The 130,943-nt window shown below is 40.0% G+C and overlaps 10 protein-coding genes across 17 annotated transcripts in view; 3 read left to right on the top strand and 7 right to left on the bottom strand.

Moving 5' to 3' along the window:
- Window positions 1-4,131, top strand: part of sox10 (SRY-box transcription factor 10) — a 7,643-nt gene extending 3,512 nt beyond the window's left edge. Inside the window, exons 3-4 of one of the 2 annotated variants that reach the window (XM_041974879.1) lie at window positions 769-929; window positions 1,189-4,131. In XM_041974879.1, coding sequence (XP_041830813.1) covers window positions 769-929; window positions 1,189-1,979 — 952 coding nt within the window. In that variant the 3' untranslated portion in view covers window positions 1,980-4,131. Of the gene's footprint in view, window positions 1-768; window positions 1,038-1,188 lie in introns of both variants that reach the window. The other variant, XM_041974873.1, reaches the window with a different exon arrangement.
- A 5,481-nt stretch (window positions 4,132-9,612) lies between these two features.
- polr2f (RNA polymerase II, I and III subunit F) lies at window positions 9,613-11,156 on the bottom strand. The gene is made up of 5 exons (XM_041995255.1): window positions 10,996-11,156; window positions 10,757-10,826; window positions 10,526-10,656; window positions 10,135-10,206; window positions 9,613-10,007 (listed from the first exon to the last, which is right to left on the bottom strand). The coding sequence occupies exons 1-5, from the start codon at window positions 11,013-11,015 to the stop codon at window positions 9,917-9,919; spliced, it is 384 nt and encodes a 127-aa protein (XP_041851189.1). The 5' UTR covers window positions 11,016-11,156; the 3' UTR covers window positions 9,613-9,916.
- An 8,178-nt stretch (window positions 11,157-19,334) lies between these two features.
- On the bottom strand, window positions 19,335-27,349 carry LOC121651161 (MICAL-like protein 1). Of its 3 annotated transcripts, XM_042003131.1 has the most exons (16): window positions 26,733-27,349; window positions 26,223-26,271; window positions 25,972-26,113; window positions 25,002-25,093; window positions 24,773-24,915; window positions 23,929-24,497; window positions 23,778-23,814; window positions 22,345-22,599; window positions 21,981-22,290; window positions 21,718-21,840; window positions 21,368-21,494; window positions 21,162-21,252; window positions 20,969-21,042; window positions 20,774-20,888; window positions 20,649-20,695; window positions 19,335-20,530 (listed from the first exon to the last, which is right to left on the bottom strand). In XM_042003131.1, the coding sequence occupies exons 1-16, from the start codon at window positions 26,873-26,875 to the stop codon at window positions 20,409-20,411; spliced, it is 2,439 nt and encodes an 812-aa protein (XP_041859065.1). In that variant the 5' UTR covers window positions 26,876-27,349; the 3' UTR covers window positions 19,335-20,408. The 3 variants fall into 3 exon arrangements, with proteins under 3 accessions (XP_041859065.1, XP_041859045.1, XP_041859054.1); XM_042003111.1 differs by having other exon boundaries at window positions 21,981-22,599; XM_042003120.1 differs by having other exon boundaries at window positions 21,981-22,599; window positions 25,002-25,090.
- Window positions 27,350-28,035: 686 nt separating this feature from the next.
- On the top strand, window positions 28,036-35,615 carry LOC121651174 (ADP-ribosylation factor-binding protein GGA1-like). 2 transcript variants are annotated; one of them, XM_042003151.1, is made up of 17 exons: window positions 28,036-28,137; window positions 28,862-28,946; window positions 29,212-29,287; window positions 29,392-29,490; window positions 29,582-29,705; window positions 29,870-29,970; window positions 30,122-30,202; window positions 30,983-31,120; window positions 31,239-31,320; window positions 32,443-32,556; window positions 32,658-32,807; window positions 32,932-33,005; window positions 33,123-33,310; window positions 33,512-33,750; window positions 33,859-34,028; window positions 34,111-34,221; window positions 34,356-35,615. In XM_042003151.1, exons 1-17 carry the CDS (start codon window positions 28,095-28,097, stop codon window positions 34,464-34,466), a joined length of 1,986 nt encoding a protein of 661 aa, XP_041859085.1. In that variant the 5' UTR covers window positions 28,036-28,094; the 3' UTR covers window positions 34,467-35,615. The 2 variants fall into 2 exon arrangements, with proteins under 2 accessions (XP_041859085.1, XP_041859078.1); XM_042003144.1 differs by having other exon boundaries at window positions 32,655-32,807.
- A 578-nt stretch (window positions 35,616-36,193) lies between these two features.
- LOC121651186 (probable ATP-dependent RNA helicase DDX17) lies at window positions 36,194-45,385 on the bottom strand. The gene is made up of 13 exons (XM_042003165.1): window positions 44,940-45,385; window positions 44,648-44,807; window positions 44,442-44,538; window positions 44,195-44,328; window positions 44,043-44,108; window positions 43,783-43,924; window positions 43,494-43,654; window positions 43,231-43,403; window positions 42,221-42,331; window positions 42,051-42,112; window positions 40,297-40,356; window positions 36,753-36,980; window positions 36,194-36,650 (listed from the first exon to the last, which is right to left on the bottom strand). The coding sequence occupies exons 1-13, from the start codon at window positions 44,987-44,989 to the stop codon at window positions 36,238-36,240; spliced, it is 1,857 nt and encodes a 618-aa protein (XP_041859099.1). The 5' UTR covers window positions 44,990-45,385; the 3' UTR covers window positions 36,194-36,237.
- A 179-nt stretch (window positions 45,386-45,564) lies between these two features.
- On the bottom strand, window positions 45,565-65,968 carry LOC121630820 (transmembrane protein 184B-like). 2 transcript variants are annotated; one of them, XM_041971329.1, is made up of 12 exons: window positions 65,549-65,968; window positions 63,475-63,705; window positions 61,361-61,526; window positions 57,400-57,630; window positions 55,286-55,451; window positions 51,097-51,187; window positions 50,899-50,974; window positions 50,640-50,731; window positions 50,265-50,434; window positions 49,152-49,346; window positions 48,866-48,892; window positions 45,565-47,838 (listed from the first exon to the last, which is right to left on the bottom strand). In XM_041971329.1, exons 3-12 carry the CDS (start codon window positions 61,445-61,447, stop codon window positions 47,609-47,611), a joined length of 1,365 nt encoding a protein of 454 aa, XP_041827263.1. In that variant the 5' UTR covers window positions 61,448-61,526; window positions 63,475-63,705; window positions 65,549-65,968; the 3' UTR covers window positions 45,565-47,608. The 2 variants fall into 2 exon arrangements, with proteins under 2 accessions (XP_041827263.1, XP_041827268.1); XM_041971334.1 differs by lacking the exon at window positions 48,866-48,892.
- A 186-nt stretch (window positions 65,969-66,154) lies between these two features.
- Window positions 66,155-76,539, bottom strand: LOC121630046 (casein kinase I). 2 transcript variants are annotated; one of them, XM_041970094.1, is made up of 11 exons: window positions 76,311-76,539; window positions 73,632-73,722; window positions 73,284-73,394; window positions 72,809-72,957; window positions 71,936-72,164; window positions 70,067-70,237; window positions 69,737-69,885; window positions 69,397-69,592; window positions 69,135-69,241; window positions 68,073-68,140; window positions 66,155-67,970 (listed from the first exon to the last, which is right to left on the bottom strand). In XM_041970094.1, the coding sequence occupies exons 2-10, from the start codon at window positions 73,705-73,707 to the stop codon at window positions 68,108-68,110; spliced, it is 1,221 nt and encodes a 406-aa protein (XP_041826028.1). In that variant the 5' UTR covers window positions 73,708-73,722; window positions 76,311-76,539; the 3' UTR covers window positions 66,155-67,970; window positions 68,073-68,107. The 2 variants fall into 2 exon arrangements, with proteins under 2 accessions (XP_041826028.1, XP_041826020.1); XM_041970086.1 differs by having other exon boundaries at window positions 69,135-69,274; window positions 76,311-76,537.
- A 597-nt stretch (window positions 76,540-77,136) lies between these two features.
- On the bottom strand, window positions 77,137-94,239 carry LOC121650497 (trinucleotide repeat-containing gene 6B protein-like). The gene is made up of 21 exons (XM_042002047.1): window positions 93,937-94,239; window positions 92,197-92,284; window positions 91,814-91,835; window positions 91,110-91,526; window positions 88,067-90,862; window positions 87,744-87,890; window positions 87,388-87,578; window positions 87,185-87,247; window positions 86,626-86,784; window positions 86,292-86,429; window positions 85,681-85,881; window positions 85,320-85,424; window positions 84,868-85,078; window positions 84,613-84,765; window positions 84,270-84,437; window positions 83,994-84,140; window positions 80,825-80,917; window positions 80,425-80,640; window positions 80,140-80,210; window positions 79,281-79,420; window positions 77,137-79,185 (listed from the first exon to the last, which is right to left on the bottom strand). Exons 2-21 carry the CDS (start codon window positions 92,251-92,253, stop codon window positions 78,612-78,614), a joined length of 6,069 nt encoding a protein of 2,022 aa, XP_041857981.1. The 5' UTR covers window positions 92,254-92,284; window positions 93,937-94,239; the 3' UTR covers window positions 77,137-78,611.
- A 336-nt stretch (window positions 94,240-94,575) lies between these two features.
- zmp:0000000896 (caspase recruitment domain-containing protein 11) lies at window positions 94,576-107,631 on the bottom strand. Its single transcript, XM_042002059.1, has 24 exons — window positions 107,274-107,631; window positions 105,147-105,386; window positions 104,169-104,306; window positions 102,355-102,541; window positions 101,975-102,113; window positions 101,316-101,522; window positions 101,107-101,226; window positions 100,848-100,973; window positions 100,236-100,412; window positions 100,044-100,148; window positions 99,623-99,659; window positions 99,450-99,487; window positions 99,279-99,367; window positions 99,144-99,190; window positions 98,934-99,054; window positions 98,313-98,487; window positions 98,043-98,166; window positions 97,564-97,804; window positions 96,874-96,943; window positions 96,169-96,271; window positions 95,933-96,091; window positions 95,689-95,801; window positions 95,487-95,599; window positions 94,576-95,365 (listed from the first exon to the last, which is right to left on the bottom strand). Exons 1-24 carry the CDS (start codon window positions 107,278-107,280, stop codon window positions 95,158-95,160), a joined length of 3,084 nt encoding a protein of 1,027 aa, XP_041857993.1. The 5' UTR covers window positions 107,281-107,631; the 3' UTR covers window positions 94,576-95,157.
- A 10,065-nt stretch (window positions 107,632-117,696) lies between these two features.
- Window positions 117,697-128,550, top strand: cdc42ep1b (CDC42 effector protein (Rho GTPase binding) 1b). 2 transcript variants are annotated; one of them, XM_041996433.1, is made up of 4 exons: window positions 117,697-117,852; window positions 123,209-123,696; window positions 124,745-125,295; window positions 127,430-128,550. In XM_041996433.1, exons 3-4 carry the CDS (start codon window positions 124,842-124,844, stop codon window positions 128,056-128,058), a joined length of 1,083 nt encoding a protein of 360 aa, XP_041852367.1. In that variant the 5' UTR covers window positions 117,697-117,852; window positions 123,209-123,696; window positions 124,745-124,841; the 3' UTR covers window positions 128,059-128,550. The 2 variants fall into 2 exon arrangements, with proteins under 2 accessions (XP_041852367.1, XP_041852376.1); XM_041996442.1 differs by lacking the exon at window positions 117,697-117,852 and having other exon boundaries at window positions 123,687-123,772.
- The last annotated feature ends 2,393 nt before the right edge of the window (window positions 128,551-130,943 follow it).

Raw genomic sequence — 130,943 nt, 5'->3', positions numbered from 1 at the left:
AGCTCTACAATGCTCATAAACATCTATATAGCTGAATTGAAAATGGGGTTGGTTCTTCACATTTTTCACAATTCCTACAGAATTTCACATTAAAACCTCCATCCAGTGTCTATTTTACACAATCAGCCTTGCTTCACTGCTTTTCATAAGAATCAGTCAAGAGGAAGAGTAAAGAAGTCCAGAAAAGTTAAATGAATTAACCTTGTTTGGATGGAATATTAATTAGATAAAGACTTGACCTTGGGCTCAGTCAGGATTGGTTAATTGGCCTTGAAACACGATAAAGGGGAAGGCTGAGGAAGGTCAGGGGTTTCTCATGCCATCCCTGCCAGCAGACGTAATCGTAGCAGCTCAGTCCCATGTTTGCAGACAGGATGCAAACTCGGTCTTTGTAATTTCATTATGGCCCAGTGGTAAAAAAAAAAAAAAAAGTCCCTGGCAGACTTGACTTTTATGCAGCTGTGCAGATGTAGCTCATGAAACTACTTGGGATGAAGGATTAGAATTATACATTTTCTACAATGTTAAAGAACGTATGGAAAATTATTACATATGTTAATCAATGTGAGAAAACTGATAACAATTCTCCAACAGAATAGTTCCCTAACTTAAATTTTACTCACTTTTGTACCATTTTCTAGAATATACCTTCAAAAAAAAAAAAAAAAAAAAAAAAACAAACTTCAACAGATTGACTGCTTAGATGTTGCCTTTCCAATTCTTACCTAAAACAAACCAATCTACTCAAAATTTTTATTTTTATTTAAGGCTTCTAAATGAGAGCGACAAGCGACCCTTCATTGAAGAAGCAGAAAGACTCAGGAAGCAGCACAAGAAAGATTACCCAGACTACAAATACCAGCCACGGCGCCGCAAGAACGGAAAGCATGGCTCTGGATCAGGAAGTGAGGCCGACAGCCATTTGGAGGGTGAGGTCAGCCACAGCCATTCCCACTACAAGGGCCTTCTCCTGGAAGTGGCCCACAGTGGGGGAGCCGAGTCCCCTCTGGCAGATGGGCACCACCCGCATGCTGCAGGTGGGCTGCAGGCTCCCTCCCACAGATACCATTTCTGTCACACTGTTAGTTCTGTGTAGATTCTACTGGTCAGGAAAGCACAAAGTTCAGTAATTGGTTTTGAATTTGCAAGACAAAAACAAGGGGTAACTACATTCTTGTGTCTCTACAGGTCAATGCCACAGTCCTCCTACACCTCCCACTACTCCTAAAACCGAACCTCAGTCTGGGAAGACAGGGGATGGTAAGAGGGAGGGTGCTGGGAATGGAGGCTCCCGCAACACAATGGGGACAGAGGGAGCTTCAGCTGCTCCAGGATCGGGGAAACCACATATCGACTTTGGGAATGTGGACATTGGTGAAATAAGCCATGAGGTGATGGCCAACATGGAGCCTTTTGACGTCAACGAGTTTGACCAGTATCTTCCCCCCAATGGGCACCCAGGGGCTGGGCAAAGTGGTGGAGCCGGAGGAGCTGCTGCAGCCTCTGCAGCCTCTCCTTATGCCTATGGCATCTCTTCAGCTCTGGCAGCGGCCAGTGGACACTCAGCAGCCTGGCTCTCCAAGCAGCAGCAGCCACAGCAACATCACAGCTCCCCTCTGGGATCAGACGCCTCCAAGGCGCAGATCAAGAGTGAGGTTGGAGGTGCTGGGGGTCATTTTGCAGAAGCAGCCTCACCAGGTACTCATGTCACCTACACCCCGCTCACCCTTCCTCACTACAGCTCCGCCTTCCCATCTTTGGCCTCAAGGGCTCAATTTGCAGAATATGCCGACCACCAGGCTTCGGGGTCATACTATGCCCACTCCAGCCAAGCCTCGGGTTTGTACTCTGCCTTCTCCTACATGGGTCCTTCCCAAAGGCCCCTCTACACTGCCATCACTGATCCAGCCAGTGTATCGCAGTCCCACAGCCCCACACACTGGGAGCAGCCTGTCTACACAACACTGTCACGGCCATGACAGATGATACCAGAGGGTAATGGTGCAGGTTCAGCCCCAACACCAGACCAAAGTAGCAGAGGCAGCAGCGGCAACAACAGTGCTGTTGGTGGTATCAGTGATGAAAGTGGTCTGGTCTGGGGGGAGTGGGCAGGCACCGGGGGAGTTGGCTGGGAAGGCAGAAGGGGTGAGACCTTCTTCTGATCTTGCTCAGATTAAAATATGCTGTCACAGCCAAGGATGATCTGAGAGCATGGTGCTTTTGAAACGTCAGTCATTATTTGGTGCCACTCCATGTGAGAGTCAAAGGAAGTAGTACTTTGGTGATGTGGAGATAAACACCACTGTTGCACCACCCTTGGTACTCCAAACAAGACAACTGATGTTGCTTATGGGTGACAAGGGATCATTTTCCTATCAGACTGTATTGCAAGAAGTACACTGTAGTCTACAAACTTCTTCCACAGGCCAACAAAGGGGTCAGCAACAGCAGGGAATCGATGAGAATTAGTACACCTCCAACCATTATTGTGACAAGTGTGATGAGAAGGAGCCAAATTTCTTCTGTATATAATTTATATGCCATAAGAATGCAGAACCAATCTATTTCTTGGCCTCTCACTTCTAATTCAAGATTGACTCATTTTCATGCAGATGTTTTGTCTTTCTTTAAAAAGCTTACAAAAGGAATCCTAATAGCAGGATGTTAAATCAGTACCAGAGTTGTCCTTGTTTATCTTAAATTATTTGGCTGTATACTCTTAAAATGTCTTTGTAAAACACATTCGACGAGAGTAAAATCCATGCTGAGGTTTTGCATTCACATGTATAATTAGTCAAAAGCAGCACTCGCATGGACTCGCTATGATCAGGATAGACTATGCATTGTACTTGAAGTTTTAAATACTTTATATTAATGTGTGCAGATATGAAATATTTGTAAGGAAAAAAAATTGACCAAAGTTTTGAGACCAAAACTTTTTGTTTACTTTTCTAAGATAAGAAACCGATTTAGTCGACGTTTCTCCCAACTCAAAACTACCTGACATTTAGCTAGTTAGACGTTTCTAAGCTGTCATCAGTTTTCCAACGTGAGCTCACGTTCATTTTCTTTAAAATGTGTTCGTGTCAAAAACTACTTTTGCCTTTTTTCGCACCAGCACTGACGAGTGTGACAGTTTCAATTGTTTTATTTGATGTATTTATGACTAACAGTCATGGTAAAAGATTATTCTATTTATACTCGGATAATCTATTTACATTATTTTCATTGACAATGGTCGCAATGTGATATTAGAGAATACATCTGAGAAACTACCTTCTTCTAACAGCTTCCGAAGATATCACTGCCCACCTTTTTTGCCATTGTAATCTACACTGAAAGCCTTCACTACTGCCTTTTGCTTTTTGCTTGTACGTAAATTAAAATGTGTGTTTAAAACAGTGTTCAGCTTGAACGGTCAAATCTTTTGATTGTAATTACTAAGAAATAACTTTTGGAACAGACACAATGTAGAAAATGCCAACACTGAGAAAGAGCTGCCACCAACAACCTGATATTAAATATAAAATGTGCCTTGTCTTCGATAATACATGTTACTAACGAGTGGTGCAGAGGAGTAACAACCTCTATTTCATTTAATGTCTTGTTTTTGCATAATAAGTTGTCTTTATTTGTGATCTTTTGTCTTCATTAGTAACTTTTCTTCACTATTCTGAAATATCTATATATTTCAAATGTCTTACCGTCCATCTGGAAGGGTAAAAAAAAAAGAAAAAAAAATGTTATTTGCTTTGTTTTATTTTAAATATATCACTACTGGACAGATGTGAACAATATGTATGCACCACTGCTTATTTTACTGTTCAGTCAAAGCTTAAAGTCTGTTCATTTTCAAGCATTTACCCCCCAGGATATGAAGCAGAGGGGAGTGCTGTAAATTTTACATTTTGTATTTATGTTTGGTTTATATTTGTGAGCACTGTTGTTTATGTCTGTTTTGAAGAAATCTCTGACTTTCTCTGCCAATTTAGTATTTTATCTATTTTTTCCAGCAGCAGATCACAGCTACCAAACAACTTAATAACTGCAGGAGTAAAAGCCTCAACATGTGATGATGACTAATGATCGCTTACTCAAATTTGAAATAAAGCTCTTCTATATCTGCTTCAATAGACTCATTCATTCTTAAAGTGAAGTCAATAAAATCATAATTATTATGTGGTAGTAAATGCTGACCATCAGACACTAATAGAATATTAACTAAAGTGGTTTTAGTTCAGCTTAGCTTTATTTATATAGCACTTTCGAATCACAATTGCAACAAAAAGTATTTTACAGAGCAAATCAAAGCTTAAAAACCTGCATGGAAGAAAAATATTGATGCAAAAAAACAACATTTGTTTCATTCTAAAGTGTTTGCTTTGTTGATGATCTGATCATCAATAGGAATTAAATTAGGACCCATGATAATGAATAATAAAGCTTCTTAAACTGTGCAATGAAGGCATAATATAGAAGCAGTGTGTTGAAAACTAACTTCGCCCCATGATTCAATTACTTGCTGAACCAGCTTTAGCAGCAATAACCTCCATCCATCCATTTTCTATTCTGCTTATTCCAATTTAGGGTTACGGAAGCCTATCCCAGTAATTAGAGAGGCAGGGTACACCCTACTCAGGTCGCCAGTCTATTGCAGGGCCAACACAGAGAGACAAACAACCACTCACACTCCAATTGAGGAGAATTTAGAGTGACCAGTTAACCTAACATGCTTATCTTTGGACTGTGGGAGGAAGGCCAAGTACCCAGGAGAGAACATGCAAACGCTGGCCACATGCTCAAACCCCTCCAGCTGAGGCTCAAACCAGTGACCGTCCCTTTGTGAGGCCACAGTGCTACCCACCACACCACCATGCAGCCTCAGCAATAACCTGAAGTGATAATGTTCTACATGATATTTTCGGTTTCTCACATGATTGTGGAGGTATTTTGGATCATTCTTCTTTATAGTGTTGCTTCAGATCATTGAGGTTTGCAGGCATTTGTTTTTTCACAGTTCTTTTACGACCCCCTCTCCCACATTATTATAGTGAGATCTCAGTTTTCACAGGGTCATCATAACTCCTAAATTCTAAAGGTGTTGCATCTTCTGCCATGGTCTTTTAAGAGAAGAGGCTTTCTCCTGCAACAACACATAATTGTTCAGTCTTTTTCTAATTGTACTGACAAATTTAAAATTCAACATGCCAACTAAGGCCTGTAGAGCCTGAGATGTAGATTTTTTTTTTGTTTGTTTGTTTGTTTTTGCAGATTCTCTAAAATTATGTTGAATACTTGCCACTTGCCACTGTAGGTAATTATTTTCACTAGACATTGATGGACTCCAAATTGTTTGCGAATGACCTTACAACTCTTCTCAGATTGATGAACAGCATCAGCTACTTCAGATCATGGCGGATGTCTGTCATCATTGGCATTGTGTTACTACACATTTGACACTTCAGACCAGCAAATTACCCAAACATCTGATTTTAGAGTTGCTCACTCCTGATGATAATCAACTAATCAAGTGTATTTGATTAGTAGCACCTGGCTGCTACTTACTCTCTTAATTCCTATGTATGAAGTTAACATGTGGTAAAGGTGTACTTTGTTTTTCACATACTGCTGCTGCATTTTGGATTAGTATTTGTTAAAGAAGTGGTGTAATAACATCAAAGGTCAATGACGTTCTAATATGTCATTAAAAAACATGCTTCTTTTGGTATATAATTCCTTTACTAAAATAACTTATGTTTTTTTTTGGTTTGTTTGTTTTTGTTTTTTTTTTTTTGTAGCTATTTACATGTACTTGCTGTGAATCTACATACATGGCAGCTCCCATATTTGTGCCACCATTTTTACTACAGTGTCTCTGAATGGACAAACATTTATGTGTGTGAAGCGAGAACCCACTGGGGTTTACAAGTGCAGCACCAGCTGTGTATGATAGGTGCTAGAGCACCGTTTGGGATGAGTAATGCCTTAAAAGGCACATAGAAGAAGACAGTAAAAAAGGTACACAATTCTGAAGTAGTTACCTTTAGTGTAGTCACTGCTGCACCTAAGGCCACTTGATCCACTCACAGATGAAAAGGTGGTTTTTCCGAAAGAATTTTGGCCACTGATGGCCACCATCTGTCCACTGTGCTTGGCAGTTAGTCATTCCCATGCCCCCCTCCCCATGTCTAAATCTTACACACTGAACCTGCGTAATATGTAACATGCTGTAGGTTATATTTGCCAAATTTTTTAGAACTGCTGAAGGGTGTATGTTCTTTTCTCACATTCCTGGATAAAATCATTTTGTATATAAGAATAAAAAATTGAACATAACAGCCATGAAAGCGGATATCTAATTTAAAGTAAAAGGTTTGACTGAACAAATAATGAAAAAAATATCAAAGCAGGTGTTTTTCTCTTACACCCAGACTGACAACAGGTTCTACAGGACAAGAGCTTGATAACTCTGTGAAGCAAGAGCAGAGCTGCCCTCGGTTAAGAGTTCTTGTGGCGTGACATGAAGCTAGGCCACTGAGGGCTTTATGCATGAAAAGGACTTTGAAACTTAATTCTACATTTTGCAGGGAGTCAGTGTAAAAAGTACAACGTTGTGTGTTATCCACTCATTTAATTTTATGTCTCCAAGACAATCTAGTAACTTTACTAACTGGTTTGTTTCTGCAGTCTTCATATAGTTGGGAGTAATCAAGCAACGAAAATGCTTGTCATGTTCACTGATAATATTGCCTAAAGGGAAATGTGTATAAAGATAACGGGAGACCAGAACTGGTCCCAGCAGAACAACAATTCCAGTTTGTGTAGAGACACATTAATTATATGCAAACTGGAATCCACTACATAAATGTGACTAAAACAAGTCCAAAGCATCACTTCTAGTCCTTCTCTTTTGCAAGAGAGGAGATCACATCAGTAGTCTGATTATTCTTATTGGAAAGCCGAACTTATGTGAGGGATGGGCAGTGAGTAAGACAGTGGTGGTGCACTGTTACAACAGTAGCTGTAACAAAGTGCATAGTATGCGTGCCTGGATGCATATTTCAGGTTTCCTGTGTTGTGAATGTATGTGTGTATTTCAGCTTGTATGGCGGGTTAAGCCTGACTCCTAATTCCCTCTCTTTAATCGGCTGTACGATACTTTGGAAAGACAAAGAGGGCCATTGATGGGGATGTGGGGGAGGAGGGAAAGAGGGCAGTGAGCCTTTACTCGTAAGTGCCCGGCCTGTAGCTTCCCTGGGATACAAAGAGACCCTTACTCTCAGCACATCGACCCCACAACCCTCACTAAACACCCTCCTCTACTTGCCCCATACATAAACCCCTGCCCCCCCAAAAAAACAAACAAACAAACAAAAAAATCATAAACTGGCTCGTCAGATTGGAGCTGTAATGGGATTAAGAAGTTGTAAGAATTTCGAAAGATGTCAACAAAATTGTTTGAGTTTTGTAAATTATACGTCAAAGCAGGTGTCAGACCAGACAATATCTAAGAAATACTGTTTGTAGGCTTATCTTTGTTTTCTCACGTGTATACTGATCAAATTCTATGTAAGTCGAGCATCTTGTTCACCTTAATGTTAAAAGTAGCCGATGGAAGTGGAGCATTAACTTAAATTTTCACAGATTCAAATACATGCTAAATCGATTAGAAATAACCAAACATCGTTTGGTTAGGTCATTTGAGATCTCAGTATTGGTGAGAGGCATGTAAACAGGTTAAGAAGTAAACAGAAGGATAAGGATCAGGTGAAAGGAAACGAACATGACAAGAAGTGGAAAGTTCAAAGCAAAACCTCAGAGGATATTAGTTAACCCCTTAGATTTGGTTTGAGGCAACGGAATGGCCTTACACTGTTCAGTGCGGGTGAGTGTCACATGGGCTGCCCTTTCCATCCCATGAGAAGAGTGCAGCATCACCCTGAGGCTCAGTCTCCTCCAATCAAAAGAGCCTAGGATTAAAAAAGTTTTTTCCAGAAATGAGTGACCTGACTCTGACTTAATTTAAATATAGCGTCAGTACCAGGTGGCTCCCGCTTGATTACACACAGCTGACTCTTGGTTTTACTGTCTTCGGTTTTATTCTCAGATGCATTTTCATCTGGGGCTCAGTGTTTATATCTTGCAGTTTATAAAAAGGGACAAAAATTACATAAATCTATTCACCAGCATATCATCATAAAGCTTTTCCTGCCACAAAATGAGTAATCCTCTCTTTCTCACAAACTTGCAACCCCCTCCTGTTCCCAGCATGCATTGGCCATCTCCCTGCCTGCGCAACCCATTTCCCCTAAACAATACCAGGACTGTTCAGCTGCCTTGTATGCATGTCGTATGGAGAAGAGATTTACAATGTCATGGCAACTATACTTCTCCATCAGCTGCAGCATGCAGGCGTAAACATACTGCCCCTCCTAAACATGAAAAGAAAGCTATAAATATGTGCTCATCAAAACCAAGTGGTCAAACAGGAAAAAACACAACTATGGGAGTTAAATTTAGTTTAGGATGAAACTCTCAAGTATTGGGACTTTCCCACTCTTTCAACATTAATTTGAAGGATATTGGAAATGCGTGCATTCGCTCTGACACAAAATTTGTGGACACTGCTGACGAGAATGAACATAACAGGGTTGCTAGTGTCGCTACCATTGTTACAGTGGCCTACATCTGAACTGTATCATTGGAGGAAAAGGCTTGTTTACGACATTAGAAGAAGGCAAATAATCATCACCCAGAAGAAAACCAGCTTTCAAAATGCATATAAACATGCAAATCTAGCTCCTAGCTGAAATCAATATATATATGTATATATATATATATATATATAAGCTTTCAAAGATGCACAAATACACCCAGATGATACAGATGGGGGGGGTGAAATACTAAAATGTACACACATGCTACAGTTTCATGTACAGAACACAGAATAAGAAATTGGTAAAAGCAAAAAAAAAACAAAAAAAAGGAAAAAAAAAGCTACAAGCAAGCTAACAATTTGTATTCATTTTCAACATTTAAACAGTAATACATACATGTATATAATTACACATTTAAACCACTCAGTCCCACATTTTTCTGTTCCTTTAGTCAGAAATTTACAAATTTACTTATATTAAACCCAGACTTTCCAGTGTCATCTGAGAAAAACCAACATTCAAGTAATGTAAAATGTCTTCTGAGTGTTTTTGCAACCCTTTATTCTCAAACCATAGCTTGACAAAACTGTGCATTTAAATTGTGAAATTGTTTCAAGTGGAAACAGAAAAAATCATAGCTAACAATTCCTACACCAAAGCTGGATTAGCAATACAGAGCAGTAGATGGGTAGTTATTCTGAAGGAAACACTTACTGAACATTAGTAAAGGCAAATCTGTATGAATGATGCACTCTAAGCTTTCTAGTCAGTTAACAAGAGGCTTTTGAACTGTGTTGCAGTTTTTACTCTATTATTTTTCAGCTTGTTAACAGACAAATTATACTATCATATAACTGTGGCACAGATACTTTGAGTGTAATTTCATGCTCATTGCAAACCTGTTTGACAGTTTATAGGTAGACTAATAAAAATTTGAGACATTAAAAACACCAACTTGTACAAAAGAGTTTATTAATAAGAATAAAAGTTATTTTACACTAATCACTAATTTTCACAAACAAAAATGGGAATACTTACAACATAGGTGTATGTTATTTAAATAAAAAGAATCTGTCTAAGCTACATTTCCCTCTAGCTGCTCGTATGGATAGTGTAGTTTTAAAATGAGTAAAATTTATGGTACTCAGTATCATCTGAAATCTGACAAGCTCACAAGTGATAAATGTAATACAGTGCTACTTAAATGTTTCATGAGTAAACCCACAGACGGTTATGTCAGTAGAGACTGGAGGGGTTGATTAATCAGTGATAATGAGCTCATCACAGCCCCAATCCTCATAACTTCCATCAGGAAGGTACCTCCGGATGATGATAGGAATCTTTCTGCTCCTATTGGCAAACATAAATACATTGACAGTAAAACACAATTGTGTTGATTTGTTCCTCAAATAATGATCAAACAACAAAGACCACATAAATCTATAAAGCAGCAATAACAACTAACATAATGACTTACTTAAGTTCTTTCATTGCTATCTGCAGTGGATCTGTTTCTCCCTCCAACTCCACCATCACGGGAGCACACATACTGTTGGAAAAATAAACAAATATAAATAAAAGCTATAAAGATGTTTCACAGTGAGTTCAGCCAATATGTACTATGAATCCATACATGTTTATATTAGGTAAAACTAATTGTTTCTTAAACTCTACTATGATAAGCTTGGATTTAAGATGAACGAGTCAAATGGCATCTAAAAAAATTACCAAAAAAGGATGATTAAATGTACTTTAAGAGATGGTGTTTTCAGTAACTCACTGAACATAAAGTTAAAGACATATGTATAAAAGAGGGCTAAATGAGCCAGAAGTTACACTATCATGTTCATCCACGTGTAAACACTCACGCTATCTGGAGAGCTCGCGTCCCCAACACTCTGGCTCTCTCATATTTGGTCATGTACGGTGTCGTGATCCTCTTCTGGTTTGCTTGCTGACCCTCTCCTGCAGGTAAGATCTGCACATTCTCCTGATCATCCTAAACCAGGGCAAAACACGAAGGGTTTTTACCAAAGGATGAGATTAGCTTAAAAAGTAGCTAAATGTAATCTCTATGTCATCTGCAAAGCAAAACGTACATCTTCCACGTTTTCAAGATCATCTAATCCTTCATCCTCCTCGGCGTCATCAAAATCTCCATCGTCGAAACTGCACATTTAAAACAAACTTGTCATCAAAGATCAGAGATGCTGTTTAATATACTGAACAGACATGCCTGCTAACTGGCTAAACGCTAGTTAGCGCCAACAGTAGCTCATGTTGGCTTTTTGAGAGCAAGCAGCCTAATAAAGCCTTTCAGCACTGTATCAATACTTACTTGTCTTCGTTGTCAGACATGTCTTTATTTCAAGATTGTGTATTTCCTGAGTAAATCCTTATAACTGAATAGTTTTCAGCTGCACTATCTGTTGTCAACATGTACCTACACGAGCTCTTCGTACTCTACATTTCCGGTACTTTGGTACGTTGGAAAATTTTCCGGGTATTGAATTGGAGTCCTCAGCTATCGTTCCGTCTCCGCTTTCTTCCTACTTCTTCTTCATTTAAGGATTTTAAGATAGCCTGAATCCGAAGCGTTCCTTTACTGCCACCTTCTGGCGTTAGTTAACTTCTACTCAGTCTGTCGTGCTAGCATCTCGCACAAAAACGGTGTTTTTTCCCTCGCGCTCCAGCCACCCACACAGGTATCTTCCATAATCTCTCTAGGTTCCCCACCTCTGTGACAGCAGGTAATTAACTATACGGCTCTTTAACATCGGTTCGTTTTTTTAATCTGTTTGTATCTCCTTCACCTTTTGTTTCACACACGCGTTCGGGTTGAGTAGTTCTGGTTCAGTTTTCTGGTGTGGTCCTCAGGTTCCGGGTCGTTCCTGTTTGACAGACTAACAGTAGCTGATAATTACAAAAGAAGTACAAGTACGTCTTTCAGGTGTTTAATTTAATAAACCATCCTTTTTAGAAAACATGAGAAGTAATCTGACAAAATAAGTCAAGTTTAAATCTTTCCTCTAACGACATACTTTATTTCATTTATTTTTATTTAGGTTATTTATTTTCCATTCCATTTTTCAGTAATATTACATAAAAACATTTGATCTAATTTCCTTTCATTTATAAAACTGTATAAATGAGCTTAATTTTATATATACATTTTTTCAAATATATTTTTAGATTTATTTCTATTTATTTACATATTTATTTATTTTACCCATTTACACATCTACGCTTCACTTTTAGGGGATATTCTTGGAAAACATTGTGATTCTAGAGTTTTCTTAGGATCTTGCCTCAAGGAGCAGCTCTGTGCTGAGAATCTTTAGGAATACGGCCCCATGTGTAAATAATTACTCATGTAGAATTTTTTATTAATTTTTTTTATGTCAGTTGGTTTCTAATAAATTGATTTGCGGAATATGGGAAGTTTCTATAATTTTTACTGCTGTCAACTCTGTGACCTTACAACCAATTAATTTTGTCCATACACTCCCTCTACTAGTTGCTTTCATGATGGAAGTTGTGAAAACAGCACAGATTTCTGAAGACGTGCAAAAATAAGCCTAAAAAAGGCTAAACATGTGAGGCAGTCATGATGGACATGTTTACACATAATCTATTCTCTGCCTAATTCCTTGATCATGAACATTATGCTTCCAAAATGTTTTTAAGTCTACCTCCTGTAAGTGTTTGTCAGTGGGAAAGTAAAAAAAAATCACTATGGTCATTACTTTGCAGCACATGTTCACTGTAGATTGACGTCTAAACAAAGTGCCTTAACTGCACAGTGTTGCCTTGAGGCAACGAGCAAAAAAAGAATTTTAAAATACAAGTAATAAAAAAATAAGTTTTAAAATGGTCAAAAACAATTCTTTACATGTTCATGCACATGAACATATTTTTTTTATTTAAATCTACCACAAGTATAAACAGGGCTGCCAACTTTTTAATAATCCTTGGAGTGAGATTTGGTGGAACCAACCAAAATTTTGTTGCATACACGGCAGCAAGGTATAAGACTCATTTTGACTCATTTTGTCCAGGTTTAATCATAAAATACGTCACTCAGGAGTAACAAAATATTTAAAAAATGTATATAAATAGGTCTTCAAAGTACCAACAGAAACTTCAAAATAAAACAGGAACCAACTCAACAACAAAAATGAAGGGATAATAAGACAAGACAGAGGGAATTTCACAATAATAATAATTTCACAAGATCTGTGTGCCTTGTCGGACTGGCTTTTGGCTTTTTGGGGGGCCTTAATTATCAACTGATGGTGGTGAGAAAGTATGAAAGTGAATACAGCACGGGAAAATAAGATAACAAGATTATCTTAACCTGCTTATATCAGAACATACAATAGAATGAACATTAATGTCAGTGTTACTGAGATCATTTTGACAGCAGCTTTAATACAAAACATGACTCAGCAACATTTACTGGAGAATAAATTTCAACATAATTATTTAAACATATTTGTTGGAGCAAATTTCCAAAAATCACTTATGATAATGTTTTTCTGTAAATGTAGATAACAAACTGGATGCTCTCTCTCCTCTTCAGTCTGCAGGACACGTCGTCCATGCTCTCCAGAAACTAGTTCACATGTTCATCCAGGTTTCCACTTTGCCTCAGAGCATTTTAAATGAGCTTTGGTCCAGAGAAGACGGCACTGGTTCTGGATCTCCTGTTCACATCTGTCTTATTCTTTGCACAATGGAGCTTTAACCTGCATTTGTGGATTTCAGGGTGAACTGTGTTCACAGACAGGGATTTCTGGAAGTCTTCCTGAGTCCATGCAGTGGTTTCCAGTAGAGAATCATGTCTGATTTTAATGCAGAAGATCACCAGCATCCAGCTTTGTTCCATGCACACAGAGATTCCTCCTGATTCTCTGAATCTTCTGATAATATTCTACACTGTAGATGTTGAGATCTACACACCAAACTGCTCCAATTTCTACAACACAGTGCTCTGCAGCATTTACATGAACTTTACTTATATTATTTATATTAAAAATGTGTATTTACAGCCAAAAATAACTCAAAAGACAAAAAGATAATTTATTTATTTCAAACAATATTTTCTATGAACATTTAGGAATTGTGGTTAACTTAATGAATTTATTGTTTTCTATTTATCACTTTTCTGGGTATTGATGCTCTTCTGTTGATGATGTGCTAATTGTTTCTGTTTCTGATCTGTGGCCAACGTGTCCTGAATGGGTTTGAATTCTGCTTGTGGGCTTGTTATTGTTTTTTAGATTTTTATCTTTTTATGGAGAGACTGCAAACAAAAATGTCCATCAGGGATAAATAAGTTGTTTGAATTGAATTATATAGAAGCAGACATCCAATTCCTCCTGATACAATACATTTCTTTAAATGAAATTAATGTATATTCACTTTAACTTTATATTATCCACATTTTATGGTGTTGTCAGAATTATGGTTGTGCAAAAAGTGTCCACCAGGGGGCAGAAGACACTTTATCAGATTGTATTTAACAAAGTTTTGAGCAAAGAAAGTTTTTACTGTATGGTGATTAGGCAGGTCTCAGAAACTGTATCAGGTATGATAAATAATATATTGAATCAGTTTCTAAGTAAACTGTGATTTTGAATATTGACCCAATTTGATGATTAAATCTGACGTCTTCTCAGATCCAGTAATTAAAGAATGATTCTGCTCACAGACACCTCTCACCTCCAAATGATTGAAACAACATCTCATCTTGTTTCACGAAACTTTACAACACAAAGACAGCACCAGTGTGAGACTAAACCAAAACCCACATCCGAATTAAGAGAAGAGCCTTCAGAGCAAAATATAGGGAGTCATATATAGGGAAGGAGGACCCCCAGCTCTGTCTGTCAGCTCTGCAGGTTTTAAACGTGTACAGGTCCATTTACAGCTCCATGGTCCGAGACGGTTCTGGTGTCAGAGACATGCTCGTCTTTTAAGATTTCTACTTTAAAACCTGTTCTTAATATTCTGAAGGTCATGTGGCTGAACTGGAAACTACATTTACTAAACCAGCCTGTTATCTATTTATCATCAGGATTTATTATTCATTTATTTATGTTCTTTAAAAAAAATTTTATCTCTGAACCACGATCCTATCGATGTGGAACATGATACCCTTTCTAGGTAGCTCAAAGAGTGGAAGCTTAGTAGCATCAATCTTCCAGAATGAAAACATGAAAATAAAATGGCCTTGGATTCACCTCTTTCAGTCTGTGAACTCCATGAAGCTCTCCAGCATGTGCCCAACAATAAAGCCCCATGTCCAGATGGTCCAGGTCCAGATGGTTATACAGCGAAATTCTACAAAGACTTCTGGACAACGCTGGCACCCACTTTCTACAATATGATATTAGAAATAAAGGAAAAACAAAAAATACCTTTTCAATGCCCCATCAAGTGAATAAATTTGTACATCTCCAGTTAATTCCCATAGAAAGTTTCCAACTTTGAAAATTCCCAGAATTTTGTAACCCTAATCTTAGATAACCTGGTAATGAAAGGTTTACCTACTTTTGGAAAGGAATCAGTCTGACCCAAATACAGCTTTATTCTTAAAAGACAAAAATCACAATGAATATGTGATTTCATTAATAGATGCATTCTGCCTCTGGGTTCAAACTAAATACATTTAAATGTGAAATTTTGTACCAAACAAATCTTAAATCTTTATATGATATTACTGTGAAAAGTGTGTTAAATGTCTTGGCATCCATGTCTGCATGAACGTTACAGAGCCCCAACAACTTCATTTCTCCTCCAGAAGGAAAAAAAACTAACACTACAATGAACTTATAGCTTCATTATAAAAAGTCCTTTAGACTAAAGCTGAAGGAGTTTACAGATTCATGCAGAAAATCAGTTTTAGGTTGGATGTTCGCTCCAGGGCAACCAGCCTCTGTGTTAGGAACAATCAAGGAATGACCGGTTTTCTGTAAAATGGAAATCCTCAAACGTAAAACAAACACATTTTTAATAAACTCTCTAAGGAAAATTCATGCCGTCAAGCCAATCATTCTTTAGGATCAAAGGACAGTTGACGTGTAGAAGGTGTATATCCGAGGAACATTCTATCAGAGCTTATTTGTCTGTGAACAAATTCAGCAAAACGAAAAACCAAGCGTGAAAAACAACTCTTCAGAGAAAATGACAGTATTCATTCCTACTAAATACAGCATTTTGTCATTTAAAGATGGTGAAAAGCCTGGAAAGGCTGCTCGCATCCAGACAGAACATACAAGTTCATCATCAGACGTCATTTCGTCATTTAAAGATGGTAAAAAGCCTAAAAAGGCTGTTGGCATCCAGACAGAACATACAGGTTCATCATCAGACGTCATTTCGTCATTTAAAGATGGTAAAAAGCCTAAAAAGGCTGTTGGCATCCAGACAGAACATACAAGTTCATCATCAGACGTCATTTCGTCATTTAAAGATGGTAAAAAGCCTGGAAAGGCTGTTCGCATCCAGACAGAACATACAGGTTCATCATGAGACACCATTTTGTCATTTAAAGAAAGTAAAAAGCCTGGAAAGGCTGCTCGCATCCAGACAGAACATACAGGTTCATCATCAGACGTCATTTCGTCATTTATAGATGGTGAAAAGCCTGGAAAGGCTGTTCGCATCCAGACAGAACATACAGGTTCATCATCAGATGTCATTTCGTAATTTATAGATGATGAAAAGCCTGGAAAGGCTGTTCGCATCCAGACAGAACATACAGGTTCATCATCAGATGTCATTTCGTAATTTATAGATGGTGAAAAGCCTGGAAAGGCTGTTCGCATCCAGACAGAACATACAGGTTCATCATCAGACGTCATTTCGTCATTTATAGATGGTGAAAAGCCTGGAAAGGCTGTTGGCATCCAGACAGAACACACAGGTTCATCATCAGACGTCATTTCGTCATTTATAGATGGTGAAAAGCCTGGAAAGGCTGTTCGCATCCAGACAGAACATACAGGTTCATCATCAGACGTCATTTCGTCATTTATAGATGGTGAAAAGCCTGGAAAGGCTGTTTGCATCCAGACAGAACATACAGGTTCATCATCAGACGTCATTTCGTCATTTAAAGATGGTAAAAAGCCTGGAAAGGCTGTTGGCATCCAGACAGAACACACAGGTTCATCATCAGACGTCATTTCGTCATTTATAGATGGTGAAAAGCCTGGAAAGGCTGTTCGCATCCAGACAGAACATACAGGTTCATCATCAGACGTCATTTCGTCATTTATAGATGGTGAAAAGCCTGGAAAGGCTGTTTGCATCCAGACAGAACATACAGGTTCATCATCAGACGTCATTTCGTCATTTATAGATGATGAAAAGCCTGGAAAGGCTGTTCGCATCCAGACAGAACATACAGGTTCATCATCAGACGTCATTTCGTCATTTATAGATGATGAAAAGCCTGGAAAGGCTGTTTGCATCCAGACAGAACATACAGGTTCATCATCAGACGTCATTTCGTCATTTATAGATGATGAAAAGCCTGGAAAGGCTGTTCGCATCCAGGCAGATACTGTTTCAAACAGAGAAAATGACAACAGCTGTTCTCTGTCAGGAATCTATTCTCACATACAACTCAGACAATTTATTCTCTTTTGTGAACATTGATCTATCATATTGTGCTGAAATGAATTGCAACGAAATGTTTTTCAAGCCGATTGGCATTTTTTTTCAAGGATATTTGAGTGCTTTACATGCTGTACAGCAAATAGATGAAAGACACAATGCTTTCTCCCACCAAACAGCTGACCCACGACTAAAACTTTGCATCGCATTGCAGGCACCTCTGCAGCTGCAAAACAAATATTTTTTTTATATTAGGATCCCTTACAATCCTCAGATCCCTAATTAATCACCAAAGCTCAATATCCAATACAGACAGATATCCACACACAGCTGTAAGCTACCAGACCAGGATTTCTCTCACTGGCTCTCATCAAAAGACTTGATACAACAATCACAGCATGACTCCATCATTCATCTCACAAGATCATGTTAATCACCATTGTGTCATTTTGTCAGCAAATAATCTAGATGCCAGTTTACCATAAATATAATTTGTTGACAACCATAATTCTGACAGTGAAAATAAGAAGAGGTCAACAGCAGCTTCACCTGATGGGATTCTACTAACATTAGAAAAGGAAAAAGTCGACTCCAGCCAACAAGCACAAAACGCAGCGATCCCTTGACTATCGACAGTGTCAAAAGCAGTTTAATAGTAAGAGCAACATGTAAATACTGCAGCGTTGCACTGTTAACAGAAATGTAACCCAGCTTAAGCAAGTTTCACCAGAAAATCTATACTTAGTATATCTTTAAAATGACTGAAATTTGAGATTTCATACAATTTAAGACTAGATTGCCTTTCAACAGATCTATTATTGAAACAGTTAACATGTACGTTAGTCACATTGGTATGTACTCAATGTACATTTTCACATGTACTTCACAAAAACATTAACATCAGCATATACAAATGAAAATAGTTTGAACAATAATTCAAATTTCAAATTTTCAAAATTCAATTTTAATACAACTGAAATCTAAGTGGAGCATAAGGATATAAACTAAACTAAAAGTAAGAAAAGTAAAGATAAAAAAATTAACCAAAAAAGAAAAAGGAAAAAAAAAAAAAAAAAACTCTGCTAAAGTGTCTCTTTTGTGTCACTTTGCAGGTCCCAAGCCCGGATGAAGGAGGAGGGTTGGACATAGAGCTTGCAATTCCACACAGCACAACAGTCCTTTGGTTAAACGGAATATTCTAACATTTAACAATAAAGGACAAAACTGATTTATGTAATGAGGATCTCTAAAAAGGTTATCAAAGGTTATTTTTACAGTAATGGCCTATTTCATTGGCAAATAAAAAACAAAAAACAAAAGAAACAAACCAAGAATCAACAGAATAAAGAAATTGTAGTTCTAACAGAATAGAGAGTTTGTACTTCTAAACATGTTTAAGGTGTTTTTGTCTCACCTTTTGCCTCTCCACGATGTTATTCCTTTCTCCTACAATGGCCATTACAAAAAAAATCAATGCAGTTTCTATTTTATAAAATAAATGAATGTCATTTCTTACAAAATGCTAGTTTTGCAGCCAAAATATGCATGTTACTTAGGAGAGTCCACAATACATTCAAAAAGTCACATTTAACTATAACTTGAACTTGACAATCTAGTGCAGTTGACTAAAATAAAAACTTAGTTAAGCTGGAGATATGACAGGTGAATTAAGGCTATTTAATCTAAAATGTATCATCATGAAACTGCCCTGTGATAATAGAACAAGTAGTTTCTATCAGGATTATTAAATGCTATGGTCAAATGTGCCATTTGGGAATCTTACTAAATATACTTATAGACTCAGATCAACCAAAACACTCCGTTTATTTAAATCCAAGTTAAAGACCATTTGTTCTCTGCTGCATTTCAATAGTTTTTATTTTTTATTTAATTTATTTTAAGTCCAAATCTGGATCTTTTTCTTTTAAGCTTACATTTTAGAACTTGATGTTTTAATACTTTTTTTTCCTGGAACTTTATTTCTGGCATTTTAACTATGTTATCTTAGCTTTTCTTGCCTAACCTACATTGATTTGATGGTAAAAAAAAAAAAAAAAAAAAAAAAAAGAGAGAGAGAGAGAAAATTAGTTGAAAAATAGACATAAATGTGCACTTAGGTATAATATTTCCAAAATTTTAAAATATTTTTTTGCATGTGGTGTCCCACTGTTTAAGCCGCTCACAGTTCAGGTGCAAAACACCCCAAATAGTAAACAAAATTCAATTATGTTTTACATGTTACAAAAAAACTATTTCCTACAAAAATAATTCATTTTTAATAAATTCAAACCAAACATATACAAAAGTAAACAAATTACTGAACTAGGAATCTCTATTGGATTTTGATGTTAAATATCCAACTCAAAGCAACCCAGTACATATAATAGCCAAATTAGCATATGCAAAGATAGCATTTCTTAAAATTTTACATTAGAGTCATTAGCTCACACTTTCATCAAAGCGACTTACAGTGGTTATGTGGCATTAAGGGTCTTGCCTGAGGACACAACTAGAAGGTGTTAATATTCGTTCCCTGGGGAATTCGAACCCTGGTCTCCCACAATGGAGACGGATGCTCTACCAACCAATCACATGTCCAATACAAATAAAAGAATTAATGCAAGTAATCTACTGGGAAAAGGAACCATTTCAGAGTGATATCTTCTGGTCATACTTCCAATTAAGTTAACAGGCACTTGTATTTCCATACACAACTTTTATTCATGTGCAGTGTATTAAGATTTGGTCTTTTTAAAATAAAAGATGCTGGAGCAAAATTTAAAGGCAAGATTCAGCTACACTGAAACACCAGAGGCTTGAAACATATCAATATAAATTATGTAATACAATAAATTCAAACGTTAACGGGGATATGTGTGTTTAGGGAAATTTTTGAGCCATGGATTTTTAAACTTTATGAGCTGATCAGTGCACCCTGTATCTATCCTTACCAACAAACTTGCAGCGTTTAAACAATGAAACAGCCGTTTCGAACCTCAAAACTTGCCCAAGCTGTAACTCAGACCCAACATCTGTAGCAAGCGGTTCTAATATTTAGGATAATAAAATCATATAGATTCATAAAAAAAAAATTTAATAAAAAACTTGAGGTGGGCAAAGAGTTTTTCAGCTCTTTTTCTCAGAGTCTTTACTGTTTTCTCTTTTAGGGTTCAGGATTTTAAACACTTTTGAAGGCTTGAATTTTCCTTTTGATTTCTTGAGCTCATTATTTCCATCCCTCTGGAAGTCTAAGGGAAAAAGGGAAGATCATAATTAATAGCAGCAAATTCCTTCAAAGGAATCTCCATTAAATCTGTGCTGCCTACTCTGAAACAAGGTGCAGAGTAACCGAAGTTCATTTCTTACCTTTGTTCTTCATCTTGCCTTCCCAAAGCACATCTTCTTCTCTTTCCCTAATGAGAAAATAAAGCTGCATTTGACATTTCATCAATGAATTTGAAAGCAGAGTTTATTTATTTGTTGGGATTTACCTCTCTCTGTCCTGATCCAAGCTGCTGACAATCTGGTTCCTCTGTTCAATGATGGCAACCAGCTCATCCATCAGCTGCTGCTCCTGATTTCGATCCTCCTGACGCCACTCACTCCCTGAAAATGAGAAAAAGAACAAAAAACCTTACTCAGAGAGGCTTTCGCTGACAAAGAGAGCCACACTGTGACACACTGACCTGGTTTATTGAGGAGACATCTGAGCTCATACTCCACATCTGCTTGTCTATCCTCTAACTTTTGCTGTTTTGTCCTGAGAAAATACATGATACATAAAAAATGCTTCTTCCCAATGCTCAGAAAAGCTGTTTAATAGCATACAGAAAGTAACATTAGTGTTATCAGAACCAAACCTTTGACTAGTCTACTTACAGATAGACCAGTTCTATGTCTTTGCATGACAGAATTTGACGCTCATGGATAAGAGAGATCCACTCTGTTAGCATTTGCTCCTCTCCTTTACCTAAAATAAAAAAGGGGGACAGTCGAAACAGAACATTGTTTACATTCCTATAAAATCCACCACAATAACATGGATTCTGTCCTAAAGCTTCTCTAGAAGGAAGAGCGAGTTGTACCCTTTTTACAGTCTCTGAGATTCCTCTCCAGTTCGACTCCTCGTTGTTCCAGTGCCTCCAGATGTCTTCCCAGGTCTCTCACCTGCACCTGCAGGTCTTTCGAGGAAACATCCAGATCTGTCTGCACCTGTTAAGCAACATAAATGCATCCTAAAAACTCAGGCTGAATATAATCATTCAAAAAGAAACAATCTTGCTCTTGTAAATCATCATCATGCAGAACAATCTGTAATGACTGAACTTTGACGATGAGTATAGTCTTTTTTTAATCAAGGTTAAACATAACAGATTAGGCAGATTTATGCTTTTTAGGATGATAGCGGGGTTTGTAACAAACTCAGCCACTATACCTTCCTTTTGATGAGGGGAAAGCCATAGCCAGGAGCAGGGCCTCGACTGGATGAGTGGTTCTGAAATGTCTGTGATTTGGACATTTCAGGTTTCTGGTCAAAAGGATTTTCTTTACATGCTGGCTAAAAACAGAAAAACACCATAAGAAAAATATGGATTGCTGCAGGTCTACACAAAATAACAAGAATCACTGCTTATGAATCTATGGAGCTACATCATGTAAACACCCATGTTTGATATACCTTATAGCTTGTGGTCATACCTTACTCTGACATGATGCAGCAGACGGATCCTTTAGCCTGACAGGCTCACAGTTAGTCTGAGAGTGATCAGATGTGATCGCTGGAACAGAAAGACTTCTGGGTAAAATGTGACAATCTGCTGAAGTGGAGCTCAGATCTGCTGCTGTCACATGTGATGATTTAGTCCGATTACTGTCTCTGGATAGTCCATCCAACGTCCCTGCCATGCTTGTAACTACAGAAACGTCTTTCACGGGGGCAGCTGCTGCATCCTTACCTCCCTCTCTGAAAAGTGCTTCCTGCTCAGATTCAAAAGGATTTTTGGCATCCCTTGAACAAACCACAGCATGAGTGTCCCCACTGTTCTCTGAATGGACAGCAGGCCCTGAAGGTTTACTCTGGTTGGCAGACTCAGGTTCAGCAGCCTCCTCCTGAGTGTCCTCAACCTCCTCCTCTTCAAATGGATTGGGAGGAGGCATTTTGGGTCTATTTGATGACACCCGCACGGCGGAGACGGAAGTGGATCGAGGAACAGGTACAGGAGCTGCAGCTGGAGGCAGCTGTGTCCAGGGTCCTGGGTACACGATGGTCATCCAGGGGTGGTTGGTTTTCACTTTAGGGCTTGTCCTGGTTAGGGTGCTGCCACAAGGAGAAAGACACGATATGCTGTCAAAGGCTTGTGTGTTTTCAGCAAATCCAGGAGAAAATGTGCAGTATGCAAGTTATTCCTTTATGTCATGTTGACTTTTTCCTACTTTTGACTATTTTTTGTCATAACTATGTTATCTCCTACACTGTGGACTGCCAGCTTGCACTAATTTCTGAAATTGTGTAGATTTATTCAACTTATCAAGACTGAAAAATGTTCAATCTGCAGAAAAAAATATCTAAATCAAAATGATCCAGTCCTTGCTGGGTCTTAAAATGAAGCGCAAACCATCTCAGATGACACATTCTACTGTGTCAAATCTATTCAACAAAAAAATTAGCCTAAACGAGGAAGCACTGTGTGAAACAATAAGTATTAAAACCTGTTTGATGTTATCTCTTACGTCACTGTAGATGAATTTTGGTCGACTCTCCTTTACAAAATCCTTTATTGAGGCTTACAGAGATTTGTTTACACACGTCTCTTGAGGGCCCATCACAGTATTGACGTTAGGTTAAGGTCTGGACTTTGACTGGGTCATGTCATTACCTTGATTATTTTCTTTCTCAGTGCTTCTGTCGTAGATCTGCTGCTGTGTTTGGGATCATTGTCCTGTTTCATGATCCAGTTTCAGCCAAACTACAGGCTAACTACGGCCTGTAGAGTCTCCGCTGCAGCTCTTTTTTTAAATCTGACCCTGTGATAAACTTGCTGGACAAGACTGACAACTTTCCTGAATTTCCTGAATTATTCACCATTTGTGAATAATCTTTCTTACTGTAGAATCATGGGCTCTAAATTGTTTACGAGTGACCTTATAACACTTCCCAGATTAAAGAGGAGCAACAATTTCTTCCATGAGATCATTCCTGATGTCTTTCTTCTTTGTGCTAACACACAGCAGACCAGAAAACTACCAAAACTCTCATAAAGGAACTCACACTGATGATTATCAGCATCTGGTTGCTACTCGCCCTCTTAATTAATCCACATCTTAGTTTACAGTTTGTTCAGTAAACAATGACACAGTGTAATATCTTGTGTTGTTAATCTGAGGTGAATCTATTTTATTTTACATCCAAATAACAACCAGATAATTTTGATTATGTGCTGATGTATGAAATCAAGACAAACACGGAGATTAGACAAACTGTTTATATACACTTACGTATGAGAAGAACCAGGTGTAGATTTCGTTTGCTTGTCTGGTAAGACAACAAGGAGAAAGAAGGAAACGTTACAAATAAATGTGGATAGAAGTGGCATGACAGTTTTGAACATATAAAATGATAATAATTATAACTGTTTGCATTGTTTACTTGCAGCTGTGGATCCACTCATTGTTTGGAAGGTTTTGGTCCTCGGTGCAGGAACAGGAACTGCAGAGGCGTCCAAGCTTCGCCTGGGTGCTGGAACAGGACGAACACTTCTCTCTGCTCCTTGTGCACAGGATGATGAGAGCTCAGAGGTCTTTGCTGTCTTTAACTTTACTTTACTGTCAACCACAGAGGGTGCAAGTCTGGTTTTTTCAGCTGGTGTCAAAGTCCTCTGTTTAACACTTGGTTGGGGAGGATGAGGAAGTCCAACTAACACTTTTTCTCTGTCTCCCACCTTTCTGCTCCCCTCTGTTTGTGTTTTATTGACCAGTCTGCCCTGTGACTCTGTCGTCTGAGCGTAACGAGGCAAGCTGCTGATAGCCGCTCCACTCAGAGAGAAAAACTCTGCCTGAACCTCACTTTTGGTTCGATTATCAGTAGATCTGATTTGCTGATTGATGTCATGACAAGCAGCTTTGCTGTTTGTTACATGATAAGCACAGATCAAGGAGCTAGAATCCCTTCCTTGTGTGTAAGATCCCAGTAAAAGGGTGCAGTCACACAATTTGCACCTGAAAGACAAAAAATAAAGTAGCTGCTGTAAAAGCATGAACACACTCTAGTGTCTAAATAACTTAGAGATTATAATCCAAATGCATAAATCATTAATGAAAAAACAACTAAACAGACTCCTCTCCTCTCTAGATTTAAGGCTGAGAACCTTAAAAATGTGGAACATTATAAACACATTCTTCAGTGTGAAATGCAGAGTTTTCTGACACAGACGAAGGCAAAACCTGGATGTATTCAGACACAAGCAGAAGCAGATAAATAGAGGCATCCTTACCTGAAGCAGCTACGATGATAAACCTTTCCATCAACCAGATGCCTCTGTATGAGGTGGACAGGCTTGAAACACAAATTACACACCGCTTGTGTCTTTGTGTTTGCTAAATTACCCTCTTTGTTGGTTTTCAGATCTGTTGAACTCTGAAAGAAGAAGCGAAACCAGCACACTGAGATGATTAACGCAGCAGCGGAGCTAGGTGAGAGAGGAAAACAGGCTGAGTCATTACCTTTAAAGGTTTCTGTCCATCAGGAGTTTTATTATTCTTTGTGATGTTGTTTAAGACAGCAACGTGTGGTGACCACGATCTAGAGGGACCTGCTGAGAAGAAATGCAAAGAGTTTTATGTATGAAAATTTTGTTCACATGATGCAAAAAGTAAATTTAATAAAATGCATCAAAAATATAATCAACATTATAGGAGGGAAAAGAGATTAAACTTTAAGCTAATCTGCAGATGGGGGTGTGATAATTAGCTAATGAGACTTCCAGTAATGATAGTAAGTTTTTGAACTGTAGAATTGTCTTAATTGTTGAGAAAAATAAGATGTTAGATGATATTAATCTGCAGTTTGCTGGAGACAGATGAAACCAAATTAGAACAATGGATCAATATTGTGTTTGGAGAAAGGAAATCTGGTGGTGATGGTTTAATGGTTTGTGCCTGCATTATTGCATCTAGGCTGCTTGGCCTGTTACCACTAATGGACCAATGAATTATGAACTAGATCTGCAAATTCTCTCCAATTCCAAGAACTGAATCTACAGAGAGACCCATAAAGACAGAACAGAAGTCATTCTAAAAAAGGGGTTTAAATAGACAATATTTTGAACCTTAATAAAGCAGCAAACAACTATATGTTTAGTAAAGATGTAGTAGTGCAATAACACTTTTAATCTGTTTCTCATGAATTCGTTTATATACAGGTGAGAGCAGACAATGAATTAGAAGAAAGGTGGAGAATGTCATGCAGCAAAAAGCCAGGGGACGGCTGCAGTAAGTTAAACTTGCTCAGGTTTTCTTCAGACAGAGACAAATCTGTTTCCTGTCAAACCGTTTCAGCTAGCTTTTACTTTCTGTTTTGTCTTTACTTGTTTTAGGCTGGAAACCAACTCATAAAAAGGTTTTTGCAAGTCTATGGATGAGTTTAGAATTAAATATAACCAAATAGAAAATATTAAAGGTTAAATAAACACACCACATGACTTTTTGTTGAAGAAGTAGTAGTACTGAGAGAGGTAGGTGATGACGCTGAGGCAATCTGGCACCTTGGAGGAGACCATGTCTTTTACATCCAGCAATGTCGGGATCCCCAGTTTTGTTTCTGCGACCTCAAATGCCTGCAACACCCAAAACATGAACAAAATACTGAGATAATTATTTTTCACTTTGATTTATGGTTGCAAAGAAGAAGCAGCCTGTCAAGTTCAATGCGAGCTTGAGACTCACCAGTTTGTTATTTTCATAAACATTATCTTTGGAGAGGGAACTGAAATCTCTGGATCAGGATGAAAAATGGAGAGATCATTAAGAGAAACAATGACAAACAAAATATTGGTCTCCTTGTATGTGAGAGTTTAACAGAGAGACATAAAACACAGCACAAGATAAATGAATGAAAAAATAATCAGACTGTGGATGAGATTGCTCTGAGGTACGAGCTGATAGGTAACAGACAAGAACAAACCAGCTGATCCCATTAAACTGGACAAGAAAAGGTTAAGATGAAAGACAGAGAGAGATTAAGTCCAGGACAGCAGATTAGTCCCAGACAGAGCAGCCGTGCAGGTCCTCAGATTAGACAGAATGTCAAACTAAAGAGGTCCAGATCTGAGGGCCCCGTTACAGAGAGGGACAAGTACATTGTTTACTGAGTTAAGAGTCCAAAGCATGCTGCGTTTGTCGTTCTAACGTTAAGAGAGAATATCTGGATATCTAAACTATTACTGGTCTACTTACATCAAGTCAGGCCGGTGTTTGTGGATGATGGCACAAAACGCGAGTCCATTTCTGAATGAAGTGGACATGTTCTTTATTTCCACAGTGGGGTAATTGGCGCATGTGACGCGGCACCACTCTTGTAAAGCTTTCGCTGATGCCATTTCTTGTGCAAAATTTCAGGTGCAGACAGCGTAAACATGGCACTCTACGAGTCAGACGTCAAGTAACGCTGAGGATGACTGTCTTTTTTGTGGAGAGAACAGGAAACAAACACCATCTCTACCTTTGCAACTACCTCTTTGCACAAGACCTGCGTCCAAAACCTGTGGTTGAATCAGCAGGAAGGAAGGAAGTTACGTTTTTTTTTGGTCTTGATTGTTTCTGACAAATAAAAACAAAGGCGCCTCCGCTGCGCATATGTAGAGCGACTTTGCGGTGTTTTTAGCAACAACTAAAGTCTCGCACGGTTGTCACGCTGAGTCAGTTTCTTCCACACAAACTACCAGCGAGCTCCACGGCGAAGTGAACAAGTGTCCAAATATGTGCAAGTCGACAATGACTCGTCGTTAATTTGATAAAAGTTGTGTTAATATGAACAAAATCCCGTTACTTGCCGCGCTCCTTATTGTGCTTGATAATCAATGACATTCTCAATAGCTGCCGCTAGAGGGAGACACAGAGCTGTTTCTCCTCTATAATTAGGCAGCAGAGGTTTCTCGTTACAAGCTTATTTATCTGTTGCAAACATGGCACGTGTTTTCTAGTCACAAGTCATAAATAAATACATATTCTTATCTATCACAACAAAACGCTGCATGGTTTTTGTAAAATGACTTTCATTTGATTCAGTTAAAGTTGTCACAGATAAATTTAACTAAATCCTTTTCATTTTTCATCAGTAGAAAAGGTCTAGCCATGTTTAAAATGTGACTATTAATTAGTAAGTACGGTTTGCATGTTATCTTTTAAATAAACTGACATTTAAAGATTTTGCAGCCATATGTAAAGTAAAGCATTGTTAGAAAAGTACTCCAAGTTAAACAACTTACAATAAAAGTAGTGTCAGTAAACTAGTTATTGATAGAAAAATAACCAAATGCAACGTTTGTAGGGATGAAGTGAATCATTTCTGCATTATGAATATATTCTCGAAGCTGATTTTTACATATAGATGGATATCTGGTTGATTGTTGAAATGGGCATTAATTTCCTATATTTTAAAAAAGAAAAAAATTAAAGAAAATAGTTTGTTTACATAGTGTGTTCGAGTACTATTCGTTTGAAAATGTTCTTTCTATGCATTCAAGTTCTACGTCATCTCTGTCTCGCTACGTCCGTACGTTTCTCGCGAGATCGAAGCACCACATAAATCTCGTAGCTATGGCTGCGCCGCCCGAGACGGAGAGTTTGGAGTCTTGTATCAGTAAGTGTTTTAATCGTATTTCCACCAAGTCAATATTATTTGAATATCCGGACATTGATACATGATTATCTGTGAGATGCAGATGAAGTGACAGTTCATTACAGTTTTGGATGCTCGAGGAGACTCAAACCCTGCCGTCACATTCAGGATGCTAACCTTGCTCCGAAGCTCTACCTGCCAGCTGTCAACACACTAAACACAGCCAGGCGTAGCTTTAGCTTTACGGGGCCCGATTGTCCAACCGGTTTGCTGTCGATAAGATTACAAGACAGAGGTTTTTAGTCACATACGGCAATCCTATGACCTCATAGGAAACATCGAGAAAAGACTGTAAAAGTGCCGACAGCTAGCTAGCTATCGTGACTGCCTGTTAGCACCTCCCTGTATATTTAACTGCACGGTTGCATTGGGCTTATGTGGCACTGACTTAATGAATTTTAGATTATAGAGACACACAGCGAGCCTGAAAGGCATTTCAAAGCTGCCCTACTTGCTGAGTTAATTATTTTATATCTCCTTCTATGTAAAATAAATGCGTTTATTAAATTTATCAGCAGTTTGTTCCTAGTGTTTGTTTTTCTTACACTAGAGAAAATGTGACCTTCATCCACAATATTGCTGTAAACAAATGCTGTATTCAAACATCAGAATAGTAAAGCTACTGGTAGTTCACCTAATAATCTATCAATTATGTTGTTTGATATCACTTTGTCCAATAATTCAGACAGAGCCACAAACCCACTTAACAAAGACACAGACTGGAGCAGCATCCATGCCTTCTGTGATCAGCTCAACAGTGATTTGGAGGGGTAAGAGCGGACACATGTCAGTGTCATACGTGTGTCATTTCATGATGATGATGATGGTGATCATAGTAATAGTCTGGCTGATTCAAGTTTACTAACAATGGAGAGTCAAAAAGCAGAAATGATCATTTTGTCCTCTAAAGGAATATTTTCTTTTTCACCATTGCTAACAAGAACAAATAAATGCACACATTCATTTATTAGACTTGTAAAACTAAATGAAAATAAGTCTGAAGTGTTAGAAGCTTATACTGGAATTATGTTACAGACCTCAGTTGGCCACCAGGCTCCTGGCCCACAAGATTCAGTCCCCACAGGAGTGGGAAGCCATGCAGGCACTACTGGTGAGATTCGAATGGAGTCTGTCATTGAGAACAAACTGATGTAAAAGAGCAAATCTATTAGAAAACATCTCTCATTTGATTTGTGTGCACTGTTTCAACACAAGGTGCTGGAGACGTGTATGAAAAACTGTGGAAAGAGGTTTCACAGTGAAGTGGGCAAGTTCCGTTTTCTCAATGAGCTAATTAAAGTTGTTTCTCCAAAGGTACGGCTTTTCTGAGTATCTTATGTGCTTATCAGTGTATTTTTTATGTGTATTTGTTGATTTGTACATTGTACATTAATCTCCTGCACAGTATCTGGGCTCACGGTCCCCTGAGCCGGTAAAAAAGAAAGTTTTGGAGTTGATTTATAGCTGGACTTTGGGGCTACCCGATGAGGCCAAGATCTCAGATGCCTATCAAATGCTTAAGAAACAAGGTAAGAGGCTTTAACCTTATAATGATTAAGGCTTACAGTGACACCAAGCATTGCTGTCCATTTTTATTGATGAATTCTGTTTTCATTAAAACAGAAAAATTTAAAGCAACCAGTAACTAACATATTATAATTTACTGCCTTTTTGCTCTTTTGATCATGCTCAGGTATCATTAAACAAGACCCAGAACTGCCACCTGACAGACTACTGAACCTTCCTCCACCCAGACCCAAGAATGCAATTTTTGAGGATGAGGAGAAGTCAAAAGTAAGAACTTTTATATACTACATGATATATGTAGTATGTTTAAGTACCAGTTAGCTGGTTTCCTTTGCTCTATGTTCATGGTCATGGCTGTATTTATGTCCACCTGCTCCCTCGTTTCCACCATGTCAACTCTGGCTTTTTGCTCTGTCAGATGCTGTCTCGCCTGTTGAACAGCTCACACCCTGAGGACCTTAAAGCTGCCAACAAACTCATCAAGGAAATGGTCCAAGAGGTAAACCCTCTTTGTTCTTCTTCCTGCTTATTTTTTTTGGCCACCCTTAAATTGTTATAAAATCACTTTTCCGGGAATGATATGTCTAAGAGTTATTTTCCTAGTAAAGAAAAGGAGTAAGATATTGCTGTCAAGCCTGTTTTATGTGAGGAAATTGAATTGCTTCAGGGTTAGGGAGTTTTATATTATTTAGAGTGACTTTGAATGAGTTTAGGTAAAATTTGAGCTGATTTTTCAGGCTCATGTAAGATCTTTTTTCTGTTCTAATTTTCCCCACATTATTCATTAGTTTGGCTGTGTTCCTGTACACTGATCAGCCAAAACATTATAGCCTACAAGCTAATATTAACTAGGACGCTCTTTTGTCATCAAAACAGCTCTAAACCAGTCAGGCTGTGGGCAAATCATGTCAGTCTGAAGTGTCAGGTATCAGGACATTGGCAGCCATTGTGGGCTTGTAGGGTGAGGTCTCTGTGGATTTGGCTTCTGCTTCTCATAGATGCCTTTAGATTGCGTCATTTTGAAGTTTGGGATCAGGGTGAACGCCTCAGATTGTTTGTCGTGTTCTTTAAGCCCTTCATAGGCATGTTTGCAGTTTTGCGCTGTTGCTGAAGCAAACTTGTTCTGTACAAGATGCTGATGTAATCGTATGAAAGGGGGGGTATTGGTGAAGTGTTTGGGCAGGTGGTAAGAGCCAATGTAAAACCCATGGGAGTGTATTTTTGTTGTATGTATTGGGACTTGTTTGTAAATTTATCTTGCTTGTGATTGCTTTTTTAGGATCAGAGGCGAGCGGAGAAGGTGTCAAAGAGAGTAAACGCCATTCAGGAGGTGAAGGAAAGCGTCTCTTTGCTGACTCAGCTTTTGCAGGACTATGACAGTGCAGCAACTGATCAGAACAACGCTGAATTGCTACAGGTGAGACAAAAGATGGATGCTTTCTGTCACCGGGTTGTCAAACCAGTTCGGTTTCAGGTGCACGGCTGTTGCCAGATTGCAAACATTTGATTGGGTGTTTGCGTGTCTGCGTGGTCAGGACCTGTACCAGCGCTGTGAGAAGATGAGGCCTACACTGTTCAGACTGGCGAGTGATACAGAAGACAACGACGAAGCTCTGGGTGAGTAACATTTCTATTTTTTTCTTTCATTGGCCGGTAAATAAAATGAAAAGGGAGAAAATCAATCATCTGTAAGGACATTTATATGAGCAGTATAAATCAGGAGTGACAAGACTTAACTGGCAGTCATATTCACCGTCTGTTACTGAAAACATGACTGTGTTATATGGCAATAAAAATAATGGCAATACATAAAATACACTCACCTGTCCACTGTATTAGATACACCTTGCATTAGTCAATAAATTGCATGTCTTTGCTATGAATAAGTACATAACCAATATATTTTTTATTTCCTTGTTCAGTTTGCACCTAAAAAGCTTCATGGAAACATTGGAAAACTGAAAAGAAGTGGTGAATAATTTCAGAGGTTTTACCACTTGGATAATGTTCACAGCCTTCTTATTGATTTGTATGTCTTTGTTGTAAACCGGCCTATATAAATGAAGGCTAGGAATGCAAATGGAAGATACAAATGCTTATTTTGTCTATCATATGCTCTAGAAGAAGCACAGGAATGCCAGTAGGATTGTATAAACTAAGAAGTTCTGAATGGGTGAGTGTGACTTGTTATGTAAAAGCACTTTTGAGTTGTCTACATGACTAGAAAAGCACTATGAATAAAGTTTATGTACCGTCTGACTGCAGTTTTGCTTTGCACGGGGCTGACATTTAATAAAAGGGATTGTAATCCACCCACACATCCCCCCTTATTGACTGCAAAGAAGTGTTTGGATGTTTTTGTATGTGTCCTTAAACAAATACATTAAGATTGTGCAGCTGCACTGTACAAACAGTTACCTTTTATATGGAGAATTTGTTAAAATAGATGATCAGCTTTTAATATTATAGCAAGCTTTCTTTGTCCTAAAAAATCTTTGACATATTTAAGACATGTTTGATGTTAGTGGAGGCATTTATATGTCAAAAATATTAAGAAATATGTACATATGTATATAATCATGACCTCTCCCTTCATTCCCCTATTCCTTCTAAGAAGTAATCTTTCTCCAGTATCTTTTTTTCACAAGGTTCCCACATGATTGAAGGTTACGTTGCAGAAGGTTTGCAAACTCTTTCCGCTCAAATTTACATGAGCTCTTCTTCATATGTCCTCCACAGCTGAGATCCTCCAGGCCAACGACAGCCTGACCCACGTCATCAACCTGTACAAGCAGCAGGTGAAAGGGGAGATTGTAAACGGAAACAACACATCAAACATACAGAAACCAGCTGGTGAGTGATGCACGATTGTTCTGAAGACTGGATTTAGAAATGAAAGCATCAACTATTTCTGTCGTGAGCAGTTTTTAAACATGCTGCCTTTCTTGCAGGAGGAGGGACAGCCCTGCTAGATCTGTCGGGATTGGACACTTCACCCCAGTCGCCTCCCTCCTTCCCCGAGTTTCCCACTCCGACAGATAGCCTGAATGTACCCTCGCATGAGATGGGGATCAGTCTCCTTGACGATGAGCTTATGTCACTTGGTAATGTTATAAAATAAATGTTTGGTACATCTGACATAAATCTGTCAGGAGTTGATACTGAGGCAAATTCGTAAAGGGCTTTAATTAAAACAAACAAAAAAACTAATCATTGTGCTTGATGCAGGTTTAAGTGAAGGAACACACACCTCCAACCCCCCCTCACAGCCAGAGGACTCCACAGCCTGGGATTCCTTCCAGGTGAGAGCTTGGAGCTTATTTTTGTCAAACTGTGAAGTTCAGATACATCCAGATAGTTTTAAAAAAATCATGGTCACTAACAAGATGCACATTCACACTATCACTCTCTACTTCCAGTCTTCTGACAGCATAGATGCAGACATCCCGGCTGCACCCAGCCTCCTCCTGAGTCCTGACCCTCCTTCCCATACTCAGCCCCTGTCATCTGGCTCCACCCCTGGGAACTCGGCCCTGGACGAGCTGGATCTGCTGGGAAAGACGCTGCTGCAGCAGTCCCTCCCTCCAGAGGGCCTGCAGGTCAAATGGTATTTAAACAAAAAAAGAAAAAAATAGAGCACCTTCACATTAACTGTAGGAAATGGCCTTAAGATGGCGCTTATACTGTGAGCTTTGGTGTGTATTTTCTTTTTAACACTGAAACCATAGATGAGGTTTATTCATCCCAACGGTAATCATAGTTAGGATTATAAAAGAAACAGAAATGAATTTTGTTTTTCTTCTTTAAGGGACAAGCAGCAGTCCAAACCAACTCTGAGGGATCTGCAGAGCAAGTCAGGAGCCACCCCGAACCCCATTTCAGCCTTTACCCCCGAGCATCCTGCTCCTCTTCCAAACTCTCAGCCTAACCCCGGAGCCACGCTGCTGAACAAGTCCCCGGCTCACACAGAGACTCTTCCTCCTCCTCCTCCTCCTCCAGAAGTTACTCTAACTGATGTTTTTGTTCCAATAGAATCCATTAAGCCCAGTAAGTAAACTTTACTCAAATTTAATACCTTGTTGCCTGTGGTTTTGTTTGCATTAGCCACAAAATGGACAAACCTATCAAATTCTCTGGCCTCTCCTCCTGCTCCAGGTAGTCTATTACCTGTAACCGTGTTTGATGGACACAGTCTACGGGTTCTCTTTCATTTTGCTCGGGAGTCGCCTCCATCTCGACCCGATGTGCTGGTGGTGATCATCTCCATGCTGTCCTCAGCCCCCAGCCCCGTCACCAATATTAACTTCAAGACTACGGCTTCAAAGGTCAGCATTATGAAGGTCTTTAGTCCCCCGTGAGATCCAGTAAACACGGCTGAATGTTTTCTTTCTCTTGTATCAACTGTAGTCTATGGCTGTGAAGCTGCAGCCCCCGTCGGGAACAGAGCTCCCAGCTTTTAACCCCATCTTCCCTCCTGCTGCCATCACACAAATACTTCTGGTTGCAAACCCAAACAAGGTAGGCCTGAGATTTCTAGTTTTTGTGTCTCAACTCAGACTATTTATTCAAGTGCAAGCATAAAGCATTTTTATCTAATAACAACAGCCGAGACTCTGAAGTTTCACCTCCCTGTCCACCTCTTTGTGCTTCAGGAGAAAGTACAGCTGCAGTACAGATTAACCTTCACCTTGGGAGAGCAGGAGCACACCGAAAGCGGCATTGTAGAACAGTTTCCTCCTCCGGAGAAGTGGGGGAACCTATAGCATTGAAACACGACCCCAAACTGACAGACTTTCTGCTTTCAGACTCAGCCTATCCTTTCCCCTACACAACTGGTCTGGCTCAACACTCCTTGGAACACATTTTTCCTTTGCAATCACGTCCTCCTTTTATTTTCTTGGTATTGTTTTTTAGGGATTCTCCTCATACTCAGTATAATGTGTGTATGCTTTGCTCTAAATTAGTCATGTGTGTCTGTCTAGTCTGCTTTATGTGGCTGCATTGAAACAAGCCCACTACTCCTTCCTGGAAGTTGCTGGTGTTTTGCAATCTCATTGTTACGAGTGCAACAGCAGAAAAAAAACTACAACAAATGTGTGCATATTTGCTCATTTGGTGTGCTTGATTGTTTTTTTTTTTTTTTTTTTTCTTCTTGGAAAGTCAGTATAAACCGTCATTGTTTACCTCCACCTCAGCATGCTGGACAAACACGGGACACAGTGCTTGCAAAATACACCAGTCAACGTTACGGTTTGCAGAACAAACCTGTCCTTAACCAACTTTTTTAGTTTGCACAGAGAATGATAGTTTTAATAGTACTGTTTCCCCATCACCTGCTCCTTCATCTTGTCTAAAGAACAAAGTCTACTGTATCATCAAAGCTGTGTATTCTCTGCCATATGTGCCTATTTTGCAGTTTTAACATTTATTTAAAGTTTAGTGCTGAATGGATTTATTTTTCTCATGTTACTTGTTGGTCATATGAGGTCTGCTCTTTGTCTGGGATATTACTACATCTTAATATATTAATATCTTTATTACAGTTTAAGTTAACCATGATTCTTTTAGCCTTGGATTTTAGGTTTGTATTGGAGTATTTGACCGAAAATGGAACATCAAAAAAACTTTTGAGTATATGCAAATCGAACATATGTTGGCCTGAGCAACAGCGTTTGTCTCCAAAAACTGTCCAACATCTTTGATGCATGTCAGCCACTCTGACCCCCCCCCCCAACCCCCGGCTCTCGATCACGTTCCACCGCAATTATTTTCCTGTACGACTGGTTTGTAAAATGCCACTGATGGTGGATCAATTATGTACATTTAACTTGTGCAGTGTGCAAAATTCTAACACTGATACAATATTCCAAATAGGAAATAAAATGTTTTTTTCCTGGTGATCTAAAAGGTTGTTAATTTGTGTTGAAGATTTATCCAGAATCAATTTCTGCCTCTGTGTGGGTGGTGCTGCAAAAAGACACAAAAATACACAAAGCTGAACAGCTTTATTAAACCCAAAAAATAAACAGTAAAAAGAGATGTTAGGGTAGTAAATCTCAACCACTGCTAAGACTGATCCAAAGTAGTGATCAGCTAAATAAATTAACCAAACTCAGAAAGCAAATCCCATTTACATTTGTGGGATTTGTCATTGATACACAGGTTTATAACACCAAAATAATGCAACCAAGATGAAGCTTAAAGAGAAACCCTAAAAAGTACATCAAGATTTTGTTCTTCCAAATTTCCAAAGAATTTTCTAGCTACCACACTATCCAACACAAAGATATCTGAAGCAGAAACGAGCTTAGATTAACTTCAGCACCTACCTTTTTCACAGCTGGAAAACCAGAATCCTCTGTAGAAGCTTAAATTAAGAGGCACATGATACAAAAACTATAAACCCAAGATAACTGTGACCTACTATTAGAGCTTACTATTGGAATGTATGAACCAGAAATGTGTTTTAAAACTACATCTCTGTTTTTCGAGACACTGTCCTGTGTGTGTAACTGGGTGTAGTGTTTTTTTTCATTATTTTCTTCCTGATAGAGACAGCGGAGCTGCAAACTGGAACGGTGAGTGCCCCATCAGACCCATCATGGGCTGTGGAGAGGTGAATTGCTGGGCCATTAGAGGCTGGGGCCCTGATGAAGGAGGTGGGATCTGCACCGTCACACCTCCCCTAGAGCTGTTGCCATTATTCAGATACTGGATACTGTAGCTGCATCCTCCATCCCTGCTGCTTCGATCTCTGTATGAGGAGGAGGAAGAGGAGCCGTTTCCTCCACGGCTATCTCGGCCGTAGTTGCTGCTGCCGCCACCACCACTGCGGCCGTCCTTGGAGTTGCCGCTTCCACCCACAGAACGCATTCGTCGATCACACTCGTCCTGGTACATCAGGTTGGGATTGTTAGAGCTGGAGCCACGGAAACGGGAGCGGCCACCTTGGAAGTAATAATAATAAAAAAAAAAACAACTATCAAAACATTGCTCTTAATTTCAACACCGCTATTGCAAGGCATCTCAAAATATGACCCATCTCTCACCTCCTCCACGTCCAGTGTCAACCAGCTGCAGCAGTTTGGGATTGATGGCTTGCCGGGCTTCTTCTAGCACCCGGATCAGCTCTCGGGCCTGCCGGAGATTCCCCGGAGTGAAGAAAGTGTAAGCAGTTCCTTTGTTGGTGCTACGGGCCGTGCGGCCGATACGATGGATGTAGTCCTCAGATGAGTTGGGATAGTCATAATTGATAACAAACTTGACATCCTCCACATCTTGACATACAGAAGGCATTAATGGATCAGTCCCAAGGAAGGAAAAGACAAAAACAAAAGTCACAACAATAATCAACTGTGGTTGAGAAGTGAGTGAGGTAATTTAACTCCATTTGAGAATGTAAAAAATGGGGAAACAGACAGACAATACCTGCACCAACCATCCTCTAAAAGCATTACTTACCTCTCAATTGATAAAATACTTATACAATGTACAACTGAAAAAAGGCCAATCACAAAACTCAATCATCTATAGAGTAGAAAATTTTGCACACATGCAAATAAGTTACATGCATTGTGAGCTTTAGACTGATTGAAGAAGGAAGCGAGTGGTTTGGTTTGTGCAATACTAAGAAATGAAGACCTCAAAACTGAAACTTAATTCTTGTAATATTAGATCAGCTGAAAATAATGGACGTCTGTTTCTTATTACAAGGGCTCAGGAAACACTGCTGTTAGTGGAAAAACAAGTATCCGTTTGGAAGCATGATGATGAAAGCTGACAAAGGAGGAGAACAAAAGAAATGAAGAAAGAGGAGGAGGGAGGTGAGGGACAGTACTTACCCTGTAGAGAGTTACCTCTCTGCCCCCCTATGCATCACCAGTCCTGGGAGGTCTGCAGGGGTAGGAGGAGAGCGCACAGGACAAAAGCAGTCCCTTCTCCCACCTCGCCACTCCCCCACAACACTCCCAAAGCTGGAAACTGTCTGGGCCAGAGCTCCAGCTGGACTGTGCTGGGATGTGGTCCTACTCTAGTCTCAGCCGGGCCTCTTCATTACTGCTGGGTTCACGCAGTTTCTAGTTGAAGGTGATCAAGAAGAGGCTTTTTGGGGGTCCTTTATGTTAACTTGGAGGATATTAATTCCTTCAGAGGGTGACTTACTCTTCCATTTCCTACACTACCAAGTGGCAGCGAAATGTAGCTTTTAACTGAGATGTGGGAAGATGCTCTGATGGGCTTTTATTGATGGGAGTTGTTCAGAAAGCCTCCTAGGTTACTCCCAACGGCAGTGGCATAGAGCCCTGATTTCAAGTTCAGTAACAAGAAACAGACACTAAAGGAGAGGACGGGCAGACATATTCTGAGAGAGGAATGTCAGATTAGGCTCCTCAGGTACTTTACAGATCTGAGCTGGTGGTCAGGTATGATGTATACCAAGAAAATGGTCAAGGTGTTAAAGAGGGACCACAGCGGTTAAGAAGAGTGGGAGATAAGAGACAACAAAAAGAGTCAGAAATGGGGAAAAGAAACCCTAAAAACTTGAGTGGAAAAAGACAGGAAAGGGAGACGAATGAGAGAAAACATTTAATAAAAACACGGAGAAAGAGAGAGATAGTTTGATAGGCAGAGCTAGTGTAATCAGGGACAGACAGAAAGGGACGTGAAAAGGGGGAAACTGATTATAGAGAGGTGGTTCCTCCAGGCCAGGACTCCTGCCAGCCAGGACCAGACATGACGTCCGCAGAGGGAGAGGCCAGCCGGCACAGTCAGAGGTCGGGGGCTGGCATCAGGGGGCAGTTCAGAGGGGTGTCTGGCTGCTTTCCACCCTCACTTCCAGGGCAGCCGTCTCTTTTTCTGTCCTTCTGAATCACATCGCTGCTTCTCAGTTTTACGTTTTTTAAGTGGAGTTTCGTAAAGTTTGCAGGAGCAATTTAGCTTCCAATTTTTCTGTGCAAAGAGAATAGAAATGTGTCTTCTCATGGACTTTGTGATTGATTCAGAATTTGAAAGACGTCTCTGGGTGATTCCAAGGGATCTAACCAATACATATTATGGTGCGGCACTGATGATGGCAGGGAGTCCACCCTCCTCCACACCCCCCTCTTCGACCCTCTTTTCTGACAGCCGCCCCCAACACTATTGTCAATTTTGGAAGCCCGGCACCATCCTAGGCTTACCCCACTCCCCGACCTCACCCAAATCGCCCAGGTGTCCTGGAAGCAGAGAGAGTTGTTTGTTTTGTTAGTGGGCTCTGTTCAAGGTTTTTTTTTTAGCTGAGAAGGTCGTGTCTTTTCTGGGACTGACTAATCAGGCTGTTTCTCTCCCCGAATCAGCTTTCGATATGTCATGCCTAGGTCCGGCTGCAGGCTCCCGAGGGCCTATGTGCTTCTAGGTGCCGGAAGAGAGACTTAGAAACAAACAAAAACAAAATGAAAAGAAAACAAATGAACACAGAATTAGGTTAAAGGTTGACTTCCATTCTGCAAGGGGCTGCTTTACAAGCAACACCCTCACACAGTCACTTCATTCACTTTCATTTCTATGTGCTGTTTCAGTTGTATTTAATGTCTCATATTTCTTAGATACACACGTTATCTAAGAGGCATCATGTACAAAAAATCCAAATCTATTTGTTTAAGGTTCACTTTTTGGTCAATTTACTAGAGCTGGGTATCACGCTTAATTTCCTGAATCAATTCGATTTACAACAGTCTGTTTTCCATTCAATTCAATATCGATTTGTTTACAGATATTTATGTAACACCACCAACTTTTCTTAAATATTAAAGACATTCTCAGATAACTATTTTTATGAAACTGAGCCCGTTTACATTGCCATGAAAATCAGTTATCTGGGAGTAATCAGATTACTGTAATATGACACGTTTACGTGCAGTTTTGAATAGGACATTCAAAAGATCATTGTCTGCTTATATGAGTCCATTTTTGGATTTATTTCAGAGTACGTACGTGCATGGTGATGTCACTTCCTGTTATTTTCTAAACATTTGGTGTTTGTTGAACATGACAGGGCCCTCTGTCTGAGCATTAGCTGGTAATGTAATAAACTGTTAAATAGTTTATAGTTGAATGTAAACCAATGGTGAATGAGAAAAACAAATTTACCATAATCTCGGCAAAAGAAGCTGATTTTGAGCATAGAGATGCCTTGTCACAGCTGTGAACGTAATCCACCGGGTGTCAAATAACAATTACCAAATCTGAATTTGGCATTATCTCAGCGAGAGAAGCTGATTTTGGATGAAAGCAACCTTTTAATTGTGTATATCCTAAGATCTTGCTGAGCATCAGTAAGCCGCTCGAGAATAGGTCACTGGTGTCACCAGAGGAGGAAACGTATTAAAAAAATAGATAAAAAGATAAAAATAAAAATGTGTTAATATTAATATTGGATTAATTCAAATTGATCAATCATTTTTTTAACCCAGCTCTACAATTTAAGTAGTGAAGAAGCTAATCATCACATACTGACTGTTCTTATTGTTACAATTCAACATACTGGATGATCACATACTGTATGAGCTACATATACTGAGGGAGCATCTGCTGTGCAAATGAGCACACATGACATACCTAAACCACGCGAGGCCACGTCAGTAGCAATGAGGATGGGAGCTTTGCCACTACGGAACTCTGCAACACACACACACACACACACACACACACACAAAAAGAAATGATGGCATCAAAAGACAAGAAAAAAAAACAGTTCATATGAAACTTTGTTTTTAGACTAAATTTAAAAAAAAAACTAAAAGTTGATCCTTTTAGAGCAACGTGAAAGTGTTTAATTGATGATCAGTGTTGCTACAAAAGACCACAGTAGCCAAAGGTTTTATCGTCTCCAGCTTGGTTGTGTACGCATGAAGACGAGTGCATGGAATGTCCAAGCTAATTCAAGGTGCTGACTGTGGCTGCAAGAGAGAAAACTCATGGTCTAAAGCAAGACAGCAAGTCAAAAATAATGGATTAGCCTTCATGGGGCCTCACAGCTAGCCAGATCTATATCCAAACTTTAAGGACATAAATGCACTAGACTTCTTACATGATTATTTATATTTAAAATGACTATTTCAAAGGGAGCAACTGAAACTTCCCTTTGTTTACACAAAAGAGTTGAAGGAATCTCCCTCAACTCAAAATCTGTGGTATCCACATCCATGGTGATGGAAATGTTAAACTCCAACACACACAATTCCTTTTACAAATATGCAGCAATATCTATAACTCAAGACTTAAATTCCTCCCAAAGCACGCTCAGATTATCCGTAACAAGAAGGTAAAAGTGTGAACACACTGCCACCTAAATGCTTCATCAGTAGTGGAAATTGTTATGGTTTTTAGTTTGACATTTTTCCTACTCTGTACATACATTTTGTACATGAAGAGCATCTTTTACTCTGCATTATGTTTGATTCAAGACCTTGCATCTGCCTGTTGGTCAAATGTGTTTAAAAAATGACCAGTTCGAAACAGTCTGTCATTGAAGTTTGCAAGACTAATGTGAGAGCCAACCTGACCTGATGTAAAGCAAACAGATTGAAATCTGTGATGAGATTTGAGAGATGAGTTAATACACCTAATAAAAATGTGCTGCATCGACAGTACATGTGCAACAAAATCTTCAATTTTGTCCATGTTATGTGATGCATGTGTGTGCACATGTGCAAGCATGGACTTCACAGCCCAATTGGAACAGACTATCCCTTCATGCTGTACTAGGCAAGGCAGTTTATTTCATGTACAGGACAATTCAAAGTGCTTTACATAAAACAAAGGCATTACAGATATTTAGAATAGTAAAAGGCATCAACACATAATCACAAGAAAATAATAAATTACATTAAAATGATTAAAAGCAAGATAAGTTAAAAAAGTTACCGTGCAGATTTCATGCATAGGCGCATGAGAAAAGAAATGTTTTTAACCTGGATTTAAAAATGTCTACATTTGGTGAAAGTTTAATCTCCACTGGCAGTTTGTTCCACTTGTTAAATGCTAAATGCTGCTTCTCCATGTTTAGTCTGGACTCTGGTCTGGACTAGTTGACTAGAGTCTTTGGATCTAAGAGCTCTGCTAGGTTTATATTCTCTGAACATATCACAGATGTATTCTGGGCCTAAACCATTCTGGGGTCATAGTTACAGGCTTGCCACCTGTAGTTGATGGTACTTTTTGTACTGATACATTGTGGCCCCCAAAGCACCACATATGAACATATTGATAGCGATGGGAATAATTGAACTGGTTTGTCTCAGTGAATTTTCCCACATTTTAAAAACTCCTTTAAACAAGGTGCTTTTAGTGTTAAATCAGCTCAAGTGTACCTGACAAAACCCAGTCTCTCTCTGGCTGGCTCTTATCACCATGAATACACATCGCTGGCCACCTAAAAGACAAACCAGCAACCAGCTATCACCGTTTTATTTTTAAAAAGTTCATATCTAATGCATTACAAAAAATGTACAACTCTATTGAACGGAGAGGAGTTACTTACCCATCACGTCTCATCTTGCGTGTGAGGTCATCACAGCGCTTCTTGGTCTCAACAAAGATAATGGTTTTGTTCTCTTTCTCAGCCATGATCTCTTCCATCAGCTGGATCAACCTGAAGAAAAATGGGTTAATATCACCAGGTAGCTTTCACTTAAAAGAAGCTGTTATAATAACATCGTGGGAAGGAGGCCATACTGTGTCAGGTGGCATTCTTATACCAAAAGCTGCATGTTCAAACAGGTTTTTTATGTGGTTAGAGCCACTATAATAAGGTGACTGAATCCTTCGCTCTTGCTGGTAGTAAAATGTTTCCCTTCCATGCTCTGACAAGTACACAGAACTGGAGTTACCTTTAGTAATTACTATAAATTACTCACATACAAGCCTGTAAGCTATGAAAACATGAAGGTGAATGCATTACACTGCATCTTATGGAGTGTGTTGGTCAGTTTAGAGCCCTCATGTGAGATGTTATGGTCAACATATGTGGGTTTCTGTGAAGAACAGAAGTGTTTACGTTTGCAGCCCTGAGCATAACACCGTCATATGAAATAGTTTGTGCACCGGGGTATTATGTTGCCATCCATCCTGATGTGAAGCTCTTAAACTGTGACAACTGCAGAGTCATTCAGACTTTGGCATGACGGCACATTATTTGCTTTCCATTTAATGTTGGGAGTCTATTAGAAGACATTTACATGCTGCTATGTTTATAGTATATTTTTCTCATTTGACTTTCCCTTTAAAATGGCAAACTTTACTTCCCATTTCCTGGAGTTATGAGCCATATCAGCTACTAGACACACATTTTGAGATAGTCTTGGCAACTCAGCAGTTTCAGACTGATATGATTTCTTTTGATGTAGTTTTTGATATACACTAAAAGAAAAAACTAGAAAAGTGGCACTCAGAACCCACAAAACACTATGTGATCAGTTTTATGGGGAAATGAGTAGGATAAGAAACAACAAATAAAAAAATATAAACTAAAATAATTCACAAAGTGCATACTTTTGGTCCTTTTCATTCTCCATACAAACGTCAACAATCTGAAGGATGTTGTGGTTGGCGCTGAGCTCCAGAGCTCCAATATTGATTTGGACGTATTCCTTCAGGAAATCCTCTGCCAGCTGACGGACCTCTTTAGGCCACGTAGCACTCCACATAAGGGTCTGCCTGTCCGGCTGTAAAAAATAATGACAGATACTTAAAAATTCTGTAGAAAACAGAAATCTTAATACATAAAACTGTAAGTAAGTGAGCATTAGCTTTACTCTGATCTGGTCCACTATTTTGCGAATCTGTGGTTCAAAACCCATGTCCAACATGCGGTCAGCTTCATCCAGAACAAGATATGTGCACCGCCGCAGGTTGGTCTTTCCTGCCTCGAGGAAGTCGATCAAACGACCCGGAGTGGCAATGCAGATCTCAACACCTAGTGGAGACAAATTACAGATGTTTCAGGATGTAATATTATTACAGCGTGGCCTGACATGGACAAATAACCATCTGACACGAACAAAACACCATTAATCCAAATAGTGAAGTGGTTGTTCTCTTTACCTCTCTCCAAGTCCCGGATCTGAGGTCCTTTAGGAGCGCCCCCGTACACACAGGTGCTTTTGATGCGGGATGACTTTCCATAGTCATATGCCACCTGCTGGACCTGCTGAGCCAGCTCCCTTGTGGGAGCCAACACCAAGCACTGCAGAACACAAGTTTAATGCCACAACAATCCACTGCTTAGTGTATTAGAAATTTTCCATAGAATACAACACTTGAAATCAAACAGGTGAGTAGGGTAGTTTTTCCGCTATCCTTACAATAGGCCCATCTCCTCGCTCCAAGTAGGGCTGATGATTGATGTGCACAATGGCGGGCAGGAGGTACTAAAGAAAGAGAAGGGGAAAGATTAGTTGATGCTACTTGAGTACCCATATTTTAAAGCTCAGGGTCAGAAGAAAATGTGTCTCACCGCCAAGGTCTTTCCAGAGCCTGTCTGAGCGATGCCCACCATGTCTCTCCCGCTGAGTGCCAGTGGAAAACCTTGTGCCTGAATGGCCGTGGGCTCCTTGAAATCCTGCTGGATTAGTACATCCAGCACATATTCTATATTGGCATGTGGGAATATAACTTGGTTATTTCACTCACAGCAAACTTAGATAAATAGTTGTTGTTCTTTTGTTTTAAATAAATGTAGAAACATAAATGCATGGACGTACGTGGAAACTGTGCCTGATTAAAGCTGGTGACAGGCTTTGGGCAGCCTGACCCACGAACGGTGATTTCTCTCTTCTTACGATACTCCTCAATATCATACTAACACAAGGAGACAACAAACCACTAGAATAACCCCGAAACTTCAACAGCATGCACTTGACATTATCACAATACAGAACATCAGGTGGATGCTTGAGTGATGGGGTACCTGGCTCATTCGCTGCACTTCCAGGTGCTCAGTGTAAAAGTTTTTCTCAAATTTGGGAAGCTCATCCAAGTCCCATCTCTTTTTCCGTAAACGGTCTCCAGGATTCCCAAACTTTTTACCCGGTGGTGGTCCACCTCTGCTGGATCCAAATCGAGGATTACTGCATCATCAATAAAACAGTATTATGCACAACCTGGTAGCAATTACGTCACGACCGTAAACCTAACAACCTATGATTGTTGATGCAACTCCATGGCCCCATCCTGACTATTAAACTTAATTGGATCCTTACCCTCTGTCACGGCCACGGTCTCGGTCTCTGTCATTGTAAGAACCTCTCATTGTCTTGTCACACGATCCACAGGTATAAATAAATGATTTAACTGTACAATTTAATATCTTTAGTTGCCAGTACTGTTTTTGGCCTTGGCAGTTATATCTGATGCGCCCTTATCCAAGTGTCAACAGCAAATGCTGACTAAATATAAAGAAAAATCTCACTTTCTTAAAAGTTTAAATGGTCGCTCAAAAACGAACATTACTACAAACCTTATCTCGGTTTAGAAAAATTAAATTTACCAAAAAATGTGGCACAATATTAAGACGCAGCATGCAACGGGGCTATGATGTTGTTAGCTACTTTTACCGGCGAGCGGAAGTTCCTGTGATTGGCTGGGAAAATAAGGCAGCTCCACCCCCAAGTAAGATTGACATATTCTTAGCCAATCAACGTACGGCATTGTTGTTGAATTTAAGTACTTGTAAATGTCCTAAAATATTAAAATACTTGTGCTTTCATCCACAGACTGCATTTCTTAAATGAATTTATAGCAAAATTTAAAATTGCTGCACGATGTCCAATTTTACAAACTGACAAAACATTTTTTCCCCAAATCGTAATTTATTTTCTTTGCAACATCAACTGAAATGATTCAGAATCCAAACATATTACCAATATACATAAAAAGTATACAAAAAGAAAAGAAAAAGGGGCACATATAAAATTAAAATAATCAAGAGTATTAAAAACAAAGCACTATACCAAGAAATGCCATTACAGTCCTCACTTTAAATATTTCACAGTGCTTTGACTATTTACACCACTCTTCATGTGACTGACTTTACACATGATATCACAACCGATATTTAAATCAAAATGCCTCAGCCAGATATGCTGTAGGCAGGGGCCTCAATTTAGAGTTATGAGTTTTGATTTTTCACTAACACTAACTGAATATACAGTAATAAAACAAAATGCACTTGACCCTGAATTGAACTTAAGTTTAACAGAAAAACACACAAAGGGTGCATTTGTTATTCAAGCATGAGATGGCTGGAAGGGAGATTTTGTTTAGCAATCACCGCATCAAACTAAATTTTCTGCCTACCAAATACTATTGTCTTATGGACATGGTAGACACAAATTTGTTCATTTTTCTGTTTATTCTACATTCATTTCTTACAGAAAATGTAAAATCATGTCATGTTTTTACATACAGTTACTAACTGGAGGCAGTCTGTAAAATCTGTCTGGAAATGCACATTCAGAGGCAGCGATGAGCTTAATGTTACCTGTCAGCATACTGCTTTACTCCATCATTAAATAATTTACTTTGAATTACAACCATAAGCCAGTTATATACTGGCCACAAGAAAAAGGCATAAGAAACATGAATTCATATGAAGAATTAAATTAAACAGTTATATCAACTTCTGAAGAAAGGGGATAAAAACTAGCAGCCTCTGCTATTCTTCAGCAAACCACTGCTTTTGCACATCCCTGTACACATTTTGCAACTTTACCATGCCCATATATTCAAGTACAGAGTCTAATTCTTCGTGTGCATAAATAATATATATTTAGAAAATAAATCCAATCTGATTTAAAGCCTTGTCTGCACAAACACATCTTTGCACAGCCTTTTCTGTCTGTAATGATTAACGTCCTCCCCTTTTACTGCTACAGCATTAATGTCATTACAAGCAGTACCAGCAGAGGCAGGCCTGAACTACGCTGCACCAAAGACAATTAATTATCAGATTACAGTGCACAGCATATCACAGCTGGGTCAGCTACGCAGGAAGCGTCGCCTCTTCAGTAATCTGTAATCTGCGTGGGCGCGATCCTTCTGCTAGACTCTCCGCCCACGCAAAAAAAAAAAAGGACTCTTGTACAGCTGTTCTCTCAGTGCTCCACAAACAATACTCTACATGACACTTTTGAGTCACTTCATCAAGCAAAACCCACAATATTGAGAAAATACACAATATATTTATAACATTTCTAGATTAATATTCCAACAAACTAATTTTAAATGAGTTCCAGGTAATACAACCTTAAATATAAAATAATTATTTGTATCAGAATGAAATCCAGCAGTTTAAAGATTCATCACCTTTGCTTGACTATAAAGCAATTCTAAACTTGAAGGCAGAGTAAAGCACTAGGTTCTGCTTTATTTTTGGCAATGTTTGAAGCCATTTACTTTAGATGAAAATCAAACTCGTTTTTTTTTTCTGGTATTTATGTGACAACTTTTTTGTCGTATCTTATAAAGTGCACTACTTAGAGCTGCTATTGGCAGGCATGGTCATTTGTACTGACCCATTTTCAGCTAGTGGATCAAGATATAATATTTCTGTCTGTAACAGCCTAGAACCACAACTGCACATAGAACAGCATGGTGTTCATAACCTCACTGCTTGTTAACTTTATTTCTAAAATCTCTTTCTATCCATTCTTTTCTTGCTGCAGCACTCTTTTCCCTTAAACTCATAAAAACATCTTACTTCTGTTGTTGCGTGTGACATCCCACCCATTTCATAAATCTGACAGATCTGAGCTTCCATTGCTATCTAAAATGAAAACTGAAACAAAATTATCTGATTCATCTCACATGGCTTCATAATAATTTAGTAAGGGCAACAGGACTTGTGTGAACCCCAGAGTGGGTTTCAGTCTCAGAACTCGTCGTCAGAGCTCAGCAGGAGGGTCTTTTCGTTGTCTCCACGGGTGCTGAGGTTACTGTGGCTGCGGGACAGGGCCGGCCCCCCGCTTCGCTCCAGTGTGGACTGCTGGGTGTACTGCTGATAAGCTGGGGAGAAGTTATGGATGGCATCTTGAACCATGTCCCCTGGATTCATGGTCTCCTTCAAGCTGCTGGAGATACTCTTCATTGGGGCGCAGCGACCTGGAAGTGGGACGTAAAGGTTTAGATATTAATTAAGAGACAATGAGAGCGGGATACGAGGAGGGAAGAATGAAAGTGGTAGGCCAACAAGACAAGTTACTCATATCGGTGATCAGATGAGAGATCAGCTGTTTCTGCCACTAGACAGAAAACAAACTAAATATTCTAGGACAGGAATAAGGCAACCAATTTGTTTAGCTTCTTCTAGACGTATTAGCCAAACAGAGAGAAAATTCTTTGATTACTGATACACTTTCAGGGTTCACATCCCCCTTGGCCTTGTTTGTTTTTGTATTAAACAAACTAGCAGATAAGAGCTATAATGCTGGTGTTGAACGCTGTCATTTATGATCCAGAAACTGAATGACGTTTTGACAAAACCATCATTAACCACACATCTACTCTTAGAAAACAACAAACACTTAACACCAGACAAACACAATCAAGAACAACTTTTCTAACATTATACGGTCAAACTGATATCTAAACCACTAAGCTGTAAAATCAGGTAAAGGTCAGACATTTTCATCATTCCCCGAGACGACACCTGGCTCTAAAAACTGCAGTCGTCTTGATCTCCCAGTGCTACCGTTACACATTTCATCAAGACATCAGAGCAAGTCTGAACCAAGCTGGACATTAACACGGTCTTCATTAGTGGTTATAAATTCTGCTCATGTCTGGCTCACCTTGAACATGTCCGCTATAGCTTTTCTGTTGAACATAAAAATGAGCTGCATCCACTTGTATACCCAGCTTGGGTAGAAACACAGACTGAACAAAACTCAGAACAAAAATAGAAATGCAATATGACCTAAGGCTGGACGGATCTAACAGCAAAATGAATTTAAGGAAGAAAAACAACAGCTTGATGCTTACTGTTTCCAAGGTTAAAATAATAATACAAAGCTTACAGAATGTTCACATGATAAAGAAATGTGCATTCCCAACAAAGTTAAAGGGATGGGTTTCTAACCACGAGCAAACACAGACAGCAGAAAGAAAACACAGCCAACATCAGACCTACCGTATTGTCCATAGATAGGAAACGAGCCTGTGAGCGCCGCACAGTGACGAAGAGGGAAAAAGAGACAAAGAGAGACAAGGAACAAAAGAGAGTCAAGTTGAAAATGAAGGTATAGAAAACACAGTAGAAGAAAGAAGAGTTACTCATAACAGTCATTGTGTTAGAATGGGAATCAAAAACAGGAGGGGACCCATAGAGAGGTTAGAGCTGTTCTGAAAGACTGCTGACATCAGGCTATGCCAGCACAGCTGTGTGACTTCACTTAACTCCCACACACATCACTTACCATACGAGTCCAGCCTTTTGTCCATGTACACCTTATAAGTGAAGGCATGGCGCAAAGCAATGGCGGCAAAGAACATCTCAATGCAGATGATGAAGTTTTGGTAGCCGGCGGCAACCGTTCCTTCACCCACAGAGAAGTTGGCTGAGCTGATCTGAGGAATGGCTCCACATTTCTCCAGAATGGCCAGCAGCATCCCTGTGTCACACAAAGGCAGAACAAGAACAACTACAGTTTCTGCTGCATGCAACTTTATTTATTTCTTTTTCTTTTATTTGTATAGAAGAAAAAAGGGTGAGCATCTGACACACAAAAGCAAAGCTTTAAAGTTTGAAACAGGTATGAAATGAAATACTTATGTAGTCCTAAACCCTTTTACCTACAATTAGTTAAATATTGCAGCATTTCATCATACCATAATACACAATTATAATAATACCCAATCATAATAAATCATACTGCACAACAAACATTTTTTTCAATAAACTTAAATAATTGTTTTATATCTTGTAACCTAATCTTTTTTTATTTTATAATTTGCTAAAATCTACCAGTTGTTGGAGATGTTTTGATGTCTTCACTGTATCTTTCCACAACTGAAGAGCCTCTTGTAGAAATACAGTGAAGTTTAGTGCTTGTTCTCACAGACGTTTTTTACATGTATGTTCCTCTTAGATTGAATTTACTCTCCCTAAATTGGAAAAAAAAAACGTTTGGATGCTGTTTGCTAATTGGTCACTTTTAACTGTAGAACTATAAAATTGACTGGGTCTTGAAATTTCATGACAACATGAAATTTTCACGAAAAATTCATGAAATTTCCATTAGTCACTCAGGGAGACTGGTAGCCTAGTGCTTACAGAGGTGGTCTTGGGTCTGTAGGTTCAAGTTCCAGGTGAGCCAACAGAGGGTGAACCACTGGAAGCCCCTGAGCAAGACCCTTAATCCCCCCCAACTACTGACATATGGCAGCCTCTCTAATCTCCACTAGAGATGAGTAAAATACCAACGAAACAAACAAAACCCTTTGTTTTACTTCTTTGTGTGTAGACTAATGAGGAAAAAAAGGGGTATTCACTCCAAATTAGGATTGAAGTTAAAGTGTGTAAAACTTACCCTGCCAGAAAGAGAGAAAGATGACCGACTTGACCATGAAGAACTTGAGTACAGGGTTGTAAGGGACCAGCAGTTCACGCGTAGCGAAGTAGAAGAGGAAGAGTGCGTAAAGCGACAGGCTGACAGAGATGTTGTAGATAATAGTGACATACAGGTAGCCACTAGCCACGCTGGAGGAGACAGACACAGGAAAAGGATCAAATAACAACACAATATGAGGAAGCAGCATAATTAGCCAATTTAATTTACAACTAGACTTTAACTTTTTGTCAGATACTAAGCGCACACGGTAAAAGACTTCTAGTTTATCAAGATGACGATTTGGACTACGTGTGATTTTCGACATTGTGAGAGTAAGGTGCTGCTAGGACATACTTAAAGTCTCCATCTTTGTATTTGCCAAAGGCCTGAAGAATGACGGTGATCACTGCCATCAGAGGTTTCACCACACAGAACTGGAGGGTTGCCTGAGGAAAAGAGAAAGACATGACCGTTTCTGTAGCTGGATAACCCCAGAAGAGCAGTGAAGCAAGTTTAATTTTATACCCTCTGGAAAGGGATATAGAGATCATTTCAAAAGGTCTGTAGAAGACAGATGATTGTTATTTATGTGCAGAATGGAAGGCCCCCCTACCTGTTTGCAAAACCTGAGGAATCCAATAGAGTAGGTCTTTCCCCACAGACAACAGGTTCCATACATGCAGCTTGACCTAAAGTAAGGTGAATGTTAATGTAGCTGGAAAAGTTAGTGGCTGTCTAGATAAAATAAAGTAACTGAATAAGGTAGCAGAAATAACTGAAATTAAAAAAGATGGCAGCAAACGAGGCTTACTCAATAGGTTTGCCTCTGATCTCGGCCATGATGGCACTCTCTCCTCCCAGATACTCGTAACACAGACTCAGGAAGTTGTAGATGACAAAGGCTGCAGGGGGTGACATAACGAAAGTGGTTGAGGATCACTGGCTCATCTGGAAGAATTATTCTATTATAAACCCAATAAATAACTTGTAGCGTTGAATTTATACAAATGTAATCTGAAACCGCTAGCTACACCAGAGAGGGATGTGCTACGAAGCAGGAAAAGTGTTTTTTTATTGAGGTAATTTCCAGTTCAGCTCTGGATTTTCTGCGTCACAAAGCTGATTCATAACTTCCTGAGGCACATCACCATGGCAACATATCCTGGAAACTGACCCTGAAGGGTAGTTTTCAAAGATACAAGAGTTACACAGAGTTTCACATGTTATAGCAACACTTAGCAATAAATGAATGGATGCTTATGTAGACTGGAACAAAGTCTGCTTACTCTAAATCTCACACCTGTTAACATATAAACATTTAGAACTAAAAAAAAAAATTTTTTTTTCCATTACGCCAATAAACTGTATCACATATTCTCGCAGGTCAGTTTAGTCCTACGAGAGCCACAATCCAGCAGGTTTTCAATGTATCCCTGCTCCAACACGCCTGACTCAAATTAATGAGTCATTGTGCAGAACTTGATTGGCTGTTAGATCCATTTAATTTGATTCAGGTATGTTGAAGCAGGAATACATTGAAAACCTGCTGGATTGTGGCCCTCGTAGGACCGAATTAAGTAGCCCTGCTTTAAGTCCTTTCCATCTACTAGATTTCATGTTAGCTTAATAAATTTAGCCTCAAATTCTGGTTGGTTTCACAATATCATGACAAAGCTTTAAGAAATAAAATCCTGAACATAGCAGTTCATTTAAAACTTAATTGGAATAAATTATTTAGTTACTCGTAGTTGTAATTAGGAACTAAACTAAAACTTGACTCCTCAACATGCTTTGGTTTTTAAAACCATTTTTATGATTACATAAACATATTGGGCACCATCTGCTTTTATCTTTAAACATCCAGGTATATCTTTACATTATGACTAGTTATCCCAAATAACACACACAACAGTTGAATAATTTAATGGTCTTTTTGCTGAACAGTGCTGTTTAAATAAACATAACAGGGCCACACACTGGTGGAAGTGTCTGCTGTTCCTGAGTGAGCAGAATGTTTTTCAGCTGCTGGCCCAGGTGTTAGCAGGCTGATTTAGGAGTAACCCACAGACACCAGCTCCCTGCTGCCCGAGCTCTCGTTTTCACTGTGGAAAGTGGCTGAGCTGACTGAAAACACTTGCCAGAACACAGTCAGCAGCACAGTGCTGGCTTTGTCACAGTTGCATAATCACATTTTTTTTTTCCACTCAAAAATGTATGGATACGCCTTTAAAGTTGAAGCAGTGCATTTCGTGAGTAAAACGATGACAAATACATGTTAAGTCATTAATCTAGATCTTTAACTGTAAAAACAAAGCCTAACACACTATGGTGGCGGGGCTTTTTACAGAAGTATAATAAACAACTGTCGACTTGAACGGTTTAATCGATTGTGTTTAGCAGCAAAGAAAAAAGAAGCCTCTTTAGCGATGAGGTTTTCAGCAGTTGTGCAAGTTTCTCCATCCTACTACATCAGCACTTAGTAATCTCCTCTTTGGTTCACACAGCTTGCCAAGAGTCTGTTCTTTACTAGATTTAACAATCATCTGGCAATCATCCTTATAAATGACTTCCAAATCAAAAATGTTTCCATATTGTCCTGCACGAACAGCATGTTAAATTTAATTGCATCTAAAGATTTGCAATGCTATTTGAGGCATGGGACTATGTTTCCAGTTCGCAATCAGATGAGGGTTTTTTGTTCTGTCATGTGTTAACTTCCAAAAGCTGTTTCACAATATGTTCAATTTTTCTCGTCTTACTTTTAAACAGCTTTCCTCTGCTTTGTCATTACAAGTTTTCAGTCGTTTGCTGAAAAGACCATGCTGTTGGTTTTAAGAGTGAGACAATTTAACCAGCACTGGAGTTCTGATAAAAGCCATTAATTTGATTTAATTAGGGCCTAATAAAGTATCAGAATCAGATGTACTTCATTAATCCCAGACTGGGAAAATTCAGTGTTACAGCAGCATAAATGTCAGACAGAAAAAAAAAAGAAAGGAGTAAAATTAAACTGTAAAATGCAAGATAATTTATACAAAGATAGAAAAGATATAAGATGTAAGAGTAATTAATGCAACTTCATCATTATCAAAGTTAAGCTGTAAGCCGTAAGTTTAACACAAGCATCAAAACATAGTAATCAGATTTGAAACAGCTATTTAGTGTTTAACACTGAACACAAACAATCATTTACAAGAACCCGACTTTACACATTTTGGTTAGATTAGTAAATACTAGAGGTCTCAGGTGTCTCCCTGCCCTATAATTCCAGTCTCTACAACACAAACCACAGATAACACAGCTCAATACAACACACAAACCAAACACTTACTTTGAGTTAATGTCCACCTTTTGATCAAACCACTGATCAACGTATGTGTCAGTAAAGATTTTGAGTTGATTGTTTCGTGTCAAAATGGGAGCAAATGTCCCCAACAAAACCCCAACTGTAATCAAACAGGAAACCAGTTATTTGTTTTTCTTTGTTGGCTTAATCACGTCAACGTGGTGTGTATTTACATTCACCTTTTAATTGCTTGTTAACACAAATAATTAATCAGCCAATCACATGGCAGGAACTCAATGCATTGGTTCATGTAGACAAGGACAGGCATCAGGGGAGGAAAGAGGATTAAAGTAACTTTGAATGTGACACAGTTGTTGGTGCCAGACAAGCTGGTCTGAGTATTTTAGAAACTGCTGATCTACTGGGATTTTCACCCACAACCATCTCTAGGGTTTACAGAGAATGGCTTGGAAAAGTGAAACTATCCAATGAGCAGCAGTTGTCTGGATGAAAACGCCTTGTTGATGTCAGAGGAGAATGGGCACACTGGTTGAAGCTGATAGAAAGGCAACAGTAACTCAGATAACCACTGGTTCCAACCACGGTATGCAGAGTACCATATCCATACACACAAGTTCAACCTGCTACAGCAACAGAAGACACACCACCTGCCACCTCCTGTCAGCTAAGATCAAGAAACTGGGGCTACAATCCACACAGACTCACCAAAACTGGACAACTGAAGATGGAGAAACATTGCCTGGTCTGATGAGTCTCCATTTCAGCTCAACATTCAGATGGTAGGGTCAGAATTAGTTGGAAACAACATAAAAGCATGGATCCATCATGCCTTGTATCAGTGGATTGGGCTATTAGTGGTGTAATGGGATGAGGAACATTTTCTTGGTACACTTTGGGCTCCATAGTACCAACTGAGCATAATTTAAACCCCACAGTCCATCCCTTTATGACCACAGTGTGGCATCTTCTGATGCTACTTCCGGCAGGATAATGCACCATGTCACAAAGCTCAAATCATCTCCAACTGGTGTCTTGAACATGATAACGAGTTCACTGGACTCCACTGGCCTCCAGATCTCAATCCAGCAGAGCAGCTTTGGGATGTTGTGGAACGGGAGATTCTCATCATAGATGCAGCTGACAAATCTGCAGCAACTGAGTGATGCTGTCATGTCAACATGGAGCAAAATCTCTGAGGAATTTTTCCGCCTTGTTAAACTTATGACACCAAGAATTAAGGCAGTTCTGAAGGGAAAGGGGGACCAACCCAGTACTAGCAAGGACCTAATAAGGTGAGTGTACATAGAATATTCCTTTAAAATAAAATAAACACAAGTAATGATGTAATAATAACCGTAAAAAGGACAAGTTATGATTTATATGCTCAAAAGTGAGATGCAATCTAAAAAATGTACTCATTTTCACACAGTTGCTAGGAAACTGCTTCCCCTCCCCTACAATCCCAGCAGGCCATGGAGACGTGAGAACAAAGATGGCAACCTTTGTAAATGAAGACGCTACAAAGGCCATCTGCCAGTGGGGCTTCACAACTCATAAATTCTCACTCCCTTGTTTCCAATGTGAGTCAAAACATTCACTGCAACACAAAACACTCAGTCTGATCATTGTATTGAAGGCCGATCTGTAGCGTGTCTGTTTGACCTCATTGCAATGTGTGACTTTGTTTGCTTACCTTCATAGCAGTCTCGAACCGTGTCGAAGTACACGTAATACTCCTCATTGGTAAAGAATAGAAGGCTGAGCCAGGAGTCGAAGGCATAGATGGGGACTATGAAGAGGATCCTGACTATGTGCCGCTGCTCATTTGGAGAGCTGTAGTAACGTAGGTGCATGTAGATCTAAAAAGAAGGAAAAAAGAGAGAGGAGATAAAAATGTCATAAAGTGATAAATTCAGATATTTAAACTTATTTAAGAATTATTCCAAGTCCATATTTGCAGCTAAAAGTTCACATCACATGATGTAAATGAACACACACAGGCAATCAAGGTCCCTGTGTTAACAGTAAGTCAATGGTTTTGGATGTCTTTATGTCAACAGTGAAGAAAGAGTGTGTAAGTATCTTGAAAATGGATGGACTTTTGACGTAAAACTGTATGTGTGTGTGGAAATAAGACCAAAACCCAAAGAAAAAGCAAACTTTACAAATAAATATCCATTTTTCTGTGTTAAAAGGCTCGAACGCAGGGTGTTCTTGAGGAGTATAAACACTTTTGGGGGATCAGCTGTGCAAAAACAGCCAATTTGGCCTTGGAATTGTGTGAAAACAGCTTAGAATATATTTGATAGACTAGCAGGCTGGAACTAAACACTGTTGTGAAACTTAAATCTGTGCAGACAGTATACACCTCTCAAAGTCAGGTAATAGTGTCAGCCTGCAGGGTGTGTGTTGTGTGTGTGCACCAACATGTGGGGGTTGTTTTAGGAAATTGATACCAGGCTTTTATCACTCCTATTCACAGCAGCAGACGATAGGAAGAGCGGGGCGGACCTTTTGTCACCGGTAACTCTGTCTGCTTTTCCACTTACACAATGCTCACACCTATCACCTTTCCTGGCTTGTAAACAGACACACACCTTGGGTAACATGACAAACACTGGGTGACAACACAGCAAGTGAAGCAGTATCCTCATAAGTGTTGTTGCTAGGTGACCCCTCAGCTTCAAATACGTGCGCATGCATGCAAACATACAGGCCTCCTGCTTATTGATGATGAGGTAGGTGAACTAGGAGCTCCTGTTGCCTCAGTGACAGCAAACTATTCTCTAACCCTGAATGTGAAGAGCATCGGTACACAGTGGAGGACAAATAATCAACAAACAAGGTATTATAGCTCGCTCTGACACAGAGGTTATTAAACACTGGACTACAATACCCCAAAAACCAAACAAAATAGTGCAAACAGAACAAAAGTGACCAGTTCCACTAACTGTAAAGATTTATTTTATATACCTTGAAATCATAAAACATCTCAGTAACAGTTGCAGACAAGCAGCTAAAGCTGGACTTCTCCTTTAATTCACTCACTCCAGGTAAGCTTTAAGGCCTAATCAGCTTCAGCTGACCCAAACTAGAATGTTGAACCTTATCTTAACATCTTAACATCCTGAATTCAAATCCTGCTAAAACATTAATGTGTTTGTGTATGTTGTTCCCTGACATCCATCTCCACAGGTTTCCAGCAGTCTGTCACCTGTTGGCAAAAAAGATTTTATTTTCCTACCATTTGATTATTGCAGCTTTTGTTAGGAAAACAATCTAAGCAGATCTGAATTGAGAAGTCCAACTTATGTTGTGGCAAATCTCCCTAAAAGAACAATCCAGTACAGCCAATCCCGCTTTTGTTATTCACAAGAATAGAGTTCACTTTCAACCATTGTCGTCCCATATCCACATGCTTTAATGAATGGGCTTTAAATAATAAGGCTAGACAAAAAAATAAAAGTAGGAGAGCTCTCCACATAGGGTGCAAGACTTTAAAAGCATAAAACATTCATGTATTTGATGAACATGCATATAACACACTCCTGATGCACTCTGTTAGCCTTTTTTTCTCTTTTGTCAGAAAAAGAGAGCAAACAGTGGTTAGACTGCAAGATATACAGTTTGTAAAACACAGGCTTACGTCTCTGTCCAAATACTGTGGCCTCACACTAACACTTTACATTAGGCTACATACAGCATGTAGAGTTTTTAAACAAGCTGAATGAATGAATGAATGAAATCTCTTATCAATTCTTGCCTGCTAACAATAGCATCTTGAAATTCCAAACTTTCATCTCTTACCTGGTGACATGTGATCAGTAGTGCTGTCCAGACAAAAAACCCTGATATAGCCTGGGCAGTGGAGGTCATGAGGAAAAATGGCTCTTCTGGTGTGACCAGAGGGGTTTCGGGGGCCCAAGAGGAATTGGTTTGTGGGGCCAAAGTGGCTGGAGAACCTGGAGGGAGGCCATTGGGAGAATCGTTCCCCAACCTCTCTGACAGGCGTTTTTCTCGCCACCAAAGCTGACTCATCTGTATGAAGAAAGGGGACTTCATCAGTAAACATGCTTGATGCGATTCAAAAGAATTCATCCTAGGCAGTCTTATTTAGCAGCAAGGAGTAATCATTTAACAACAATCAGTTGCAGAAGCTCATGCTCCAGGTTATAAAGCCTGAATAAAACATGGCAATGCATAAACGGAGCTCAACAGACCTGCACAAGACTGTGCTGTGACCTAAATCTGCTGCTGATGTTAGAGTGGAAAAAAAACAAGAAAAAAAAAAAAAGTAGGACAGTGCACAGATCTAAAATGCAAGAGACCACGCAAATGTGACGTTGGATCAAGAGTGAAAAGATGTGGCATAAGGCAGGTGGGTGAGGAGAAGCTTGTAAAGAACCACAAGCACCGGGAGGTCGCATGAAGATATGAGCTGAGATCTGCAGATTTATTTTCTCCCCTTTTGTTTTTTCCCCAAAGCAGGAAGAAGCGTAGACGTGGTATTAACACACTTCCTCAGAGGCAAAACAAGTTCAACACCATGAAGCCTCACATAAACCCTGCAAAGCATTACTGATGATTACTGAGGTAGAGAATAAACTAGAATGTAAATAATAATAAAAAAAATCATACCAGAATATAGATAAATGGTTGAGGATCACTGGCTCATCTGGAAGAATTATTCTATTAGTCTTTTTGCTGAACAGTGCTGTTTAAATAAACATAACAGGGCCACACACTGGTGGAAGTGTCTGCTGTTCCTGAGTGAGCAGAATGTTTTTCAGCTGCTGGCCCAGGTGTTAGCAGGCTGATTTAGGAGTAACCCACAGACACCAGCTCCCTGCTGCCCGAGCTCTCGTTTTCACTGTGGAAAGTGGCTGAGCTGACTGAAAACACTTGCCAGAACACAGTCAGCAGCACAGTGCTGGCTTTGTCACAGTTGCATAATCACATTTTTTTTTTCCACTCAAAAATGTATGGATACGCCTTTAAAGTTGAAGCAGTGCATTTCGTGAGTAAAACGATGACAAATACATGTTAAGTCATTAATCTAGATCTTTAACTGTAAAAACAAAGCCTAACACACTATGGTGGCGGGGCTTTTTACAGAAGTATAATAAACAACTGTCGACTTGAACGGTTTAATCGATTGTGTTTAGCAGCAAAGAAAAAAGAAGCCTCTTTAGCGATGAGGTTTTCAGCAGTTGTGCAAGTTTCTCCATCCTACTACATCAGCACTTAGTAATCTCCTCTTTGGTTCACACAGCTTGCCAAGAGTCTGTTCTTTACTAGATTTAACAATCATCTGGCAATCATCCTTATAAATGACTTCCAAATCAAAAATGTTTCCATATTGTCCTGCACGAACAGCATGTTAAATTTAATTGCATCTAAAGATTTGCAATGCTATTTGAGGCATGGGACTATGTTTCCAGTTCGCAATCAGATGAGGGTTTTTTGTTCTGTCATGTGTTAACTTCCAAAAGCTGTTTCACAATATGTTCAATTTTTCTCGTCTTACTTTTAAACAGCTTTCCTCTGCTTTGTCATTACAAGTTTTCAGTCGTTTGCTGAAAAGACCATGCTGTTGGTTTTAAGAGTGAGACAATTTAACCAGCACTGGAGTTCTGATAAAAGCCATTAATTTGATTTAATTAGGGCCTAATAAAGTATCAGAATCAGATGTACTTCATTAATCCCAGACTGGGAAAATTCAGTGTTACAGCAGCATAAATGTCAGACAGAAAAAAAAAAGAAAGGAGTAAAATTAAACTGTAAAATGCAAGATAATTTATACAAAGATAGAAAAGATATAAGATGTAAGAGTAATTAATGCAACTTCATCATTATCAAAGTTAAGCTGTAAGCCGTAAGTTTAACACAAGCATCAAAACATAGTAATCAGATTTGAAACAGCTATTTAGTGTTTAACACTGAACACAAACAATCATTTACAAGAACCCGACTTTACACATTTTGGTTAGATTAGTAAATACTAGAGGTCTCAGGTGTCTCCCTGCCCTATAATTCCAGTCTCTACAACACAAACCACAGATAACACAGCTCAATACAACACACAAACCAAACACTTACTTTGAGTTAATGTCCACCTTTTGATCAAACCACTGATCAACGTATGTGTCAGTAAAGATTTTGAGTTGATTGTTTCGTGTCAAAATGGGAGCAAATGTCCCCAACAAAACCCCAACTGTAATCAAACAGGAAACCAGTTATTTGTTTTTCTTTGTTGGCTTAATCACGTCAACGTGGTGTGTATTTACATTCACCTTTTAATTGCTTGTTAACACAAATAATTAATCAGCCAATCACATGGCAGGAACTCAATGCATTGGTTCATGTAGACAAGGACAGGCATCAGGGGAGGAAAGAGGATTAAAGTAACTTTGAATGTGACACAGTTGTTGGTGCCAGACAAGCTGGTCTGAGTATTTTAGAAACTGCTGATCTACTGGGATTTTCACCCACAACCATCTCTAGGGTTTACAGAGAATGGCTTGGAAAAGTGAAACTATCCAATGAGCAGCAGTTGTCTGGATGAAAACGCCTTGTTGATGTCAGAGGAGAATGGGCACACTGGTTGAAGCTGATAGAAAGGCAACAGTAACTCAGATAACCACTGGTTCCAACCACGGTATGCAGAGTACCATATCCATACACACAAGTTCAACCTGCTACAGCAACAGAAGACACACCACCTGCCACCTCCTGTCAGCTAAGATCAAGAAACTGGGGCTACAATCCACACAGACTCACCAAAACTGGACAACTGAAGATGGAGAAACATTGCCTGGTCTGATGAGTCTCCATTTCAGCTCAACATTCAGATGGTAGGGTCAGAATTAGTTGGAAACAACATAAAAGCATGGATCCATCATGCCTTGTATCAGTGGATTGGGCTATTAGTGGTGTAATGGGATGAGGAACATTTTCTTGGTACACTTTGGGCTCCATAGTACCAACTGAGCATAATTTAAACCCCACAGTCCATCCCTTTATGACCACAGTGTGGCATCTTCTGATGCTACTTCCGGCAGGATAATGCACCATGTCACAAAGCTCAAATCATCTCCAACTGGTGTCTTGAACATGATAACGAGTTCACTGGACTCCACTGGCCTCCAGATCTCAATCCAGCAGAGCAGCTTTGGGATGTTGTGGAACGGGAGATTCTCATCATAGATGCAGCTGACAAATCTGCAGCAACTGAGTGATGCTGTCATGTCAACATGGAGCAAAATCTCTGAGGAATTTTTCCGCCTTGTTAAACTTATGACACCAAGAATTAAGGCAGTTCTGAAGGGAAAGGGGGACCAACCCAGTACTAGCAAGGACCTAATAAGGTGAGTGTACATAGAATATTCCTTTAAAATAAAATAAACACAAGTAATGATGTAATAATAACCGTAAAAAGGACAAGTTATGATTTATATGCTCAAAAGTGAGATGCAATCTAAAAAATGTACTCATTTTCACACAGTTGCTAGGAAACTGCTTCCCCTCCCCTACAATCCCAGCAGGCCATGGAGACGTGAGAACAAAGATGGCAACCTTTGTAAATGAAGACGCTACAAAGGCCATCTGCCAGTGGGGCTTCACAACTCATAAATTCTCACTCCCTTGTTTCCAATGTGAGTCAAAACATTCACTGCAACACAAAACACTCAGTCTGATCATTGTATTGAAGGCCGATCTGTAGCGTGTCTGTTTGACCTCATTGCAATGTGTGACTTTGTTTGCTTACCTTCATAGCAGTCTCGAACCGTGTCGAAGTACACGTAATACTCCTCATTGGTAAAGAATAGAAGGCTGAGCCAGGAGTCGAAGGCATAGATGGGGACTATGAAGAGGATCCTGACTATGTGCCGCTGCTCATTTGGAGAGCTGTAGTAACGTAGGTGCATGTAGATCTAAAAAGAAGGAAAAAAGAGAGAGGAGATAAAAATGTCATAAAGTGATAAATTCAGATATTTAAACTTATTTAAGAATTATTCCAAGTCCATATTTGCAGCTAAAAGTTCACATCACATGATGTAAATGAACACACACAGGCAATCAAGGTCCCTGTGTTAACAGTAAGTCAATGGTTTTGGATGTCTTTATGTCAACAGTGAAGAAAGAGTGTGTAAGTATCTTGAAAATGGATGGACTTTTGACGTAAAACTGTATGTGTGTGTGGAAATAAGACCAAAACCCAAAGAAAAAGCAAACTTTACAAATAAATATCCATTTTTCTGTGTTAAAAGGCTCGAACGCAGGGTGTTCTTGAGGAGTATAAACACTTTTGGGGGATCAGCTGTGCAAAAACAGCCAATTTGGCCTTGGAATTGTGTGAAAACAGCTTAGAATATATTTGATAGACTAGCAGGCTGGAACTAAACACTGTTGTGAAACTTAAATCTGTGCAGACAGTATACACCTCTCAAAGTCAGGTAATAGTGTCAGCCTGCAGGGTGTGTGTTGTGTGTGTGCACCAACATGTGGGGGTTGTTTTAGGAAATTGATACCAGGCTTTTATCACTCCTATTCACAGCAGCAGACGATAGGAAGAGCGGGGCGGACCTTTTGTCACCGGTAACTCTGTCTGCTTTTCCACTTACACAATGCTCACACCTATCACCTTTCCTGGCTTGTAAACAGACACACACCTTGGGTAACATGACAAACACTGGGTGACAACACAGCAAGTGAAGCAGTATCCTCATAAGTGTTGTTGCTAGGTGACCCCTCAGCTTCAAATACGTGCGCATGCATGCAAACATACAGGCCTCCTGCTTATTGATGATGAGGTAGGTGAACTAGGAGCTCCTGTTGCCTCAGTGACAGCAAACTATTCTCTAACCCTGAATGTGAAGAGCATCGGTACACAGTGGAGGACAAATAATCAACAAACAAGGTATTATAGCTCGCTCTGACACAGAGGTTATTAAACACTGGACTACAATACCCCAAAAACCAAACAAAATAGTGCAAACAGAACAAAAGTGACCAGTTCCACTAACTGTAAAGATTTATTTTATATACCTTGAAATCATAAAACATCTCAGTAACAGTTGCAGACAAGCAGCTAAAGCTGGACTTCTCCTTTAATTCACTCACTCCAGGTAAGCTTTAAGGCCTAATCAGCTTCAGCTGACCCAAACTAGAATGTTGAACCTTATCTTAACATCTTAACATCCTGAATTCAAATCCTGCTAAAACATTAATGTGTTTGTGTATGTTGTTCCCTGACATCCATCTCCACAGGTTTCCAGCAGTCTGTCACCTGTTGGCAAAAAAGATTTTATTTTCCTACCATTTGATTATTGCAGCTTTTGTTAGGAAAACAATCTAAGCAGATCTGAATTGAGAAGTCCAACTTATGTTGTGGCAAATCTCCCTAAAAGAACAATCCAGTACAGCCAATCCCGCTTTTGTTATTCACAAGAATAGAGTTCACTTTCAACCATTGTCGTCCCATATCCACATGCTTTAATGAATGGGCTTTAAATAATAAGGCTAGACAAAAAAATAAAAGTAGGAGAGCTCTCCACATAGGGTGCAAGACTTTAAAAGCATAAAACATTCATGTATTTGATGAACATGCATATAACACACTCCTGATGCACTCTGTTAGCCTTTTTTTCTCTTTTGTCAGAAAAAGAGAGCAAACAGTGGTTAGACTGCAAGATATACAGTTTGTAAAACACAGGCTTACGTCTCTGTCCAAATACTGTGGCCTCACACTAACACTTTACATTAGGCTACATACAGCATGTAGAGTTTTTAAACAAGCTGAATGAATGAATGAATGAAATCTCTTATCAATTCTTGCCTGCTAACAATAGCATCTTGAAATTCCAAACTTTCATCTCTTACCTGGTGACATGTGATCAGTAGTGCTGTCCAGACAAAAAACCCTGATATAGCCTGGGCAGTGGAGGTCATGAGGAAAAATGGCTCTTCTGGTGTGACCAGAGGGGTTTCGGGGGCCCAAGAGGAATTGGTTTGTGGGGCCAAAGTGGCTGGAGAACCTGGAGGGAGGCCATTGGGAGAATCGTTCCCCAACCTCTCTGACAGGCGTTTTTCTCGCCACCAAAGCTGACTCATCTGTATGAAGAAAGGGGACTTCATCAGTAAACATGCTTGATGCGATTCAAAAGAATTCATCCTAGGCAGTCTTATTTAGCAGCAAGGAGTAATCATTTAACAACAATCAGTTGCAGAAGCTCATGCTCCAGGTTATAAAGCCTGAATAAAACATGGCAATGCATAAACGGAGCTCAACAGACCTGCACAAGACTGTGCTGTGACCTAAATCTGCTGCTGATGTTAGAGTGGAAAAAAAACAAGAAAAAAAAAAAAAGTAGGACAGTGCACAGATCTAAAATGCAAGAGACCACGCAAATGTGACGTTGGATCAAGAGTGAAAAGATGTGGCATAAGGCAGGTGGGTGAGGAGAAGCTTGTAAAGAACCACAAGCACCGGGAGGTCGCATGAAGATATGAGCTGAGATCTGCAGATTTATTTTCTCCCCTTTTGTTTTTTCCCCAAAGCAGGAAGAAGCGTAGACGTGGTATTAACACACTTCCTCAGAGGCAAAACAAGTTCAACACCATGAAGCCTCACATAAACCCTGCAAAGCATTACTGATGATTACTGAGGTAGAGAATAAACTAGAATGTAAATAATAATAAAAAAAATCATACCAGAATATAGATAAATGTGTAAATTAAGATTTTGTTTAATTCCACAAACTGGATGCAAACTGGTCTTAAAATACAATAAACGTGTGCATCGCAGCTCGACAGGTCAAACTAAAGATCAAAATGGCACAAGGATCCAGACAGGCGCTCAACATGCCACCATCCTCATCAAACAGGATATCTTGGTCCTTTAATCTTGACAATAACGTCAAGAGTCTTGGTTTGGATGCCAGGAAGGCGATCATTTAATTGTTCAAAGAAAAACTAATTTCCACTATGATTCCTAAACCCCACCCTGTGCACCAGCTAAATATAGGCTGGTGCACAGGGTGGTCATGGATGACTCATGCTACTTACCAACGCTTCAATCAGCTAGTGACAATGCAGATCAGTACACACACACACACACACACACACATCTGAATAGGGTTCAGCAAAGAAAGAGCTAAGACAAATCCTATATACACCAAAAAACCAGTGAGGATATTTTGAGGTTTTTTTCCTGCTCAGCTAAGGCTGATTTAGAAACCCAGTCATGCCTTTAAAAAATCTAGAATATTTATCATCTTATTTTCTGTGTAAAAACAGATAAAAGTATGGGAACTTCTTATTTCCTAAGACTGAGGGGTAATCTAACCACTTCTTGTATCATCTTTTTTTCAATACAGCCAGATATGAAAGCATGATTTGTTTAATGAGTGAAAACCAGTCAAAACATGCCAGTGGAAATCATCAGGAGGAAGTGCACACAATAACAATTTGAGGGGTTTTCTGTAGGCCACTGGAAAAGTCACAGAGGCATCGTATTAATCTCGTTGATTAAATCCGTGGGTGGCTTTCTAAACATTTGTTGTACTTTGACCTTAATTGAACCAGTAGTTTTTAGGATGAGCAATAAATCTTCAGACTAGGCTGCCCAAAACTAACGCATCAGATCGCTGTGGCTATGTTGAGATAAAAGAAGAAAACCCAAATCATTTTAACAAAGCTAAACTCTCCTGCAATACATTTCACCAAGAAGAACAAAGCAGGTTTCGCCCCCGTTTTAAACTTACAGAGGCCAACACGTCACAGTACATCTGTCTAAAAATATTAAATAATAATAATAAGAAAAGGTCAAATCCAAGAAAAAATTAAGCAATTGTACTATGTATCCAAACACCGCTTAGATTAAGTGGTGAAACACACAAAACGGACAAACTAGTAGCAGCGGGTGCTGCTGGTGTGTATTCTGCGCTGTGCTTACCTCTGCAGTTGTTTGCCCTGCGCTGGTTCCAATCCAAGCGTGTATTTAGCTCATTATCTTTAAGCTGAATGCAAATCTACAAAAAGTTACTAGGTAAAAAGCAACCATTCAATCGATAATCCGCCACGTTTACAATCACTGCATAACAGTCTGGACCCCGGAAACCTCCCCCTGTATAAAAGCTGGGAAGTGTCGACAGCTGAGCCAAACCTCAACTGTTAGGAGCGCAGCCAACGTTAGCCTGTGTTAGCAAACTTTCCTCGTCCAGTGGTTGTTTTCATTGTCCCTATAAGAGGTAACAAAACAGGCTCCTTTGTGTGGCTTTACGCTTAATTACAGCGTTTTCTGGACATTTTCATTCTAACGATGAAACACGTAGCGTTGCGTCCCCCACATCAGCCGCGCTGTGTCAACCGCAGCCGCTAGTAGCTACTGCCCAATGCGCATGCGCAGACAGGCTTCGGCAGAACTGTTTTCTCACTATAAACGTAACGTAATGCAGTCCATTTGTGTCCAGCCCCCCTCCTCCCTACAAAGACAAACACACCTTTTCTAACCTTCCACACCAAGGACTGCGCAAAAGATTATCAAGAAACAGTCGTCAGCAACGTTATCAATTTTTATTACTTCATAAAATATACACAAATACTGTAAATAAAGTGTGTTAAAGAACTGTACAGGATATTAGTACACAATACACAAAGTGAAATTCCCCTCCTCATCTTCTTGTACATCATCCCAAAAAGTTACAATGCCACTGGGTCATGGTGGCCTGTACAAAGGTAATTACACACAGTACACTGCCACATGCACACAAAAATCCCTGCAGTTGCACCAATTATGCTTTCCTCTGAATGACATCATCAGGGTTAAAAGGTTAAAATCCAAATGTGACATCAAGCTGTTAATATATAATTATGGCAGAAGGAATACTTAAAAGTCCCTAGTATTGCAGTACAGCATATAGTGGACAAGCAGAATTAGAACAAAGAAATAATAAAATAAAGATACTCATAAGTTACAAGAAAGACAGGCAAATAAACAAGTATTGCATAAATAGGACAAATTTAAAAGTGATAACATGCATACAGGATGTGGCTTTATTGTTAGCAGGGATTTGCTGTATCACACACTTGCTCACATTCACACAAAGAAACTGTTTGATGACCCAGCTGGCAAGGCAACAGTCACCCATCCCCCAAGTTTAATACTTTTTAAATGCCCCCAATTACGAATTCAGACCCTATTTAGTCATTAGTATGCATTTTTCTACTTTACACCTTTACAACAAATAAACCACAATTTGGCTTTACATTGAAATAATTAAAAAAATATTTACAGTGGAGTAAACAAAAAAAGATAAAAGAAAATCCAATGACCCAACCCGCCCCAAAAAATGTCACCATTAACAGAACTTGCCCTCCTCCCCTCCCATATAGCCTCTAATAAAAGAATAAAAAATAAAGTAATATTAAGAATCATAAAAACTGCAGCCACTTTTTAAAATTTTTATTTCTGCAGCCAAAATGGGGCTGCCACGGATTCTGGTTAAATAACAGTATGCTGAGAATTTCCTGAGGAGCTTCCCTCAAGATTTGGGAGTGTGTCCTTCCAAAATCCACAGTCGTACTTAACCTTACCCACTAACATTAAATGTAAAGAAAACACTCAAGTTAAAACAGGAAAAGAGAAGGGTGCTGAAGATTTTGATGGCAAAGTTTTGAAGGACAGTAATTCATCACAAAATTGGATGAAGGGCAAGCAATCACTTCACCAGAAACATTTCGACACCTAAAACATCACTTACTTACTTATCCTTTTCAAAGTTGCCTTTCTTGTCCGCTATTATCTCATCTACACATCCCCATTTTAAAAATTCTGTAATATTTCTATTAAGCTGTCGTTTCTTAAAAACACAAAGAAAAGGCAAAGATTGGAAATTAAAACTCCAATTTAACACGTCTCCATGAAAAATGAAGATGGCATTTACTGAAGTTACTGTTGCCAAGTTAAAACAAATTTATTACCGAGTCTTTGTCAGCCTTTGATAAGAAACATGCATGTCCCTGATACCCATTTGCTCCTTTGATGCAGACAGTTTTTCACATTTGTCAGAGAATTGAGGGAATGTTTTGAGGAAAAGGAGGGCAGGAATGAGCAACTGGCAAAGTGCAGCATTGTCATTAGCTTTTCGTATTGTGGTAGTGATCCAGGGTTCAGCAAAGAGGGTCCACGTCAGAATGCAGGTTGGATAACTTCATGTATTTCTTTGAATTCTTGACAGGTTTACAGTCTTGTTCCAAAGAGCGACACGTCCTTTAACAAATCGGCATTTCATTAAACGGGAGGAGGGGTGGGTGTGGAGACAAAGGGGGGAAAAAAACACAAAAAAAAAACATAGCGGCAAATACTCCTTGGAGCCCTGAAAAAAGAAAAAGAAAAAAAAGGATAGAAATGTTTTAATGGGTGAGACAGTACATTAGCTGAGCAGGTAAAGGACAAAATTCGTGAAGCCAGAGCTCACCTGTCATTTTCACTTGCATGCAGAGCCGAGGAATTTCACTTCCCCACATGCTCAAACGGCACGCTGACCTGCAAGCCACAAAGATTCAAGAGGAGGAACCGGTGATTAAGTTCACACTCACACAGGAAGCTACTAATGGACCATGTGTGTTGAGGCCGATTTAATTTTCAGGTCATACGTAAAATGTGCTTAGATATAATGTAAACAATAACACTTTGTATGATATGCCCTTAGATATGGATTGTTGTCGTCATTGCAGAGATGTCTCACTCTTACTCATGATAATAAAGAACCAGGTCTGTGTGTGCCAGATAGAAGAACAACGCAAACAATGTGCAGACAGCTGATGTTATTACTGATAAATGTTTGTGCATATGCTGAGACATTCATTTTTTCATGCTAGAAAATGATTCTTTGATCCTATTATACCAAAAATGCTGTACTGCTTTCTGTCGCATTTACTCCCTGATCTATCAGCTTAATAAAACTCAGAAAGATAACTTGGCTTGTTTACCAAGGCTTTATTTTGCAATAATAATAATAATAATAATAATAATAATAATAATAAGTGTGAAGGAGGAGGACCATCCATTATTAGATGCAAGGCATGCAGATCTATACACACAAAGTGCCTGTTCCTGAGATATCTGATAACACAGGACAGACTTCAGTACTTAACATGGGCATTTTTAATCAAGCATTATTCTAGTCTATCTGCTGCAACCGCAACTTTATTTATAACGGACTTTAAAAACAAAGTTGGACGAAGATCTACAATGTGCACATAACATTACCTCTAAAAGACTACTTTGTTGAGCCATTGTTTAAATAGGTGCATCTCTCAAATGCATAGCCTCGTAAGTTGTAGAGATTATTCTGTTTTGCTGTTACTGTCCTTGTTGTTTTTTTTTTTGTTTGTTTTTTTTAATCAATGTCTGCATATGTTTGGCTTGAATTAGGTGTCACAAAGGGGCTTATTCATACTGTTCATTTCTAATGAATAAATTAGTTTGACACATCCTGTGTGTGCCAAGCCAAAGCTGCTGCAGATGGTGCGCTCACCTGGGATGTTGAAATTCTCGACTGGTCGTGGCGGGCTGTGAGGTCGGAAGATGACACGTTGGCAGGCGCCCCACGATGTAACCGCATGCTAACCTTCCTCTCCCGTTCTGCACGAGATATTGCACGAGGTGACGTGTTGCCTGAGTTGAAGAATTAACAGTCCACATTTGATGCAGATATTAAGACTCCAATCTCAATGTGCTGTCATATTTAAAGACAGATACGGGTTTGAAATCTGAAATCAGTTTAGCTGTAGACTCACCAGACTGCTGGACCCGTGAGGCAGGGTTAGACATGGCTTGCTCTGGCCCATTCCTGACCCTGTTGGGAGCTCCGGGGGTGGGACCTTGAGGGAGGCCTCGTGATGCGGACACCCTAGGTGCTCCTCCGATCCGCTCGTCTCGCTCATCTCCTGTCCTCCTGTCCCGATCCCCATCCTCGGCTGTCCGACTGGCACCCTGATAAAAGTGATCAACCAAATTCAAGATCTCCAGTGAAACAGTACTTTTAAATCATATGCATTATATGATATAAAAAAATTAATGAAAGACACCAAAATAACGTGCAACAATTTACACTCTAAAGATTCACTGCAAACTTACAAATTTGAGCATGTTCCAGTCGAAAACGTAATCGTAGGAGAAACCCTGTCGGTGGAAAAGATTCCTGAAAAGCTGGCGTAGGTAGGAGTAGTCTGGTTTGTCATCAAAACGGAGTGAACGGCAAAAATTCAGGTATGTGGAGAACTCAGCTGTGGGAGGATAAGGCAGAAAGCCCGTGATTAGGAATGAAAAATACACTGAAAGTGTGATGTGAGAAAAAAAAAAACTCAACTGTTTTGACCTTTTGAAATTACGTAAACACTGCATAAACTAAAAACAGCATCTGTACAGAATTAAAGAAGAATGCATCTGCCTCAAAATGCCACTCACAAGGGTATCCTTTGCAAAGAACTTCAATGGGTGTGGACATTTTCTTCTCGCTGATTCGCTCATACTTCTGTCGTTTGGTTGCAGCCTTGAGGCCCTGCCAGGGGAGGGACCCCAAGTTGAAGTACATGAGAACATAACCGAGTGACTCCAGGTCATCACGCCTCGACTGCTCTGTGGACATGAACAAAAAATGCTATGATCACAATTAATTAGTTACCCATGATCCAATTTATAATTTTGATATGAAACTTCTGACTTTGTTAATATTAAAAAAATCAATATAAGAACGCATAAAATTAGTTTGAAAAAACTAATGAAAAAATTTGGGTGCATTCACACCAGGATAGTCTGCTAGACTCGGTCCGACTGGGGACTCTGTTCAGTTGTAGGGGTGCATTGTTCTCACCCTGCACTTCTCAAATGAATCAGACCTTTTAAATACCATGTTCCACTCTACAGAAGGACAATATGAGACACACAAAAGAAAAACTTTTTCGATTGGTTTGCAGAACAACTTTGGTTTCTAGTGCATAACAGCTAAATATGGAGCAGCATCAGATCCTAGCGGTGTTAGGCTGATCAGATTTCTATCAGAACTTTCACACAATTCTTCCACGTCTGACCACGAGCCATTTCTCCTGTCAAGAGCTGCCTATTGTCCCACACATGCTTATGTTTTGGTTGCATTTACAACCCGCTGAACTCACAATGCACTTTATTTTGTAGTCCGCTTCCTGTCTTGGTCTGCTTGAAATGGATCGAGACCTGCGTTTGTAGGCAGCCTGAGTACGCTTCTTAATTTGAATAAGAATTTGTAAATTCACAATCCCCCCAATGAACTTTCCAAGCAGACGGACTTGGATTTAAATCAAGAAGGCTGAAGTGAACTGGTTATGCTTTATGCAGTATCTGTGTGTGTTACCAGTAGAGTCAATCTGGAGTCCTGATATGGAGAAGGAAACAGTGGAAAAGAAGCTATTGAAAGCAAAAAAAAACTAATTTGTCATAGAACGTCTTAATCTAACCCATTTACCAAACAGGTAAATACAACAATGGAAATATCCCCTCATTTTACAAGTTTGTGATCCTTTGGATATTCCACAAAAACTAGAAAAAAACAAAACAAATACCCAGCTAAGGCAGCAAATGGGCAGCAGGTACAATACAACAACATGAGTTAGCCAGCCATATTAAAATGCTCCCTGCAAAATTCCTCACAAGTAAAACCAGATATTTTTTTCTTTTGCCTCCTTCTCTTTAAAAGTCTTCACTCACATCTATACATACAATCGGATACAGTCCTGAACAAATGGATGGTGCAAAGGGGAGAGACATCAAAAGCAAAAATCAAGTTAAATTTTTCTCAGTTTGTAGAAAATTGGGATTCAATTCTATTTTTTTTTTAATTTTCTTCATTTTTGTGTTAAGAAACCATTAAAACACTGTAAATAACATTAAGGGCTGATAAAAGAGGATGACTGATGAACACGAAACTTAAAGCATAATCAGAAGGAAGGAAAGTTTGGTATAACCTACAGTGCTTTACACCACCAGGGCATGGTTGGTCCGACATGCAGAGCAGCACTAATCAACCACATTTAGCACGGTGTGTAAGGCAGCAGTCAACAAGAAACAAATGTGAGACCCTGATGGATTTTTTTTTGTAAAACATAACTACTGCTCCAATGCTTAATAAAAGACGTGCATTTTTACTGATTTTGTTACAACTATCCACACATGCAGACACTGAACCCTGCTGGAACAGACAGACTATATTTAAAACTAAACACACACCAGCCTTCTTTAAAAAAGAGGAAAATAAACCCACAATCGAATCAGGTTTGTGTGGATCCTCCATGCCAATCTTACCAATTCCAAGATGCGTGTTGATGGAAGCGTAGCGTGCTGTTCCAGTCAAGTTCTTGTTCTCCCTGTAAGGAATGTGCTGGTGTGTGCGGGCATCTCTGTACTTCTTTGCCAGGCCAAAGTCGATGATATACACCAGGTTGCCCTTCTTGCCGAGGCCCATTAAGAAGTTATCTGGCTTTACATCTCGATGGATGAAATTCTTGGAGTGGATATACTCAATGCGACTTATCTGGAGAGTCGAGAGACATAACTATCAGGTTCTTGTGCATCTGGGAATTTACTTTGAGAATGATGATATGACACAGTCACATTATTTCCCTGTGTAGAGTTTGCATTGTTTCAATCTGTGTCACTCCGCAGTGTAAGTTGCACTCAATATATTAATAACTTGAGCTAATTCAGACCCATGAGAATGGGGTGGAGGCAATAGGACATGAGGAAAGGACATGACCCTAGACTGGAAGAGGAGAGTCAAACACCCATACAGGGCGTCTGACACAGCAGCTTGGCTGCACTTAGAACAAAAGGTGAGATTAGCTGAGAGCATCATTCATGAAATGAAATATCTAGGCCAGCACAATCTGAGGCAAAGCCAACATCCTAAAGTTCACTAGCTGTGCAAGAGTAGCAGAAACCAAAACAGCTCCAATCTTTAAAAGGAGGCTTCAGGGGAATCATGAGTAATACGTGTCGAAAGTATCAGAAAAACAAAAAACAAAACTATATAATAAAAAACTAAACTAAATCATGGCCCTCATCCCTTTTATATTTGCTTTTCTCAAAAGCAGACTATTCCATATCTCGTGGTTTTAAATAACAGGACTATTAACAGTCTTTATGTTCATGACTTTTGAAGGAAATTTCATACTGTACCATCTGGTCTGCCAAAAGCAGGACAGTTTTTAAGCTGAACTTCCGAGAGCAGAAGTTAAAAAGGTCCTCCAGACTCGGGCCAAGCAGCTCCATCACCATGACATTGTAGTCTCCCTCAGCTCCACACCACTTTATCGATGGAATACCCACTAGGCAAGACACACAATCATCACAAATCCAGCCAGATGTTCATCACTGGCATGCCTACAAATTACATTATTGGAGAAATAATGTTAACTATAAAATGTTTTCTTAAAATTAGAGAATTCTACAATTCAGAACATGTTGATGGCCATCTATGCAAGTTCATTTTAAAACTGATTTAGAACTGACAAAAGATTACAGCTTAGACATATCAATTGATACCAAAAATATCTGGCAGGTTTGGTGGGATTTCTGCACTTATAAAAATGCCAGCTTTAGAAGGAATGAGATGAAAAATCTTGACAAGCATGTCGAGGCTGTATTTGCTTACCTCCTCCTTGCATCATCTTGTAAAACTTGCTTTCAATGTGCAGCTGGGGGTGTTTGGTCTTCACGCATTCCAGCTTTATGGCTACCTCCTCACCAGTGGCAATGTTGGCACCTGAGATGTGTACAAAAATAACTACAGCTGTAAGGACATGTTCAAGAACCATGTTAGTGAACCGAGCTACAGCTGGATGAATGTGAGAGGAAGAAAAATCAACTTGAGAGCCCGGATGACAGAGGAACAGAACCCGTCCATAAATTTATTGGAAGGAACTTTATTAGCGGAGACAATTGGAAAGTTAAACAAGGCATGAGAAAAGGGAAAAATACAAAAATGTAGGTTTCTACTTACCAAGGTAGATGTCTCCAAAGGAACCACTCCCTATTTTTCGTCCCAACCGGTATTTATTCCCCACTCTCAGCTCCATGGTTGCAAGATGTCACTACAAAACAAAAACATACAACACAAATACTGTTAAAAAAAAACAAAACAAAAAACATATAAAAAGGTCAGATCATCTAAGCCCTTTTTCCCTTCTCAATACATCTATTTTTCCTGCTTCCCAAAGAGGCAGAACGAGGGAAGGTCTATCTGCTGATCACATGATGTGCATCAAACCCAGCCCCATTGACCGTGCTTTTTTTTTTTTTTTGGGAGAATGTGGCCTAAGCAGAGCTTGCTGATCAGTAAACAGCTGTCTGGTCTCCAGAAACACAAGATAAGATTTGTAGGGTAGCGAGAGGTGGAAGGGTGGGGGTTGTTGTGAGCTCAGCAGAAGCAGGGCTAATAGGAGTAAGAATACAGAGAAATTGGGGCAACACGCAAATGCCAGTTTCTACTGAGTGAATCAGAGAAAAATGCTTCACGAGTACTAGCCTTGGCACACATGAGGAAATAAAGTGCAATTTTCTGAGCCAAGCTGCACGTGATGCTGGAGCAGGATCATCACTTATTTAGCCCTCGCTACCACGCCACACTGAGCAGCCACTGCGAAAGCAGGACTAAGCTCTATGCTTGTCTGTGCTGGCACTGCCAAAGGAGGGAAGGCCCTGGCTGGCTTTATCTATGTCAAGGCCCTCAGACAATTCTGTGTAATGAACTTCAGAGCGACACGTGCTGCAGACAAGGCATTGGTGCAGAGAAACATTTATTAGACGTGTGTACCCTCAACACTAATTTGGGAATGCTGCGTCAACAAAATGCAGCATGTACAGCAATAATGAACCTTTGTCCAAAAGCAGACCTGCCTAATCTGGAAGTGACACTCCCAGTCAGACTGCGACTTCAAGTAAGTTCATATCAATGCAATACATAAAGATATGCAATTCATCTTCATTATCAACAGCTCTTTGAAGAGTGACCTCAATCCTTATCCTCAAGAGAAAGTTTCAGGACAACTCTGACCAGCAAAACTACACAAGCCCACTTTCATAGGCATGCTAACCCAAGCAAGCAGGACATCAATTGTACAGAACTACTCCTCTGCACCAATTGTGATCTCAGCTTAAATTATCCATCATACTATGCTTGATTATAAGCAGGGCATTGAAACATATCTGCAAAATAATCTCCAAAACATGTTAAAAGGATGCAATCTCAAGCAACTTGTGTTGTCCTCATTTCAGGGAAATATATATACACATAAAAAATAAATCACTAAACATGATGGCGAACGCTACCTGACACAGCTTGCCATAGTAGATGTGATGGTGACAGATGGAACTGGGTTAATAAAGGGTTAGGGTTCATTACACCAAGAGGGAGACTGCGCTGTGGCCAAAGACCAGATTTAGGGTACAACATTAATCACAAGGCTACACAGTATGAGGTATTGATTACTTATTTAGTACAGGAACAGTGGCACAAAATACTTAGTGGTTTTACACTGCATGCTTAAGACCCTGCATGCATGGTTTTCATTATTATCAACTCTGGTGTTCAGTCTAGCAATCTTTCTAATCGAGACTTAAGCATGGCAAAGATCTGTAGCGTACAAACTTAACGGCGATGTGACAAATCCCTTATTTGAGGTCTCAGAGACAGCCTGTGTAATGTGAAGCAAGAGGAATTAGCCTGTCACACTGCACTGGAAAAACAACATGTGCTATTACGGTAGTAATCGTGTACAGGAGAGTGGATTGGTCAAGACAGCCCACAACACATCTGCTGGTTTGGGGGGAGTCTTGCTAGTAGTTGTGGAGACATGGTGTCCCAAGAACGTGGTATGCAGTGGTTAAGGCTTCCATGTATTATAGAAATAAAATATGCAATGCAAAAGAAGAAAACAGAAGCGTTTTCTTTTTTGCATGCGTGTATTTCTAGACATGCATTAGTCAAATCGTGTGTTGCATGTCGTTTAGAACTCAACATTTCTCTTTAAAACAGGAAAACAAGTGTCAGATACCCAAAGCCAGAATATTTCGCAATCACTAAACAGCGTTAACGTTACGCCTCTGAAAACTGTCACTGCACAAACAAATGTTTTAGATTAGATTTGTGTACATTATCTCTCGTATTTGTTGATTTTATACGCAAACTGGTTGTTCTACAGCTGTAACAGCTGATATCATGCTACACTTGTTTCCTCGTTGCGCATCACAGTACAGCAGGTCACTTTTAGCCAGATTTAATTAAATCTGCTAAAATTCGTAACCGATAAAAAGCCATTTGATTAATTTAAATGTTTTAACTAACCTAATTTAGACATACAACGAGCAGGAATTAACTTAAGTTAACTGCTAGCTGCTGCCAGTAAGCTAGTAGAAATACGTTTACCGAACCGTTTAACGGTCGGCAAAATGAACAGCTCCTAAATTAAAGAATGCTTAGATGTGTATGTCTCACTTTGCAGCATTTTCTACGATATTAACAACCGCACCCTTGTAAGTATTGAGCTAGCCTGTGAAGACAGCTATTCCTACTACTCGCCCCCTCCCCCTCTCCTGTAAGCCGTGAATAGGAGACTCAGATTCGGTCGAATCGGGCCCCTTTTCCCCCTAGGTTTCCTCGGTTCTCCGACCCAACACTCACCCGATAACAGGTTCGTACGACAGCTGGTTAAGTTGAGGTTCTGATCCGATGGTTGTCAGTCGGACAATGACCCGACCAGAGGAGGATGGGAGCGGATTCTGGCAGCTCTCATACCCCCAGCTCTAAACTCATTCGTCGGTTGCGCTCCCTGTTGATAGTCCCTGAGATGCTCCAACTGCACAGACGGCCGTTCTCTCTACTCGACTCTGACTCCCCCTCTCGTTACTTAACAACGTGCGTGCTCACAACGTCGATGATGTCACTCCCTGGATGTCAGGGCGCAGTCATTAAAACAGAACGTCACACCTAACCTAACCACACCTTCCTCCATTAATTTAACCATTCATTAATTTTCACATTTCTTTCCCTTACTCAGTGTTGGTGGCTGTTTGGTGACTTTACAAATAATTCATGTGAACAGCCAAATTTGTGATGTCTATTCAGCCTGTTTATTAATAAACACTTGAAACGGTTCTGCTTTTATTATTGATATTGGTCAATAATAATGTTTTCCAGAACTGCAACAGCATGTTAACATAATTCATATATACCCAACAGGTAAGTATTATAATACAATAAGCCACTGCTTACTGTATGATGACGCACATGTTAAATAGGATTGTTGAACGGTTATGTGATGGGGACACCCACCTGGCTTGTTCCAGTACACAAAAAACTCCATGCAGACTTTTCTTAATAGTGTCTTTGTCATGATGATGATGTAACTACAACACGTGATAACACACAATGTTACTAGAGTTCTCCATGTGTCAAAGCAATATTACTGAACTGGCATACAGAAAAGAAAAATAACCACAAAGACAAATTTAGAAGCCAATACTTTCATCTTTATTAATCTTGTTCTCATTGTTTAAATAAATTTTTCCTTTGTAAAATCTCAAAACAAAAACACTGAACAGGAGTGTTAAAGCCTGTCTTAATTTAAAACGAATACACAACAACAAAACATTAAAAACGTACGGTAACGCTTACTCTGTAACTGTAAACAACCCACCCCATCCCTCCCCCCCCAATCCACACAGTTTGATAAGATTTGGCATGTCCATTTTCTAAACGCATATGCCTTCAACTCTTTGTGTCATTAAAATGTTTTTTTTTTATTATTATTGCAGGTCAGACAATAAAAAAGACAACTTTGCTTTTAAAAAAAAAAAAAAGAGAAAAACTTCAAATAACAGAAAAAAAGCATTAGTGCCTATATTTCTTAACACAGTCAGCAGTATACCGAATGCACTCAAAACATTTTTGTATAGACCTTCTGTATAGTAAGCAGCCTTGCGCACATTATGACAGGCATTAACATGCACACACACATTATCCTCACATTCACTCACTCACACACACACACACACACACAGAACTGCGGTGGTTTAATCCACTTACTTGGTCTCAGCCTCACTCATACTCACGTAGCGTGTACGATACTGCACACAGCTTCGACACGTGGAGAAATGCATCATGGCCTAAATCTGCCAGCAATTTAACATTTATCACTGCAACAGTAACAAACATGTTCAAGAAAGAATAACAGAGAAAGAGTGCGTGAGATACAACAGTAGGAGGTCAGCATTTCGAAAACAGAACAATGACATTTTTCAATATTTTCACTGTTCAAAAATTAAAACCATACATACAAACAGAAAAAAACTCAACATACACAGTAAGATACAGTTCTGTTGTCAATCAGAGCTGTTTGCATGTGTTTGGATTCAATCTCCGTCTTTAAGGGGACGTGAATACAAACTGCACTTTTAAACCTCACATCATGTAGTAGTTTTTAAGTTCTCATATACGATGAAGGTAATGCTGTTTACAGTGCCTGTCTGTCTGAAGGCTTCGCTGTATTTGGTGTGTGCATGTTTATGTAAATCTGTTGAAAAGTCCCCTATTTACTAAGCACATTGCAATCCGGTCAAGTCTTTCAGACTAACTGACTTTTCATTCTTTTTCAGGTTTCAAGTCTAAGCAGTTGAAATCTTCATCTGTGGAAAAAGGCTGTGTACACATCTAACAGTCCCTGCATTTGTTTTTTATAATAGCTTAAGTCTGGCCATGAGAATGTGTGTAAGCATGTCTCACATTTCTGCTTTATGTGTGCACATTTATATGCATACTATGTATGTGTATGCATGTACATGTATGTGGTATATTAATATGCATACCATGTAAATGTATGTGTGTGCCATAGTAAGTACATATGTATCCCAGTGTATGCTGTATCAGTGTGTCCAAAGCAACACATACAAATGGAGGGGGGGGTGGGTGGGGCAGGGGTCCTCATCAGATCGAATCAGCCCCTCTCCCCAGCAGGTCGCCAGGCAACAATCCGGCAGGGCTGTCCAATTGGTGCCTTTCCTCCATTTGTGGTGCTCCCCACAGGCTGCTGCCTGGGTATCCAGCAGTCATACCTCCCCACAGCCCAGATCTCCCAGTCTCTACTCCACCAACAACCCCTCCCTCCCCTGCCCCGTTGGTGCTCCACTGGGAAAATATCCCCAGCCCAGGTCCTTGGGCTGAAGAGGTTTCCGAAGAAGTGCCTGTACCATCAAGGCTCTGCCAGCCAGAGCCAGAGGCTCTCACGCCAGGTAGAATCACTGCTCCACTTTCCCCTCCTCCACCGCCATTCCCATTTCCACCTGAAGATGCACCCACTGCTGCCCGCTCACTCCCCGGGGAGCTTCCCCCGCTGCTGGCTACAGCTGTGCCCGTTCCAGATGAACCAGGCACCCCGCTGCCTGCTGCTCCTCCTGAGCTGGCCCCTTCTGTCCCTCCTGCCTGGGAATGTGCAAAATAGCGTGCAACTTCTTCTTCACTCACAAATTCCGCCAGGATTGTGGTGTTTCCCAAAACACACCTGAGAAGAAGTTAGAGAAACAGGATTTTTAAGCTCAAAACAGCAATGCTTATTGGTTGACAGTTGTGTATAAGGGATGTTAATAGTTAACCTACATGTGCAGTGCCCCCTGAGCCTTGGCTGCTTCCTGCCGGCTGCTGTAACGAATCAGAGCGCTGCCCTGGGTAAGGCCCAGGTGGAAGGTGAGCAGGGGGCCATGCTGCATACAGATAGTTCTCAGCGTGGAGCCATCAATCTACATGAGACAAAATAATTATTTTCAGTGTGAACGAAAGAGGAAGGTTCTACAGTAATTATCCAGCATCGTAAGCCATCAACAGTTGGGCCAGACAAACGTCAAGGAACCAAGGAGGTTATACAACGGTGGTTATACAACAGTGGTTATGTACATGGAAAACTGTGTAAACATTGTAGATGATGCACTGTGGCTTTTTAGATCTGTAACAGTTACAACAAACTAAGTTTTTCAAGCCTGTCCATATAAACAATGACAATATCCAAATAAAACTGCTGTCAAAACTGACAGTTTTATTTCTAGTATTTTCTTAAAAAAAAAAAAAAAAGTGTCATGCAAGTATCATTTAAGTGAGCCATAACTGATTATACTCATGCAAGTTCCAATTTTTGTCTAATTACACTGGGTTCTGTATGATTTGCACAAAAGACTAAGAAGGAATACAAATTAATGGCCACAGAAGTACATCTGTGTTTAAACCCTGACCAGTTTTCTGGCTGCCACCTGCCATTATAAAAAGGTTTACAAGGCCTGAGAAACAATATGTAATAAAGAGGTTTCAAATCTCAAAATCCGCCACATATATTACATTATTTCAATTTTAAATTCCTTACACACCATACTGTTATATTTACTTCATTCTGCACTACCAGTTTACAGAGCACAGGTTTAACATTGTGAGTTTCATTTACTCTCCCTGTGCTTCCCTCTCTCCTTACCTGAGGAGTCAGGTTACTCAGCAGCAACCAGCAGCTGCCTCTGGAGGCAACACCGTCACTCCAAGCTGAGCCTACAAAAGGATAAAAAAAAAAGGGGGAGGACAAACACAAAAGATGACTAAGATGAAACATTTGTACTATGGACTGCTGTGTTTAAATTTAAATAGAATTTTTTATGGTGTTAGTGATAATAAAAAGTCTGCCCTATGTGAAAAAGCTCTTCCTCCATACAGCATGAAGTTAAGCTCACAAAATGGTTATGAAACAGATTCGCTGTAAAATCACCTGGCCCAAATCTTGACTCTTGATTGATCCCACCCCCTCCCCAGCTTCGGGCCAACCGTGGACCTCCAGTACCCCATGGGGAGGGCGAGGCCTGCTTTTGATTGGTTAGTCCAGGTGGGGGGCGTGGCAGCTGTGAGCTGTTGCGATTGGTCCTCCACAACTTGTTTTGTCCGATGGGCTCTGGAGGCCAGCTGGGCTTGTACTCTGAGTACTTTCCTGAGAAGGATACAGTAATATGAAAAACAAAACAGAGAAAACATCCTACTGTTAATGTGCGTGAAATCTTTGCAGACCAAAACACAAGTGGAAAGAACGCTAATGCAATTACACTATAGCAGCACAAAAAAAAAAAAAAGCTGTTTTCAGCAAGTTTTAAATCCAAAGTAAAGAAAAATCAAACCTGTGCTGTGTGCATTGCTGAGGGAGCTGTCCGAGGCACTGTAGGGCCAGGCACCAGGTGAAGGCAGCGAGGTGTTGAGAGAGGGGTTTGGCCCTGCAAAACATTACACAATTATTTGGATGTCACTTCCTATAACAATAACACAGTTTAACCGCAGATCAAGTTGTAAATGAAAGTGCTGACTACAAAAAAAAAAACAAAAAAAACACTGGAGAGTTTTATAATGGAGTATTGTTAAACCTCATTATAAAAATGGCAAAAAAAACCACACCATATCCACTACATTGACTTAATCTGCTCCCATGCTCCCTGAACAACTCTTTCTCAATAGACCCTTTTCTTAATTTATGCATACCTCACTCGCATTATGCTCATAACTACATCTGCCGGTTAGAAAGCTAAGCAGTGAATTGAAATATGCAGTGGGTCCGTCTTTACAGAGGAAATTAGAGCGATTCCGGGCAGTTACTGTGTTTCCCTGTTCAAATCATTAGGAAGGCACGAGAACAGGTGAGGCATTTCTACCAGTTTCCCATGAAGAAACACAAGTGCACAACCTTGATTTGTGCAAATGGCCGGGAAAAATTTCCTTGGCAGTGCTGACTGTCCGTGTAACGTCACTAAAGAGTGGACGAAGTCAAAAGAATGCGTCCCGAATAGGAGGTAGTGTGAGTCCATCACTGTAAAAAGTATACTAAGTACACTAACTCCGCACTGCATAACTGGTTCCTGGGCAATTCTGCCCGGCCAATTGCACAAATCCAGGCTGTTTACTGAGTTTCTTCATGAAAAACCAGTAAAACCTATTCCCTGCTCACATGCTTTCTTGCCTAAACAATTTGAACAATCAAATATATAATAACTGTCTGGACGTATGCATTATGAAAATCACCCATTGGAGCTGGAAGAATCCTGGCATTGTCATCTTGGAATATGCCCTTGCCATCAGGGAAGAAATAATCCATTAATGGAATAACCTGCTCATTCAGTATATTCAGGTATCAGCTGACCTCATTCTTTGGACACATAATGTTGCTGAAGCTAGACCTGACTAACTGCAGCAATCCCAGATCATAGACTGCCCCCACAGGCTTGTACAGTAGGGACTAGACATGATGGCTGCCATCACTTCATCCTCCTCTCTTCTTACCCTGCATCACTTTGCAACAGGGAAAAACTGGACTCATCAGACCATACGACCATCTTCTGTTTCTCCAGAGTCCAAATATTAATGCTCCCTAGCAAACTGAAGCCCTTTTCTCCAGTTAGCCTCACTGATTATGGCTACACAGTGGTCCCAATCCCTTCAAATTCCCTTTGCACAGTGCATATGGAAAAGCTTTTACTTTCATTAATAAACATAGTCACGAGTTCTGCTAATATTTTTCTTTTATTTGATATCACCAAACATTTAAGTAATTACGATACCATCATTCAGGATTTTTTTCTGAGTTTGGAAGACGGAATCCTGCGGCTCCCCGCTTTTCTTACAGTTTTTAATAATGCATTGGACAGTTCTTAACCCAGTTTTTAAATAGTTTCTGCAATATCCTTAAATGTTTCTGCTGTTTGTTAAAGACTAACATAGTTTCCATGACAACAGGATGTGTCTTTCAACATGGATGTTTAAGAAAAGAGAAGCTACTCATTCCATCAGTTGGGCTTAAATAGCTTGTTACCAGCTGAAACATGAATTGTGATTCACTAGTTATCCAATAGGAGGCTCGTACCTATTTGCTTAGGCAAATCTAGATGGCCTTTTTTTCTTTTGGCTTTTGTACTTTTTACAATAATGTTAACCACACAGGCCTGTACCACACCACTTTGTCCAGTTCAGACCAAGTGTCCATTCTTAATTAGCTATGGTAAAGGTTTACATGGACATCATTCCTGACTTCAGCACAGTTGTCAAACTTGCCATCTTGGTGCTGATGACAGATTGAGGAGTTACCAACTAGAGTTTGATCACTACAGGACACATGGCTTGTTGCAGAGGAAGCATGTGGAGCAAGATTACCTTTACAGAAAATTAAACAGCCATGCTAAGAGCCTTTTAATATGTGGACCAAGTTATCCATTTGTTGCACTCCGAGTCCCTGCAGGTTTCTCTGTTGCAAATAGGTAGATGTGTCAGTTCCCAAAAAGTTAGCAGTACACAGGCTTGAGATGATGCTGTGTGAAGTGCCAATTGGCTGAAAGCAAGAGCAGTTTTATACAAACTTTTGTTTCCAGTGTCATTTTGATACACAGAAAAGTCTACAACCTCTGCTCTCCATCTGTGTAGGAGCTGCAGGTCTGAGAAAGGCAGAGCTGTGAAGCCACAGTGATAAGGAAGGAGTGCAATTCAGCTGCATTCGCACAAAATCTGAGGCACCTTTATACAAGGTTGTTTCAAGGTGCGGGTGTGTTTAATTCAGAAAGTATTGCTGTGAAACGAAGAAAATATTGCATTATATCTATAATTTATTGCTTTGTTAAATATATTACTGGCTGTCATTCACTCTGACTTGCTCCACTACAACATCACTGCACTCTGTTTCTCCCCGACTCAGTGAACCAGATACAAGTGACCTTTTGACCCGTTGCACATTTCTGTGGTGGAGCTGATTTAAACTGCTGCAGACATTTACCATGAGACGATCTAGCAAAAAGAAGAAGAAGGAGGAAAAAAAAACAAAAAACAAAAACTAAAAGCACTCTGCCCTAAGCAGAGCCATTACAGTTTTTTTGGCTGAGGTTTACAAAAAAAAAAAAAAAAAAAAAAACTTGACCAATCAGAGCGTTCAGTGCTGCAAGGCCAATTCTGAAAATAGTTTCTGAAAGAACTACCTACACAGAAAATAGATGTGGGGCAAAGTATCTCGTGCAGGTGGAAACACAGCTTTGCAGCAGTAGATTCCTCATTCAACCTTTATCCTAACAGAGATGAACTGCAGTTTCAACATGGAACTTAGCATAATGTGGTCTATTAACAATGGCACAGTAAGCCGATTTAAAGGACTTATTTAATGTGCTTAAATTCAATTTTAACTTTTTGTTCCTTTCTTGCTTGTCAAAGTGCCATTGCAAATGCTAGTCTCATCTATTATTTCCTTAATTCGGGATAAAATGATAATGTTTCAACTACCAGTCAAACGTTCTTAAATATTTGATATACTGAGTTAAATACCTATGTTGTCTCTTAGTAACTGGTGGTCAGGGTCATTGAGGTTTGGGGATCCAGGGGAGCCAAGAACACTACCAGGGGTCATGTAGGGATCAGATTCTGGGTCTCCACTACTTTGTATTCCTTTCCATGGCACACCAGGCTGGAACTCTGCCATCAGAGACAAGAAAAAAGTATTTATAAACTGAAATATTCTCACAAATAATCCAAACTCAAATTTATCTTAAGTGCATTGCACATGTTTGGTTATAAAAAGCTTTTAATAAAAGATTTATTTACCTGGAGGCCAGCTAGACGTGGCAGGTTTGTTCCCCATTTTACTCCCAGGAGTTCTGTGCCAGTTATCTGCAGAGCCTTGAGGTGGAATCCCTAAACTTTCACCACCCAGCATGTCATACTGGGAGAAAGGGGACCCTCCTCTAACCTTAATCGCACTAGGTAAGGGGCCTTGGAGATTCAAGGAAACGGGGTCAAACAGATTGAAATAAATATCTTTCACATACATAATTCACAGCATCTCATGCAGATAGTGTGAAAAATGTGATTAGATTTACAGCAGGATGAGAGGCGCGTATACCCCAAATTTTGCATAAATTATCCTGCAAACCACCTGTTAACCTACCATTCTTGTGAAGGGTTGTGTCAGGGGGAGAGGGAGTCGGGGAATGTCCCTCCATCATCCATTTGAAACGGGACTGCTGTCCACCGATGTCCTTCATCCCTCCCATCATGGGACTGAGCTCCAGTGACGACAGGTTGCCACCAGGTGTAAGCCCTGGTAAGAAAAATGCATCTGTTAAAGCAATAACACAGTACTACTGCTCAGTTCAATCCATTGGGCAAATTGGAGAGTACATCATCATGTCTAACCACATACCAGCATACATCCCTTGTGTTTTGGCATGAAGGTCTGATAAGGGACCGCCCATTCCAGGGTGTGGAAGGGGGTCTACCATGGCCTGCTTGGATAGGCCTCCTCCCAGATGAGATGGGGAAAGTTTGGAGCTTCCTCCTCCTGTTGTTGCTCCTGCAACTCCACCCTGCTGATGCTGCCTCTGCTGTTGTAGAATAGCCATAATCCTTGCCAGCTGAGGAGGACAAGATTTAAAAAAGAGGATTCATTTAAAAACATTTTGTTTGGTTAATATAGTCTCCATGACTGAAGGGTACCCTGCACTAATAAAAATATTAATTCAGTGGATGACCACTTCCCTTTTAGGTTTTGTCCATAGTGTGAGAAGGGCAATGTGGTTACAGCAGATTTTGCAGCAATGACTGAGATAATGTAGTTTTGCATGACAGAAAGAACTAAACCTCTCATATGCTCACCTGCTGGGGGTCTGCCTGCTGCCTGAGAGGCTGAGGTTGAGGGAACTTCCGCTGGTTCTGTAGAAGCTGCTGCTGTTGCTGCTGCTGTAGCAGAAGCTGACAAGCCTGTGGGTTGGCAGGCAGAAATGGTCAAAGACTGGCATGAATAAATGAACACAAAAGCCTTGTTGTAACAAACACTTTAATAACTTAGACTGAGTCAGATATGAAAAGACAAGGTTTACAGCTGTTCACTATGCACTGAAAAGCTGTTAAAACATTCAACCACAGAAAAAGTGTACAAAAACCGGTCAGATATGGATTATTAATTTCAATGTGATGACTCAGACCATCAGTGTTGGTCTGGTATTTTAGCACGTACCAGATGGAACTGCTGCACGTGGGGGTAAATGTTGCTGAGCATTGCTAGCTGCTGTGGGGAAATCTGAGGAGGGAACACTCCTCCGCCAACACCGCCAACCCCTCCGACACTACCAACGCCACTGACACCTCCTACTCCTCCGACTACTCCACCCACACTGCCACCAGGAGAGGGCATCTGCTTCAGCATAGGACTCGGCACCTGTGTGTCACAAGAAAATGTACATATATGGGTCTTGGTACAGATTCAATGGTGCAAATCATGAGAAAACAGGTACACCATGTTCATTGAGCTCTGTCCATTGCAGCTGCAGGTACTCATGTGGCAAATTCATGTTGATCGTGATCTGCATTAATAACTTTTGGATCTGCATGTACCAAACAATTTTTATGGCCTACCTTTACATACTGTTAGTATTTTGTTAACCAAGAAGTACATCGTATATTGTTCAAACACTGTCAATATTGTCCTAAAAGCCTTTAGCATAACCCTGGCTTAAACCTTGCAAGGCTGCCGTGATGTTCTATATGAAAATCACATGCAAAGATGCTCGTTTATTATAAAAACAACTTAGTCATAACAAGAAAAATGAAGGATATGAGATGACAGACCTGAGCAGACAGGAACTGATGAGGCACTTGAGCACGTAACCCCTGAGAGGGGTTCATGGGATGCATGCCAGGTTGGTGCATCCCTCGAGGCTGAGACATCCCTCCTCCACCGCCAACAAACACTCCATGGCCACCCACCTGGAGACGGGAAAAAAGCATTTGTGATGATGCTTTCTTAAATTAGCACAACAAAAACTAATTTAGAATAAAGGTAGATCACTTTTTCACTGGCTCTCCACTTAAATGTTAAAATGATGGACTAATTATAGTTTTACAGACTGAAAACTTAAAAAAAGTAATTAAAATCCAGTTCCCATTAGAACCAGACTCTTACCTTTTCACCATACGACCCCATGTCAATAGGGCCCATGTCTTTGGAACTAGGCATTCGGTATCCTCCAAAACCTCTTCCTCCTCTCCGCATCTCTCCATTATAATCATTTATTCCTCTCTTGTCTCCTTCCATCTTTTTGTCAACACCTGGATCATCACCCTGAAAAATATAGCCATGTAGTGACAACTTTGTTCATAGCACAGAAACAATAGCCTGGGGGACGTTATCTCAATCATAAAAGAACTATTTAAATCAGCGCTGTCCAGCTCGTGTAAGCTTTAGATATTTCCCTGCTCCAACACACCAGATTCAAATTAAACGGCTCTCCTCTACAGCTTGTTGAATGCTGCCCAAGCATGTTGACCCATTAATCTGATTCAAGTGTGCTGCAGCAGGAAACATTTAAAACCTGCAGGACAGTGGTCCTCAAGGACCAGCTCTGAACACCCTTCATTTAAATTAACAAGTTTCGCTTGTTTTGATAAAAACTAAAAGAAAACTTACAACAGTAAAATAAATTTATCATTTAAAAATAAATACTACGATTTTGATATCTTACCAGAAGACCCATGTTTGAAAACTGCCGTGACACTGGATTCATCCAGCTGTCTCCTGCTCCACTCTGGAAGAAATTCAAACATTACTTTCAATGAAAAAGGGGCATTTAAAAAGTGCACAATAGGATTATTAAAAAAAAATATAATAAAACAGGAACAGTTTTGTTTTGAGCCAAGCAAGGACACGCGTTTGTCCTTTTCCCACCTTGATGTTGCCTCTTTTTCCCCCATGAGTCTGACCCCAGCCTCCAGAGTTAAAAGAAGAGCTGCTTCCTTGGGAGCCAGTACTGTTCCAGACCCCTCCACCACCATCATCTTCCTCTTCCCAGCTGGGGTGCCTGGATGCCGAAATGGAGCCATCGCCCTTCCCACCCCAGCTTTCAATAGACTTAGTTACTGAAGAGGGAAAAAAAAAGGATGGTTAAATCAGTAACTTGGGTTTTGTAGCATGAAGATTGTTCATATTGAGTGATGTGTTATTTATGAGAAATTTCATCTTATGCTACATAAGTCATGTCATAACCAAAATAGTGTAGTTTTACTCATTTCTTTTGCTCTTACCAGGTTTAACAGGGTTGGGTGAAGGGTTCCTCCAGCTAGATGCTTTGCTGGGCTCATCTGGTTCACCCCAGCTTGAGGGTGCATCTGATGTTTGGCCCCAGGCAGCTGTACCATTATCCACGTTTGGTGCACCTCCTCCCCACATACCTGAGCCCAGACATTTAAATGAATTCAACACAAGACTTCAGAATGTGTCAAGTTAAAAAAAACAAAACAAAAACAAACACACACAAAGTCTCTTCATGTCATCTACAATGATACTTAATCTTCTTTTGTTACTATTTCCCATTTGCATTCTTATTTATAACAATACAACTTCTTACCCACTGCACCATTGCCAGGGTTTGTGTTAGTGCTGTGCTGCACCCCCTGCTGTCTTCTTGGAGGTTGTTGCTGCATGGGTGGTGGTGGAGCCTGCTGACTGTGACTTTGGCCTGACATCGCACTGTTCTTGTCCCACAAATTCACATTCTTGGTGTTGTAGCGTGTTGGGTCTCCCCAGGCTGATGTGCCATCATCAATTTCCATTTTGCGACTGATGGACTGAGGGGAAGGCTCTTCCCAACCACTAGGCTCCAGGGAATCACCTCCACCCCCAGAGATTTGGGGGATTGGACCTGAGGTCCAGCCCGAACTTTGGTTCTGATTCTTGGAAGGTGGACCTCCACCTACAACACCTGACCGGCTGTTCCAGCCTCCTTGCATGGGTCCTCCTGGTGGCTGCTGGCCCTGTGATTGCTGTTGCTGTTGATTTGGGGCTTTCATTGGTGCCACTTGGCTGTTTGGCATCTGTGCTGCTGCTGCGTGGGGTTTGGCATTCCCCCAGTCTTGGTGGGATTTGCCTCCACCCACATCTCCTCCTCCTCCCCATCCTCCTCGTTTAGTTCCTCCCTCATCCAAATTTCCCCAGGAGGATCCCTCATCAGAGTTGCTTCCACTTCTACTTTTCCCATCCCCCCACCCACCTCCAGGAGCAGAGTCTCTCTGTGTCCAATCTTCTCTCCAACCACCCGTCTCTCCTCTTGTAGACCCTTTCCATCCCCCTGTTCCTTTATTCTCTGAACTTTCCCGCCACCCACTATCCTGTTCTCCAAAGTCTCTCCAGTTTCCTCCTCTGTGATCTCCCCATTGCTGTCCATCAGTCCTCCATTCTTTCCCCTGGCTTTCAGGGGGGAGATCGCCCCATCCTCCAGCTGTCTTTCCCTGGCTGCCCTCCATATCGTCTTCTGACAATTCTGACTTTCTTATAGTGCTACTGGGCATAAAAGGACCATCGGCGGACTGTACAGCCCCACCATCCCAACCATCTCTAGCTGTAGCAGAACCGGAGTTTAGGCTGGTTGTGTGACCACCAGCAGATGTATCATTAGATACTGAACCAGTGTTAGATGGGTATCTAGGACTGCGACTAGTGGTAGTGTTCATGGTTGTTGATGAGAATGCAGAGGAAGATGAGGGGTTCCTTTCATTTCTGTTTCCTGCTCCTTTTGTGTCCAGGTCCCATGCCACATTCTGTCGTATCTGGGTCTGACCCCAGCCTGTGTTAGACAGAACCCTGGGGTCCAGATCAGATCGATTGAGCATGCTAAGTAAGGCCACGTCAGCACCGGACGACTGCTGGGGGTGATGGAGTACAGAAGAGGAGTGCTCCTGCTTATTTTCGCTATCACCACTTTCAGCTATGGATCCACCTCCACTAGAAGAGGGCCCTCCACCTCCAGTGCCTCCACCCTGTCCTTCTCCTCCAGCCCAATCCCCAACCGTCCCTTCCCCACTTTCTGCCCCTTTCTGATTGTCCCAAGCTTTTGTCATAGTTGCAAACTTTGGTGAGGCAGAGTCCTCTAAGCTGCTGCCACCAACACCTACACTGCCTGCACTACTGCCGATGCTGCTCCCATCTCCTCCTCTTCCACTTCCTATTGCTAAATTACCTAGACTTCCACCTTCTGCAGTGCCACCCCAATCTCCTTCTGAACTGCTTCCTTTCCACACTCCCTGAGATACCACCGGGGTAGTTGATCCCCCACTATTCCCCCTGCTCCACCCTGCCTTGTCATCCTGACTATTAAAGCCCCAAACATTCCCTTCCTGCCCCTGAGCTCCAGTTCCTCCTCCACCCCACCCATCAGCCTGTGAGGCATCTATACTGAGTTCAGAGGGCACTGGAGGCATGGATTTCCAAGAAGAAGAGGCAGCAGAAGAGGAAGACAAAGAGCTAGAAAGATTATCACTCCCCTCTACTTCATTAACAACCGCAGAGCTCCCCTCGCTGCCATCTTCCTGATTTGGTCCTGCTTCTCCTGCTTCCCCGCTTGAACCCATATCTGGCCCTGGGTTTCCTAAGTGCTGCTGCTGTTCTCCACTCCTGGCTCCCCCAGCTGTTTCAGTGTGCTGCTGGTAGAGACCAGTTTGATTCACAGATGAAGGTGTTTGAGTGGTGATGAGGGTGGTGCTGGCAGAGAATGAGGAAGCTGAAGTAATGGATGAGCGCAGTGGGAGGCCATCACTGGCTGATGTGGGAGTTCCACTCTGCCCTAAGGCGGGCCAAGCAGAGGGGTTCACATTGGGGTTGAAGTTGGCACCAGGGACACTGCTGCTGCCACCTGCAGGGCTCTCCTGAGACCCAGGAAGTAGATGGGAAACTTTGGAATTGTAAAATGCTGCTGATCCTAGCCCTGCCTCTACTTGGGATGAGGAAGAAGAGACCCATGCGCCACCACCCGACTGAGCACATTCATTAAGCGAGGAAGAGGAAAGAGGAGAAGAACGAGGTGGGGAAGGATTGTCCATGTTCCCTGCTCCTCCTACTGTTCCTCCCTTCTGCTGGATGTTTCTCTCACCCCATGAGGCACTACTGTTGTTACTGGGGCAGTCTTGCTCGGGCATCTCTCCTCCAGCCCCATCAGAACTTAATTTGGCCCCGCCTGTGATGGTGGGCCAGTCCTCCAGGTCAGTCCCATCCACAATCACCTTCCCGCAGCCCTGAGAAGAGGACTGGCTGCCAGAGCCTGCCCCCCATGTGGAATTTGCATAAGTTGAAGAAGTAGTAGAAGACGACAGAGCAATACATAATGAGGATGAGTTGGGGGGTGAAGGGCAAGATGAACCCAGGTTGGAATCTGCAGAAATTTTTGGTAAATGTTAACTTATCGAAAACGTTAGCCAGTGATAATCCTAACAAACTATTTGCACATTTAACCGACTGGTAGTCCCAAATTATTATTAGTCAGCATAATTAATACATGACATTAATATAATTTTACAAAGACAGAGTTACACATTCTCATTGACTATGTTGTAAAATCTTTTTCATGGCTGCAGGATGACCTATTAACAAAGTTTGCTCATGCTAAGAAATTATCCCACCTGCGTTTGCATTGGGGTTATCTGCTCCTTGTGAGGACGGGGCAGCAACCCAGCCACTGCCTCCTCCTGTGCCCCCTTCCCCTCCTCCTCCTCCCCCCAGCAGCATGGAGGACAGCGGTGGCTGGCCCCTCTTCAGTAGCACTTTATGGTCCTGCTGGCAGCGAAATCTTGGTGGGACCTCTCTAGACATGTATCGCTGCTGCTGGGGGGTTTGACTTCCAGAGGGAGAGGAGGAGGGCTGTCCGTTGGCCACAGCAGTCCGCTGCTTTGCATTGTTCCCACCACCAGGAGGGACTTGGGAAGAGACCCCACCTGCACCAGGACTGGGGGAAGAGGGAGATACAGGGCCAGGGCTGGGGGACACTGAGCCTGGGGTGGTGAGCGGCTGGGAAGAGGAGGGCTTGGCTGATTCTGGCACTGAAAACAGACATGAGGTGTGAAGCACTGGTAGTATTCCGTTAGACAAAAATAAAAGACTGTAGATTTCTGACACAGTTTAAGAAAATCAGTAACTTATTTACAGTGTGAGTAGGTTCAATCATTTGCAATAATTCCCCAAGACATTTACAACACATTAAAGTTTACAATGGGGTAGGGCCATGCATGATTAAATACTTTCTATTGAAAAGCAAGATACAGAAGCCATATAAGAATAATGAGTGATAAAAGGAAGATTTTATTTCTTTTGTTAAAATCAAACATACCTTTGACTTTCTGGTCTGGCACCTAAAAGACACGAGTCAAATGTAAAATATAGGACTGTTTTATTTTAAACGCAAAACAAATAAAAGCAACAAGATCAGGGTACTTCAGGTTATTTCACACATAAATCCACAACTTTTGGTATCTTCTAATAGACTTTAGTATTGTACTAAACTGGAGGGATGTACTCAAAGTTACGCACACATAAATTTTCTAAATGTGATTAAATATTTCACACAGTACTAAACTCTAAAACTTTAAAGATGTGTCATCTGCAATATAATAAACAGCGATCCAAATAAAGACTGTCGTAATCGTTTTTTTAAAAACATGGAATACTGCACTGATTCTCAGCTAAATTTAGCAATGTCCGAACAAGATTTACCTTCTGAGAGGTTTCCCTTTTCTTTTTCTCTTCTTTCTTCTTTTTCTTGTCTTCCATGAACTACTGTTCCCCTTCTTGATTCTCCTGTCTGTGAAGAGAAATGTGCACATTCAATTATTTAAATAATTCAAACCACAATAAAAGTTGCATGCTTTTGAAAAGCTCTCAGAAGCATGAAACTTACACAAAAAAAAAAAACACACACACACACAAACACATATATAGACTTCCAACATGTGTTCATCAGATCGCTGATAGGTCTATTGGAGCACTGTCACTGTTGTAAGGACTGTAATGTTAACCAGGGGCACAGCTTGACAACAGCCCTCGGTAGCCTAGCTTCTACCTGCATAATTTATTACCCAGCAAACCATTGCAATTCTAACTGACAGGTAATACAGACAGCAGCCAAACAAATGTACAACTTTAAACATGTCTGGAAAAGGCATGTGTTTTGTTAATGCTGTAAGCGATGCAACAGCAGCATAATTCTGAGGATACAAGTACATGATTAGCGAGCTATCTGTCCAGTGCTATGAAGAACACAGTCGTTTGTATCCTCAAAGCTGCTACCTACGAGTCAAAGTTGATAAATGCAATATGCAAACGCATCCAAGTCACGTGACTGAATTTTTGTGGAAAACAAAACATATCTCATCTAACCCTGGTAGCACCTAAATATACTCCAAATGTTTCCATTATGCTTTTGGTTTATTTTGAAAGCCGTTTTTCTACAGTGCTACATCACATTGAATACATACGATCATGTATGATTAATTTTTAGTTATGTGATTTGAAGAATTGGCCGTCGGCAATCAAATATACTATCGAAAGCTAATGTTTCAGGCGAATGTAAAGCTAATGTTTCAGGTTGTAATTTAACAATGAAATGTGAGACAAAGACAAACATGCATTCATATTCCTATCTGGGTCATTGAATTTAGAGGCAAATAGGCTACAAATATTTAAGTAAATGGACCTGATTCCAGACCTATACATACGACCAGGCCAGACTATTCTGTTAGCTAAGCTGCACATAATTAGCACTCAACGCGGATGCAAGCTAACTGGTTTAACTCTTCACCGTGTAATGCACCAACTGGCATCAGATTTTAAAATCACTTTATAAATTAAACGACAAATTCCCCCACACGGCAGATGTCCGCAGCCGAAGGGAGCAATTAACCTAAACCTCGTGTAAACAACAGGCCAGTACCGAATAGCTGTGTCGCTACAAGAGGCCAAAAGACGAGCTTCACTTGTAGGAGCGATTAGTTAAGTCCACTTTAAAAAGCAGCTGTTAAGCACCGTGCTTTGACCTAAAGAGCCGGGGACTGGAGGCAGGGAGCTGTCATAGAACAAGGTGCCTCTGTAGCTCCGTACGACCACAACGCAGCCGAGTGCGGCCAACAGGAACGTCATGATAACTAACAATGTGTCACCTGATTTCAAACAAGTTTATTTCATTAACACATTTAACTATTTGAATTTCGCAACTTAAAAAAATGGGAACAAAACATAGCTGTAAAGACTACAAGCGGAATTGTACTTCGACAAGGCTAAACGACAACGACGAACTTGTGTGACGTTCCTTTAGCATTTCAACGCCTAACAAGCGTAGCTATCCTAAATGGGAAAAGTGTGTTGCTGCTCGTGTAAATAATGAAATATTCAACAGCTTTAATACGCACATATGCAGCGAAAACATTCAAAGGGCGCATATTTGTGTTCAGAACTTACCTCGGGAATCACGTAGGACATAAAGTGCTTCTGTGCAAAAATTCTTGCAGACCTACCGCTAGCAAGGTAGCTAGCCTAGCAAGCTAGTTCTTCGAGGCTTTCAAGGCTAAATTGAATAAGAAATGACATCACCGATAGGCGAAATGTTAATAGTAGAAAAAATGAAGAAAGGCGAGTATCCTTTTTTGCGCGACTGTAGTTCTCAAACTGTAAACAAAACATGCATAACCCCTAGATGACTGTCAGACGCTGTACGATCGGTTAGTTTACTATCGGCCATTTTGCTTCTGTGTGGAGGTTTAGCCAGCATATTATATCACCAGGCTGGTTGTTGATCAGAGAGGGGAGGAGGAGCACAGTTAGTACCGATAGGGTCCACCAGAGGGCGCTCTCGCGCTGGGAACAGCAATACATGTTTAATACATGTAAAATTGTCAGGGAGATCATTTTTAAATACTATTTAAAATTATTATTAATTTATTTATTAGCTGCAACAGAAAAAGCAGTTCTTGAATTTCTTTTGTAGCATGGTGTAGACTGAAATGCAGTGTTGGTTGACCAATCATACATAGTTTACCTAAAAATACCAAGAAATTCACTTTTTCTGTCAATAAAATGTTCATAAAACAAACATCACAGTTTTCATTTAGCAACAGTTTTTATTACTGATTCAGAGAACAGAACATAAGTATTTGGACATAAGGACATCTTGGTTTACATGCTACAAGCCACTTAATTTACCATGTTTGTCCATATTTGTGTTCCTATTTTATCTTCCCATTTACAGCATAAATGAAAAATAAAAATACAATAAAAATGGACAACTTGTATGTGCCCTCAACTGTTATTCTAACAGCAGAAATGTAGTATAATGCCTAAAGTTACAGTGCATGATACAAGATATTCAAAGGGGAGGTATACTGTTATGTACCATCCTTATGTGGCTCATATTTGTGTTAGTGTATGTTTTTCCACTGTTTTTCGTGCACGCTTGAGTTTGAATATGTTAAGACCTTTAATTATGAGAATCATTCACATCCTGTCTTGAAGCATGTCATAATCTGGCCTTCTTTGAAATTCTAATTAAATTTGGAACAATCACATTAAATAGTAACCTCTGCAGAGACCTTGTTGTGATTTAATACCTACTGGCAGCTTTCAAGACATCATGAGAATTGAGTTTGTGCAAATGAATAAATATGGTTAACAGGAATCCATCTCCTATTGCAGCCTATCAAGTTCCACCCAGGCTACTGCCATCTGCTGGTTGTGGATGGCATTGCACAAGGCATCCAGCAGCTCCTCGGTGCAGCTCCACGTGCTGGGCTCCAGGGTGTAGTAAAGCAGGGGCAGAGTCTCAAGTTGCAGCTCCTCAGCCTGGCACACCTCCTCCATAACACTCTCTTCCCCACACCGTGGAAAAAACTTCCTGTTTCAAGTGTAAAACGATACAGATATTGTAATAAATACACAACTTTTCTGTTATATAATGTTACACTAAAGGCTGGATGAGGGTGATTAAAATAGTCATGCTGTAAGTGTGCATCTACCTCAGCTTCTTGCGCTTGTTTTTAGGACGTATATGGATGATGATTGGGTAAATCCCCTGTCTCAGTAAACCTTCAACACAGTGTAGCCCCAACTCTAGCAGACAATGCCTGTCCTGAGACAGAGATGAAGAGAGAGCATACCTTTTTTTTTCTACGACAAATAATATTTTGAGAAAAAAACTAATCACATTTCTGTTTTTACCTGGCTAATGACATCCTGTATTGACTGCAGCCGTATGCCCAGAGCCTGCTCTGAACTGCAGGACTCCAACAAGAATATTGTCTTGTCTTGTCTTTCTGAAGCTTGAATGGGCTCTGAACACAGGAAACAGTGGAATGAGGAGAAATGATGCAGAGCATCATGTTGTAGTCACCCGATGAAGCGCTATTTGTTCTCTGATTTGTGTTTGTGTGAGGAACATGCATCTACAGTATTCTGTGCTTACCCGGTGGGCAGGTGTTGAACTTCAAACCAGATTCTGCTGGTTGCATCAGCCTCTCTATCAAACCACGTGAGAGAAGAGAGGGGGAAAAGACGACTGGCCGTTTAGTTTGAACCTTTACCGGTTGCACTAAACTGTATGGGATTAAGTGATCCTCGTGACCTGTGAGAGAAAATGCGTCTATGAACACTGCATATATACTGAAAAACTAATTATGGTAACACATGGTGGGGACTTACGTTTGTTAAGTGTGTAAAGGACCTGCTGAGTGGAACCAATTCCACGGCAACTGGGATCCACTGCCTTGACCAGTCGAACACGGCCAGGTGTTTTCTTTGAAAACTGCAAACAGGTAGAAAAATAAACCTCTAAAAGCTAGTTTTATTATATATATGAAGAGTTTCTGTAATGCAAATAAAAAGACATGTCTGTTAGTTATTCATTGATTTGGGTCTTTATTTAACAGAGAAATAATTTTCAACTTTTTCACAGACTAACTTCATTGATTGTGGAAAATAAAGACAAGTTTAAAAATCTATGTGAGCAATACACTCGAAAGTTTGGCGAGAGGCAGATAAGATAGAAAAGTTACTTTATTATACAAATAACTCTTCTGGAAGGTTAACAATCAACAGATTAAATGGTAAAGTGAGGGTGTCACATTTGAGTATAAAAGCAGCATCCCACAAATGCTTAAGTCCTCCCAGACAAGACTCACCATTTTGTACCAAACTCAGTAATTAAATAATCAGTAAATCATAAACTAAATAAATAAATAAACTGTAAATACAAGTTTGCAAATAACTTTGGTATTTCAAAATCTACATTCCAATGAAAATAATTTTAAAACTGTATCTATTATTTAAGAAAAAGTGCACCTTTTGTGGAAGTGGTATTCGTATTTCAGTTTAGCACGCTGTTGATCCCAATATGAGCGAACTTACCACCTTCTTCTTCAAGTCCTTTTGCTCCTGAGCCATATTTCGTAGCCTTATGAGTAACAACTGTTGGGCTCTAATAGAAAAATTGGAATAATCCAGGTTATTTTTACTCAAATATGACTTACTACAAGCATTTATACATACAATATGATTTAAATGATTTAGACCAGTAGTTCTTAACCTATTTTCCCCTTTCATGCAACTAACAAACAGCTGTGGACCCCTGCCCGCCCGTGTTGAAACCATGCTTGGTTTTATGCTTTCATTAGCTGCTTCTCGCTATAAATGATGCATTCCGGCTGACTCATTTCCTTAAAAAAACAAAGCTAAAGTAATTATCAACATTTTGCCTTATTTCTATTTATTTAAAAATAAGGATGAATCATCTGCACTGTGGCGTTTCTCAGACATGTCTCATTAATAAAATGGTGCAAAGTTTTGGTTTTTAGCCTCCCAAAGTACTGGTTCCATGTGAATGAAACACACAAAAAACTTGAGCGAATACACCTCAACATGTCTGTGTTTTGACATGCCATTAATTTATATCACACTGGCTCTGATCAGTCAAAGCCTTAGGGGCCCCTTGTGCTCTTTGGGGGACCGTAGGTTGAAAACCACTGAGTTAGACCACATAATACTGGAGTTGTTTTCTCCAGTGACTGTAAAACCCCAGCGGTGGTCTGACTGGCATACCTGTTGTAGTTGGGCATGGTTCCCATCTGCAGGGGCTTGGCTGTGATCGGGTCCACTAGGGAGCAGCGCCAGTGGTACTTCCCATTGTACCTTGTGTCTGAGACGTGTATAATGTCATCACAGGAAACACCCAAACATGGCAGCTCACCATGAGGCTCCATGTTGAGATTGACGCGTACATAGAAGGAGTCGGCGCCCATGAAAGAAGACGATGAAAGCTCAGTGCTTAGCTTTGAATATGCTGAAGACAGGAAACAGGAGGCCTTAGTCTCAGTTTCTGAGATATTATGTATATTATGTACATCATGAAGAGGAGTTTCAAGAATGCATTACTAGAAAAAAATTAATATATTGAAAGATAAAACATAACTCCTGCAGATGAACCATGTAGCGAGGAGGTCTGGATGCTGCAGGGAGTATTGTCCTGACTACGTTTAGGTCCACTTGTCTTCATAGATTTGTCAAACCTGCTGACTCACCTTCTGGGTTGCTCCGGTGTTTGAGAGCTGAAGGCTCGGTCCACCACTGCAGAGAAAAGTGGGCCACCTCAGCAGTGCACTGACCCAGCAACACACTTCCCCCACCAAACAGAACCCGCTCCAGCTAAACAGCATAAAGACAAACCTGCATGTAATTTACAGCCTCACATCCTAACAATCATCTCTTTCATTTCAAGAGATTGCAAAAGCTCGTAAAGTTTTTGTAAAGCATCTACTCATGTATGATTTGTTCATCACACAGACACACACCTCTAGCAGCTCGCTGCCCTCCTTTAGTCCGGATTGTTCTGCCAGAGAGCCAGGTTTCACATGACTGACAAAGATCCCTGTTCGATTCCCTCCAACTATCGTGATATCATCAGCAAGACCGGCTCTTCCATTCTTTGGGGCGGTTGGGGGACTTGAAGATGGGGAGACGAGGTTCCTGAGAGGTAGCGAGGATGGACAGCAACAGAGATGGATTAATTTTTTATAATAAAAAAATGTGTATGTTTTTGTTTGTTTTGTACACTACCGTTCAAAAGTTTGGGGTTACTTTGCCATGGGATTCAATAGGGAAGTGACCCCAAACTTTTGAACGGTAGTGTATATTCTTTAATAATCCCTTTGACTGTGAGGTAACCTCACATCATGTACCTGATCAAAATATTTGCTCTTTGTTTAACTGCATCTGCTTGAAATACATTTGGGGTTACATATTAAATATTTTATACTGCAGTTTCCTGCAGCTGCATCAGTATTCTCATGGGAATGTTAGATGTTGCTAGAGCAGCATGTAAGTTACTGGCTAGGAAACAGTAAGATACCAAATAGGTCAGTCTTTTGTGGCATTGTTTCCTTAAACTGAGAGCCTTTTAAACTACACAGTACCTGGAAACTTCAGAATTGGGTTGGTGTGAAGACACTGCGACAAGGTTAACCAGGTCAGGGGGGAAGAGATGGGAGTGTAAGGAGGTCCAGGAATCGCACAGAGAAGGTTCACTCTGTTCCCCTGAAAACACCCCAAAGATTTCTGATGTGTGCTTACACAGGAAAAACACAGAACTACAGAAGATCATTTATAATGTGTGTGAAATATACCTGTAATGGTATCATTTTCATCACTACCCCAGGAGTCCATGTCAAATCTTTTCAGAAACAAACAAACAAATAAATAAATAAAAAGACAAATAAATAAATAGAGGTGGAACTTAAGTAATGAGCCAATAAACTTACTCTGTGTTAAACCGACGATTGATGGAGTTCATGCAAGGAGGAAAGGGGAATATGGAGAGTCGATTTATTTCCTTCTCATCATCTTTTGCCTGAAAAGAGCACAAGTAAACACTAAGACCCTGACTTTGAATCTTGATTAATTTATTCGAAATCAAGACCTTTGAAACTCACTAACAACAGGAAATTTTCCTCTGAGGCAGAACGGGAACCTGTGAATCAGAGACATTTAGATTTAGCAAACCTTGGTTCTGAGTCCAATTTCCATCTACTTTCTGTAAACAAATATACAAATCCAAATGTATTTTCCCATTACAATAAAATTAGGAAAGATTTATGTGATTTACCCTCTAAGTTGTCGATGGTTTGGCCACTAGAGGGCGTCTGTGACACAGAAAATATGAGTTTACGGTTAAACCTCAGTGAAAGAGGCTTGACACGTACAAACATGCAAGGGGTTGCATAAGAATGTGTTGATCTCAGCAACAATTTCAACTAAAGGAATCTGCTGCACAGAAGGTGCATTCATTATGTGACACAATACCAACAGATAAAAGCAAGTCAGCACAGATGAGGACTGTTGTGATTGATGGAAATGAGGTTGTAATACACAGTTATGCACCATATAAACAGGGGTTATAACAGATAAATGTATATGAGCTATGCTAAGTTATCTTATAAAACATAACTGGAGCAGTGGTAATTCTGTTGTTGTTTATTGGTTGAATAAACTTATGATATCTATGAGATTGAAGCCCCAACACTAACCTTTCTTAGCACCAGATTGGTGCTGTTCGCCTGGGGACTCAGATCCAGGTCAAGGGAACAGCAAGGGCCGAAGCACTGGTCCTCACTCCACAAGGACAGATGGGACTAGGAAGCAGACAACAATACATATCTAAAATGCTGTGTTAGGGGTGGACGGACAGTTCTACACGCCTAAGTCCTGTGTAAACTTACACAGTGCAGGCAGGGACTCTGTTCCATCTTCTCCTGACCCCTCTCCCGCTCTCTTTCCAGCTCTCTCTGCTGTTGCTCCAGGTTGGCTTGCAGTTCTGCAATACGCTTACGCAGACGGTTCTTATCCAGTAGGCAGTCGGTGTACTCCAACTGCAGGCTGTCTCGACTTCGCAGAGCCTGGTAAAGAGACGAAAGGTGGAATGTCACATCAGACAGAGTCAGAATTAGTTAGAGTAGCTAAAACAGCTCAATGTTATGCTCCGAAAAAAACTTAAAACTATGTGCTAATGTGTTTATTAAACCAGGAACACTATCTTCACAGTGAAGCATGGTGGTGGCAGCATCATGACATGGGAAGGGTTTTTAGAAACTGGTCAGAATTGAAATAATGATAGATTATGCTAAATGCAGGCAATTTCTTGAGGAAATTGTGCCTTTGAGAAGATTAAAACTTTCATGGAGATGCACTGTCCTGTATGTCACTAACTAAGCATACTGATAAAGCAACACGAGAGGTTTTAGGGAACAGATTTAAATGTCCTCTAATAAACTAGACAACGTGCAGACCTCAGTGTAAGTGAGAATCTGTAGCTTCAGTTAGTTCACACTGACCTGGTCTCTCTCTTTTTCCAGTTCCATGATTTGGTTTAAATAAGACACACTCCTCTTCTGCTCTGTCTCCCAGTCCAGCTGGAGAGTCCTTACCTTCAGTTGTAGGTGCTCACACTGCGACTCCAACTGCAAACACAGCTCACTATTACACACTTCATCAATAGAAAGAATGATCAAAGAAAAACATCATCAAATGCTTCGTGATTTAGGTTATGACCCAACCCTTCAAATCTATAGATTAAGATGTTCAGCTTTTCACCTTTTCTCTGTACTCTTCAGAGCTCTGCATCTCCCCCTGTAGTCTGGTGATCATGTCACACAGCTCTTGTCTCTGTTCTGCAGCCTCCCTGCGGTCCTGCTGCAGAATATCCATCAGAGCCTGAGACGAACATAAACAATATTTTTAGAAAACAGAACACATCTCAAAAGCATTTTCAGATGATAATCAGCGTATAATCAAAAACATACAATGACTCCAGTGGAGGGAACCGAGTCCCTGATCTGAGCTCCTTTACTCTCAGTCTTCTGAACCTCAATGCGGCGCAGAGGCTTTACTGGCACAGCAGGTGGAGAACCATTGGTTCCATTGGAGAGAAAACTGCTTGTTTTTTTCACCTTGGGAATATCAGTTGTTTCATTCTCTTCTGTTGTAAACCTGGATTTAAGCTCCTCTACCTGGATAAAAGAAAAGTACAAAGACCTGACATAAACATATTTTCCATGCTGCATAAGGTAAAAGAAGCATAGCTGCTTTTCTGCTTCCAGAAAGTATCGTCACACTACAGAACTTTAAGAGTGCAGTTGGATAATAACATGGAGAGACTCTGTTTTGTTGTTTGTAGGAATTTGAAGTGCACCCTGCAGGGCACTCGACCTGCTCTGACAGCACCCAGACTAAAGAGTGAATGATAACATCTAAACAGGTGCCCAAGTGCTCCGATCAGCTCTATCATTGCAGCTGCATGCCAGAAGAACTGCCCCCAAACTGCTTTACGCACAGTTTGCTGCAGCTGTTTTCATGGCATCCAATAAATAGATAAATAAATGAAGAATTCCCTGTTTTTTATTGCACAAAACATCATGGAATTTCCTTTTCCTTTTCCCCACAGCGCTCTTTACCAACCTACCTGCCTCAGCAGGTCCCTCTCTCTGGTAGTGGATTTGCCTTGCTCTTCCAAAGCTCTGGAGTACTTCACAGCCTGCTCCAGGTGTCTGTCCTTCAGCTTTCCAAGCTCTCGACTGGCTGACTCCCAGTCCTGACGCAGCCTTTTAGATCAGAAATCACCCAGTACACACATTATTACTATTTCTTACTTACTCATTGTGTTTAACAGCTAGTGAGCCACTAGAAACCAGGCATAGATTAAGTGTAGCTACCGTTGTAAATCTGTTAATCTCTTGTCTGGTTAATTAACTGTCTTTAATCCCCAGTTGTTTGAGGCAGACTCCAAAGCAGATACAGTATGTTACAGGAAGAAACTAAGCTCCTAGGAGAAGTCAGTCGAACCTTTCAAGCTGCAGTTTGTCTTGCCGTAGGTCTTGAGCTTTACGTTCAGCTCTGCTGCGTTCCTCCTCCGCCATACGGCAGCGCTGAGACAGGCGGCGCTCACACAGACGGCTGTTTCGAAGCTGCTCCCTCAGTTTACGCACCTCCAGCAGCAGAAACTGAGTCAAACCTTCTGGACCTTCCTCATCTGTGGAGACAGATGGACAGAGGCTGCTATGCAAACTGTAGGAATACTTGTTTAAATGTGTAATGACAAAGATATATGTTTTAATGCTGTGGAAGTGTTTTCTCTTGAGATTGTTCGATATGTTCCTTTACATTCTGCTGGGCATCATAATAGTTTCATCCAATCAGAGAGCACTTATCTACTGATTAGATAACAAGTAGATGAAATTAAACATTAGAGTTTCTGAATGGCAGAATGAAAGATAACCTCTTTTGAGGTGCATAATTCTTAGATCTGATAGTCACTGAAATTCAAATGCAAACCTTTTTTAAATTTGAAGGCCTTCACTTTGAGTTTGTTTTCTATGTGCAACATATATGCCTTGCAACAAAGATAGACAAATAATCTTTTGGGGGTACGAAAATGAGAAAACGAAATATTCAATTTAATACTTCAACAGGCTTCAGAGATACAGTGTGATAAGCATGACCTTTTATTTCCAATGAATTCAGTGGAAACTCCATGGACACCCTTAAACCACAGTAAGATAACTCCGTTCTCTTTATCCTTCTGAATATACATCTAGAATTACTCTTCTTAAATGAGCCATATTTTTGTTTATGTTATCCTTCGGTGTGCTATATAGCTTCTACTGCATGTAGTGTCCTGCAGGGTTGCAAAGTACAAAGTCTAAACCATAGTTGGCTATTCTCTCTCAGGAAAGAAGCTGTTCCTATTTATGTTTTGACCGGTATAATTCACCATTATCATAATTCACCAAATTTGCATGACGGCGCGTCTGTGGGTTAGTTTAGCATCTCTTAAACTAGGTAGTTTCCTAGCAAGCCAGAGTTTTGATCAGCTGACCAATCAGCTTCTGTCTTGAAAAACAAACTGAAGTTGTGAATGAACTCTTTAATTTAAACACAGTGTTCCTCTTTTTGCAGCTTGCTGAGTTTTAATTTATGGCGCATGTGACAGCTAATGATTTCACAAGTCTGAAGGCAATAAACATAATTATATATTAAAAAAATTACTACCATAACAAAATCTGAGCTAGCAGGACGAGTTACGGCCTGTTTGAAGTTACAGATTTTACGAGTACGAGGTCAGCTGTGCTTTGAACTTCTGAACCAGCCGGAGCATATGGAGGGTCATTAGAGGGAGGCCAATGAGAAGAAAGTTACAACAAGGAGGTGGTGAGACTGTGGACGAGGCCAGAGGCAGTATGAGGTGTGAGGGAGGGGCGGAGTCTGTTAATGATTAGTAGATGGACGTAAGAAGACCGGGTAGTATTATTGATGTGGGACTGTAATGACAGTGTACTGTGGAGGATGGTGCACACCATCATCTCAAACGATGGCTGAAAGAACATCAAACCTGTGACTTTTAACTTTTGTGTTGTCTAATTTGTGTTTATGTCGCCTTCATGCTATTCTATTGGATGTCTTATGTTTTTATTATGTCTTCTTACCACCAACGGGACTATGGGTGTACGGATTAGTACAAATTAGACCATGGATTAGTATTTTTGTTATAATCTGACATGTTTATATTATGTCTTTTTGTACTGATGTTGTTTAACCTACATTTTCCAATTAAACAAACATGTACTTTAAATAGATCAATTAAGTAAATAACTGCCAACCCAGTATGAGGGAGCATCGCTGCGTGGGCTGTTTTCCTGTTAGCTGTGTGTACTGCTCTGGATGGTAAAACTCCAGTGATTCCATGAAGGCCTGAAGACCTCGCTGTCCCTGACCACGTAGAATGTCCAGCAAGCGACCTGTCCGGTAGAGAAGAAAACCAATCAAACAGATTTTCCCAAGCACATTCAACAGCTACAACTTAAAAAGAGGAAGAGGAACACACATGTTAACTCTTAATCATTGTGCACTGATGAAACAATCAGACACAAAACAGCGTCTGTATCACCCCTGATGTAGTGACACAGGCATTTCAACACAACCTGTTTTCACAGTGTTGCATGACAAGCCACGTTTAGCATAGATTTGCTTTATTATAGCTTTCCGCTGCATTTCATCATATGTACATTCGAAATGTGTCTGAATGACTCATAAAAAGTACGGAACGCGATGTGCCTTTTACTTGCATTGCCATGACAACAAGCTGTGTATGATGGACATGACGGATGACTGGCATGTGCATGAGCTAACTCACTTGCAATGGAAAAAGAGAATAAAATCAGATTTGGATCAGTTATTGATGTTGAGTTGCAACATCTACCCTTCATTTTTTATCACTGTTCACTCCTCTTTCTCTCTTGCCTTCTCCCTTTTATTACTTACATCTATCTTCTTTCTGTCTGCTTTCCTGTTGGCTTATCTCACTGCAATGTTTATCTTTACTTCTTCCTGGCTGACAGCCTGTAGCACTGATATGTCTAACATCTCATCTTTAGGAGATTTAACAAAAGGACCTTAGAACATACATGCACAGGGTTTAACTTGTTGCTCTTGCTATAACCCATTTTTATTTATTTCCTTATAATTTCTAATATATCCAGATTAAGTTACTAAGTCTTTTATATGATTTCAAAATAAATCAAAGCTAATTATTTTACATAAGACTACTTATTTGGTGGGCAAACTCTTCCTCTTCTCACCAGCCTTGCTGATGCGCAGGGGGTACTGCGTGGAGTTGAGCACTTCATCTTCGTCCTGCTCATCGATGACCTTGCACTGGCGCAGATACGGGGTGAGTTTGGCCGGGTTGAGGATGCGCGTCAGCTTGTGCCGTACTCCCTCCACCCGATCCCACAGTTCCTCGCAGCGCTCCTCCAACCACAAGGGAGAAGATCGTGCTTCCTCCTGAGCTTCGTCGTCCTCCACCCAATCTGTGACACCTGCAGGAAGGAATGACAAGAAGTTTGCACACAGAAAAGATTTTTTTATTTTGTTTTGTTTTTTATGTGTTTACTACTGTGGGCCATGTGTCTCTTTTACTGTCCCATTTCTACCTTACAGGACAGACATGCAGACATATCTCGTCTCCAGACTAGACTAAATACTTTTCCCATGGAGAATTCCACTGGAGTCTGTTGTTGTCTTCTATCTGTATCTCCGCAACCATCGGATGTGGCTCAGTTTTGTCTCTATTTAAACACAAACAAACCATTATAGACTATTACAAAATGACTTAAACAGAACTGATTATAAGTGGCCATGTGGTCATTTTCTTAGATAAATTTAGTAAAGGATTACTGGCTCTGCTGCATAGGGAGGCAATAAAATGAAGCTCTTTACTGGAAATCCTTCAAGGAATGTCCAGGAGGTTTTACTCCCTTTAAAAGATCAGCCTGCTAAATGAAGCTATGTCCCTGGATGGTCAGCTGATATGGTCATAAAGGTCCCAACAAGCTATGAATTTTCAGCGCGGTCTAACACAGTATCTTGATATGACTTAACACCATATCTTGATGAGATCAAAGTCAAAGTTAATGGCTGGCTGCGAGTAGATATGAGAGCAGAGCAAAGGGTCTGCTGCTCTGCTGGTCATAAAGGAGGGGGGAGGACTCTGTGGGTCATTGTCTAAGAGTGCAGGAATGAAAACACTGGTATGACTCATACCACACACCTAAAAACACACCAGGGGACCACAGACAACAGCTTTCTCGACTCCCATTCACTTCAGAGAAGAGAAAGTTAAAACAATTCCCACAGCAGGAATTTGTAGAAAAAACTCCACTAAAACGGATACATTTTCTAATTTTCTGCATATAATAATTGGCGTTGATTTTTCTATCACTAATAAAATGTGAAAAAAATCTTAAGCTCCAAGAACACAGTGTTACCAGGCACACAGTGATAACACAAGCCCTCCACCCCTGATGTTGATCTGCAGGCAGAATCCCATCCAGCAATGACATGAGCGAGTTTTACCTTTCATTTAAAAACCAAGAGCAAAATTAGTTACAAAGCTGGACATTCATCCATCAGAGCTTGCTGTTGTTACCAGCTGCACAGAGCTGCCAGCAGGCAGGTTGAGGCGTGTCTGGATGCCCTGGAATCTCTGTTATTACTCACAAACACACCGTTGAAACTTTGTTCTCATGTGATTACTTTAAAGACATGCTTTATACTCAGAGTTTAATTTGATGACGCAGAATTACTCTCTAATAACAAGCTAATAAATCAGAACGGGCATAAATAACAAAAACCCGTTTATCTGGCTGATCCGAAGTAATTTTAATGTAACTGAACTTTCTGAAATTTTGCACCTCAGTCTTTACTTTCTTACTCTGACAACCTTTTAGAAATTTAATTTTTTAATGTTAGGTGGAGGAAAAAAATTTTCAGCTGCCTTTTAAATAATTTATTTCAAAAAGCTATAGAATATGCATTTTGGAAAGACATAAGAAGACCATCTATGTTGATTTATGTTGATGCTAGGGGTTTTAATGGCGTCATAAATGTGAAGAAGGCGTAAAACAGCGAATAAATGAACATGTCTGCAGACTTGCACGTCTGATTCATAATAAGTTTGATCATTTTACAAATACACTGATTTTTATTAGTCTTCAATTTGTTGCCACGAACTGGAATTTGGACTCGGGAGCCTTGTCACCGCTCCCATGTGTCCTAACACGTTAAAGCGCACTCCTGCCGCCGGTTCTGTAGCTACTAATTGATGAAGATAAAGGTCTGCCAGTCATTTCCCAGAAACCAGCTGTAAACTGTCTAAATGATAAGAATGGAAAAGCGATATAATGACATTTTGAAACTCTTCTTACCACTCATGTCCTCTCCTTGTGAAGATTAAACAAAGTTAAACGCGGTGTGATCAAGTCGTCCACATCCCACTCACATCCACGCACGAATCACGGATGAAACTGAAGAGTGAAGTCACCTCCTGGAGGAGCGGTGACGGTCCTCCTTTTTACGCACGCACACCTTTGCGCGCCAGTTCCCATGCTCTGCCTCGGACAACCAGCCAGCGGGTATATCCACAGAGGCGTGGAAACTTACTCACCTGTGAAAACACCAACGGGATTTCCACTTTCTGAGCACTGAGCTGTGGAAAGCAGGGCGGAATCATCAAACACTAGATGGCGCTTTCAGCTAACGCTTGTCAGCACATAAAGCCACAGAAACTGTTAAAATGTTTAATCATAGTTGGAAAAACGCCATCAGAGGAGAAACAATATCCCAACCTAGTCCTTATGGTGCTGAACTACAGTCAAACCAAGAGGTAGACAAATATCGACCCGACAACATGATTCATAGACGAGTTACAACACTGGTGGGTCAGGTTAATAGGTCATTGTCATAAAAAAAACACAACAAAAAATTAACTGTTACATGAGAACAGATGACACACAGTTTCACCTTCAGCTGTTTTATGATGCTTGTTGATCTGTGGTTTGGCTGAACTTAGACTGGCAGCAGTTAATGTAATAAATGGAAGAGCTGACTTATCTACACAAGAAGTGACGTGAAACTGAAAGAAAAGGTTATAGAAAAGAGCTAATTAATTAAATAAAAGAACCAGCCTTAATGAGCATTGTGTTTGCGTCACAAGTCAAACTGTGTATATTTTAAAAAGTGCAATGCAACCAAACTGAAAAGATTAATATATACATTCAGACATAAATCATAATGGCAGTGTGTGGGATGGGACAGATTTGGGGGACTAATATAGGATATGACATGTGTTTCAGTTACAGTGTGAGGGCAGACAGGAAGCACACAGTGAGAACTGTACCCTTTTTCTTGGCAGGATGATGGGAAGTGTCAGGTTGTCCTCCATCTGTGGGTCTCCCCTGAATAAACAACGCTGAGCAACACAGAATTTAATGGATGCACTAATTCAACCGTGATGATTCTGAACATAAATTAGACGGTTGTTGGTGTAGAAAAATTGACTTTGTTACAGAGTATGCTCCGTGTGTGTGAAGCTACCGCCTAGAAAAAGTGTTTTGTTGAGCTCAAGTTTTCTCACAATGATATGATTTGATGAAGTTTTATCTCTTAATCAGATTATTTTAAAAGTTAGAGTATGCAAACAAGAGATAGGGTGGATTTCAGAACTGCTCTACTTTCAACTGCTATTTATATTTTGTGCTCTCTCATCTCTGTTTGTCTTTCTTCTTGGTTCTGTATTTAATTATGACTCACACATGACTTTATATTGCCCCCTGCAGCCCTCTCTGTTCTGCTCTCAGCTCTTCCTCCTTTTGTTTTGTCCCCTCTCTCTGCCGACTGTCTGTTGTTAGCATTCCTTTATGAACAGAACCGTCCATCCTCCATTAGTGCCCGTGGAGGGAGGGCAGCAGCGGATGAGCATTCCTGTTTCTGTCTCTGAGGTGACGGCGGCACAGAGGAGCCATTGATAACAGTACTGGACCTCACAATTTGCTCATGCAGGAATGTGTGACATGGTGATGGTTCATTATGACAAAAAAATAGGCACCTCAGAAGTGTTTGGGTTCACTTTACATTTCAGGTTTTGGTTTAATAACCTTTTATTCCTTCTTCAGACAGGAAGTAAGTTAGCAAACTGATGCAATGCCACGGAAACCTGGGCTGCTGAGAAACATACAGAGGACATATGCAACACAGAGTTGGGGATTTTTCTGATGCAATAAAAGAACTGGTTGCAATCACTGCTTCCAAAACTTCCACTTATATCGGAGTTATTATTAAAAGTGGGTTTTAGAGCATGGGGGTAAAGTTGTGAAGGTTTCCCTTCATACCAAGTAGTATAGGACACAATAAATGCTGCATTCCCCAATGCACAGATTTCATTACACCACTGTCTGTTGCTTTAATTTCTTTGTTTGTTCCACTCCATTCCCGCTCAGAACACAACAGACCCAGCTCTTCATCCAGCAGCTGACCCCCCATGGCTCCATCTATGACTCAAGCCTGCCGGCTACACAGAATCCCTTCTTTGTGCTCAGGAAGAATGTGTCTTTTCTGACTTTTTTGGAAAACAGAGGCCGAAAAAGAGAGTGGTGGAACCATGAGTAACTGAGACAGATTTAAATCTGATGACAAGTGATTTATGCTTTCCTGGTGGGCAGGATATTGTGGCAGCTTTCACTACTGATTGGCACAGCTGATATAAAACCAAACACCAATGATAAAAGAAGCTGATATGAATGATGTGCATGTGTGGAAGAGAGGAAGATATATTTCTACAAATGCTTTGCTGTAATGACATAAGATGCTTGTGGCCCATGTAGTTGGCTCTGCATGTCCTCTCTGAGATCTTGCAAGGATACCAGACTAATACCATGCAATTTCCTGTTTAACACGGACTCAGCATCAGTAACACCATAATGTCAGAGTAAGGCGAGGAATTCTTGTTGAAGCAAACAAGAGACTTGGGAAAACAAAACCATAAAATTACAGCTGAGGAGCGTTTATTTATCACGGGGTGAGCTTGAACTCGAGGATATTTTTGTAGTGTCGAAATTTGCATGCACTCACAGAGGAAGAGTCTAATATTTAGAACCTTTTTAAAGATGGAAAATTGTTTTATTAAATTAGACATGGAGTTACAATTTTAGTGTTAAAAAAAAGGAGCACAACGCAGAAGCTTGGCCACCTCAAGACTAGGAGGAAAAAAAAACAAACACATTTAGTAGTTTCCTCTGCTAATGTCAAGAAATTGAAGGTAACAGGGACGATAGAGGATCTGAGAACCTTGTATTTGCATTGCTGCTTGCAACAAAAGTGACCTTCATGGATGAGTCATCAGATAAAAACTTTCTTGTTTTTCCTACAAAGTTCAGCATCATGAGTTTACAGAACATCTTTGTCATGCAGGCTCTAAATCAATGATTTTGATCACCAGCCAATGTGCATGGTATATTCCTTTCCACTAGCCAGATTTCTTTCAAGGATAATAAACCAGATTATAAATGCAGCTGAATTGTTATTTATACCTGTTAAAATGAATTTTAATTGGTGTGTTGGAGGGAATCTCTAGTGCTTTGTGTTGATGAGAGGCTGGATACTAAATCAAATCAAACGTGCTGAAGTGGCAGGACGTCTAAAAACACAAGATGAAACATTAAGAGACTAGTTTGGCCTAAGTTGCACTGCAGAGCAGGGGTGAAAATGAAGATCTGGTGTGGAACAAAACAGCCCTGAAGGAAAACTGCAGGTGCAGTAATTAGTAAATAAAACTGAAACCATGTGTTTGGTGCATTTTATAAACAAGTACTGTATTAAAGTTAAAGTTTAGCTGCAGTGAGGAAAGGTATGTTTAAAAGAGGCAGGTCTATCATGGTTTGGGTTTTTTGTTGCATCAGTGGTGACAGAGAACGTTTCAACACAGTGAAGAATGGGTTCCACTAACACCTGTAAGTCCTACAAACAAGTATTAAAGTGTTTGTACAACAAGGCAAGGAAGGCTCCTGCAACCATATAATGATCTGAAACATACTTCAAAATCAACAATGGACTACTGTAAGAGGAGCAAACAGTTTTGTCATGACCTTGATAAAACCTCAAAAGGCTGTGATTGTATTGAGTAAGAAAAAAAACCCCAAATAAAACCAAAAGACTCTGAATGTGTTACTTAACAAATGAGGGTGTTGCTAATATTGTTGCTGTATACACACACACACACACACACACACACACACACACACACACACACACACACACACACACACACACACACACACACACACACACACACACATACATACATATATGTATATCTATCTATCTATCTATCTATCTATCTATCTATCTATCTATCTATCTCTCTCTCTCTCTCTCTCTCTCTCTATCTATCTATCTATCTATCTATCTATCTATCTATCTATCTATCTATCTATATATATATATATATATATATATATATATATATATATATATATATATATATTGCATCTGCTTTTATGAATGTCTTATTGTTGTTTGTCTTTTGTTTCTGATAATTGTTATGCACTTTGGTCAACTTTGAGAGCTTTTCTAATGTGCTCTACAAATGAATTTTATTTGATTTAATACAACCAGTATTTGCAGATGGATGGATGCAACTAAAACAGTGCAAAATACAAATATTAGTGCACGCTATAGGAAAGGTAATGCTGAAATCAAAGTATTATCCCGTTGTACTCTTTCCCACACTTTTACCCCTTCCATACACACAGGATATGCCATCAGTCATCACTGATTGACTCCTTATGTGGCTTTGAGTCTGTATTTTTCAAATTTAGATAGACTAACACAGACAAATACCCACACACAAACATAATTCTGTGTGCTGGCAGTGAAAACTCTTCCCCTGGCCTGCTCCTCTTCCTGTCACTCTCCTTCCAAAGTGGTGAGGTTTTAGTTGACGTTTGAATTACAGGGTGTAACACAGCCGTTTAAATCTGAGCTCCACCGCCCGTCTGCTTTGCAGACAAAGACTGCTTTACCAACCACTGCACTTCGGCTTCCAGATACACTGTGTTAAAAAAGCATCACTGACAACCGCATGCTAAAAGTTGCCTTAAAACAGGATCAGGGTTCCATGTAGTAATAACGCAGTCACGATAAGCAAAACACGTTTTAGCCTCGAGGGTATTTAAGTGTGTATATTTAGGCTGAGATTTCAGTGTATGCTGTACTGTGGTCTGCGGGTGTCCCCGTCTTTGTGTTTTGTAAAATATTGAAGCTCATGTCCAGGGTTCACTGTTTACAGTCAAGGTCACAAATCTGCCATGTGCCTCACCTGCTGCTGGGTCCCATTCCCCAGGCTTTTAGGAAACATCACACTCTTACAAACAATAAGAATAAATTAAAAGAGGTGGAGAAAGTTCTAATTTGGGGATGTGAGTTGTTCATTATGATTACAAGAAGATGTTTGGTTAATTTTTAAACCTTTGGCAATATTTGATGTCTGCATTGTTTCCATATGCAGCTCAGCATCAGTGAGTGTGTCTGGGAGAACAATGACTGGTTTCCTTTCTCACCACTTCTCCCAGACATCATCTTTTGGTTTCTGCTTCATATTTACTGTAACTGCTTTTGGAAAAGTCCAACTAGACCACTGCACAAGACTCTGCTTTTACTGTTCTATGCAGTATATTGTCCCAAAGGTTTTTATTTTACCTGCAATTATTTGAAGCAAAATATTTTTGCCATTGCACATTTATGCTCACTTAAAAAAATTATGAAAATATTATATATATTTTTTTTCAGTACAAGTTGGCATAGGTCCACAGCCAGAAACTCCTGCTATTCATAACAATGCTGAACAAAAAATACATAATCCTCCAGGATTAGCAAGTGATTCGAAGGTGAAAATTAGAGTCAGTGGTGTCCTGTTTTGTTCCAAGAGCAAGAATCTAGCAAAGTCTAACTTTGACTGTTCATATTTCTGGAAATCTATCATCCCATGAAGAGTTGCTCAAATAAAAATGATACTTATCAGTCTGGAAAAGGCCTCAAATCTATATTTAAAGAGTTTGGGCAGCATCAATCCAGTCAGATAGACAAATGGAGGAAATAAAGATCAGGGGTTATTCAGCCAGTAAAGAACAGTCAAAAAGAAAGAGAAAAAAACCTGGTGTTTGCAGTCTGCAAGGTCAATTCTGAACAATTAAAATCCTCTCTCTCTCTGATCTCTGCTGGCTAATAAGGATTTTTATGGGTCCACCAGCAGGAGAACATTAAATAAGAGTGGCTGTGCCAAGGTTGCATAGAGAAAGCTCTCCCTGAGGAACGCAGCAGCCTATCTCCAGCTTATTAAAAGCTAAGCAGACAAATCAGAAAGCTGCTAGAAACATATATTGCAGAGACAAAAGTTGACCTTTATATTGAGAAAATCAAATAAAATCTCAAGCTATATGTGACATATGGTGGTGGTATTATCATAGTTTGGACTCATTTAGCTACGTCTGGTCCAGGAGGGCTTGCCATTATTGGTGAATCGCACTTTTGAAAGCATAACACCAAGTATGGTTTCAGTATGGGGTGGGGCAGGGGGGTCTGAGGCTTTTTAGTAAATGCATGAAGGGGGTCCCCGAGGAAAATAGGTTGGGAACCACTGTTTTAAAGTAATATCACCGAACCTGCAAACTGGATGTCACAGGATATAAGGCCACTGGAAACATACAAGTTGCTCTGCAACAGGAATAAAAGAGAAACAAAACTAATGATCTGGATCCGTCAAATAAACGTCCTTACTTTAGTCTAGGAGAAATGTAGTGGAAGGACTTGAAGTGTTTGCAATTCATGTGATAATGCAGCCCTTTAAGGAATAAACTGAATTTTGTTCAAATCCAATAGGCATGATGGATGAGCAGCAACTGCAAATATTAAGACGGTGATACTGCTGCACATGGAGGCCACAGCAGAGAGAAAAGGTTTACGTTTTACTCTCAGATATAAAATACTGGATAATTCTCCTTAATAAACAACTGACCATGTTTAATATTTCTGTTTCATTTGTGTAATTGCGGTCTATTTATTAATTTTTAGGAGCCTTGTGAAAAATTCTTGAAGTTTTAAATCATAGTTAGAAGAAAAAGATGTAAACACTGTATATAATTACAGTAAAAAAAAAACAAGAAATTGTTTAAAAAATGGAAATTATGTTGGAAGTTGTTTTTTCTTTTGCTAAACATGGGTCCTAAATTTAGCCTAGCCATCTCAAAACAAGGTATTATTACCAAATGTTCCAGTATGTGTCTCTTCCTGTGGTCCTGCTGTAGCTTAGAAAGCAGTGAAGACTGACTTTACAATGCTCTATTGTCTCTGGGCCAACTTTCAGCTTCCTGGCAGGCTAGAATCCAAGGAAACAGGAGTGCAGTTCAAACAAAGACACAAGGATCAGCTTCTTTCATGTATTCATCAACCCAACCTTACAGCTTAATCATTTAACATGATCAGTCCCATTTCCAGAGATAATGCACATCTGAGTTTAATGAGCTCAGACACATCTGATCTTTACCCAGATGTGTCCTGGATGATTATGAGAAACCCAGAGTAAATCTTTTACACTATTTCATACCTGACTTGTTTATATAAATGAATATAATGAATGTGGAATTAAAGAGTTTCACTGCTTAACAGGAGTTTAAGTTTCTTGGCTGCCTCTATGATTTTTGAGAAAGTAATTTCCTGTGAAGAAAACCTTCGTCTGGCTGACACGTCTCATCCTGTTTAACTAGAACTCCCTCCTCTCCACCCTTTCCTTTGCCTCCTTTTTTTGCCCACAAACATTGTCCTTTGGTCTGTTTGTCTTCTTTCGTGCACACAGGCTCTCATTCCTGTCGTAACTTAAATATGCAACAAGAAGCAAAATATTATTTCACATGATTCTTGACAGCGAGAGCTATCTTTTCAACATGATAGTTTAAGTGTATGGCTTCCTGTTATTGCTCCTTCTGCTTGTCAGTATTCATCAGAGAGTGTCTGAAACTTGTCAGTGGGAGATGCTCGCCCTCCCAGACTCACACAGCCATGACGATATCCCCCATCTATATCTGTTCTCTACGCCTGCCTCACCTTCCCATCTGTTTCTCTTCAGCCACTTCTTATTTTCCTCTTGCACAGAACTCGTCTCCCCAGCATCTTCTCCTATATACACCACTGCTCCCTCTTCCCTTTCATCCCAGCCCCTCAGAATGAATTCATCCTCTGGTACGTTTCCACTTGCTCTGCCACAGGTCACTGGATATTCACTTTGATTTCTGTTTTTCAACTCAGACGTTTGGGATTCTGTTCATCCGGAGGAATCTTTAAACTTTCGAAAGGTTATTTCTCCGAATGCAACAGCTGCTGCCGGCATTAACCTCACTGCTGATAAATGAAACCACAGGCTAGACAGTTCTGTGTAAAAGTCTTAAGCCACTTGCCAATGAAAAAAGAATTATGTGCATGTGTAAAAGTAAATACAGAGTGGGACAAATACAGCGTTTGTACCATTCTAAAAAGCTTGAAAGCCAATGAACACCTTCATTTTTCAACACAGACTGAACCCTCTTAGACAAGCTTTCATTTCATTTCTTCAGAAAATTTTCCAGGCCCCTTAAAGGACTTTTTAAACATCTTCTTTTGATGTTTTCTGCCTTTTGTTCTGTTCTCTGTCAAGATGATCCTACACTGCTTGAATAAAGTTAAGGTCCAGGCTCTGGGGAGCCTAAACACCTCCTTTAAGAATAATCTTTCATAGAGACCATGTCTGATGAAGTTTTAATGAACAGCTGAAAATATGGAACAAAACTTATTAATATCAAAAGAATAAGACTAGAAACGTTTGGTGAATAGACTCAGAGTGGAACATGGCATGAAGGCATGAGGAAAAGGATAGCACAGGAATCTCAGGAGTCCAGATTTTGGTGGTGGATAAACAACTTAGTAGGTTTAAGATGGAAAATGGAAAGAGCAGAGATGCATGAGAGTCAACATGAAAAGAGAAAGAGGCAACAGAATTGAGTTTTAAAAGGACAGAGAACTTACTGATTGGCTCAAAGAGTAGTGGACAAGAAGACCATTGAGACATCACAGATAATTATGAGCAGTTTGACAGTGTGGGAAAGGGAGAGGACGAGAAGCAGGGAAAATATCTGAACCCCTGGGGATATGAGCAAAACGAAGAGGTATCAAAGAAATGCATCGTTCACTGGATCAAGTGAAAGTCCAGATGTGTCTATCAGGTGCTGTTTGCAGAACTTTTTCCTATCACTTTCAGATATTAAGTAGGTAGTTTTTTCTTTAGGCTATTTCTTCTTTTGTCTTTCACTTGTCCAGCTTCTTCTTCAGCTGAGGACACACCGCACATCCCGCTCAGACATGCCAAATTATTACCCGATAACTCTTTGGGAATCATCTTCTTGGTATAAATTGATTAGTTTATGACTGAGATTAATGAGATTGTGTTTTCTTTTAACTCTTTGTTGCTGTAACCCAAAAAATGGGACCAAATGGTATCTTTGCAGCATGTTGCTTAAAACAGTGCCTAAAGAAACTGTTTAAAATGAGCTAAGTTGTGCCTGCTGCCTTTTTATGCTACTTTTTATGGCTTGAAATATTATTAGATTCCTAGATAAAAGGCTCTTTGGAATCAAATTATAAAGGAACGAGACAAGACTTTTGTGCAGTAGTGTAGGGGGTGGTATCTGTCTAGTGATTGATTAAATGAGCCTCCTCTGAGAAGACCAAAGATGATGAGTTCAGACACCGAGAAGCTCCTTACACCAGATAAACAAGGAGGAAAAAGATAAAAAAAACAAAAGAAACACAAAAACAATTGCCATATTTAGCCTCCAAGTACAACCACACACTGGCAGAGCAGTGTGGGAAGAGTCACAGTGGTTTATTATTGGAGCCTGCAGTGTGACATGAGAATGTGCTCAGAGTAATTCTCCCTCATATTTCCTTTGGTGACCTCAGACCACCATGTTGTTGCACTTTTGTACCTCTGAAGTGTTTAAAACACATGTGTTTTCATAGTTTTGTTCAAATTAAAATGTTATTATTTGCTGTGCTTCAGCTGTGGTCACCTCTAATTTGCAGACACTTCAGTGTGGTGAGAAGATAGTTTCACAATGGTTACAAATGTGTATTAAATGGTTTACAAATCTGTAAACCATTATGTGAGTAGCTTTGCAATACTTGCAAATGTGTGTTTGAAAGAAAGAGACATAAAAACTGGTTGCTCAAACTATTGTTTCAAGCTTGAATGCATCAATGGTCACATATTAATCTGTCTACCTCTCATGTTTCAGATTGTATTTTATATATCTTGTACTGGTACAGTACTGGTAAAACATGCACACAAGCTAATCCTTGCACAAAAGCAATGTTATGTGTGTGTGTCAGGCTATGAATGCATGCGCATATAAAGCCATTAGGAACATGAAGGTTGAGGTAAAAATCTGTCTGCAAATAATTCAGTTTGCCACTTTGTAATGTGTGCATGCATAAAGTTATTTTTTGTGTTTACATTGCTATTAATATTTGTTTGTGGATTCAAACAAGCATTTGCAATTAACCAGAATCACTCACTAAATGGAGCACAAGTTTGTAATCATGTTAAGCCCATTTGTAACAATTATTACATATTTCCTTGCACAATTCCTCACACTTTCAAGGCTTCATACACTTAACACCAATCATTGTGTAGTCACTGACGCTCCAACGGTCCACCCACCTCCCCCTCCCTTCACACTCCGTCTCCTTTCAGTTCACTTGTCATCAGCAGCAGCAACAGATCAGCCTCCTCACTGCAGCGCTGATGCTACGCTGGTGTCCAAGCGGAAACATACGGTGCAAACCTCAAACCGAGCAGGATGACGAAGAAAAGGAGCGTTGAGAACGTCACTGTGTGAAGAGACCGCGCGCTGCCTTTATTTTAAGGTCAGACTTTGCAGACATTTTGATGCCCTTTGATGCATTTTGAGTACCGTGGGTGCCAATGCGCCCCTGTCGTCCAATTTAGATGCATTCGTGTTGGTTTTCTAAAAGAAAAACGTGAATCTGTGAGTTTTTATGAAGAGAACAACAAGAAAAGCATCAGCAGCTGCGTAATCTGCGTAATTATAAAACCTTCGCACGTTTCTGTTGTTGCCGTGACTTTATTGACACAACTTTATGTCTCTCAGGCATGTTGCTGTTGGTCCAAAAGTACTGTGATTGTGGCTGAGAGTGCAGCAATAAGACGAGCAGTTGTAGCAAAAAAGGTATCAGACTTGGAGAAAACAAAAATCATGAATGCTCAGATCACCTTTATTTAACCAGCGTTGAATTATTGTCTGCAACGCTGAGTCACTGAAGTAAGTCTTGCGTGAACATCCCTTTAATCAGCATTACTTCCCCTTAATTCAGTGGTGATTCGAGTTTTTTTTATAATGCTGCAATATGATAGGTTGTAAGCCTGTCAAGCCAGTAGTGGGTTGCTTTTTGGCATGCTTGAAATGATATGAAGCTATGCTGTTTGCTGGAAACATTCAAAATCAATTGGTTTCTGTCCTCCATCTAAACCAGGGAACAACTCCTCCACATCTGGGCAGCCCTGTCAGAGATGTGGCATCATGGTTAAACTGCTCTTAAAACATCTGGACTGTTGAAGTATCTTTCAGCAGGACACAGTCTCTTCTCTTTCCTCCAACAGACATAAACTACACATATATGAGCATGATCAAATATTCATGCAATGGTCCATGACATCACTTACAACGGGCTAAAAGAAGAAGAAAAACGCCTCGAAGGTCTAAAATTTATCTAAGGTTAGATATGTGCACTAAAGTTCAAGCTTATGCTCAAGACTATTTTTGTTTTTAGTAAGTACATCAATTGTAACACACAAGTTGTAGGCCTTCACAGTGCATGCGAGTGTGGAGCTAAATACTGTAAGTCTACATGCAGAATTTGAATTTACAAAAAACTTCACATTGTAGTAATATTTTTTGCATCAAATTAAATCAAATAAAAAATCATACCATGCCAGAAATAGTGTAATCAGCAAATAGTTAGAATTTACCCTAACCCTGACCATCAGATAATTTCAGTCATCTGATCTGATGTGTTTACATTAAAAAACAATGGCTTACATTTTTCAGTCCATTATCAGAGAACATACGCACATAGTTGCGTAAGACTCAAACTTAGTGATATTTCCAAAACATCTACTTGTTGCCCATGCATGGTTTTAGCATTAGCTGTGTGTGAGCTAACAGGCCTGTAAAATATACTACACACTGCTACTGTCCTGCATCTTTACTCCACAAGTAAAAACAATGGTTGGCTTTATTTTTATAGCTGATGTGTCTGAAATAAATAAAATAAATAAAAGCAACAGGCATCTGTTGTCTACTCATAACAGCTGCGTTCAAATTCTTTGACAGCACACTTCGGAGTGTGCAGACTACGTATGCTACGCAGTGTCCTCTGTAGTCTGCACACTCCGAAGTCCGCCTAACGTTCGTGGAATGGGACAGCCTACCTAGCCAACAAGAATTTCCCATAACAGCAACGTAGGACGCTGAATCACGTAAACCTCTGAAATGACCGTTTACATATCATAGGACACTTTAGCAAATGTTAACACCGACCAAGTAATTATGTAAAAAAACAACAAAAACAAAACAAAAACATGCTCTGTTGTTTTCCAGTCGGTAGAAACTTCATTAACCCCTTAAAAATCCACAGATCATCATCCCATATCAAATATTACAACATTTTAATGCCACCGTTTAACAGAAATGTTTTAATGTACTTGGTTTAGTCATGTTTATACTAAAGTGTAGTAAAAAAGAGAAAAAAAAAAGAAGTATTCTTCTGATCTTGGTTGCTCATTTGCTGCCTCTTGTGCGCAATGAATTCTAGGAGTAAACAGGCTGCAAAGGATGCATCACCAGCAGCGTTGAGGCCAGGCGAAGTACGGGTTTGCAGGGTGGATTCAGAGGCTCCTTTGAATTGGGACAGTGCTTGGCGCACCACGGTGACGCATGGAGCCGACGAATCTGCGCTTTGAAGTGTGCAGAACCTGAATTGAGACACAGCTGTTCTGACTGCTAAACAAAATAAATGAATCAGATTTAGCGCATGCATGCTTAAAAACGTTTGAGTATTTTGGAAAAACTTAGGTGTGTTGATTTGATTTCTCAAAATCACATAACAGCTGTTGTCTGATAAAACATCACATTATGCTGTTTGTAAGATGACTTGAATAATCTGATAACTCCAGAAATCAGACAGTGATCAGATTTTTGGTGTGCTTGTAAACAAGGGGAATCTTTGTCCATCTAAGTGATATAATATAGTATCTTGCTAAAAAAATTGTGACTTATTAAACTCTGCTGAGAACTAAAACAGACAGAAGTACTTAAAAAAATCAGGTTAAGGATTTCCCCCAGTGTGTGTCAGTTTTGAACCAGTCATACACTGTTTATCCATGACTGATCAAACATGACAAATGCAGTCATGGTGTCACAAATCTCAGTGAGTGGGCTGTAAAGTGAAAGAACAACATAGAACAACCTTGTATGACTTCATATGCATAATATTAAAGGCTAAAAGGCAAAAACTTTAAAACGTAAACTAAATGAACAGAACTAAAAAAGCAGTTTTGAGTCATATAACAAATCGTGGACTAAAGCCAGACTTTTAACTCCCCCAGTATGGAGCAAGTCTGTAACAAAATACCAAAACATTAACAATACACTCAGCTAAAGTAAAGGGTTCAGTTTCATTCGTCTACTATTGACTCAAAGTTGTTTAACTCCAAAGCTGAGCTGCTGCTATAAATTTGGATGGTAAGCTTATTAGACAGAAGGCTTGTATAATGCTGAGGTCTGAGGCCAGTGTGTGTGAGGAAATGATTTAATATGCCTTTTGTCAAAGAAGTAAACAGGTCAATGAGCAAAATATGCTTAAACCTTCTATATAACACAGAAATACTTTACTTAATAGTAAGTTACAGTGTTTTACTTAAGTATTGAATAAATGAAAATATAACTTCTGATTTTTAAACATTTTTTAAGGTGACTTTTAACAGACAGTTTTATCTTTCATTAGCTGCACATCCCTGTTTATGTTTGCTGGGTGGAAGTTTGGAGGAGCAACATTTCCTTATGCTCTTTGTTAGACTGCACTTTGAATAGTGAGATATGTTTGCACATTACTCTTGCTTGACCTTATTTCCTCTGAGGTTTGTTGACAGAAGTACCACATATAAAAAAAGAATTCATGAAACTAGTGAATCATTGCAAACCTAAAGCTGCCCACAAAGGCTGATTTGTTTGCTTACTTTGCTTTTGTTCTGCTAGTTTCTTTACAGTATGTGTACATTGTAAATATGTCCAATTCTTCTTTTGAGCTATTCTGTTTGCCTCATACCATGAAGGAAAGTGTGAGTGTGGAGGGAATAGGAAAGTTTGTTTGCAAGCACAGTTCAGAACTGACACAAATACCACATGTACCAATGTGCTTGCAGTCAGATGCATGCATCATGTTCCAATGTACCAATCATGTAGCTTCATGTTCAGAAGTCTTGCAGGGAATGAAGTGCAATGCCACGTTGCAGTAAATCCTTGCAAACTGAGTGCATGTTATATTTTGAAGCTGTGTGTAATGGTCAGGGAGTTCTGAACTCAACCACAGCTTTTTGGTGCGACCACTGCCCTCCGGTTCAGTTGGAGGAAGCGGCCTCGGTGCTGGCCCACTGCTACACACACTGCATCTGTGTACATCTGTGTACAGTCCACAAATTTATTCATTTCTGAGCCGCAGCTATTCTGCAACCCCTCAAATGGCATCGGAGCCCTGTCTGTGGTTGTCCTGCAACATGTCTGACTTACACTGTAAATCTGCTTTCGGTGGAGGAGAGTAACAGAAGGGATGCAGGTTGGATAGCTGGTATTTTTGTGAAGGAGGGGAAAAAAAAACCAAGCAGACAGATTGAAGACAGACTTTTAAAAAAAGTTTGAGGGGGGAATAAAACACAGAAGGTAAAAATGTGTTTTTCATCAGCGTCCTCAGATGGCCGTAATAGAGGCCGTCCGGTCTGTTCTCCTAAATGCACGACATTCCCGTTACTCTGGCCAACCACCGTGTCTGCAATCAGTCAGGCAGCTCATGTGAAACAGGCTCGTTTACTGATGCCTGCAGGTACAGTTTAGAGATAAATACCATGTTTAACAGGTTTAAATGTCTTCCACTATGTTTCTAAAGAGGCCAAATTGGAGAATGAAGTTCCCAAAGTGAATTTATGTGCTGCTGTTACAGCTAATTTTACATTTAAAGGGAATCTGCTGCTCGCAAAGTCACGAGAGGAGAAGAAAATCACACAGGAGGCTCGTATGAGGGTTGAAGAATTTGGCAGCAAGAGGAGCAAGAAAAAAAAAACACGTTAATTGTATTGTGTAAAACAGTAAAATTACACATTGGATGAGTGAAATGCAGGGTTCAGGCTAGGAGAGCAAGGTAGAGTTTAAGATGTTAAATCCAGACTTGGTGTTGAAATTGACAGTGTCTCTCCATTTATCAGTCTTTCACCTTCTACAAGCCACAAGCCTTAATCACCACCTTAAGCTACGTGTTACTCAGCTGTGAGGTCAGAAGTTGTCAGGCAGCAGTTAGAATCCATATATCCATCCTCCTAGACACACACCTCCCCCAAAATAAAAGCTTCTACAGATCTTTGCCCTTATTATACCTTGTTTTTTTAATTGTTCCCCTGAACTTTTGCCCTGGAAATGTTAAAAAATACCAGATTATCTCAAAGTTATGGAAGGCGATCTTAACCCAGGACAGGTTGAAGTGGTTATATCACAGTTCGTGATTGGCCAGCCAGCGTCCTCGGCAAGTAGCTCCAGCAGCCTGCGACGTTAATCCAACACTGGCTGTGTCCCGGAGAAATCACGTGTTCGGAGCTTAGCAGCGCTCCCTTGCCTTGGTTTCATTTCTCCAGCAGGAAGAAGGTTTTCCAGGACAAACACAACCACTTGGCTTTAGATTCTCCTTTGGAAAAGTGAATATAAATATATCATGTAAAAAATAGATGTCAGTTTTATTGTTTAAATAAATATTACACAGGGTAGGCAACTGTAAAAGCTAACTGACTGAAGACTGCTCTAAAAACCCCAGAAAAGTCAGATTCAGTCTCTTGACTCTTGAGGCAACAGCATCAACCACTTTTAAAAGTTTTACCTGCCTAATGTATTTGTTTGTGTACCACTGACACCTCCTCTACTTTTCTCTCTCTGGTCCTTAGCTGCTCTAATGTGAACTGGATGGAAACAGAGACCCCCCGCCACCACCACCTGGAAAACATTGAGGAACTAAGTGGATTGAAGAAGGCAGAGACCGGGTGAGGGAGTCAGAAGGGAGGGAAGACACGGGGGATTAGCAGCTAATCCAGTGCACGGACAATCCTGGAGGAGCTTTATCGTTCTTCCAGGACGATGCAGACGAAACAATTGCTGGATTACGACACTTTATTTTACTACTCTTTGGAAGAACGCAGCACCCTTCTTTTTCCTTCGCTCTGACAGTCTTCATTGAGGACTTGCATCTTTGGACTGAAGAACCAGTGAAGCCGGAACCGAAGGGGACAAACCTGGGGGCAGGATGTGTCATGAACGGTGTGGTGCCACACACACGGATCAGCCTTTTTAGTGGGAGACAGAGCATGACCGTGGACCTCTGTTTTTTCCGCTTGACCGCTGAGGAGCACAAGTGCAGAACAAGTCCATTGATGAGGTACTTGAGATCCTCTCAGAAGTTGTGATCAGTTAAAAGCCTCATGGACAATAACAACAGGATCTGCTGTGTTTCAGTAATGATTACTTTGAAAAACATATAAGATTAATTAAACCTGCTGCAGGTTTCTGAACCATAAACAAGAAGCCAGGTGAAATGTTGATAATTTTCCTTGATCAGTACTCGAAGGGAAGAAATGTTATTTTCTGCTTTAAAAAGTGCATACAGTGTTCAAAGGTTGGTCAGTAAAGGATGAAACAACAGAAAACTGAGTCACACCGGAGGCCAGTGAGGAGACTAAGTTCCTTTTGGTTTACTTTATGGGCTTGTTTATAAACTTTAACATGTGTGTTTGCTTTCTCCCTGAAACGCTGCACTTCATAAACTCTTTTTAGTTGAGGTAAATGCAAATCAAACATACTTCAGCTTCACGAGGCTTCCTGGTGAGGTGATCCTCTTAGTGTTGCAAGTGAAATGTAAGTTTAGACACTTCTCCATGTCTTCAACATGACATTTAGAGAACTCAGTGTAAGCACCAGCTCTTTTCTTTTTTATTATTATTATTGTTTGGTTGAATTCACATCTCCGTGTATTTACAGATGTGGCTGATTTTGTATTTGTAGATGCTCACTGAACCAAATGTGAGCAGTGCCCAGTCTGCCCCAAACTCTCCAACCACATGGGCTGTGGTAACCAGCGGAAACAGAGAACGGCCTTGTAATTTATCTTATTTTTGTTATTTTTTTCATGATTGAAAGCTGCTGCTGTGCAAAAAAAAGGGAGTTTGGCTGTTTTTAAAAAAGCAAATCAGTGAGAGGAAGACAAGGAACAGAACGGGATTTAGGGGTAGAACAGAATTTATATCTATTTTGGCATCTCGGAGTGTATTTCCAAAAGAGAAAGCGTGGGCTGTGGTGGATGAATAGTTGGCTGGGATTGTATGAAAAATGGATTTTACACACATTTCTGCTGAGTGAACAACCACATACTTGTGTGTTTTGTCTTCATCGTCCAGGCATTTTAATTATTTTTTTCTCTGGTTTTGCAGTGGACCCAAAACTGGATTTCAGACTTGACTGACATGCACTCAGAATTCAGACGTTCTCATTCAGTTTAAAGGGAAATTACGCCACTTTTCTTCCGCAATGAGTCTGGGAAAACTGCCAGGGTTTAAAGGCCTTGTTGCTGGCTCTCAAGGGAAACGGCGTTTTAAAAGCGACCTCTCAGTGGACATGATCAGCCCACCGCTGGGGGACTTCCGACACACCATGCACGTTGGCCGCGGCGGGGATGTGTTTGGTGACACTTCCTTCCTTAGCAACTACGGGGGCATCAGGGAGCCAGGAAGTCCGGACTCAGCAAACAGCTCCAAGTCAACCGGCTTCTTCACACGCACTTTCCGCAATGTACGGAGGACCTCTGGGCCACGGCCGCGAGCCGGCTCCAGAGACCTGCCCTCCCCTCCACCAGACGTCTCACCCATCATCAAGAATGCCATCTCTTTGCCTCAGCTGAACGTGGACTCTGCCAATGGGTGCCTACAGAGGGTGCTGTTCCCCAGCTCCATCAGCTCCACAGACGATTCCTTCTGCACATATGGTGAGATAATGCAGATAATCACTCCCAGCATGGGGTCCATGTAAAGCATCTTAGCAAAGAGATTATCTTCATTAAAAGTGAGCAGAGAAAAGGTACCGGTGGTGCTTGTGCTCAAACATGATGGTTTATTAAGAAGACAATAGAGCATGATCTTCAGTGCCACAGATTAATTTACACCAAATCATCTTTACTAGTCACACGTCCACCCAGAGAAGCAGCACACATGCTGGTAAGGCTCCCAGGTAAATGAAATAAAGGTAGAACTAATAATATGACTGGGAACACGTAAACACTGTTTCACAGGCAGGGTGTTATTTATTATTATTATTGTTATATATAAGATTTTTTTTATTTAGTCTAAACTGGAAAAGGTGAAGGTTTTGGTTTTATTATATTGTCCTCTACTTATTTAACCTTGAAGCTTAAATTCTCAATTATTAAATATTAAATATTATTAAATTATCAGAACTGTATTAAATTAAAAACTTTTGAACAACATGAAAGGAATTTATCAAACTGTATTTTTGCATTATACCAAGGTACAAAAATACAAAACAAAATGATATAAATAGCTAAAATTAATACAAAATATTTTCAAATTGAGAAAGATTATACAAAATCTATGTTAATATGTAAATATATTTATTTACACAAACGTATGAATATCTCAGATACAGTATTTTAGTATTTGTATATATAAAAATATAAAACAAAAATAAAAAAGTATATAAATGTAGACTTTTTTTATTAATATAAAACTTTTATAAATACATGTTTTAGAAACATTTTAAATGCAAATACATGATTTAAAAATAACTGTTGATTATAATTATTTATTTATTTGTATTTTAATTTAAAAATATTTTATAAATAGAAAGAAATTTATGGTTTATTAATATATAAATGTATGTATTTATAAATATATTTATATTTACATTATAATAATTAAAATTTATATTTTAAATACAGTATATTAGGTATATAATAAGTGAAACTCAAATTGAAAACACAACATATACAAAATATAAATGTATTTTTTATTAATATGAAATATTTACTTATTTCTGAAAATATAATTTCTAAATACAAAAAATATAAAACATACAAATGAAAGAAAAGAAATCTTTATACAACTTGGACCAATTTGTTCCCCAAACAAGAGTAATAATGAACACAAACAAGGACAAACTGGATCTAATGAAATTAACAAATAGTTATTTAATTAATTCCCTTAAGAGAAATTATAATCTGTTCCAGTGAGACTCTGTTACTGTAGAATCTGTTTGCACTCCTCAGTCTGCAGCTTGAATAGAACCATAAATGTCAGCAGACTCACAAACACCTCGTTTTAACATCTTTCCCACATTCCTCCAAGACAACCGGCAAACATGCGGGCTTCTTCTGAGTCATCTGGGATCACCTTGGCAACACCTGTACACAATTAGGTCTGTAATCACAAACACACACAGCTGGTTTGCTAAACACAGAGAAACTTACCGCGGCATTTCCTGTCATCTCTGCACGCCTGTGTGTCCGCCTGAACGAACAAGCATAAACACACCATTTTGTTAGATCTGCTGACCAATCACAGCTTGTCAGACAGCAGCGTGTAGTGGATGGAAATCCCCGCTTTCCCTGTTCGGATTTATTATCCAGTTCAAAAGGAATTTTTCAAAATGGGGTGACGTAACTCTGGAAAATATTCAGAGAGCTTATTTGGTCATTTTATTTAATTTATCTTATTTAAACAGACACCAATGCAACCCTGTATTGATTTTAGTCTTTAATACAATTTCTCTTTAGGTAAAGTTTTTACTCATCATTATTCTAATAATTTATACCCTCTCATACATCTTAGTCTTTCCTCTCCCTTTCAGTGGCATAAAACCTCCCCTAAAGTTTCCCCGTCAATAACCCCCTCATCATTAACTGCCTGACAGTTAAAAGAATAAAGATGAAGAAGTTTTATCTGTGTGTGGGGGGCCATAGAAAATACCCAGACTCTCTTCTTGTGTTGATATATACTGCCACCTTGTGGTGAAGGAGCTGAATTGCTGGACTAAAGCCTCAACTTTGCAGCTTGTAGTTCAGATTTAGAAACTTGATTCTAACTGAACAGTTTTTTTGTTTCCAGGTGTCCAGTCTGGATTTGTCACTCTGCCTCGCCTTCCTCGACTTGAAAGGCAGATTCAAGATGGAGACTTCTGTAGAGGGTCTCCAACAGACAACGGTGGCGTCACACTGACTCGCTCCGACTCCCTCGCTTCGTTCACGGTGGATTTAGGTCCTTCTCTTATGACCGAGGTGTTGAGCTTGATTGACAGCACCAGCTCCCTCCAAATATCCAGTCACAGCCAGGCAGCAGAGAGGGAAGAGGAAGGAGGGGAGGATAAAGATGATGACAGCTCTCTAACCAAGACGCCTGTGCAGACACCTGGAGTCTCGTCACCCAACTTGTCCATGTGCAGCGGGTCATCCAGTCACAATGTAAGCAGCAGAGATAGTTCTAACCGGACAGAGCAAGAGGAGGACGGCAGGTCTGTGAGGACGCCCGATGCGTCCAGCATGTCTCCTCACAGAGAGGAACCTGTGATGGAGGCAGAAAGGTTCCAGAAGGCAGCTGACATGCTGGCTCGTCATTACGGTGGAGGGTCCTTCACAAAGGCAACGAGGATGAGCAGCAACGGCGCCTCTTCGGCTTTTTACAAAGGCCACAAAACACCATATGCCTTTCCAGATGAGGAGGAAGAGATCAAAGTATAGATGTTAATACTCAAACACTAACTCATGAACATTGTTCCTGATCCTGTCGCTGGTCAGTCCTTCATGTAAACATTCTTCATTCAGTAACAGGTACACATGGACAAGGCAGGGACAAGAAGTTTGTATGAAGTTTGGTTTCTATCTGGACCTGAAAACTCCACCATGCTGTGCTACAACGTGATTACACAGTTTATTTATTGGACATATTTTCAGACTATTGACGTGGACACTACTTAACCATAATGTTCACATGAAACGTGTTTAGGTTGAAGAGTTGAAATTGAGCTTGGGATTAGAGAGCACTGCATTTGGAAGATAGTTTCATATTAATACATTACTACATCATTTGTACTTTTTTTTTATCATCATGTACATTTGTAATATTGATCCAAGGAAGGACTATGTCATAATCTCCTAACTGTAACCTACGGTAGCTGAGAAGTTCAAAACACATTTAAGTTAATAAAACAAAAACAAAACAAAACAAAAAAACAAAAAAAAAAAAAAAAAAAAAAAAAACACATTAACAAATTCAAAAACAAAATTGCATTTAGAAAACAAATTTATATTTCATAAAACACATTTGTAAGTTTGAAAACAAAGTTGTCCTGCATGTAACTAACTTACAAATCATTAGTTTGAACTTCCACGTCACTTTGGTTATTTAGTCTTTTATTAATTTGTTCAGGAGTTGTATTTGTATTTTGGCTCGTGCAGATTTGTGTTTACTTGTGTACAAGAGTTTAATATTTTGTAAATTTGTTTCCTAAAATGTGAATATTTTTTAAAATTTGCAAATGTGCTTTATAAAAAATAAATTTGTTTTCAAAATGTGTGTTTTTTAAATGTAATTTATTTTCAACTTTTTAAAATGTTTTTTAAAATGTAAATGTGTTTTGTTTTTTTCAGGAACCGTACTAACCTGTATAATGTTCAAATATATGTTAGATTTTTTTTTCTAAAAAGATTTAATCCTACACTATGTAGTGGTGTATTACATTAACACAGCTATTGTATTTGTACACTTTCTCTGGTTTCTCATATATTAATAAAATAAATAATTTCTCATTTCCTGGCTTAATATGAGCATAACATGTCAGTGGTAATTCTTTTTCAGTAGCTACAGCAGCTCATCAATCCCAAGAGTTGAGACGTTGTGTAAAATGTACAAACAGAATACAGTGATGTGTAAATCTCTGCAACCCCTATTTTATTTCCAATAGAACATAAACAACACTAGATGTTAAAATCTTACCATTTAATGGAAATTATTGGCTCGTTTTGATTTATTTTAATTTTTTTTAACCTGTCCTGTCCAGCATCATAGAAAGCTGAATGATAGCCTGGTTGCTGTGTTGTGCTGGGGGGTTTATGGATATAAGGCTCCTCTGGATAATCTGATTCATTTATGTATTTACTGTTATTTATTTACTTTGAATTATGGCAGAAGAGAGCCCTGGCCAGAGCTCCCTGTGGTCAGGATCGGCAGCCACTGACCCCACCAGGCACCCAAGAGCCCAGAGGCACCCCCATGTGTAATACCATGTAAGTAATAACCAGGCAACATCCTGGTAGTAACACTGGGTACATCAAGGTAACAATAGAATATAACTGAAGTTACAGGGTAATAAGGAGCATGTAAGTTACAGTAATGAGAGACAAACAAATTTAACAATAAAGTGAAAGTATTTCATCCAGACTTTCAAATTTTTTCTTTGCTGTACCTTTTCCATTCATTGGGAATTTCTCCTTTACCCTGGAATTTCAAGTTATGGAAATCCTCCAGTTCCTTCTGAAAGTGACATACAAACCATTTCCAGTATGTTAGCTTAGATTCATCAGCAGTAATCCTCCATGAAGCAAGCGGATCCCCAGCAGTTGGATACTGTTTGTAAGGAACCGACGCCGCTGAGTCAAGCCTGGGGTAGAAGTTTCTGTCACTTCCAACTAATGTGGTGCAGAAATCAATGACCAGATCCACTGTGTCTTTTGTGTGAAATCCTGAAACTCCAGAGGGTCGATGAAAAGGAACATTGTGTTTATCAGGACTGTGGTCCTTCAGGGTGTTGGTGCAAACAGCTGCACAGAAAGGACAGCGTTCCCAGCAGCAGTTACACAGCTGATCAATGAGGATTTGATCAGGTGTCTGCCTGCACTCCATCACTTTATCCAGTGGGAGAAGAATCATCTCCGTAGTGACGGTTTTAAGGCCTTTCTCTAACTTTTCTTTAAGAAAGTCAAAATTGTTGATGTCTCTGAAGTTTTGACAAAAAATGGTATCAAGTGTCAGCTTGTTGTTCAGTGAGGAGGAAAACACCTTTACCCACATGTCTATGTTTCCTTCCTGCTTCTTCACTTTGTCTGTTGCTTCAAACAAAGCTTGTCTGATGAGTTTATTGATGTCATCTACATTCTTCTTGAGTATTTTCGGTTCTTTATCTTTCTCCTTTGTAAAGATGTATTTCTTCGCTTCTTCTTTTATAAAAGCCTCTACTTGCTTCTTTGGATTTTGGATGTAGGTTTTGTATTGACTGAAGTCTTCTCTCTCTGCAAGTGACGTCAACACATGTTTCTCCAGGTTCAGTCTGTTCCCATTGAATGCTGGGAGACTGCATCTCATTTCTCCAGCGAGATCAACTGCAGTCTGATCAATGACGGCTTCAACAGCTGAAACCTTCAGTCTTTCACACATCATTTCTCCAAACACCACAGCAGACGAGCTTCCCTTGCAGTAGCTTTTGAAAACGATGTAATATTCATTTTTCTTGCTGTTCAAACAGGTGTGGGCATCATTGTTCTCTTTGTACGTCTTGTGTGACTGTAAAAGCCAACTTGTTGCTCTGTCAAAAACATACAGTAAGAGATTAACTGTAAACTCCTTCTTA

Source organism: Melanotaenia boesemani, chromosome 2, assembly GCF_017639745.1.
Source record: "Melanotaenia boesemani isolate fMelBoe1 chromosome 2, fMelBoe1.pri, whole genome shotgun sequence".
Taxonomy (NCBI): Eukaryota; Metazoa; Chordata; class Actinopteri; order Atheriniformes; family Melanotaeniidae; genus Melanotaenia; species Melanotaenia boesemani.
Note: the sequence above shows the minus strand (reverse complement) of the source record. Positions and strands in the feature narration are given on the sequence as shown.

Excerpts from the sequence above, each read along its gene's own strand:
- LOC121650497 (XM_042002047.1), bottom strand. The coding sequence starts at position 92,253 with ATGGAAGACAAGAAAAAGAAGAAAGAAGAGAAAAAGAAAAGGGAAACC. Across the intron at positions 91,527-91,813 it reads GCCAGACCAGAAAGTCAAAG|TGCCAGAATCAGCCAAGCCC; the intron begins GTATGTTTGATT and ends GTCTGTTTTCAG. Across the intron at positions 80,641-80,824 it reads CAGCAATGCACACAGCACAG|GAAAGTACTCAGAGTACAAG; the intron begins GTTTGATTTTTC and ends TATCCTTCTCAG.
- LOC121651174 (XM_042003144.1), top strand. The coding sequence starts at position 28,095 with ATGGCTGCGCCGCCCGAGACGGAGAGTTTGGAGTCTTGTATCA. Across the intron at positions 29,491-29,581 it reads TTAAAGTTGTTTCTCCAAAG|TATCTGGGCTCACGGTCCCC; the intron begins GTACGGCTTTTC and ends TCTCCTGCACAG. Across the intron at positions 31,321-32,442 it reads AGACAACGACGAAGCTCTGG|CTGAGATCCTCCAGGCCAAC; the intron begins GTGAGTAACATT and ends TGTCCTCCACAG.
- polr2f (XM_041995255.1), bottom strand. The coding sequence starts at position 11,015 with ATGTCTGACAACGAAGACAA. Across the intron at positions 10,657-10,756 it reads ATCTTGAAAACGTGGAAGAT|GATGATCAGGAGAATGTGCA; the intron begins GTACGTTTTGCT and ends GCCCTGGTTTAG. Across the intron at positions 10,008-10,134 it reads ATAGCAATGAAAGAACTTAA|GAGCAGAAAGATTCCTATCA; the intron begins GTAAGTCATTAT and ends GTTTGCCAATAG.
- LOC121651186 (XM_042003165.1), bottom strand. The coding sequence starts at position 44,989 with ATGAGAGGTTCTTACAATGACAGAGACCGAGACCGTGGCCGTGACAGA. Across the intron at positions 44,808-44,939 it reads GACCGTGGCCGTGACAGAGG|TAATCCTCGATTTGGATCCA; the intron begins GTAAGGATCCAA and ends TTGATGATGCAG. Across the intron at positions 43,404-43,493 it reads AAATAGTGGACCAGATCAGA|CCGGACAGGCAGACCCTTAT; the intron begins GTAAAGCTAATG and ends TATTTTTTACAG.
- LOC121651161 (XM_042003111.1), bottom strand. The coding sequence starts at position 26,875 with ATGGCATCAGCGAAAGCTTTACAAGAGTGGTGCCGCGTCACATGCGCC. Across the intron at positions 25,094-25,971 it reads CTTCAACAAAAAGTCATGTG|CAGGTCCCTCTAGATCGTGG; the intron begins GTGTGTTTATTT and ends ATTTCTTCTCAG. Across the intron at positions 20,531-20,648 it reads AGGCAAGATGAAGAACAAAG|ACTTCCAGAGGGATGGAAAT; the intron begins GTAAGAAATGAA and ends TTTTTCCCTTAG.
- LOC121630046 (XM_041970086.1), bottom strand. The coding sequence starts at position 73,707 with ATGGAGCTGAGAGTGGGGAATAAATACCGGTTGGGACGAAAAATAGGG. Across the intron at positions 72,165-72,808 it reads TGCTTTTGGCAGACCAGATG|ATAAGTCGCATTGAGTATAT; the intron begins GTACAGTATGAA and ends TCGACTCTCCAG. Across the intron at positions 70,238-71,935 it reads CAACACGCATCTTGGAATTG|AGCAGTCGAGGCGTGATGAC; the intron begins GTAAGATTGGCA and ends TCATGTCCACAG.
- cdc42ep1b (XM_041996433.1), top strand. The coding sequence starts at position 124,842 with ATGAGTCTGGGAAAACTGCCAGGGTTTAAAGGCCTTGTTGCTGGCTCT. Across the intron at positions 125,296-127,429 it reads CGATTCCTTCTGCACATATG|GTGTCCAGTCTGGATTTGTC; the intron begins GTGAGATAATGC and ends TTTTGTTTCCAG.
- LOC121630820 (XM_041971329.1), bottom strand. The coding sequence starts at position 61,447 with ATGCCTTCGACTCCTGGCTCAGCCTTCTATTCTTTACCAATGAGGAGT. Across the intron at positions 50,975-51,096 it reads ATCAGAGGCAAACCTATTGA|GTCAAGCTGCATGTATGGAA; the intron begins GTAAGCCTCGTT and ends ACCTTACTTTAG. Across the intron at positions 50,435-50,639 it reads TACAAAGATGGAGACTTTAA|CGTGGCTAGTGGCTACCTGT; the intron begins GTATGTCCTAGC and ends TGTCTCCTCCAG.
- zmp:0000000896 (XM_042002059.1), bottom strand. Across the intron at positions 102,542-104,168 it reads GCGATGCTCCCTCATACTGG|ATGAGGAAGGTCCAGAAGGT; the intron begins GTTGGCAGTTAT and ends CTGTCTCCACAG. Across the intron at positions 95,366-95,486 it reads AACAAGCGCAAGAAGCTGAG|GAAGTTTTTTCCACGGTGTG; the intron begins GTAGATGCACAC and ends CACTTGAAACAG.